Consider the following 144179-nt stretch of genomic DNA (forward strand, 5'->3'; position numbering starts at 1 on the left):
ATTGTAAGGCATAAAAATTCATAGTATAGTAAGGTATAAAAAGTCATCATAATGTAAGGCATAAAAAGTCATAAAAACGTCATAGTATAGTAAGGCATAAAAAGTCATAAATAGATCATAGTATAGTGAAGCATAAGAAGTCACAGTATTGTAAGGCATAAAAAGTCATAAAAACGACATAGTATTGTCAAGCATAAAAAGTCATAGTATAGTAAGGCATGAAAAGTCATAGTATAGTAAGGCATAAAAAGTCATAAAAACGTCATAGTATAGTAAGGCATAAAAAGTCATAAAAACGACATAGTATTGTCAGGCATAAAAAGTCATAGTAAAGTAAGGCATAAAAAGTCATAGTATAGTAAGGCATAAAAAGTTATAAATAGGTCATAGTATAGTAAAGCATAAAAAGTCATAGTATAGTAAGGCATAAAAAGTCATAAAAACGACATAGTATAGTAAGGCATAAAAAGTCATAAATAGGTCATAGTATAGTAAGGCATGAAAAGTCATAGTATAGTAAGGTATAAAAAGTCATCGTAATGTAAGGTATAAAAAGTCATAAAACGACATAGTATAGTAAGGCATAAAAAGTCATAAAAGTGTCATAGTATAGTAAGGCATAAAAAGTCATAAAAAGTCATAGTATAGTAAGGCATAAAAAGTCATAAAAACGACATACTATAGTAAGGCATAAAAAGTCATAAAAAAGTCATAGTACAGTAAGGCATGAAAAGTCATAGTATAGTAAGGCATAAAAAGTCATAAAAATGTCATAGTACAGTAAAGCATAAAAATTCATAGTATTGTAAGGCATAAAAATTCATAGTATAGTAAGGTATAAAAAGTCATCATAATGTAAGGCATAAAAAGTCATAAAAACGTCATAGTATAGTAAGGCATAAAAAGTCATAAATAGATCATAGTATAGTGAAGCATAAGAAGTCACAGTATTGTAAGGCATAAAAAGTCATAAAAACGACATAGTATTGTCAAGCATAAAAAGTCATAGTATAGTAAGGCATGAAAAGTCATAGTATAGTAAGGCATAAAAAGTCATAAAAACGTCATAGTATAGTAAGGCATAAAAAGTCATAAAAACGACATAGTATTGTCAGGCATAAAAAGTCATAGTAAAGTAAGGCATAAAAAGTCATAGTATAGTAAGGCATAAAAAGTTATAAATAGGTCATAGTATAGTAAAGCATAAAAAGTCATAGTATAGTAAGGCATAAAAAGTCATAAAAACGACATAGTATAGTAAGGCATAAAAAGTCATAAATAGGTCATAGTATAGTAAGGCATGAAAAGTCATAGTATAGTAAGGTATAAAAAGTCATCGTAATGTAAGGTATAAAAAGTCATAAAACGACATAGTATAGTAAGGCATAAAAAGTCATAAAAGTGTCATAGTATAGTAAGGCATAAAAAGTCATAAAAAGTCATAGTATAGTAAGGCATAAAAAGTCATAAAAACGACATACTATAGTAAGGCATAAAAAGTCATAAAAAAGTCATAGTACAGTAAGGCATGAAAAGTCATAGTATAGTAAGGCATAAAAAGTCATAAAAATGTCATAGTACAGTAAAGCATAAAAATTCATAGTATTGTAAGGCATAAAAATTCATAGTATAGTAAGGTATAAAAAGTCATCATAATGTAAGGCATAAAAAGTCATAAAAACGTCATAGTATAGTAAGGCATAAAAAGTCATAAATAGATCATAGTATAGTGAAGCATAAGAAGTCACAGTATTGTAAGGCATAAAAAGTCATAAAAACGACATAGTATTGTCAAGCATAAAAAGTCATAGTATAGTAAGGCATGAAAAGTCATAGTATAGTAAGGCATAAAAAGTCATAAAAACGTCATAGTATAGTAAGGCATAAAAAGTCATAAAAACGTCATAGTACAGTAAAGCATAAAAATTCATAGTATAGTAACGCATATATATATATATATATATATATATGACATATTTGTCCCTCTATAATAACTATTATTTTATATATTATTAATTATACTTCTTTTTTTGGCTGAGATGTTATACAGGTGCTTCTCTGTCCTGCCAGAATGTTGTGGAGAGGGTGGTTGGTATTGTCGAAGATGGATTCTCAATCTTACATTGCACTTGTCTCTTCACAGCAGTAATCCAATTTGCATTTTCATTTTCACCTACTCATCAGCATTCTATGACCATATTAAAATGAACATTGAAAAGTTATAATTTTCAAAGACTGAACCCATTGACAATATTCAAATACAATAAGCGAAGGTAAATGTCAGGAAGATATTCACAAATTTACTTGTAAATTAATTGAATGTATTCACAGATAATTTTTTTCATTTGTGGATACATTTTTTTGTGTATTTCCAAATCTGTTTCATATTTGAGAGATATTTTTATGAATTTGCCAATTTATTTTTTGTATTTGTGCAAGGTATTATATTAACAGATTATACATTTACGCACAGATTGTCGATCTGTTCACACACATATTATTGAAACAAATCTACCTCCATAGACGGTCATGGACAAATGGCCAAATGCCATTTTTTCAGTTCTCTTGAACCTTCATGGACCTTTTCCTCCCCTCTTTATAATGTTTGACCTATGTTTTTGTTTTTTTGTTTTCAGCCCTTCTCTAGCTATGTTATTGAAAACTTTGCACAACAAGCTGACATGTTGGTTCATGTCTGAACCTGTACTTAATAGTTGTGGGATTCCTCAGTGCCAGAGGATTGGAGCTGTTGAGCCACATCAGCGACACACGAGGTTGATCAGAGTGCTGTGAATATTTTATCTTCTTCGCCTGGCATAGGTATGATCCTTGCTGTAGGGTGATTTTTTTTTTTTTTAATACAGAACCACACCAAGACCTGCTTTCAAAGAGTCAGTTTATCAAAGTGACAAATGTGTTGTCACTTGACTTTTGTATGTACTCATGCAAATAGTTTTGGTTTTATTTGGCCCAGTTTTGCAATATCCACCTCTTATATTTCAGCCTCCACCCCAATACAATGGAGGTGAATTAAATTACTCACGTCAATTAAGAAACTGACATCTTTTTCGAGAGAAAGCTTCTGGTTAATCTAGATAATCCTCATAGTGTCAGCCAATATAATAGAATAGTTTGTCCACCAGAGAGAACTGACGGGTTTATTTATCAACTGTAGTATTCCCTGCTTGGTCACAGTTTTAATGATTCTTATCAAAAATTTAAAAAAAATTTCAGACTTTTGTAAATGTCAAATAACAATGTTGGTATCGGTCTCAAATATCTAGTTTTGGTCTGGTTCTGTGGGCAATTTTCACTGAAACTACTTTCACTTCTTCCTACCAAAGAAATACTCCCTATGAAAACTGTTCACAATGTGTTGAAATAACAAGGACACTGAAAAGAGAGCTGATTAGGTTTTGTAATGTTTAACACCACAAACAATATTTCATTTACCATGTTCTAGGGTGGCAGCAGAAATCTCAGAAAGTGAGAAAATACTGTCATTTTAGTTATTTAAACCTGATTTAATTAACTCCTTTTTTTCAACTCATAAGGGAAATATGTGGCTCTTTAAGCGCTAAATTCTCTACTTTGTCCACCAACTAGTTGTTTACTGTGTCTGTTCACCACCTGCCCAGCAACAAGCAGCAGGCAGTCGTTTTTTTTTTTGTTTTTTTTGCTGGAAATGATGAAAGTGATGGGAGTGATGAGAATGAACCAAAACAAAAGTTGAGGGTTGTAAACTAAAACAAAGAGGTGAATGACACCCTTTAAGACTCACAAGGTCATGGTTATGTGGTGACTCATCGTGAGAGCTGTTCTCAGGGGAATTTGTGTGGGTTTTTTTAATTACACTGTGACTGCTGTGATCAAATTCATTCCTCAAAATGTGAACTTGTATCTGAGTCAGCAAGGAGTACCAAACCTCATACCACAAATGATTTCATGAAGCTGCAGAGGAGTCTACCATCAGACTTAACATTTTAATCTGGCTCCCAAATGCTACGTTTCATGACTCCAAGCTTCAGTAAGCCAGAGCTGAAGTGATTCTGATGTTGTTTAATGTTGCCTTTTTGTCCTTCAGATTGTTTTTTCACATACACAAATGACCACTCTCAATCACGTCTTTTATTTGTAAGGCACCAGAGAAGCTTCCTTACTGCTAAAAGGTTGATTCATTCTCATTAGGAGTACACAGTTGCTTGTTTACATTTTTTTTTTTTTTTTGCCCCAGGTATTTTTAAATTGAAACTGTGTTCATCAACACATTAAACTGGTTTTTGTTTGCACAAAAAAAGGATAAAACATTTACAAACCTAGAAAACAATGTTAAGTGTTACTGCCTACTGAGAGAATGGGAGAGAAAAAACAGGAAAAAACGACATGGTATACAACATTGTGCCTCTCTTACTGTAGGCTTATAATGCACACATACAACACTTAAGTCTTCCATGATACACACACATTAAAAAGCAGCTTTGAAACATACAAAAATGCTTTAAAAAATATGTATATTGATATATTCATATGTATACAAATTGGCCCTTCACAGCAAAAACAAACACACATACCATTCATATGTCTGAGTTTTGCCAAAGGAGGTTTTCTACAGAGACCGACGTCAGCATAAAGAGTGCAAATGACTAACTGATCTGTTCTCACACTCAATATATTAAAGTCAAATCTCCTGGGAGGGAAACCGTACAGCTCCCCAACACTAGCACAGACAGGAAGAAGAAGAAAAAAACACAAAAGAGCACTGAGCCACAACTTAAGTGCTTTTCAAATTAAAATACAGAGAGAAAAGGTTTAAGCGCCAATCTCGGACGTGCTCAGACATTTAAAGGTGGGTTGTCAAAGCTCTGGAAAGCGCTCACATTACTGGGGAGTAACAGCTAACACCTGCAGTGTACCAACTCGGCCCACACTCAGAAAATGAAGACATGAAGAGAACAGCGCTGACAATAATGTGAACACAACAAACTGACCTGGACCTCTTTAGATGTTTAGTGGATGTCAGGCTTGCGAGTGCCTTTATACCAATGACCAGTGAGAGAGCACTGCTGCCCTCTGCTGCCTAAAACATGAACATTCCCATTTCTCAGACTGTGTCCCAATTCCATACAACATGCTAACTGCATACAATATGTACTTTTAGATTATACCTTTTTTTTTTTTTTTTCAAGAAATCAGTATACTTTTATACTAACAACTACAGTTTTTATATTGCAGTTTTATACTAACAAGAAGAGATACACCACTCACTTTGTCAGATGTCACTTTAACTGACTTTAGAAAACCCCTGCAAATATAGCTCTAAGACTGCAAAAATGTCTTCCCATAGATACGTTTTCTGAGGTGTTCCTTGAGCTATTTCACCACCATCAACAACTAGTTTTATTTATTTACTCATTTATTTTTATGACTATGACCAGCTTCTGTTTACTTGGTGCACTGCAATATAGGACAACAGTGTCCATCAGCAGTACACTCACAACTCAATTTTTTTTGTGGGCACGACTATTTTGTATAGAATTTATTTAGTTTCATTTCCAGTATGAACACACTACATACTTAAAACCTGCTTAGAATAAGGGTTGGGTATGTTGAAACAACTATTATGTACGACATGTTGTCTGACCCTGACAAAAAAATTGAAAGAGGTGATAATTATGTAAAAAATGGACATAACGGAGTGAATGTCTGATTTTTGCAATGGCAATTCGGTCTGATTATAAGGCTATAGATGGGCAATATGGTTAATATACATCTTGACATGGCAAATGCACATCATGGAAAATCACAATGTTCAAAGCAATGACCTCTGTTCAGCTGTTATGCATACAAAAACTTAATTTTTTTTAATGTATAATTGAAACATGGAAATAAATGTGTGTACTGTGGTAATTAGATAACATATCAGAAAACAAAAAAGTAAGCAATATCTGGAAAGAAAATGTTGCTCTTATTATGTTAAGTTTAACTGGCAGTGGCTATCCAGAGTTGCTAACGGACATCTGTTAGCACACATCTCATATTATTTCCTGTTAATACAAAACTGCATTTCATGTCTTATACGTGAACTACAAGATAAGTATACAACCCAGATAAGTAGTTAGTATATACTTTATAGAAGTAATATTCAGTATGGAGTTGGGACCCAGCTTTTGTTTGAAAATGTTCTGAATATAAACACCAGCCTGTTTTTTTTTTTTTTTTTTTTTTTTTTTTTTTTTTAATGCAAAAGGGTACAAGAATTTGGTTGTCAGCACAAATTCTGTTTGTAATAAAATCAGTTTTTTTCTGAGGCAAGGAACACATGTTTGCTGTTGCTTACAGAGCTTTAGCAACTCACCCAGGACACATTCTTCATCAAAACAATGGGAAAACGAAAAAAAGGGAAGACCCCATCCCCTTACAGTCACACACAAGATAGGAAAAGACAAGTGCTTGAGACAGTCTCAGTACAAACTGAAGTGCTGCTAACTTACAGAAATACAGTACTCATCTGTTGGTTACAACCATCTGGTTCTGAATTGTAGATCCTGTTCAAGTTTGTTTTAAGAGTGGACCAATAAGGGGACAGGGCTGATGCAGGGAGGTGAGGAAAATACAAAAGGTGCTTCAAAAAAAAAAAAAATTAAATTAAGCAAGTGTTTTCTTCTATCCAATCACATTCACTCGAGCACACACAGACAATTATAGACTAATTATAGCCTGTCTTTTACTTCACGAAAACAACATGTCAAAATAAAGTCAATTTTTTTCAGAGCGTAAATTCTTGTCCTTTAAAGACGAGTCATGGTCCATGCCATGTAGCGCGTGTAGCAGCAGCAGTAGCTAGGCCTATGAAACACAAATTAACCCCAAAGCTGGGTATACTACCATTTGTACAAACTATAGGGTTTTTCATGGAATAAAATCCCATTTATTTGGGACTGAGGTACACAGCTAAGGTAATGCATCCAGTGGTTGGTCATATGAAAACGGGTGGTTTAGGTTTTGAAGGGTTTGAATGCACCTGACAAGTGAAATGTCCCTTTAAAACATCCCATTTAACATCTTGGTAAGATTTAATTTGGCTCCAAGTACATAAATGCACAATATCACTGTCCAAACAGCTCCAGTCAACATTTTGGAAAAAGGTGATTTGAGTTACAGGGAACTGAGATGTTGTTAAAACTGCTTACTGTGACTGGCAGACAGGGGCCAGTTAGAAACAATCAGAGGGACTAAAAAAAAAAAAAAAAAACATAGAATACAGATCTGATAACAACAAGAAGTAGGAAAGATAAACCTGTGAGAGGCAGATCCATGTAAGGGAGACTGCTGTTAGCTTTCATCCTCAGCTCTCTCTCCAAATGGGAAAACATTTATCTTGGTTAAGCCTAACAACAGTGGCTTACACTAAAAAAAAAAAAAAAGCATATATTTAAAGTCTAGAAGCCTGAACTGAGTCTATTACCACTAAATAATAAGAACTCTCAATCTCAGCCATTCAGCAGTTTCATTCTCTACACATCCAAAAGCTTCAACTCCGTCCTCTCTGCTTGTCATCATCCCTGCAGTTACTCTTCTACATCAACACTCAGCAGACAGGCAGCCAGACTTACATCAATCTCCATTTACAGTTACAGTTTCACCTTTCTTTTTTTTTTTTTCTCGACACTTCACCCCATAACAATCCCCCTCCACAAACCTCCACACTGTGTCGGCACTAGTCTGACTTGTCCCCGTCCTCTCCTCTGGGTGCCCTCTCTGCGGCTTCCCGGGCTTTGTCCTCCTTCACCACCTGGGCCTGGCCGTGGGAGTAGTTGGCCAGGATGGAGGAGAGGGAGAGCAGGCCGGAGCTGGAGGAGACGGCGGGCAGTGTGGGAGGGGTCAGGCCCAGGGGAAGCGGGGTCACAGGCAAGGCCAGGCCCTGGAGCTGGGACAGGTGTTGCACCTGGAGCTGTTGCTGAAAACGCACAGATGGTCAAGACACAATCAGTTCACAGGTTATAAGACTTATAAGAGACGATAAGAGTTGTATACATATGTACACATATATGCATGTAAACAAATGTCACATGATGTTGGGGATGCATAGACTATAGATTGTGATGTGTGGTTGTGAACGGAGGGAAATACGCACAACCCCCGAGTACATAGTCGACATAACAACAACGTTTAGTTTTATGCACATAAAAGCAAAGTCAGTAGAAAGTAATATAAAGCTCACCCGTATGATGGAGTTCATCTCAGGCGGTGTGACCTGCTTGGCTCTCTCAATGGCGCCCATCACTTGCTGCTGATGCTGGAATAAAGACGCAACATGGTCATACTAGTTAGATGTTGACTGAAAGAAGGAATAGCTGGTAAAATGATCGTTGGGGCAGAGACTCTCAGTTGGACACATTTGTGAAGATGTCAGTGTCATTACCTCCTGTGACAGGTAAGGCAGCACCTGAGCACAAATCCCATTCAGTCTCTTCACTATTTCAGCCTGCAAAGAAAAAATGAATAGAAAAAAAAAAAAAAAAAAGGTCACACCAGATATCCACAAAAACTTGGCTCATAAAAGAAAATGTATTCTAGGGGAGGGTAATTACCTGTTTGTGCATTTCAATGTTCAGCCCATAGGACATTTCATAGTACTTCAATAAACAGAGGGAGAAAGATATAAAAGTTAGAATACACTGAATCATACCTTCTGTAACGTCTTATAAACGCACACACAAACTGCTGTTCTGTATGCATTAACAAATCCTGCCCAATCCAGTCCCAACCCGAACACAGTGGAAGCAGGAAAAGATGTGGTAGAAAATAGGAGACTAAAACAGCATTGGTAAAGACATCACTGAGTACCTTGGTATATTCCAGGAGATTGGATTCAACAAAAAAAAAAAAGCCACATCACCCTGAAAAAAGGACGACAGCAGACTTACCATGATATAGTGACGTTGCATCTCTGACTTTTCAGAGGCCAGTTTATCACACTCCAACTTCAAACTGTTCAGAGAGAATAGACAGAAGCGTTAGAGGACAGCTTGAGTGCAAATATCCAAATGAAAATATTTAATTGAATTTTATTATTTTCATTATTATTAAAACCCACTTTTGCTAAGACAGACACACAAGAGGCTCAGTACAATTTTCAGATGTTAAACATGTTAATGAAAACAATTTTCATAGCTTTGCTGAGGTAATTAAGACCATGGTAGTTTTACATTTCTTTTAATTGCATTGTCAAAGTGTCAAGTGTCTAAACTAACATCAGTACATGTGGAGCTCAGAGTATGTTGGACAGACACAGCACTACTTTGTAACTTCCTATGATGATGAGCTGCGATATATTGAGGTGTTCCTCATTTTAAGTGTGTGTGTTACTGCGTACGTACCTGTGGTATTGTGCTTGGAGGAACTGGAACTCATCCTTGATGCGGTCACAGGAGTCAGAAGTGGTGAACTTGAGAGGTTGACTGGACTGAGAGGATGCCTGGGAAAAACAACACCACAACAACATGAGCAGTTTTCATAAACTCACACAGAAGCCTGAAGTACACGCCCAAAGATCCTTGCGTCCAAATAAGAAATGTACTCTCTCCCTATAGGCTGCTCCAGGTTAATTTATCACTTAGTTCTTTGCTAAATCATAAACTGTCCAGCAAGAAAGGAATTAGAAAATGGGCCAGTGGTGTATATGTCTTTGTCCTGCTGCTGAGAAACCTGATGATAAGTGTGTTTTAATTTAAGTGTGTTTGGGTTTGTTTAGAAACAGCAGTTTGACCTCTGAGATTAACCCTTTGAGAGGATAGTTAAAATGAAGGTCAGCCTCAACTGAGCCACACGTCTGAGTGCGAGAGGTTGAAATGAGATAAAGACGGAGACAGTATGTTTGACTTGTATGCTACAACCCGGAAAGGGAGATCACCTAGCACTCAATTATGTTTCTAACAGCTGTCTTTGACAAACTGATATGCAACAGTCCTCTTTTAAAAGAAAAACAAAATCACTGTCCCAGCTCTTTTAGAGAACACAGAGTGTGTTGATTGAGGAAATGTGTTTACAGAAGGCAAGATTAAAGTGTGCCCATGCTGCACATATGTAAGAGGTATTTAGAGGCTGCATTAGAAGTCTGGTTATGTATAGACTATGCTTAGACCATCAGTCCAAAGCCGTAATCCAGGGTTTATCCTGTGCCCTAAACCTCATTACTCTCTAAATAAGTGGCACAAGGCCAATAGGTTTCCAGTGGGATTATGGGACTGAACAGAGAGGAGGGAGTTGCTTGGGTACACAGAAGTCAAAACTCTGCATCCAAAATGCAAACTTTATTTACTTGCCATGATTTCGCGGTACAAAAGAATTTCTAAAACTTGTCGATTCAATGATTTGATTGAGGATAAATTATGGGCGTCTATGCGTTGTTGAAGTCAGGCAAAAGTTCTATACAACTGCTGTGATTTTGGACTAAGGAAAAGTGTGACGGGCAAATTTCACTGTTTTCTAAAATCTTAGACACTATACAATTAATTCACTCAGGGTTCAGGGGGATTTCACTACTTTCTAATGTATTTTTAGACTTAACAATTAACTGTAAAAATTAGGGCAGCAACTAACAATTTTTTCATTATTAATTAATCTGCTGATTATTTTTCTCAATTGATTCATCGTTTAGCCTGTGAAACGTAACGAAAAATATCCACCCCAGTGTCTCCGAGTCCAATGTGATGTTTTCATGTGTCTTGTTTTGTCTGACCAACAGTCAAAAACCGAGAGATATTCAGTTTACTGTGATACAAATTAGATTTTTTTGGACATTTTTGCTTGAAAAATGAAATGAATAATCAATCATCAAAATAGGTGCAGATTATTTTTCTACAGCTGACTTAACAATCAATCATTGCAGCTCTAGTAAATATAACTGAGTTGCAGCTGACAAAGCATATCTGAAAGTTCTCTCAGTAATGAAGTATGTGAGGGTTAATGTGTCTTCTCAAATAGTTTAGAACTGAAAAATTGTAATATAGCAATAAACTGTTCAACTTGAGTCCTGTTCACAAGGCAATAAAGAATTCTTATTATTGACACCAGCGGTTTGAGACTGAACTCATCTTGCTTGTCACTAAATCTTTAGGAAGATCTTTGGTACAACCTGGCTTCAGAAAGAGGAACAGCAGTCACATGTTGAAACTAACCAACACGAATATTTACCAACACTTCACATATAACCTTGTATGACCATGAGACAAGTGTTTGTCCTGGTGCTTCGGATAATGGTCTGTGTTATTTTGTGTATGCTGCTTGTGCAGCATTTCCCTCATCAGTGGTTTTCTGCTCTGGGTGGTGCTATATGCAGTTTGCCTGGCATTAGTTGCTCATAAAGTTATTACAGAATAGGAGTGAAGCTGCAACCTACGATTATTTTCTTTATTGAACAATCTGCCGCTTATTCACTTTATCATCTGGTGAGTCTGCAGATCAAACCAAACAAGACATCTGAAGACAACTCCTTGGAAAGCTGTTGTTTTTAAATGTTTTTTGTGCTATTTTGGGAAATTTTACAGCAAGAACGACTGATCCATAACTCTAGAAAATAATCACCATATTAACTGAAATTCAAATTAATTGTGGGTTGCAGCCCTAATCATTTCAGCTTCATTTTTCCTTGTTTTAACCAAGTTTTAATACTGATTAATGTGCAAACTGTGGTAACATGATCAGGAATTGTTTGTGCTTTAGTTAAGGCCTTTTTTCCATCTCTTCCTTGGCTTAGCTGTTGGCTAAGTTGTTGTTTTTCTTCACTGGCTGATTGTAGACAGTGACTATTGACAGTTAATTTGGTATTAATTGCCCATGACTTCATAGGCTGTTAAAATAAACATTGAATAATTTGATTTGGTCTTGACGAGCATTAACTTGTCTCATTTCGTTTTAAATTAACCCATTACATTGCTCATTAAAAGGTGACGAATGCCAATTGAAATACTACTCAATATTTGCAGCAAGATTTGTAGTTTTGATTAAATAATTTCAAAGATAAAGTCTTTTTCCGCTTGGTGTCCAAACTGCCAAAGTTGGCTGTTGTTCATTCGTGTGCTCTGTATCCTCACATTTAATTTGGTTTGTTGACTGTGGAAACAAATAGGCTGATCAGAACAGAATAATACACTAACTTGCTCTCCCAGATTCAACCATCAACTTCAGTTAGCTGTTTTGAGTAACGCTAGCTAACGACAGGCTGTATTTGAAGGCAGATACAGGCAAGTTAGCGACAAACCAACGAACTAAATTAATTTTAATATTCTAAGATGACGCCTCGATTACATTATAACGGTACAAACGTCGTGAGTAGATGAAGAGAGGTCTGGCATTGTGAGACAAGCTGACAGCTACCTGCAGCCAGCAGTGCTAGTATCAGCTGTCGGTTGCTAGCTAGCATTAGCTCAGCTTGCTTCGTTGCTTAGTTTCCAACTGGGACAAGTTCAACTAGTCAACTTACCGAGTGCCTTGATTGAGGAAACATCATGTCAGCAGTGTGTTTCAGTCTGTTTCCTTGCTCTAATCGAATTACCAGGCTAGCTGGCTAAGCTAACAGGTCCCCAGATATTATTAAATGATTGGAGACGCTATTCGCACTTTGTACTCTGTCATCGTTTACAATAACGTTAGCTAACGTCAAAGCAGCAGGAGCCGAAGATCGTCTTCTGGTCTTTCAGGTCAGAAACACCGCGGCCTCCTAGGATGAACAGGCTAAAAGAAATAAAAAGGGTCCTCAAAGGAACGTCAGGTTTTTTTTTGGAATAACGTTAACGTTACGCCTCCCCGGGGAAACCCTGGATGTTGACACATGAGCCCCCGACTTTCCTCTGCTTTGAAGAGAAGAGCAGCATCACCCGGAAAACAAACCGAGCAGCGGAGGAGCGGGCGCCCCGTGTGACACAGAGCTGAACTGACCCGCTCATCACTGCAACCAGGGCCGGAGAGAGGACGTGTGGGGCCCAGGGCCGTATTATCAACTGGGCAAAATGGGCAACTGACCCAGGACCCAAGGCTCTGGAAAAACTCCCAATTTTACCGCACTTCAATTGTTTTTTCATTAAAATTTCTATGTGCAATGAACAATTTGCACCACTAAAGAATAGTATCTGCAAAGTCAGCGGATTATGAGACAAAGGACCCCCCACCCTTCCTACATATAAGAAAGACATCCAGACACAAAAACAAGTCAGTGATGTCATTTGGTATTTGTGGTCATTTTGTGTAACCTTGTAGTTGCTTTGTGTCTTTTAGTGGTAATTTTGTGCCTAATCATAGTCATTCTGCACCTCTGTGTTGTCTTTTAGCATCTCTTTGTGGTCAATTTGAGCCTCTTTGTAGTTGTGTGCGAATACTTGTGAAATGAACATAAAAACACTTAAGTACATATTTTTTACAAACACTTTTTAGTTCATTCAATTATCAAAAATATAATAAATATATAAGCTAAGTGCGTAATGTATGTGTTAATTGGCGTTGAACTAATTAGACTATATTGAAATTTATAAAAGTAAAATGAACTCAAAAATCAAGACTGTTGACTTAACATAAAACAATTATGTCAAGCTCACAAGGTATGAGTGTTTGTATGAAGTTTTTCCGTAACATTGGTGTGGACTTTACAATAACATTTTTTCACAGATGGATTAGGGTTTACAGTGAACAGTAGCCCCAAATATTCTAACTGTGGGTTGTTGATGGGTATTATAACTAAATATTAAACTAAATATCTAAAAAAAAACTAAAAAAAACATATATATTAAAAGAAAAAACAGGATAATAACGAACCAAGGGCCACAGTAGGGGCGTCATCGGTAGCGAGTTGATATAATGGAAGCAGTGTCTTAAGTCAGAATAAACAGGGCCAAACTATGGCTTTAAAAACACAACTACAGCAGCACAGCCAGACCCTGGGGGATATTGAGGTAGCCACATTTTTCAGAAGCACCTTCTTGGAAAACACTCAAGTGATCCAAACAAAAAGCCAGCCATATGATAGGAGTTTTTATACAATTCAAGACTTAAAATCAGAGAAATCACATTCATATCTGTTCCTGAAATTTGATACTATATCTTTGCTACTTGTGGTACTGTCTTGAGCATTAAAATTGCTTATATTAAGGGACCTCAGAAGTATTGCAAGTTACCTCAGACTTTTACAACATACAGAATTATGAAACCCACTCAACACACACACCATCAGCAAGTATAGGAACAAATTTATTTCAATTTAAAACAGATACCTTGTCATTATGTTTCTCTCTTAGAAGGCGGCAATGATCATAAGTCATGTTCATGTTTGAATGAGGATCAGGCAACAGTGGTTGAAACAAATACATGAAACACATAAAAAAATATGGCAAGAGTTATGTAAATCAATAATCGATAATAACCAACTGATTGAACCCCCTTCATCAAGGGCTCTGCTTCAATGAAAACATCCAAGCCCTCACTTCCAACACAAAATAAACAGCACATGCAATTATAATTACAGTTTCTTAAAAAACAGCAGATTATCTTTTAAATCTTCAATCTTAAATACAGAATAAAGTCTTTGTGTGTACTTAATCATCTATCCTTTTAGTCTCTGGTTTGTTTTATTTAAAAAGGGGGACCATCTTGGGTGGTGGTCCTTTTGATGATGACCACAGCGTTGGCACTTAGAGAGAGCCTGGCTCTAGATAGAGTGGGGTTGGCACACTCAGTATAATACATAATTTACATTTGGTTTACATACAAAATAAAGAGGAAAAAACAGCATTTTATACACCACTACACAACTGACCTTCAGGTTTCATTGGAGTGAGGAAAAATAAATCAAGTGGTCCTAAATAATAGTGTTCTGGTAATGTCTTCTTATCATACAGAGAAAGAAAATGAAAAACAACAAAAAAAAAAAGCTTAAGTTTTTGAATATGCACTGACTCCAAACTGATGTCCGAAAGATAAGTTTGATTCCACTCATTCCTACAGGCCCACAGGAAGGGACATCACACAGCCTCAGCCGCCGAAAAGGTCACAAGAGCATATGCTCCAGAACCATAACGGGCCAGCAACGCCATCTGTCATTATTCAAGGCAATGAAAGGCAATAAATAAGAGTGTTGTAGTGAAATACCAGTCCAGTCTTTTCACTGGTTAATGCTCAAAAACGGAGAAAAATGAAAGAATGAGATTTAAGGAGATTTAAGTGTCACACAGACTGCCATCCCTCTTTCCAGCTCATATATGTTGAGATAAAATGTGTCAAAAACACACTGCACCAGTGGGCCGCTAACAAGTACCAAACCCACACTAAAAGCCAGTCAGCCCTTCACCATGTGCCAGAGTTGTAGTGTCAAAATACAACATTGGTTCATCACTATGAAAGTGAGCTGCACTCAACACAAAGTAAATCTTAACAGGACTACAGATAAATACTTGGGTATTCATACTGGTATAATCATTCCACTTAAATACTGGCATCCACACACTCTTTATAACAGCTGTTTTAATGGTTGGCTGTCTGCTTCTTTCGTACAAGGTTAGTGTAATTTTTCAGCAGACAAAATGGCAGTTAAGGACCACACTGGCATTTTAACATTATATTTTAGCCCCATTAACCTAGTGTTCAAACATTACATGATTGCTCACCATTTTTTGAATCTTAAGTTTTTAGATGGACTTATTGTCTTTTCAGCAGCTTTTTGTTGGTTTCATCTAAGAAAATCAATTTAGGATTGACACAAAACTGATTTGAGATAGGTGACCCGTTACAGTCCTCTTCATTTTTCTGTATTGTTCATCAGTGCCTATATTCACTTATTTTGCAATCAGGTATTGGCCAGACATAAGCGATTTACATAAACTAGTTTGTCAGTGTCATTATAAAACTTTTACTTAATCAGTTACAAGAGGTCTGTTTTTAATGCCATGGCATGTTACCAGCAGCTGCCTTGAAAGTAGCAAACCAATCAATAAACTGAAAAATGGTCAACAATAAAGTGTAAGACTTGTAGTGAATGGGGTAAAACATGCAAAACCACCAGTATGGTCGTTAAGATTTCTTGGCTATCAGGTACAACTCAAATACTTGGGAAACATGCAATACTTTTCCTGGTAGTAATGTCTTTAGTGATAAGGTTCTCTACACTGCATGAGGTCTAACAGGTAACACTGTGATACCAATGCAAATAAACATGAAGTATTGAAGGTCAGAGAGCCAGATACTGGGTCCACCTAATTCACAGAAGGGCCCGATACATAAAGAAATACATAAAGAAAACTGCTTAGTGTTGGTAAACTCTCTACACACACACACACACTTTATGTTTGCATTAACACCCTGACTACACTTCTTATAGCACATACTGCAAGTAAATCTCCATTTATAAACAAGAATTAGTAGTGGATGACTTGGTTCACTGTGGTCCTGTACTCCAGTCCCCGCTGTCTGATGCCTGATGCACTGTGATAGCCCTTAATGAGGATGAAGGATAAGTCACCTGTAGAAAAGGTCAAAGACCAAAAAAGTATCTGCACTTCACTGGCACTATCAAAGCAAGCCTCAAAAAACTGGAAATTAACAATGCAAAAAACCGACAACAGAATTTTTTGTGTTAAATTACAAATAGCAAGCATGGACCGCATAGGTCTTCAATCACTGATAAAAAAGTCCACCTACGTTCGTACTGTACATTTTTCTAGGTATGCATTACAGCGCTGCGTCTATAAACCAAGAAGAAATACGAGTTTCTTGTTTTTTTTTTTTTTTTTTTTTTTTGTTTTTTGTTTTTTTAAATCAAACAAAACAAATGTGAGGGCTCCTAAAGAAACCAGTTATTATAAATGGATGGAGATGTGATGGCAAGTACAACTGGAAATGTCTCAATAAGAAATAGAAAGCAGAGATAAAGTCCTTACTATACCAGACATTCGTTTTTACAGCAGTTCAGACTCAAGTAGGCTCCACCATGAGAGGAGCACTTCAACATGACAGAATCAAAAGCAGTCAAATTATCAACACCTTCAAACCTGGTCCATAAATTAGATAAATAAAAAAAATCTTTAATTACTCTTAAAATCATCTTGTCACCATACTGTGAAGATTTTTACCAGCCCTAGTTAGTATTACTCTGGAGGCAGAGCTGTTGCAGTAGTGTGGAGTTGTGAGGCTGGTTGGGAGGAACCTCTTTTCTCTGACTATTGCTCCTTGCCGATCATTTTCCTCAGCACCACTCAGCTCTGCGTAGTCCTATTAATCAAGTGAACAAAATCCATAATCACAGTATCAATACTACCATAAATTCATAGGAAAAACTGTATGCTAATGAAATAAGTTTAGTTTTTCTTTTTTGTTTTTTTGTTTTTGTTTTTTTTTTTTTAGTTTTTTTGTTGTATTTTTTGCCAAAGATGGTGTACCACAGAGCATTTTTATACAGGAGTGTTTTGTGTATATGTATTTACAAACAAATATACACAAACAACATTTGCAGACTTCAGAGTGCGTTTTCTGTGAAAGGTTCATAACGCCCCCCCCCCCCTTCCTCTCACCACTCAATAGCAAGCAATCTTTTTTTTATAAACAAAGTGACTATACAGTAAAAAAAACAAAAAAAAACAAAACCAAAAAAAAGTAAACAGAAGCACATCCTGATGTAATAGAGACCATGTCACCATCAGGAAGTGGGTCTGATTGTACGGCTGAGCGATGCAGGTGTGACGCCATCAGAGATGTTACCGCATGGATTCTGGGCGTGTTTTAATTTACAGCTTTTATTTTGTTGAATAAGCTACTTGCAGCCCAAGCTGCAGATGTGCCCTGTGGGCTGATTAACACTGATGATGACATCACACTCCCCTCCACGTCTGCTTCCACTCAATCAGAGAGCCTGTGTTAAAAAGCAGGGTCCTCTCACCTTCTACTGGTGTTTTGTATTAAGGATATGGGGGTGTTATCAGTGGAGCCAGTTACTGTGAAGGTCACATGGAAGATTGTCCCTGTGAATCCATACAGAAAACATCTGGAGGGGGGGAAGCGATGTGATTAACTTAAACATAAAAATACAGAAATCTTTAAAGGATACTTATGTCAAGTAAATTTCTGGTTGCTTCTTTTTTTTTGGATGTCTTTGTTTAAAAGTTTTTATAGATTTTCTTACCATTTCTTATCACCATTCCATTTAGCCATTATCTGTTAAATAGAAGTAGACGTAGCAACAAATTTCTATCATTAAAAACATTTAAAAAATCTCAGCAATGAACAGATTTTGATTAGCTATGTCTTGTCCTCTCGTGCTTTTTGTCTTAAGTGTGTTTACATATGCATTTACTTCATAATATATATATCTATTTTTTGCGATTGCGATGCTCAAACTGGTGGGTACATTCATAGATGCGAGGTGGAGACAGAATCCTCAGCCCCATCCCCTTGCATCCTGTGTGAAACCTCACATCCTGTCCAAGTCACTCTGAAGTATCTCTTTTGTCAGCATCGAGCCGCTGGTCCTTGGGTGTTTTCAGCAGATACAGAATTCACTTCCTCCCACACTGGCAGAAAGGAGATGACGGAGGATCTGATCTCACACCAATGAGGGTCAACTCCAGAGGGCCAAAGGGGTTTGATGCTGCTATTCACCAAAACGCAGCTCCTTGCTAGTCAATGCTGCCCCAAATATACACACACGCACACACACACGTACCACACACACAAACACCAAAGTCCCCTTCAGTCACTGTACAGCCCGTGTGAAAGGTTTGTGTGCCAGATGAAATGTGCCAGAGCTAGCAGCCGGAGCCAAATCTGACACACGGAGCAGCTTTGGGAGGAGCGAGGATTCTGACACAACAAGCTGCCGAGCGAAGGAGGAAGAGGGCGAGCTTTGGTGAAAGAGCAAGGGGCGGCGTTTGCAGGTGGGAGGGTCTGTGAAAGTACTGTACTGGGGGGGGTGCAAGTGGTGGGGGGTGGGGAAAGGAAGGGTTCTATTAGAATGCGTGTCTGCTTGTGTGTGTGTGTGTGTGTGTGTGTGTGTGTGTGTGTGTGTGTGTGTGTGAGTATGTGTGTGAGTGAGCCGGCATGGTGTGCTGTGTAATGCATGTGGAGCTGAGTGCACACTTCCAAAGAGGTGTGCATTTGTGCAATGGGGAGGAGATGTGCGTCGTACGTGAGCCCTCACACCAGGTTGTACTCTTTGAGATTGAGCTGTAGGATGGTGTCTTTGACAGCTGCAAACACAAAGCGGATGTTCTCAGTGTCCGTGGCACAAGTGAAGTGAGAGTAGATGATCTTGTCGCTGTCTGGGTTTAAGTCCACAAACATCTTGAGGATGAACTCCCGCGCTGCCTGTGCATCTCTCTGGGGACCTGAAATTTAGACATGGAGGAGCACATGTAAACATGCATATACTTCTCACCACAAGGACGGTCATTTAAAACGCATCATAACATCTGTGTCTGCATCACTTTCACACCTGTGGTGCAGTTCTTTTGCTCCATTGTTACCTTTTGTTTTGTTCTTTTTCCTGTTCACACTGACTTATGACAAACTAACTCAGTGGTGTTAACACAAACTGATATGGACCAACTTATCCATGGGACAGTTTTGTGACATCATCATCTGCACCACTTGGACCCACATTGGGATGTTCTCATGCTAGTAGTGACAGAAGAGTATGTAGTGTTGCACCTTGTGTTTATTTATCTTGTCTGGTGTCACAAAGACCTTGCAAAAAAAAAAGCTCTTTATGTGTGTTATGGTCAAAACTACAAGTAAACCTCATATATCTTAAATCATGCATGAAGCTACACTGTTTTGATTGCTAAAAAGCAAGGAGTAGGAAAGCAGCTCAACAGTTGGGTTTTAACTTCTTCTCAGTTTCTGATGCATCAGAGAAAATTATGTCTTTTTTTTAGAGAACAAATGGGCAAATATTCACTGCTGCTTTTTTTGTCATATATGGTAATAAACAGAATACCTTTGAATCTTTTGATCTGACTAAACCTGAAGATGCCGCCTTAACTCTAAGTAATTAAACTGCATTTTCACAGTTGTCTGACTTTTACATGACTGAATGATAAATCAGTAATGCAAGATTGATTAGTAATGGAAGTCATCGTTAGCTGGAGAGCTAATATACACCTACATCGCTCATATACTGTAGGTCTGGAGATTGCCATCTTGACAGTTCCCATGATTGGCAGATAGATTTAATAGTTGTCTGGGTTTTGAATTCAGCCTAAAATCTAATATCTACCATCATAAAATCCAGTGGTTAATCTGCTTTGCTGTCACACCACAAACGACCCAGACCAGAGTTTCAGTCAAAAGTGATGATGTCAGTGTTGTTTTTCTTGAAAAGACTATGGTCAAAAGCAATTTCAGACTAGTGCACAACATCCACATTCACATATTCTGTCAGAGGGGGTGATTGCAGACTTAAAACTTCTAGAGGGAACCACACAAAAAAAAAAAAATGTGTCAGATTAATCAACACACACTCATATACACCAACGTATAGATGATCTCACCATCGAACTCGGGGAAATAGTCCACCAAGTGTGAGTAGGAGATCTTCTCCTCTAGCAGGTCCTTCTTGTTGAGGAAGAGGATGACGGAGGAGTTTTGAAACCAAGGGTAGGTAATGATAGTCCTAAATAGAGCTTTACTCTCCTCCATGCGGTTCTGTTGTAGGGGAACAAAAGTGTGAGAAAACTCAAGTTCTCTGGCAGAGTGTAATTTTTTTTTTTTTTTTTTTTTTTTTTTTTTTTAAATCAATGGTTAAGGTGTTGCAGATATATTATTTCACCCACCTCGTTGTCTGACTCCACCAGGACCTGGTCGTACTCACTCAGGGCCACAAGAAACATAATGGAGGTGACATTCTCAAAGCAGTGAATCCACTTCCTCCTCTCTGACCTCTGACCCCCTACATCCACCATCCTGATGGTAAGATGAAGGTGAAGAGGGGGATAACAAATGAAGAAGCGAGACGAAAAAAAACAACATGTCATCAAATAAATCCTGGTGTCCTAGTTGATGTTAAGTGATCTAACTGAAGATTAGAGGCCAGAATGAGAACTCAGTGTTTAACAGGACAGAAGTTCAAACTTGCTTTTAGGACAGTGCTATGTTGTTTTCACCAAGGTTTTGAATCCATCGAGTTAGATTTGGTACCAGCACCAAATCATGAACCCTGTATATTCTATGACATTACAAATACGCTGGATTATGACTCACTTTGTGCAACATAATGCATACACAGCAAATTAACTTTACAACAAAATGTTTTGGTCCAGATTAGTTTCAGGCCCAGCAGTCCTGAAGATTTTTTCTGGTGTATGTCTTCCTTAAACATTTTCAGCACATGACCCAAATAAAAATACAGTCTCTCATCCAGGGACGTATGAAAGCATATTTTTATGAATATGTAAGGAGACATCAGAAATAGGCCTATCATTTATTTTGGGTCCTCACCATTTGTTTTTTTAAAAAAAAAGGCCATACTGCAGTCCTATTAACATTATTTTGAATAATCTTTGAACAATTAGCAGTTAACTGAACAATTAACACCTGATGGATTCAACACCTCAAATTCACAACTTCTTGGTCATGATTTTTTTTTCTTCCCCCCTCCCCCAAACGTGTACAGTCATCTCTATTTGGCAAAAAATCTACACAAACTACAAATAAACCAGAAATAAATGTGAACTATGAAAATGCTTTTGTCCTTCACTGTGAGTGAGTCATGCAAGCCACTGCAAAGATGAAAGCTTCCCAATTAGGACAGATCAAGGACCAGGAAAACCAATCAGTTTGAGAAATCTTATCATTTTCAGTCTGTCAATTCAACATTTCTGGACAGAGAAAAACCTGCAAAACCAGAAACTACACAAAAATGAAGTATAGTAATATGTGAATCTGATTTGTATACAAAGAAAAATCTTATTTAAATTGTTAAATGGATATTTTCTGTATGTTAGTTTGCATAACACACCCTCCACCTGCCCCCGATCTCAGAACACTGAACATGTATAAACAAAAATACCCAACCGATAAACATGAATTTACAGATAAGACTCAACTTTGGTCAATAACCCACATCTTGCTGTATAATAAATTGTCTATATATTTGTGCATCAAAACAGTCCAAACTGAAATATCTTACTGGAATTCTTAAACTGAGTGGCATTCATCTGGTCATACAGGAAGTCAAAATTACATCTGATACTAGATCAGTGGGTACTCCTGTTTATGTGATACGGTGAAAGCTTTCTCGACCCACCCTGGTGTGTGTTTGATAAAGCACCACACAACAATCGTTAAATTTTGAAACAAAACAAATTGGGGAGGGACATAAAATGAAGGACAAAAGTAGAGATGGATAGGGGGTACAGGCACAAAGGATAGAGGACAGACAGAGGGCAGGAGGCAGAGTTGAAATGTTGATGACAGAAACAGGGGGCACCTCTGATGGTGGGATCCTTTTCATGGCAGAATGACGCCTCCTACATCACCTAACGAGACACTACAAGCTGAAGAAGTATGGCATTTGTAAGTCATGCGAGATTCACTAACACCACTAACTAAGCAAAAATTGGCATGAAAAGTTTGATGTCAGGACATGTGCCTGCAGGTAGACAGGCTGGCATTCGCTGAAGCGATTCATGAACAGCAATCCTGACTGATGAAATGTGTGAATCCTCGTAAGGTTTCAGTTTTCCCAAGCTTCTCTTTGACAAGGTCACCCTTCACTCATAAGGGAGTTTAGGGTCCCAGTTTCATTAAGCTTTCATCTGTGACAACTGATTCAATAAAATCTTTCACGTCAGGAACCTTTTCCTGTCAAAGCCGGTATATAAATGGCACTGGTGCTATTTAATGCTTCATAGTGCGTATTTCGGTGCACCTCTGGATGCACAGGTGCAAGCCTCCAGACCAGGTGCTATGTGGTCTCTAAGAGAGCTGCACAATTCACAATGCAAGGGTGCCCCCTGGTGGTGGCCCAGTCCACTGTGGTCCACAGAGACCCGGGGGCCAATATAGGCCCTGCAGGACCTGCCGCCCAAAATAACATTCCTCCACCGCGGAGAGGACGACCTCGTTTCTTCTGCCAGCCGGAGAGGGAAGGAGGAGAGGAGGAGGAAAAGAGGAGGTGACCCATTTACAGAGACCGGGCACCAGAATGTAGGACTTTCTGTTCATTAGGGGGCTGTGTTATGTGTGGTATGATTGCTGTTGGTGGCAAGAGGTAAAAGAAAGTGTGGGGTCTATGGAGACACTATAAAATGCTAATGACTTGGTTTTTATGATTGGAGCGTTAAAGAGTAGGAATGGGAAAGAGACACTCAAGTCAAATTTATAAATCAAAAGTCACAGGTTACAAGTTCTTTCCATTAACGGGGAGGACAAACAACATGGTTTAATTGGGGCTTTGGACAAAAACACATCAAATGATGTATGAGTTAATGATGTCATGACATAACACGGAGGGACTCAGCCAAAAAGTGGCATCTTTCTACCTGAAAATGATGCTTTGCAAGTCGAAGGGGTACTCTATGATTCCTGTAGTGGGGATGCGCACCCTGAGCACATCCTGCTGAGTGGGAAGATAGTTGGAATCTGAAATACGATCCAGATCGGTAAGATAACTACAGGCAGGCCGGTGGAGAAAAAGAGAGATAAAGAGAAAAAAAAAGACAGGAAAACAGTTATATAAAGCGTGACAGGCAATTACCACAACCCCCCCTGCCATTCCAGGAAGTGTGGATCAGTCCTGTTGAAGAAGCTTCACAGAAAACGCCACATCTCAGAAACAAAGGGCTGTTAGTGTCACTGCTCCACCAACACTCTCTATCCATAAACCAACACAAGACCTTGGAGATTAGCTGTTAACTTGCAACTGTAGCTTTGAGTTTACTTGACTCTTTTTAAATCGACAACAATTTGCTGTGAGGTCAAGTAGTTTGTGGATTATGTTGCAGACAGTGAAGTGGCATCAGTGACAGTAGTAGCAGTGACTTGAGCAGCAGAAACAGCAGCACCTGCAATCAGATAAAGAAGGGTAGGACAAGTATGATATCAAAGACAGCAGGAAACATACTCCCTACTTTCTATTTCCAAAGGCATATAACGTTTCAAATCTACTAGATTTCAAATCATGCCAATTGTCTCACACAATCTCCTGGAGAATCTTTGACATCACTGTCTAATCCTTCTTCATCTGGTATTTGGTGGCTGCTCCCCACACGCTATAGTGCAGCATGTCTGGCCTTAGTTTTCATCCTTGGGTCAGAACCTTAATACAACTCTGGACACAAACCACTGTTCTAATCAGGTTAACCAACCTGGCCCTCAGGCTCATTTAATCTAAACACAGCATCATTTTTATTTTCCTCTGAAGGACGACTGTGTCTTTTTACCCTAATAATGTGGTGGCATTTGCAAGTTTGTAAAAGTGTTGTGATTGCACTGGAAACAAATCATCTGGTTAATTTTACCTTTTTTGTCATTTTTTTATTCAGCATAATTTATAAGAACTAACCCCCTCTGAACTAATGTGCTAATATCCTGACAGTCATCAGTGGTTTCTGTCCTCTAACTATGGTGAGGCTGCAGTCCTGGTGCCTTAGGGGTACCTGAAGATGACGTTCTCCAGGTCAAATGGGTACTCTATTATACCCGTGGTGGGAACACGGACCCTCAGCACATCCTGCTGGGTGGGAACATATCCCTCCGCAGTCACTCGGTCTATATCGCTAAGGTAACTGGAGATATGTATGAACAGTGTAGATAATGCTGAAATAAAGACATTCAGTAATTTTCTTGTCTTTCCCAATTTCAGAAACATGCAGGACAAATACATAGCTAACACATTTACCATTATATTGCGCACACAGCAAGCACTCCTGAACACATGCAGACTTGAAGCAGCTTTTAACTGTAGTACAGAAATTCTACAACCAGGAGGCACTATAAAGTGACTGAAGTACCTTTGGCCATTGAGCCTCCTGTCACAAATCATTACACTGGAATTGTAGCAAACACTCATAACCACACACCGAGAGGCTTACACATTTGGCAGCAAATAAAGTGGAAACAAAATGAATACACCTTGACATTTCTTAAAAATCTGTGGTTATTACCGACATTCAGACATTAAATGTAAACCTTAAATTTTAAATTAAATCATAGTCATTTTTGGCTTATGTGTGCATAAAGAAAAGGAGCCACTGGGGAGTGCACACATTTAACCTTAGCTGTGACAATATTAGATCGGACTGTGTGTATTCTGTGTTTATTTCTGGAGTATGCTCATAGATGGTAACATGTAGTTTATAAGCAGGTTAAATGACAAGCAGGATCGTGGCTTCAAAGTCACTGTTCTGCTCTCTATTATCTGGATGATACAGCATGGGTGAGGCCAACCAGTCGTCTCTCAGGTGCAAGGAACCCAAATGACACATTGCACTGCTATCAAGTTATCACGCACTTATCATATACTGTAAATGAACAGCCACAGTGGAAAACAACCAACAATTAAAAGCCAAATAGTGGCTCTTGTATAATTTTTCATATAAGATTATTTGTGTATTTGTCAATTGTGTAAATAGACTGGTGAATTTTGAAATCTGTCAACCAATACTGTCTGTGGATAAAAAGCTAATGTGCTGCCCTGCCCCAGCATACGTTACATAACCCACAGGGTTATTAAACACAGGTATTTACGACAGAACATACACACACAACCTGCCACAAGCCACACATCTCAACCCTAATTACTGTGAAAACTGTTGTCTTGATCTCTGGAGACAATTCTAACTCCCTATTACACATAAAATTAAAAGGGCCAGTTCCCCAAAATCATACAAAATATATTTTTCAACTAAGCTGTGCAGATAGTTTCAGTAATCAGACATTATCATTTAAAAGTGCTTCTGAAAGCAACAGATATCTGTAATCAGCTACAACTACTGATTTTGATGAAGTGACCCTTTAAATTTCATCTGGATGCACACACAAGTTCAGTCACATTAATTAAAGCACAGACGCACCATTTTAATCCTGCATGCATATGTGGTTGCCACACACACACACACACACACACACACACACACACACACACACACACACACACACACACACACACACACACCTTCTTAAATCCTACAGAGGCACAAACACAACAAAGAGAGACAGACAGACAAACGTACTATTTAGTGGAGTCAGACAGCTGGTACTCTCTGCGGCGGTCGTAGGCCTCCTGGATCCCCGGGTCAGCCCACAGGCTCTTGATAGCTACAATGTAGGGCTGGTCAAACCCATTGATCTTCTCAATGTCCACCTCCTTCACGAGCATGGCATTAGACTGGGAAGACACAGGTGAGAAGGTGAGATAGGAAAGCAATAGGACAAACAGAAAACGAGAAAAGCAAAATGAAACCAGATTTATTAAGTTACATATTTCCTAAAACTTCCAGCTGAAGATAATTTGCATATCTGTAGATATGTTTCTGTTTAGACCTGTTGGCTGATCCTAACCACCCACTTATTTTACTTATCCCAGATAAAGTTTCTGCTAGACAAACTGAATGTGTCAGTTCTTGTTCACCAGAAGATTTTTCCTGTGAAAGATGTACAACTGACAGTTGGTCTAACTGGGAAAAATAACAGATGAAGAGGTTGGAGACTGACACCAGGGCTAAAAAGAGCAGCAAAATGGACATTTAATGATATGAAAATGTCTGATAAACATTGTGAAGAATTTCTTAAAAAGGTCTTTAAAAAGTTATATAAATATAAATAAATAATAAATAAAGCTATGGGCAAAGGTCAGCCATGTATAATGTCCAACAGACATACCATGTGAGACACTCATCTTTACACCTTTACATAGTTCATCTAAAGGGGCATCCACTCCCTCTATCTCCCTCCCTCTAACTATTCAATGTTATTCGTAGAACTTGATAATAGATGAGTGGAACAAACATTTTATTTTCTAAACTTCACAGTGGTCTTTTTATAATCAAATTATCTTTACAGCAGCTCCTCAAATATCGCTATGCCATCTGCTTATATGGGGCCAGTTCGCTGTACTTTATGTCTGGTTTTCACATCTGGTGCACTGAAATGGCTGCCTCAACCAAAATGTTTCTATCCTTCCTTTCTGTAACATTTTCACTGCACTTAATGAGTAATTCTTTTTTTTCTTTTTTTTTTTAGGGTGACCAGGTCCTGACACTGCTTTAAACCTGCACAAAAGCCTTGTCAATACCTTCTCCACTACTACCCCATTAATTACAATATGACCTTATGTGAACTTGTAACCCTGCTTCAGTTAAAGAGGAATTTAAACCTGTCAACTGAATAAGACGAACAAAAACCTGGTTGATGTGTAGATATACATACTATAATCAAACAAAAGTAACTATGAATAACAGTAAATATGCCTCTTACTACTCTTACCAAAATGAAGATATTTTAATTCAAACAAATTGTGATTTCAGTTCAGGACTATGACTTTTATTTTGAATAAGGAAACAGTAACAAGAGTAACTTACACACATTTCATTTGGATAAATTACGTGACAGTTTTTCTTGTGAAACGTAACCGTTAAACTGATGCAATAATGCAACACATGCTGAAGATGGCTTTAAAACTGTCAACACTGACAGGGACAAACTGTAAATCTGATTTATCCATCTTCATTCTTTCTTGTGGCATATAATGAGTGGGTTTCAAATTTTAAACATTAAATTGAACATTTTCTTTTGACGACTTCAACTAAGTGATGTCTCTTACCGAAAATATTTCTGTCACCACATTATTTGTGGATGCCAACAGTGGCAATAATATGATCTTGTTACGGGAAACATCATTTGCTTCACAAAAATGAGGTGACGATACTGTTCATTCATAATGTAGATAGTGATTCTAAATCCAGATCCTTATGAAGGTAGCATACTGATGGTCTATCCTACTGAATATCAGATCACATTCACCTTGCATCCCAGGTGTAAATCAGTACTCAATTAGAGGTTCACAATAAAAGACCAGCAGGGCTCTAAGGACTGGAATTGAGAACCACTGTAGCTTACAGTAATAGACTATAATTATGTTGTTGTATTGTGCCCACGATGTCGGTAAATATTTCATTTTCAGTCATGCTAATGTATTAAAAGCAGCCTATGTACAAATACCCCAATATTATATCTGGAGTTTAGTTTGGATGTGTTGTGTGTCCTGAAGCTTGCTTAAAATATAGACTATTTTAGATTGTGCAGATAAACTGTGGTCTTTCAGAAAATCCAACCAAATGGCATACAATATCAAACACTGTGCAGAGTAGAAGATACTTTGGAATGGGTGGCAGGACTTGTATAAGTATGTTTTCTGCGGAACAATCCTTACCCGATTCTGTTCAAATTTGTAGGGGATCTTGAGGGTCTCAGTTGCCCGGATCATGGCCTGCATGGACGTGAAGACGTTCTGGTAAACAAGCCGGATGAAGCCTCTCTTATCTTCATCTGAGTATCCGGCTCCATGGATGATCCTCATCTGCTTGATGAAGGTGCTTTTGCCACTTTCTCCCGTACCTGAGTGGGACAGAGAACACATAGAGTTAGAGACAGGGTGCAGCAAAGTTACCTCGTGGACAAAGTGGTATAGCATTGCAAAGCCATGTAAGGTCTGGTCTGTCATCACATCCAGAATACCAAAAGAAAACAAGCAGGAAAGAAAGACAGAGGGTGAAGGTGAGACAGGAAACTCTCTGCTTCATAGAATGAGACAGAGATGAGCAGAAGCCTGTAGAAATGAATGACATTCTTCATACACTCACAGTATCAAGTCCCTGGCCACTCTGGAAATCACCAATTATAATAATACAACCAGTGCAGCAAATGACAGTACATTAGAAAGATTTGATTACACAGAACACAGAGGTTTTAGGTAATAGGTAAACTCTCAGTCTTTGAGATTCTCATGTAAAGGATTAACAGCATCTGAGAAAGATGAAAGAAAACTAAGTACAGAATATTTTCTTCTTCAGCTACTTTTTGTGATTTTTTTGTCCAATAACTATAAACAGACATTCATGGATCAGCCCAATAACTACTGTATATGTGGCATCTTCAAGTCATTGGTGAAGCAGTTTTCAGTACAAATGGACACAGTGACAAAATATATAATGAGACATGATAAGTTTGTGAATTTATTTCTTATTTATCACACACTAATATGTAGTCTACCTTTGATATGAATGAGGTGGAGAAAAGAAACACCTCAATGCAATTCAACAGCACCACAAACTATATCAGCCAATATTACTGTTAAAGGTAAATTCAACACCTCACCTCTTATAATGCATTAGTTTTAGCTAGGTGTAAAAAAAAAAAAAAGGTATCTGTATCAATATTGTGATTTAAAATGACTAAAATAGTGACTAAAAACTAGAATTTTTCTATATTATCAGCCCTATTCGGTGCTAGACCCCGTCCCCTCCAATTAGCAGATAGCTCAATTTGAAATCAGGCTTCTCATTTGTGCCAAGATGACTAAAAGCCAAATTTGTAACCAAAGACAGATGCTCCATGAAAGGCAAAAATCACCAAAAACTTTGATGCCAGTTGAAGAGATCCAAGAACATGCTACAGTCTGTTTGTGTATCTGATGTTTAAGTACTAATCATTCATTTCTGTTAATCAATAAACCAGTCAAATCCGCACAGCCTGGCCCAAATGAAGCCAAAGTATCTAGTAGGTCTAATACTTCTCTGAAAACTTGATTACTGTGAGATGCCCATCTAAGTCAGTTTCACACGTTATGAAATCCCTCCACTGGGATTCCAAGTTGATTAAGTAAACTGGTTACGACTGCTAATATGTCAAAGCTTCTTTGTGCGACATCAGGATGTTATCAAACTATTTGGAAAGCGAACAAATCAAAAATATTTCTAGAAAGAAGCAGAGAGACGAGTGGCAGAGGATACAAGCTAATTTAATGAGGATGATTAAACAAATTGCCCTACATTTAAGGATCTGACACTGAACTGCCTCTGCCAAAAGGTGACAGTAGGGGTCGTTGTCAAAAGACTGCATTCCTTCAGTGATCCTCCTCTGCCCGCCTGAGTCCATATCTGGACGCAAGATCATTGTAATATTTCAAGTGGTGTCAGGTTTCCAGATTCACACATATGGTAAAGAAAGAATGGTGCCCACGAAAAAAACTATATACTCTATATGTAACTATATACTGTTATAATGTACATTTTTTAAAACGATTATTCTGTTTCTATTGATGCAAAAAGATTCTTGATTTCAGTCTCAAAATCAAAATCTCTGCATCCAGTAAAACACTTGTTTTTGAGCTTTTCAAGATCTACAGTGACTGCCAAATAAACCCCCAACTTGCTGGGGGGGTTCTGTTGGGCCTAACCCACATTTCACACTAGTCCTCTATGTTCTACATGCCCAGAAACGCCACCCTCAGGCCATCCAAAAATAAAATAATAAAAAATAAATAAATTAAAAAAAATAATTAAAAAAAAAACAAAAAAGGCTGATGGCATCTCAAAGCTCAGTGAAATCAAAAAGGATCCTGCACATCCATAATATCTGGCAAACTGAAAGGGAAAGACGAGGAGGAAAAAACATACACAAACACGCGCATGCACGCACACACACACACACACTCATCTCACCACCACCACCTACATTCAAGGTTTTTGAAGAGCAGCCATATTTCCGTTACCATGGCAACCCCATCCTCTGTCTCCCTCTCTTTTTCGTTCCTGTGTGTTTTTTTTCTTTTTTTTTTTTAAACCCCTCCCTACACTCCGCCGCCCCTTCTCTCTCCTCTCTTTCGTAGCAGACAGTAAATATAACTGTGAGCCCCTCAGGCTTGCTCTGTGCTCTTCATCTTTTGGTGCACCACAGAGAAGAAGGGCCTCAGCTCCACAGAGACTCTAGGGGGGGGAAAAAAAGCAGGTCTGAGGTCAGTAGCAAGGGGTTCCTAACACCAAGGACTGTAAAAACGGTTGGCAGAGATAGCTGCTTCACTGCTGATGTGGGGTAGAAATACCTTAATCCCAGAAACAAAATAAGGGTTTCAACACCGTGTCCATAAGGGGAAATGACTGTCCTTCATTTGAGGAAATGTCCAATTTTGTCCAAATCATTCAGAATAAAGGTTTCATCTTCATCATGTCTCCTGGATGAATCAATGCATTGCAATGGATGCTGCACATTGGCGCCTACAAGGTAGTCGGTCTAATACAAACTGTGGTCGTCTAGCTAACAAAAGGAGTCAAGTATAGAGAGTGTATTCTTTGTATTGGGCTGTGGCAGTAGTGTCCTGGTAGTGACTACAGACAGCTTCAGCAAAGGAGCAAGAGGATCACTCTCCAGCTTAATGTCTGATTTATTTCTCGTGACCCCGTCACAAGATCTCCCTCCACTATGTTCTCTTAACTGTCGTGTCCCTCTTTCACCAGACAACACACTGCGGGCCTCTGTCTTCCCTTTTTCCTCCCCAGATTGTACCAGCGCCAGCCACAACCATTTCCATGCCCTCACCAGCTCTCCCCCACACATACACTACACGCTCTTCCCCCTCCTCCCCTCCGTCACAACCCCTCCTAACCTCCCTTAGGCTAGAAATATGCCTCTCCATTCTCATCCCTCTCTGTCAAGAATTTTGGATATTCATAACTAGAATCCATCCATTCTTTTTTGGTAATGACCTAGAAAAAGGAGGTCACCTTTTAATAGCTCACACACTACTTGGGTTTGATAATGCTTTCTGTTCTAGGTAGCGACGAGTGTGAGAGAGAAAAAGACAGAGAGCTTAGATTATGCCCAAATGCAACATTGCAAGGTACACTACACAGCCCACACACTAACACTGGTCTTTTGTGGAGCCGATGTGTTTCTTGGAACAGAGCTAAGTCTCAATCAAGGGTAACCCAACGACAATGAACATTAAATTAAGACTTGCTCTGAACTGCCAAATTAAGAAGAGCCAGTGTGAGACAGTAGGTAAATAGTAACAGCTATCCATCATGTAAAGACATCAAACACTTCACCTGTATCCTCCGTTGCCAGGCTATCTTTCATAAGCCTTTACATAACGCGACTGATGTCAGCGTGTGACACAACACCTGATGGACTTGACACACCACTGTCTTAGTGCAGCAGTTTTGGTTGAGCCCAGGTTGCCTCACCGTCATTTTATCTGACCGTGCCTCTGTGTGTGTGTGTGTGTGTGTGTGTGTGTGTGTGTGTGTGTGTGTGTGTGTGTGTGTGTATAAGGCTTGCTTTGTTTACACAGTCTGCTCATATCCTATAATTCTTCCGTCATGCTTCATATGCAGGCATGGCCGGCCATTAAAGGCCTCATGCACAAGCAGGGCCGTGCCTGCTAAACCCGGCTTCCCTCTGCAATGCCTGTCGCTGCTTTCGATGAACAGGAGAAGGGTATTATCAGCATCATGGTAAACCTGCATGCAAATACACATGAAAATATAATTGTCCATTGGTATGAACAGTGTTGGCTTATCTTGGTCTATGAACTGTCCTTTCAGGCAGGGCATGGCAGTCCAATCTCAGCGAGAGCGAGAAATTTGCATGGACAGAGCAGAGGTTAAAGTATTATCAAAACCTCAAGATTGGCATTATAGATGTTAGCCTTTTTATCAGAGACCTGGAAAGATACTTCATGAATCAGACAATCACAAGGCCAATCGAAATGAAGCGTGGGTCTCAATCTTTCACTAAATTCATCTTGGAAACTGGCCTCTTTCAGATGTACAAAGGAAAGGGATTGAACCAAGGCAGCCTGGAGCTACGCAACACACACACCAGCTGCCTAACCAACTGTGGACACACACAAATCCTGTGGTCAACCTCAAGGCATGGTTGTTACCTCCACAGTGATGGCCCATTTCTTCCTGCAATGACCTCGGCCGTGCAGACAGTACAGGACTCCAGCAAACACACACACATAAGCATAAACACAAACCAAAGAGGACTATTTCTCTCTCAGCTCTATTGCAGCTTTCCAGCATGTGTTGCTTGCTGTCAGGATCTGCTGCATTGTGCTGATGTCTCTGCATCTGCTGAGTGCTCCATATGCGTAGGTGTCAGAGCTGTAAATTGAACATACATGCTATAGCATGCACTGCACATAATACACACAGTCACACCTCAACACGATCATTTGACCAACTTAGGACAGCTTTGTCTGTTCACCAGTGAGTATGCACTGAGTGCTGTTCTGGTCGAGTGGGTGTGGGTGAGCGAAGAAAAAGAAAAAAAAATCAAATACTGGCTTTACAAAAGATTTGGAGCGAGCAGCAGTATTTTAGTCTGCAATACACACACTGTGCTCAGCTGCTTCTCACTAAAAACAGGCAAATCCTAGATGTTGACATTATTTCTTAAGCCACAGCACTTATTTTAGGGGATCTCATAACAGATATTCTATGAGATTCCATCGCTCTGTGTCCACACATGGGCAGAAAACATACATTGCACATCTCTGGTAAACCAATTTAAGCTAACCTTCTAACCCTAACCCTTTAGGTTTTCCCACTAGTATTCACAACCACATTGAAAAGCCTGACATCCTCCAAAAAAATGACAAATGTAAGCATGGCCTATCATTCCAAATCTGACATGAAACTGAAAAATGAAGTGACACAAGTTGAAACGGTACATCCAGAGAGAAGTGTGGGCTTTACTGTACGCAGCAGCTGGTGGGAGTAAACAGGAATGAACATGCCACCCTGTCAGCAGAGAGGGCTGAGGAAACTGGCAGTGACCAGAAAGGCAAGCTACGTCCCCCGTCCTGTCTGGGGACCGGGGGTAGCGGCAGTATGTGGGACAGTCACCATCTAGCCTCATTCACCCCCATATCTCCAGAGAACCAGCCATGACCCCATTTAAGAGTGTGTGTGTGTGTGTGTGTGTGTGTATGTGAGCACGCGTACCAGTTCATCTGTGCACTAGAGAGCAATATGAGCAACTGTGTAAAAGACACCATGGCATAGAGAGAGACAAAGAATGTGTGCAAGGCTGGCTGAGGCAGGGCGACTGCCTGAGCATTTACTGCAAACAAGTAGGGATGTAGAGGGAGTCTGGATGGAGACACCGGATATGTTCTGTTCTGTAATGGAGAACATGCGCTGTGTGCTTACTCCACTGTGCCTTCAAGATGACTGAAGTGAGGGGTGACCCTTTGACTTCCATTGACTTGGATTGATACTGAAATTGTACTTGTACATTTTGATTTCATAAACAATCCTGTCTGGCTACAGGTCATTGTACAGATTGAAGTGAAAAGGATACAACTTCAACAGAATCCAGAAAACCATTCGCAATCAAGCTCTAATACGTGGTCATACATATAGTCCCTAATCAATTCATTGCTCTGCATTGCGAGTCCATAACAAACATTTCTAAAAAAACAGAAGTATCGCACATATTGCATGACACACAGTCAATAATCTTTTCTGAAGTCTCAAAACTGGGCGAAAACAAAGGCAGTGTGTATAAATGAATTTCCAATAAGTTAACTTTTCATGCATTTTTCAGGAGAACAGAACATTTGATTTTTTGTTTCTCTAAAGTCACATACAGGTTATCTTTGGGGTGCCCGTGTAGCCTACAGATTTAAGGCTGTCAACATTATAATAAAGGCACGCAATGACCCAAGAAATACAAAACATACTTGGCCTTAAGGATAAGACACTGAACAGTCTTTAGGCAACAGTGGTTGGTAGTATCAGTGGTTTACAATTATGTCCTGCAAGTAAAGAGAAAGAACATATTACATTCCTTCTGCACATTGATGTTCTTATGAAATCTCAAGTTATACAAGTAAATTTTCTGAATGACTGTTCATTTGTAGCAATTTTGCAGCCACCTTCATAACCATGTGTTCAGAAACAATATGGTTGTAGAAGTGTTTCAAAGGGGCTGTGTCAATGCAGAAGGATTTACAATTGTAGATCTGTTTTTTGAAGACATTCTGGGCTATTTTCCATTAAACATAATTGAGAATAAGTGACAGCTAAGTGCACTAGATGCTGGGCCAATTTTCTGGCTGATATTAGGTTGCTATTGGTGCATGTCAACTGATAAGTAACAAGAAACTGCAGAGTAGAAATGCAAAAATATGTCTGCGGTAGTTTAGAAACAGTCCTTCCATTACATAGTTAGTCCACCAGAGAGGTTTATTTTTCAACTGAAAAAATATCCCATCCAGTACATAGCTTGGTCAGAATTCCTAAATAACCATATTTAAGAAATTCTTATCAAAAGTTTGTGTTCATGTAAAAAGAAGAAAATTATCAGCCAATATTTGTTATTGTTTTATTGTATTAGATTTTCTAAATTGTAAAAACCTGTCTCATGATGATTTCCATATTTAAAAGCGTTAGATTTGACCACAACAAAGAAGATTTCATTAATAACCATAATGACCAAGCACATAGCTCCACATTCACTGGCATTAAAAGTACTGTACTCACAGACACACAGACACAGACACACACACACACACACACACTGAGGAGTTGAGCTAGAAGATCCCTATTGCCATATATGTTCAAAATAAAGACAGCTTGGCAAGAGAAGGAAGGTCAGCAATAAACATCTGAGCCTAACCCCTGATCCTCTTCTTGGTTCAATCAGACTGTTCCTGTGAAGGATGTCTTAACCTGGAAACAAGACGTTCTGCTGAGACAGGGAGGATCAACAAGAACAAGTCAATCAATGAGGATTTGGCAAAAGACTGTACATTAAACCCACGCCTGGGATGATGTGCTACCATGGAGCCAACTTTTACCCCAGTCAGACCACTTTCTTAAACACTGCATTTGATGACCAAAAATGTGTTGCTGACATCATTCTAGGGATGTTTTACTTATCACCACATATTCTGTTGCTCAGATTTCATGTGAAGGCCACATCCCCCCCCCCAAAAAAAAAAAAAAAAACTAATGCCAACTGGTACACTGACAGCTTGACTGTGAGCTTACAGTTTACCTCGGTCAGCGCTTTGAGAAACCCTAAAGTGTTTGCCCTTCCATCTCACTTTACTGACCGTTCACTCACTCCAGCGGTTCATTTACCCTATGCAGCAAAGGCCACAGCTCCTGGCCCACTGTGTTTTGACCAAGTAGAGGCAAACCACTGGTCTGTGGAGCAGGAAGCTGCTGGTATGGCCTGATATGGCCCTCAGTGACAGGCAGCCAGACTGTGGGCACTGCTGCAGCCCTGGCAGAGCTGTTATTTTCTGACCAAGTGGCTAAGCTTGAAGTTGTAATATCTTTTACCTACAAAACTAACCCTAACATTCACCCTCACAGTATTCTTAGTCTGGAAACCTCATGCCTGTGTCTGGCATAGCCACATAACTGCTTTGTTGAGACATGGCTATTATGGCAATGCACCCTGGCCATATTGTAAACTTTGCCAGGAAGGGAGAGCGACACAGAGGAGGGTGGACCTGAACTAATGAGAGAAACACTGTTTTTGTTAGGGGAATGCCACAAGCAGAAATGGTAGGACCTGTTACATCAATCTAGAGCTGAAAAGATTAATAAATTAATTGTTTAAATAATTTTTCAGTCAAGAAAACATTCTCTGGTTGCAGCTTCTTAAATATGCTGCTGCGTTCCTCTGTTTTCCATCACTGTAAACAGATTACTTTTCATTTTGGACCTCTGGACAGACAACATAAGCTGTTTAAAGATGTCACCTTGGACTTTAGGAAATTGTATTGATTGTATTTGAATCTTTGATTGTCTTGTTTTTGTCCAAAACCCCCAAGACAATTAATTTAAAATGACACAAAAACACAGAATAGTTGCAACTCTTCACACTGGAGTTCTGTGTACTGTACATCAATCATTCTATAATAAATCCAGACATACAGCATCAGATGTGAGCTGGATTTTGGATACCTTGAAAAGAAATCGCATGATTGCATGCCTGCACACTAAAATATTTCTGTACTCAAGCTATAGCAGTCTGCAGTGACACATTATGTACAACTAAAAATGTGCATATTTAGCCAGAAGGAGCTACTGGATACATTGCTGCAAGCCCAGCTGAAATATACAACCTATCTCCTGCACATGCACTGAACTGCAGGGTAGCTAATGACAGAATAACTCCCACAATATTCCACTGAGATGGCTAAACGGTCAGTACTCATTATGCATTGCAGTATCACTTTCCCTCTTCTGTAAAAATACACTCGATGGAACACAGTGGGTAAATGTTAAGAAAGAGAGATTGTCCTCATCCTCCGGTGAGAAGAGGCAAGCAGCTCACTGAGGGCTGTGGGCCTGAGAATAATGTCAGGGGATAATAGGAGTCAGTGACATCTCAAAGTCTGAGCAGCGGATGTGTTTAACCAAGCCTATTAAGACCTGAACTAATCCTGCCTTACACGTCCTTATCCAGGCGTCCACTGACAGCCTTAACTCACACAGGATGGGCCACTTACAGCATGACTGATTGCAGTTCTTGCTTGCTTTCAGTCTTTCAAACTGACATTTTGTTACGCGACTGTCAAAAACAAGGATATAATGGAAACGCTATCAGTACAACTAAAACAATGAGCACACTAGTGTCGAATGTAAATGATTGCCTGAATCCTGAAATCTCTTAAAATCACTCGGTGAAGCCATGCATTCATTGATCATTTGACAGGAGAAATGCGACTGCAGCACACCATTTCAAAACCGCCACACAAAAACAAACACCCTTTCCACCTGTTCACCTTGGCCGCCAGGTAGAATAGAGTGCAATAGCGATTAAAATGTATGACACAGATTAGAATATGTCCCATCGACGGTATGACTCTAGTGTGGCCTACTTCTCCAAGCTGAGGTATTCAGCAGGGAAATGAAAGGAGACACACATGTCAAATAACCAGGGCTGCTTTTGATGGGCAAGAAATGAGAGCAAACGTTTTGAAACTAAGGATGCAACCTAGATAATTTTAATTGTCCTAAAAATGGACTCCTGCTTTTCTTTTTTTCCAAGGAGCTTTCACACTAGAAATCTATTGAAATCTCTTGTTTTCAGTGGCTGAGGGCTCACATCATGCACATGCGGTTAAAAGTTAGCCTGTTAGAATTTGCATGCACACAGAATACATTTTCCTGAAAGCAATGCAAGTACATTTTGTGGTAAAGCATAGCCTATTGTTCCTCTTTGTGTCCACAGAACTATGAATCAATGCAGTACAGAGCAACTTATTCAACAGCAGCTCCCACCTGCCCACACACCAGCTATAAAAATAGCTAACCTACTCAGCTAGACTCCAGGATGAGGGGGCAAATCCCTCAGTATCCTTGTCCGCTAGAAGGGTAGATTTGCGACACTGGGTGCACACTAATAAATAAGAGAGGTAGATAAATGAATGAATGAGCACCAAGCAAGGTCTAGCTGAGGCACCTCAGGCTGTACAAATGTTATGCAACCTGGTGAGCAACAGTGTAAAGCAACCCAATGCTGCTGCTGCTTCTTCTATTATCAAGTGACCATCTTCACCTCTTAACCACCAGCAGCTAACAAACCACGGTGGCAGTTTTGAAGCTGACCAACTGAATAGCTCGAGGGCTAGTCTATAATGCCAAATTGGCCCACTGACTAGCATGTGGTAGCATGTAAACGGTGACATCTTAGTAACTTCGATGCCAAATGAGCTGTTGTCTGCACACCAATGCAATACACACACACTCGAATAAAGAGACTGTATCGGTGGCAAGCCTGTTCCTGCAGATTTGCACCTGGACAAGACAGCTCACTAACTGTAACTCAACAAGCTACAAGACAAGCCACGCATTTCGGAAATCATGCCATAACGTTACTCACACCGAAACCAGGCTCCCAGCTAGCAACCTTAACTAGCAGCATATTTGCTAGCGTTGCCAAGAAGGCCCAAGGAGGTTAGTTTTGCATGTAACGACACAAGACAGTACAATAAAGGAGTATATGAGAATTAGCATGCTACATACCAAGAAGAAGTAATTTTAGCTCTCTCCTGGAGTCTCGCTTGTCTCGGCGGAGTTGTTTGTCAATTTCTGCATTGATTCGTTTCGACTCCTTCGCCTCTTCGCTCAGGCAGCAAGCCATCATGGACTCCAGAGTCATCCCCTCTGGTTTTGGCAGCCCGGTTTTATACGGGACCCGACAAACACTTGCCCACGGTTTCGGCTTATCCCGAATCCCCGGTCCTCGCTTCGATTTCAGGCGAGGAGGAGGCGGTCTGTCGGGGCTGGACGGATGGATGGATGGACGGGACTGGGGGAGGGGAGACTAAAGCTAGGGGCCTCGCTGTCAAGTTGTCCCCCCAGCCGAGAACAACTGCGACTTCGCCCGGGTGTTCTCGGTAAATCACGGGAGATTCGGACAGGGGAGGGGAGTCAGGAGACGGCGGGGCCTCCCCGAGATGCTCTGCCTTAATACAGATAGTGTTAAAATTACTGCAACTGCCACAGATTAGCCACTTAACACCTGGTTTATATCATTAACCCGCTCGGTCACTTGGTGGTCCAATTCTATCTTTTCGTCTGTCACTGTGGTCCAATTCTGTCTTCACAATCCGGCAAAAGTGGTACAAAACTGCAGTGTCGCGACATCCAAACCCGTAACAGTTGATATCTGTGCAGTCTCTTCAACGTCAGCGAGCTAGTTTACGCTAGAAAAAAGTAGTAGTCCTTGCTAAGAAGCTAACATTAGTGATAACCGTTATTGCACTATCCACGCCGCAGCAATGCGTCCGTTCTCTAACTAACTACATTAGCTAACGTTAGCTAGAACAGACGTAACGGCTATAAAAGCTGCCTTGCTAGCCCGCTAGCTCACTCAACAACGCCTCAGCTAATGTTGTGTCAACCCGCAGTGATTGAAACAGCAGGCTGGTTGAAGGAATTTGTCCGCCTAGCTAGCGATAGCAGGACAGCACCCCATCACATCCTGACTCATTTTGACGGTAAAACATAAAGGCTACGACCACAGCCTCAAAGAGGGGGATAAAGTGCGTGTCGAGCCGGCGGCTTTTGCCAGAAATGTATTCACTGCAAACAGCTGGCTTTCGGATAGCTCGTCGCTGGAACAAGGTGGGCACACATACACAATCACACACATACACACACACCAGCCCCGATGCCAAGCAAGGAGGAGGAGAGACTGTGCTGTTGAGTGACAGACGGAGGATTGCATGAAACAGGTTTGTGACAGACCAATTGCATGAACGAGGCGGATCCTCGGGGTGGGATCTGATTGTGAGCACTCAAGTTAGGTCGATGAGATGCAAAAGCCAGTCTGTATGAACTGGGAAACGCTGTTATTTTAGTTCTTATATGTATCCTCGGCAATGTATGTGTGATCACTGCTAAAACAAGTCCAACACCTGCTGCATGTGTGCTGCACAATATTCTGTACTGCTGAAAAAGATCTGTAGAGTATAGTACAATATGTAGATCATTAAGACAGAAGACATTTCAACAAGCACTCCCCATCACTCCATCAATAACCTGCAGTATAATGCAAGCAGCATTAGACAAGACACATTATTAGTGAGAGTCGTAGTGGCTCTGAACTGTGAAAGCAGCGACATCTCGTGGCCTTAGAGTACAGTTGCATGCAACATCTGTAGTATAAAGTATTCATTCAGTAAGTTCACAAAGCAAATGAGGACGCTTAGCATTGAGGAATATGTGGGATCTGCAGCTGCATCTCCATGATCACTAAGATGTTTCATCTCAGGTTTACGTATCATGCTTATGCTTATCCTGCATTCTTCTTGCTTTTAGGAAACATCTATCTATCCATCTATCTATCTGCACATCACATCTAACTTTCTTTAAATAAAACAGGGACCTTTATGCAATGATGCAATTCATACAAATGTGCGAAATAAATGATATGTAGAAACAGTTTTATTAAAAGATAGAAGACATAATTGTTTGACAGATTTAAAAACAAAATGGATAAAAGACTATTTCACTGTTCTAACATCCTTACCAGTAGTGGAACTAAACATGTGAAGTTTGGACAGATGGTGGCACCAGAGTGAAGACAGGCTCCTGACTAAATCAAGAGTGTTGAGTGTTTTTCTTCCATGGATGTATTCTGACTTTAGGGCACCACACTGCCAGGTTTGGCTTTTTTTTATAATCAGTGTGAGCTTTACTGCATCAGGTTGAAGTGCATTTAAGTTCTACAGGTTTGAGATGCTAATATTACCTTGCTTTAACTTGCCTGGCTACAGTTAGCATAGAGGTACATGTGACTGACAGTTCAGACGGACATTGCTATCTTTATAGCTATACTGGTAGTGTAACAAAAAATATAATAGCATGAGTACAAAAGTTTAGAAGGATTATCAATAATATTAGTCCTTTATCAATTGTTTTGCTGTTGAAAATAGTCACAGAAGAGTTGTCGAACCTCCTCAGCATGACTTTGATCCATACTGGTAGAGAGGAGCTGCTTGTGGCTGGGCTGAGGGCTCTCTGCCTCGACCACCTCCACCTGCCACCCTGCCTTGAAGGCGTCACCGTGGGACTCGCACATGTTGTGCAGAATGCAGCAAGCCAGGATCATGGTGGGTACCACGTCCAGTCCACAGTCGTTCCTCTTGCTCAGGCACTGCCAACGTGCCCTCAGCCTCAGCAACGCCTCCTCGGACACGCGGAGCGCTCTGGTGATCCGCCGGTTAAAGAGTCGCTGCGGCTCTGTCAGTGCTGCGTGACTTGCCCTCCTGCCTTTTTCTTCAGGATAAGCCTTCATTAGCCAGGTCTGAAGCGGGTAGCAGGCCTCCCCCAGCAGCACATACCTGGACATGACAGATGGTTTTCAGTCAGTTATGGTCTGAAAAAACACACCGGGACACTTTAATATTAAAACTAAACATGTTTGACAGGATTGTGACAACATCCACTGTCTTGACATTCAGTTAGGGGGCAAAGCTTTAAATCTTAAACCCCTGTTCACAGAAAAAACTGTTACTATAAAAAAAAAACAAGGTTATAACCAGGCTTAAAACAAACAGGAATGTATAGTAAATGAATGAAAGTAAAACTACATTTGTCAAGTTTCTGCATTTTTATGATTAAATTTAGTGAGTTGTGTGTTGTCCCCTGCCTTTTTATCGAACCTTTTTTTTCACACACGCATATTAAGTCCTTTTGCCTTAATGCCAGATGAGTGACAAATGCGGAGTAAAAACCTAATAAACAAAATAAAATAATGGAAAAGACTAGCAATTTACCTCTACAGTGTGTATATTGTATCCTTAAATGCCTGTAAAATGAGATTTACTTGGTACTGAATTGGATCCTGATTCAACTGTCATGCTGCTGGTTTTAACTTAACCGAAGTGGTTTTCCGACAAAGATAGGTAGCAGGGCTGGTGATAGTCCACCCTCTGCAGCTGTGGCCCACAGTGATGAGTTCTGTAAGATGTCAGCTGGGTCTGTCCCACCTGGGAAACTGGCACACACATCCCAGAATTGCCCCCGTCCACTGACAGCCACCTGAAACAGCAGAGAGACAGAAAGAGGCTAGAAGTCATAATCTGATGTAGGACAACTAATGAGCATGTATTTGCAGCAGCACAGATGAAGGTGCCTTTTCTACCTGAGACAGCACTGAGAGCCAGCCGGCAGGGTTAGCATAGTCAGATGCATTGTTTGATGGAGTGATGATGGCTGTGTGGAGTGTTGCGATGGCAGCGACACAGTGAGGGAAGCCCAGGTGGGAGAGGAAGAGCTGGGCTGAATCCTCCAGCTCCTGCTCATCGGGGGGGCGCAGGTAGATTGAGCTGAGGAGTGCCACGATGGCGTGACACATGTCTCTAACACACCTGCAAACAGTGGACTTCCCCACACCGAACAGGGTGCTGATGGTGCGGTACTCGATGTTTGACGCCAGACGCCACAAAGCCACAGCCACACGTTTCTCCACAGGCAGCGCCAGGCGGAAGCTGGTGTCCTGGCGAGCCAGACGGGGCCTCAGTTTGTCACAGAGGTAGAAGAACGTCTCCCGGCTCATGCGGAACTTATCCAGCCAATCAGAGGGCTGGAATTCTGTCATCACCACACGCTCCCACCAATCAGTGCTTGGAGTGGTGGTCCAGGGACGAGTGCGGATGCGGATGTTGGAGCGGATACTTCCTGCTATCATCATCTGAGGAGGGATCAAAAATAAAATAAAATACATTTTCTTTGAATCAGTTCAGAGATTTTATGACATTTGTTAACTGTTGAAAGGACCCATGTTTTGTTTCTTTGACCAGTGCCTGAATTTCATTACCAATTCTAGCTGATTAATTTTTATGACACTTGTAGCCAGATTTTATATTCAAGAATGCAGACATTCCTACATTAAAACATTTTTCCTTGCTCTGTTTGGTAAAATTAAAAACAATATCTGTATCACCACCTATAGTGCAAATAGAGAAGCTGTCAAAACACATATTTGTGTGTCTGTTTTGGTATGATCTGTGCAGCATACCCCCTGTCTTTACTTTATGTTTGTTGTCAAGTACAATTGCAAATTTGGAGTTTCTTTTCTTTGAGCTGTAAGAATTCACTGATTAATCGATTAGTCAATCAAGAAAAAATTAATCTGCAGCAATTTTAATACTCATTTCATTCTCATTCCAGTCCATTTTTAGCAGAAATGCATAACAACTGGTCTGGTTTCAACTTCTAAATTCTCAGCTTTCTCTGTTTTATATTATTGTAAATTCCAAAATTTGGGGGTTTTGTATTGTTGGTCAGACAATTGTGACAGGCATTTAAAAATAATTTCTGACATTTTTATGGACCTAACAAGAGATCGATTACTGAGAATAATAGAATTATAATATTATAAATTAGTCATTGTTGCAGCTCTATTTATGTTAACTTCTGCTCTATGGTATTGGCACACTTCTGTATCCATCTAGTTCCTGCCAAAGGGGCTTCTCCAAAGTACTTAATTAAGGTCTGAATTTTTAAAAAAGAGAATGTCAGTTTTTGATTTTTAATAAATTTGCAAACTTTTCCAAAAACATGTTTTCAGTTTATTATTATGGGTTACTCCGTGTAGATTAATGGGAAAAAATGGCAGTTTTATCTATTTAAATTTAGATCTACAGAACAAAAATGTGTGCAAAAAGTGAAGGGGTCTGAATACTTTCTGAAGCTACTGTATGTGATCAGGCCAGGTTTTCGGTTGTGTGGGACATAAAACGAGACAGAGAGGAAGCGACTGACCATGAGCATCCTCCTCTGTCTCTGGAAGAAGTACTGTCGGTGTCGGATGCGTCTTTGGATCTCATTGCGCCTCTGGGTGTTTGCGTTGTTTATGTCTCTCCTGCGCTTCAGCAGCATGTAGGTCATCAGGAACATGAACGACCGCAGCTGCTCCTCTTCCTCCATTTTCACGACTTCAACCGGGAGACAGCACGCAGGACATGAAGTTACGGTGGTAAAAGTACTACAGCAGCTCAGGTGTTGTCGCACCTATTGTCATTTTATCATATGGCTACTGCAAGCTTGTGTACATCCGCTTTCTTCCTGTTTGTGTCTGACTGACCAGCACAAAGGTGCTGCCATCTGGTGTCTCAAAATAAGCAGTGGTTGAAAGGATGTTTCTTGTCCGAGAAATCATCAGAATCATTTACATAAGAGGTAGCAACAAAACAGTGTAAAAAATAAAACTCCATTACAATGAATGAAGTACAGAATTATTAGAGGGAAAATAGACCAGCGTTTGTGTTATATTATTATAAGATCATTATTACTGATGCATTAACATGTAAGAGACAGAACTTAAATTTTGTAGTTCATTTAAACTGTTTACACAGTAAAATGCTGGGTAGAGTAATAGTATGTATAAACTGCTAAAGCAGATGTATGGCCTTTGTTGTTAAGCACTGTGAACAAATGTATTTTTATTTGTAATAACAGTTAAAACGGCTGAGTGTTTGTGTTTATTTTGGAGGGCTGGCCATCAAAGCCTGCATGTCAGTACAGTGATAGGTACAAAATTACAGCTGTTTGCTTGAGTGAGTTACCTGGATTTTCTCTCTGCAGTGTGACTTTTGTGAGCTGTTCATATACCACCAACCTATACAGTATGTAAGAATATAATACAATGTATTATTTATTATTATTATTTATAATTTTTCTCTGAATATGAATGTGAAAATGTAGACAATCTGGAGTTATGCTGATATGTTATTTGCTCAGTGAACCTGTGTTTTGTATTTCTTGCATACAGAACTTTCTGTGGCATATTTCTATTCCAATAGAATGCCTACAGTATAAGTACTTAGTCTGGGTATTGAGGGTAATTTTTAAGAGCTTTCTCATCTAAGTTAATATGGTTCTGTTTCTAGTCTTCTATCTTTCTCTTTCTTCTCTTGCTGGAGATAGGTCTATCTGTGGTCTTTGAGTGGCTTGTCCATGTATCAGTGAGTCAAGGGTGAGGAGGAGGGAAATTAAAAGCTCTTTTATTCCTTCGTCAGTCTCATCTTTGTTCTCCCACCTCCAACTCTGCCTGTAAATGCCTTTCTTTGCAACAGTTTGTCAGTGTTTATGAATGTGTGATGAGAGCACTTATATTGCATTCTCTTTCATGGCAGACTCCAAATAAGCATACAAGTGAAATAAGCGAACATCAAGTCTTCTCCTGTATTCCATGTTTATTCCCCCAAATGTTTCCTGCTACAGCAATTTAATTTAATGTTAGCGTTTCTATAACAAAATGTTAGAAATGCTTAAATATATTGCAACAGCATCACAAACTACAGCCTCCACAATGACACAGACCAGTTTAATCCTTATTCCACTGACAGTCTCAACAAAACAGGAAAATGGTTAAAAGAAGAGGATTTATTACAGGGTTGTGGTATTGGATTGCATTAGATGTAGCTCAGTACAGAGTGTTGCTTTCTAAACTGAGTGTTTCGTGGGGAAGGCTCAACAACAATGGAAACAGGATAAATACTGATTTCTAGGAATGTATTTAGTCTGTCCAAGGAACTCTATGTCCTTCACACAGTGCAGTAGCTGCTTGTTGAGTCACAGCAGACATCGTTGACATGAATAAGTTCAAGAACAGACATCAAACAATAGGTTTTATCACGAGTGTTATTATTTGGTTTAGTGTTAGTCAGGAGAGGAGGTAATATCTGTGATAAGTGTGTACGTGTTTTTTTAATTAGGTGTTATATAGACATTTACCATTTAGGCAGCAGTAGGTTAGAGTTCAGAGACAGGACACAGGGTAATTATTTGCTCTATCATACTGTACATAGCTGTAGAATCATAAATTATGAGAAAACAGAGAAGAAACCTAGGACACAACTTTGACTCGGGTGATAAACAGCTCTGCAGCTGCATTCTCAAACTCCTTTGCATCCATGTTGCCACCTGGACCCCGAGCCTGTGCTCCAGATATAGCCTGAGCTAGCTTGCAGGGAGAGAGCTTGGCACTGGCCTCCAGGTAGCGGATAGCCTTCACATTGACTTCCAAGCAGGCATTAGCTTTAGTATTAGCATTAACACAGCAGTTTGCATCACAGCCCTGGGAAGTCTCCAGTGCTTCCTGTAGGGTCCCCAGTACGGCCAGGCACAGCCCCCGCGAGGCAGGCCCTTCGTCTGGGCAGCACACCTCAGCGTAAAGCCTCTGAGCCTGCCGAATGTAGTCTGAGAAAACAGCGCATGTGAGCACACCGTGACGGAAGACATCATATGGGACGGCCTCATGGTCTTGGCAATGGAGACGTCGCAGGAGCGGGGCGGACGTGGAGGCAGGGACTCCGCCTTCACTGCATAGACACTGCAGAGTCTGTGTGTAGAGACCTCCTCTCACCCCTCCTCCTCCTCCTCCTCCTTCTCCCCCTCCTCCTGTGGGGCTGTTGGTGCAGGAGCCTTCAGGACCCTCAGGAACCTCACCTGGATTTCTATGGGGCCCAGTGAGGTTTATGAGGTCGTAGGCCACACGGACGTTGTTGCTGAAGGCAGATCTGGGTTTAGAATGAAGAATGGAATCATTGGTTTGTCTGAAGCAGTTAGAAGGAAGAGCTTGTCTTTAATTATATTCAATTTACTTCTCGAATAACATCAATACAACAAAATGGTAGCCTGTACAACATTGTACTATGACAAAGCCTTATCATGAGTGCTAGGAGGTGGCAGTATATCAAAACAGTCTCTGAAATAGTATAATATTTTGATATGTTTTCAATCCTTGTCTTTTTAATAAAGGTAGATTTTGTTCTCTTTTTAGTAATTTTCTATCAAACATTGAGCTCTGGGGATTATCCACAATAACAGGGACAAAGATAATTTCTCAATGAACAAAATTCCTCAGATACCACATTCTAAAAAGTCTTTTGCAAAGGTTTTATAAGGTGTAACTAATGATGGTTAAAGACCTGTTGAACCATGTTTTATAGGTCTGTCATGAGCCATAAATAAGATCAAATTTAGAATGGCAAGGATGTGGAAAATCTCACATAGTGTTGAGTCTCTAATTATACAGTCAAGTCATTGATAGTCATTAATAAAGGGTGAAGAGTTTATCACTCTCTGTGAATGGTTCTCACAATGATCCAAGTCTGCAGTTGTAAATTTAAAAAGATGGTAAATAATTAATTTTGGTCCAAATGCTCTGCAGTTCTTTTAAAGAAAATCAGAGGTGATATAATCCACTGGGAAGGCCTTCCTGATGAATTAAAGGGCTGGAGGAGAATACACACCAGCCACAACCTGGCAACCCAAAATTTGTTCTAATTAAAAATGACTAATAATAAACCTTTGGTGAAAGGTGTCCAGGTTGTTCTGTTGAGTGAATTATGCCACAAATGTACATGCTGCAGTTTGTTATGATTGCCATTGTCTATAAACATTATACGGTGTATTGTTTATCATAGAATGGTCTGTATTTTCCACTATAATTACTATGGCCAACATAGGTCATAATCACATATTGATTAAACCTGTATATTACTATCATTTTCACAGTGAAGCAAAATTATGCCTAACTGAATTATTAGCTATCTACCACAGAATAAAATATAGGATATGTATTAGAATAGCATGTCAAATGGGTCTGTGATAATTAAAAAAAAAAAACGCCATATATCTCTTTGGAAATTCCATGAAAACAACATGATCCACACTATAATCACACTGTTTCGACCATAGACCTTTGGGAGTGGTGCGCCAGCCGCAGGTGCCACAGTGCCCGGTTGAGATGCTGCTGCTCCTGCGCGCCTGCGCTCAGCGGGCCGTTGTTCAGCTGATCCCCATCGCTGCATCCAGCTGTGCCGGTCTCTGTCACGGAGGCGAGGTTGCAGAAATGGTCGGCTAGGAACCCGATGGGATCGTCCGATCTGGCTTCGACCATCTTCAGGATGGCCCCGCGGAGCAGCTCTCCCACCCCCGCCTGCGATAAAAACTCCCTGTCGCTGTCCGATTTGGTGGCTTTGCCCTCGGGCATCCCAGGAGGAATAACCCCGGACCGGCGTTTCTCTTTGTCCGCCATTACTGTTGACGTCCCGTGTCGCAGCAACGGCAGCGGAAGTGATGGAAGCTCGTTCGGGAAACAGGAAATGGACCAGTTTATACTAGTCGTGATAAATAAAATACTCGTGTAAGCTAATTTTGACTTCTCAGGCCAAACAAAAAATATTTAATAAAAAGTCAAGATTTTTGATTCACTGTGTCAGAATAATGTAATAAAATATTAATTTATAAGATAAAAAGGTAAAATTATGAGATAATAAAAAGAGGAACTTGTGACTAAGTTAAAGTGTTAACTTTTTATATAATAAATTGGGTTTTATGCAACATTTTGCCAATTTCAACTTCCTCCTCTCATATTTTGTTTACTCAATCAAACTTTTGGCTTATCTCATAATTTTGACAGTAAATCCAAACCAAAATGTGACTCTTTTTTTCTTGTCATCACTACTACTAAATTACTAGAAACTACTAAGTAGTCTGAAGCTTTCAGTGGAGTGGGCAATTGCATCCTTTTGGTAATCCAGCCTCATCCAACTCTGTTTTTTTCTTTTTTTCCTTTAAGATTTGAGAAATCCAACAGGATGCTCTGTAGGCTTTTGTAGGTGTGTGTATTCTGTGCATTGATTTTAAATTCTGATACTAGTGCAGGCACAATACCTGAGACTGCAGTACCAGTACCAAACCTCTATCTCAATTTGAGGTTGAGCAATATAAAGAAGGTAAGGTTCTTAAATGTGAAATGTTGTCTAAACACACGCAGCTGTTCAAGAACTTTGGCTAACTACAATACCAAAGTGAGTGTTTGTGTGTGTGCACACAAAGGAGACTCATTTGACCAACATCTGTCACTGATTAAATGGCATTTGCTTATGTGTTCCTTTTACTCATTACCATGTTTTTATATGATGTGTCATATACTTGTTTTAGCAACAATAGCTTTTACCTATTCACACATACAGCATTTGAACTTGACGGCTGAGTAGGAGGAAAAGTGAATTAAAAAAGACAAACAAAATAATTAATGTTTCAGAAATATTAAGTTCAAATGACAATATTTAAACATTTATTATATATAAATAGCCCAAGTGACTCTGCAACAAAATAGTTAAAACTATATCCACATTTCCTGTCATTTAGTTTCACACAAAAAAAGGAAAAAACTACAAAATGCCAGTGATTGACAACAACACAAAATACAGGTTAAGAATATGCTCCTCATTCATCAAGTCCATCTACATCAACAGTTACCTGTTCCATTTTCAGAGCTGCAAGGTCAACACCACATTTTTTTGTAAAACATACAGTATTAATAATATAACCAACAGTATTTCTAAGAACTATACTGTACAGCTGTATTTTACATTTGTACACGGAAACCTACTTGATAAAGTTAAAAGCCACATGAAAGAAATCTAACAGTAAATTCAGAAACAACTGTATTAACAAAAATATTAATGTAATTCTGTAAAAAATATTCGAACAAAATAGTCTGCCTTGAATAATTTTGTGTCATATATAGACTCCGGTGACCGCAGTCAGTGGCTTCACACCGGCCTCTGTCAAAGCAGGACCTATAGCATATCTTTTGCTAACCTCCATTCCTGGTTGCATGTATACGGTGGAAATTTAGCTGCACCATGCCTTTCTTCAACAGACCAAGACTCACAGAATACCAATGATTTTAAATGCATCATACATACATGTCAAGTTGCAAAGTTTTTTATGTTGTTGTTTTTTTTCTGCGATGGCAGCTTGAGAGCTTTTGTTCTTTTTATACAAGGTATTAAGTTTTAAACTGTATTAAGTTTCAGTTCTATTTTGGGCTGTAGTGTTGCAATCATAATGCACATGCTGCATCGTCGACATGTGCACAGATGCCATTTGTTAGAGATATATGGTTCCCGTTGGTGAGAATAGCTTTTTTCATTGCAGCTACTTCACCGTTGCTGTAGGTGGTTTGTGGAGGCAGGAAGTTTCTCTGCAGCTTGTGCTCCAGGAGCATGTGGTTCTGAGGAGGAAGGCCGAGGCACGCTCTGAAAAAAAGAACGAGGCAGACTCTTGTCAATTTCTGCCACAAAAATAGACACCAACATTTCACACCTGTTTACCCGCTTGGGTGATTTAAAGTATCTTTCTCCTACTGAATGTAAATTTTAACTTTTTTGTGAATTATGTGGTAAGGCAGCCCAGGTATAGAAAACCTAAGTCTTGAAGTGAAATTGATCCACACCTCATGATGTTTTCTATGGAGGTTCTCTGGCGGAAGAAGGCGTTGACCACCGGGGTCCCTGATGGGACCAGAGGGGCTTTGCACAAGAAGGAGAGCAGTGCTAAGACACTGTGGAAGGACTGGAAGTCCTCCTCCCCCTGGGGCCGGACAGTCACACGCTGACAAAGCTCTGTCAGGATCACCAGGTCCAGGATGATTGGGCTGGCGAGTAGAGAGTCCTGTTGCGAACACAGAAAGAGGAGGTGAGTTTAATGGTGTGACAGCGGGAGAAAGGAATTGTTTAAGACCTTTATGAACATGTGGAACTCTCAAACCATTTTTGGAAAAAATATTGTTCTCTTCACATGCTGATCACGTGCACTGATCCTGTAACCGTAGCAGTGCCTTTTTAATACTACCACTATACATTAATCCAAATTCATTTTATTTACCATACACATTCAGTGTGTGAACGTAACCTGAATATATGTTATTTGTGTGACGGAATAAATGGTAGAAGGCTAAGCAGGTATGCCAGTGAAACATGAAATAACTATGTCAATGACCTGCATATGTATCTTTAAATTAGCTCCAGCTTGTTAAGAAGGATTAACAGTAAGCTCAGGTACTTCTGAGCCTCTCCCCTCCCTCCTCATCCTCCTTCTCCTCCACAGCTATCAGAGAAAGAAGAATATATCTGAACGTTGAGTTTAGCAGCAATTAGCAGTTTGGATTCTTGCATTAAAAACTGCTCTAATATAGTACGGTGTGGTTTTGCTTGTTTCTAACAAAATATAGTGACCACTGACCTCGCAGGTGTTGTGCAGGGCGATAGTACTGATCCCGCCCATCATTATTTCAGAGGTGTACTCATCCATGGCACGCTTGCTGTCTCCCACATAGGGGACATACTTAATCACCACCTGAAATAATACATAGATGGTTAATAATCCTGATCAGTTATGTTCTGTAATCATCCACATTCTTTATTCTGTGTTTGAGTCACTCACACAGTGGTCAGGTTTCTCTCCTGGCTGATACAGGATGGGGTTTGACTGGACCATGTCATCCACAACGTTGCTCTTGGAGATCTCTTTGGAGCGGAACTGCTGCGGAGCCGACAGGTTTTTCCCATCATTGTTGCCGAGGTGATTGTAGCTGACAATGGAGGTTGGCTGTCGAGGGCAGAGAAACTAGTGGTTAGCTGTATTCCTATCAAAAGGAAGTATAATCCAGTTGTTAAATACATAACCTTTTTGTCCAACACCCTGTCAGAGGAGCTCAAGTACCCTCCACTGACATCACCTGTCATCTTTCAAACATTTTCTTCTGATGTATTCTGATTGTATTGGTTGCATTGTTCAACGATCACCTTTAGTTATCTGTTTTAATTTCTCTACTCACTTAATAACTCGTTTTCACGCACTTTCACCAGCCGCAGGTGGTGTTAATGTGTTTCAGCTGACTCGGGTTGGTGGGAGGGGTGTACTGTGCATTAGGCTTTATAGTAGCTGGTAGTAAACTGTTCATCAGGACAATTATTCCTCTGAACGATGAGCGCCTCAGTCTGATTAGCATCCATTAATTACTTTGATAATCCACCTTCCTTCTATCCATGCATCCTTTCTCTCACCTTGATTCCTGCGCTGACCAGAAAATCCACCAGCACCGACTTGATCTTGGTCTGACCAGACTTGAAGTCATCTCCTCCAATGAACACGCCTCTCTGCTCGGCCAGCTCTATGGCCCCGGGGACGAAAGTGTTCTGTGGGGAGCCGTTGATGAAGGCGCAGCCCTCCAGTATACTGGCCACTGCAAACAGAGTGGAGGGAGAAACCGCCGCTCCGGCCTGAAGGATATAGAAAAAAAAAAAAAAAAAAAGAGCGAGATAATGGCTGTTACAAATTGTATCATCATATTACACCGAAGAACAAAGCTTGACTCACAGGGCTACATATCCCCTGAGACTCTCTTTACAACATCTCTGTATTACAGCTCTATTGTCGGCTTCATGCCTATCTGAAATTGAGCTATTTGCTGAAGATCACAAGTCTGTGAAATAGACTATTATCGTTTCTGACTGCAGGACAAGCATGTGAAGACAGGAGATAAAATAAAAACTCATCCGAGACGCGCAAATCATAATTTTCTTCCCCTGATCTGATATGAAAGGAATAGCTGACCGTTTCAGACACATTATGGCATTTCATTTACAAATACACAGTTAAGTGTTGGGAAAGCTAATCTCTTCATCCTCTAAGCTTTAATAACCACTGAATGTGATGGAGGATTACTGTTTGGTCCTAAACATTAGGAGGAAATCAAAGTTGAATTGGTGATTCATGACTACTGGCCACCAACACAATTCAGGTTTCATGGACGATTAAAGCCTCACTAGTGAAACCAGCTTAAGGATTTGTGTCTTTAGATCTCATACGTTTGAGTATGTTTTATGAATCTGGAAGTTTCTGAACCAAACCAGCTCCTGTTCTCACCTGGATTGCAGCAAGCAGGTTCTTGGCGTTGTCATTGACTCCTGGTATGATATCACAGAAACGCTCGGTGTTCGCCGTCCACAGAACAATGACTTTGTCCACTCCACTCGACTGATGGAAGTCCCTTATGTCAGCTCTGATCTGCTCCACCTGGAAGACCATTTATTCTTTTAACTCAAATTAAAAATCACAACAGAAACAACACAATCTAAAGTGGAATAAATAGATGAAGACGACATAACGCTGCAAGTAAGCCGATCGTGTACTACCTGCTCTGCCAGGGTGCCAGTGAGGACATTGTCGGCTCGGCTCTCTTGATTTGCAGCAATGAATTCTGGGATATAGATGGATGGCCTGGGTTTCATGCCGCTCATGTGTGGTCGGAGCTGCTCTTGTAATGACCAATCCAGCACCTGAGCTCGCTCCATAGCACTGCCCAGATCCATTGCAGACACATCCCAACCTAAAAACACAAACACACAAGTTAAAAAAGAAAAAGATTCCCAAAGATTCCTGAAAAATTGTCAGCCTCTTCTGCCCTGGGGTTGGTTTTCTCTGCTGATAACACTGCTGTTACCTCACTTGCCCTGTCTCTCTCTCACACACACACACACACTTCTCAGTTTCTGCCTCAGAGGTCAAACCTTGAGCAGACTATGTGCAATTGTCCATACCGTCAAAGACAATATCATTAGGATGCACCATGGGCAAGATGTCTCTGAAGGGCACGTTGACCTCGCCCTCAAAGCTTGACCCCAAACAAACAGTAGATGCCTGCAGGAAGGAGCCGAAGTAATTTGCTTCCTTAGAAATGAGGAAGAGAGGAGAGAAAAAACACTGTTATTTCATTCCATCTAAGAAGTATATTTTTTTACTGGTTTTAAGGTTTATTACAAATGTATAATCCTATGAACCACAGCGAGAAATTACCAAAATGTAAATCTTAAGAACCAGCTCATAGAGGCAAAAATGCATGTCCATATAAAGATAAATCCCCAAGACCAGAGTCAGTTAAGCTCTTTACACTCTACTGAACATGTCAGTATAATCAGCTTTTAATGAGTCTCTACCACTCCATCAGGTGACATACAGGAGGCCATATTTACATAATAGGACAAGAAGCTTCACCAGTAGCTTTCAGGTGTTCACATCCTAGTTTAGTCTGGTTATAAAAGGTTCATTCACCAAAACACATTCAATTTATGTTTTTTCCTACCCTAAGACAGCCATTTATTTTGCATCCATTTCAACAAGCATGGAAATTAACTTGCCCAGATTTTAAAGTTGCTTGAGGCACTGTGGCTAATTCCACACAGTGAAGATCATGTCTACCAAGTTTCATTTTTACGTAGATTTCCCATCTCAAATACCACATGCTTCAAGTCTCTGCACGAAATGAATGTAAACAAGCGATCCCTGCATGTAAGTGCACAGACAGGTTTGTGTCACTCCACTCACCTTCTCTCCAGTCTTGGTCATCCAGGTGAGACCCAGCTTGTTGGCCAGAACAGCTGCTGTGACTGTGGTCCCGTTGTTGCCTCCCCAGCCCACCAGCATCACTCCCAGCCGTGGCACATGCCTCTCAGTACAAAATGTCATCTCAGTGGTGTGGGGGGTCACCTGTTCCCCATACGGAGCATGCAGTTAGTGAGAGACTGTACGGATAGTAGATACATACGTTTTATACACAAACATATGGGACAAAATGTGAGAAAGACTGTAGACTTACCATGACTTTGTTCCCTTCTCTCTTCACTGATGTGGTCTGATAGGCATACTGAGCCACAATGTGTTTATCTGTGTACTTCACATTAGGGCTGTTGACGTAGATGTTCACTGACATGGTTGTAGAGTCTGCAAATAAACAGGAGACAATTAATTCAGCCTCTCTCTGAACGGTTGTGTCGAAACTGCACTACGCGTAATTTCCTTAACACGTCATGAGTAATTCATGCTGCCCCGCGTGCCATGTTGAAAAAGGGAAGATATGTTATCTCTAATCTTTTGTGCCCCCCCCCCCCCCCTCTAGATGATAAAACTGTGAAATTATATTACCACATTTTAGACTGTTTTACGTTATTGCTGATCATTAAAAACGGAGATATAGGTAGGTTCATAAATGAATGACTGGTACATACGCACCAAGACCAAACCCGGAAGCTGCCTCACCTTTTCCCGCTTACACAAGAGTAAAGAAGTTTGTAGTTTCTTGGGTGGTTAAAATAAGATAGTACTGGTGCGTCTCGCTGACAGTTCCTCGGCTGTGTGATTAGAAATGTCTAGTCCTTTTCGCCTGAAAGTGCCGGATAGTTCCTACCTCCCCTTAGCTCGTGCGACAGCGAACAAGTGATTATCCTTCCTTCACCAGTGGAACAAACCAATCAGGCTGCTCCGTCTCTGTTACACAACACGCGAGGATGAGAGCAACAGCCTTGTTGCTACAGCAGCAAATGGCCCGGGTTCTCCTCCAGTCAGAATCCACGTAGGCGGGACGGTTCAGTTAAAGTACTCCCTTCTAGAGAGTTCTCTTACCTTTCCAGAATGATGGCGGGTGTCTGTGAGGAGTGGCTCAACCAAATGCCATGCAATTCAAATTCAAATGAAGAAATACATTGCTCATCTATCAGATATTTATTCAGTAATTAATAATTGAAGCGGTGATGTGCATGTCTCCTGTGATAACTCATATTGGTATCTTGTGTATGAGGGATCACCATAAGGTGTTAACAGTTGTGTGCAAAAGTTTGGGGGCATTTTATTTTGTTGATTTTTGCAGTGAAAAGCAGTCAGTATAACAGACTGCAGAAAACTATTAAAAATTGAAAAAAAAAATTAGTGCAGTGTTAGTTGACTGTTTACTTTATTTCGTGAACTTAAAACAAAAAAAAACCCGATTTTTTTTTTTGCACATTCAAAAGTCTGGGTACCTAGTAACACCCCCTTTGGCAGATATCACAGCCCACAAACAACTGTTTTTCATTCTAGGACTTTTCAGCCTCTCTTCTTAGCAGAGCACTTCAAGCTCTAAGATCTCTTTAGGCTGTCTTGCACACACAGCATGTATAAGATCCACACACAGATTTTCAGTAATGTTCAAGTCAAGCTTCAGGTTACTTTTCTTAAAGTAGTTCATGCTTGATTCTGAGTTCTGCTTTCTTGACTGACAGCTGGACATTTAGTATCCATTCTTCCCTCTATCCATTCAGTGTCCCCTGTGCCACTGGTTGCCACACAACCTCGAAGCAAAATATTTCCACCTCTTATGTAACATTTGGCAGAGCAGGGCATTACCAAGTACTGACACAGCACAGACCACAATTAGTTTTTTCTTCTTTTTAAGTTCATGAAAGAAAAAGAACCAACAGTACATTAACATTTGAAGAAAGGTTTGTTTTTTAATGTCTGATTGTCTTTAATGTCCTTTAATGTTTAACTTCTTTTCACCTCAAAAACCATCAAAATATGTAATTTGCCCAAACTCTATCTTTTACCCTTTATATTTAGCAGCCATTGGACATGTTTATTCAATATGTGTTTTATCACATTTCCATGTAAAGACATTTCACACAGAGACCCAGGTGACCTCAGACTTACCTGTATTGATATAAAGACATCCACACATCATGCAGATGTCAATAATTAGAGACAGTGTTATTGTTGTTTAGGCTGCTTCCAACGCACTGAATTAGTAATCAAACAGTAACACGGGTTAAAGTGATGACTTTCAGCTTTAAGTGTGAACACTGTAGGAATCAGTGTCTCTTTACATAGTCCCATGAACTTTAGGATGAACATCATGGGAATTGTCCCAAATATACAGGCTCAATCAATGAGACTGTTTCACATGATAAAGACCAGAGTGAATGACACGGTATGAAATGACGATATAATTTAACTGAACTGGAACTGGAGCAGCTGTTGCCATGACAACAGTGTGTACCATATTATCAGAATATATTACATCAAAAGAACATGATAGTTTATGAATCAAAAACACATTAAGAACAATAATTTCAACAATATATTAATATTCCGTTGTGTTCTAAAGGGTGTCAGAGCATCGATGTGACAAACTTAATCATTCATCATTCTTGTTGTTTTGATGAAATTGTTCTTCAATAAAGACAGATGAATAAACTTTGATGTAATGTGTAACTATTCTATCTTCTGTGTGAGATTTGCATACCAGATATCTTCTGTTAGACATGTGCCTGAAGGCTTCATCCACCTGGAGCCTGCTCTCCTCTGACCCATCAGAGTGAAACTAACCAGGCAACTGAACTGACAATCTGTGAGATAACCTCCACATTCCTCCACAATAAGGGAGAAAATGAGACACTTGACCTCTTGACATGTGCAGAATGTAATGGGGGAGATATGAAGATGGTCCAGAGACAATCCTTGGCAAAGAAATAAAAAGTTGTGCATCCTGGTGAAAATGTATGATATATTTGGGTAAAAACATAATTTTGCTTAGAATGACTTCAGTAAGTCTGCTAACAGATACAGTCTATTTGTTCATCAAATTCAGGTTTGATAAGTATAAATGTGTGGGTTTTTAAGACTGACCTGGTCTATTGGTGCTGTCTGGATGGAGAAAACACTATGAAATCCATATTTTATTTGTTTCATTGATAAAATAACGGTTTAGCTAATCTTAATGTGGGATTTGAACAAGGGTTTAACTGGGATATTTAGCAGCTTCACATAGCAAATGGTGCAAAATCGGTCGTTCAGCTAATCGGACGCTCTGCATCGGAAGCAAACTTAAGCGTCGTGGGTTGTTTTTTTCAGTAAAACTTTGACTTCCTCAAAGTAACAAAAAATGCAAAGATAACAGAAAATAATCTATCCTTTATCGCACATGACGTCACAGTCGCTCCATCCAACCCCCCTCTGATTGGAGGGCGTCTGTTTACGTAGCAACGGTCCGGAAGATGTCGCTGAGGCCAGTCCTAAAAAACTTCCGCCTTAAGTTGTAAAGAAAACATAGCAGCTAAAAGGCAATCGACGGCGTAACCAGCCCATTTAAGAAGTCAGACCAAAGGTAGATACAAGTACACACTTGACACGCACATACCGACTTATACATCTGACCTAAAGCAGTTTGTTGACGTGTTTTAGCTCAACAGCAGGTACAAATCTACAATTTACAGTAGCTAGCACGTAAGCTACGCTGTTCACTGCTAGCAATTCGCTACCATCGATCTGCCCGGCCATAGGCCTCAATTGGGAATCTTTCGGCTAGATCGCGGTAATTTTGTCACTTTACCCAATCGATTATAGTCCCAACATTGGATTTTGATAGCCTGTTACCTTGAAAGAAGGAGCAAACCTTAGTTAGCGTTACATGAACTACTTTGTAGCGATACCCAGTTAGCCGAGTAGCTTGTCAGTTTAGCCTTCCAGTTAGGCAGCCGTCGCGTCTGATACTGTGGCTGACAAACTGTAATGTTACTGTATATCTCAGAAAATATTTTAACTCTTAGTCAGGTCATGAATGGCACAAGTACTTGATAAGCCTAACGGAACACCCAAATGCTCACCATTTAGTTTGCTAAGAACTGAGCTACACCAGCAGACATTACTTTGTCAGTCATGTCTTCTTGCCCTTACAAACCAGATTCACTCAATATATCAGAACAAGTACGAAATAGTGGAGGTCTTGCTTGTAATGAGTGCTCCTTGTTTTCTTAATACTGATATTATTATACATTTAAGTTGTTATTTGGTCACATTGGCCTCGTTGTCAGCACCCAGGTAACATTAAATTGTGCCACTCCCTCCTTCAGGTGAAACCAACCAATACGTCACCTCTTTCTGCTGGTTACAAAGCTATCTTAAGATATAAAGTACTGGTTGACCTGCATGTGTTAGTTTATATGTTTACAAGAAGTTAGAGCTGCAAGGATCAGTTGATCAACATAGAATTAATCTGCAACTATTTTGATAATGGTATGCAAAAATGTAAAACATTTTGTGTTTCTAGCTTCTCAAATATAAGGGATTTGATGCTTTTCTTTGTCACACATAAGAGTAAACTGAATATCTTTGGATTTTGGACTGATAAAGCAAGACATCTGTAGCTGTCACCATGGTCTGTTGGCAATTATAACAGGTCTTTTCCCTATTTACTTTATTTTTTTATAGACAAAATGCCAAATTGATCAGTCAAAAAATAATCAGAAGGATAATCGATAATGAAAATAATGATTAGTTTCAGCGCTACAAGAAATTGCAGAACAGAAATTCCAAATACATGTTTGAGGTACATAGATACAGTGTTTTTCCATCAGAGTGTTGACATGTTTATGTTTTATCTGTGAACTGTCATACTGCTCCAATTGTCTGCTGATACCAAATATCAATGCTCACCTACATTAAAAATCTTTTTATCTCGCTGCATGTAACTGATTGGAATCATTTTTATGCAATGCCATATTTTTGCCAGGGTGTGATGTGCCACCAGTTAGCAGCTGCCATGGCTGAGCGAATGTAACTGACACTGAGTTTTATAACAATACTGACCAAGAAACTACATTTGATGTCGATCAGTCTTGTTTCTAGCCTGTACCTGAACCACTTTATCAGGTCCAGATCAGCACCAGTATTGATAGGGTTGATCAAATTGGTCCATCCCTACTAATAACCACATTGAATATGTCTTCATTAAGATATACTGGACTACGTAGATGCGCAATGTCTTAAATATAAAAATAAAAATAACTGGCTATTGTCTTTTTTTTTCTCCAGGCTCTTGTCACTCTGGAGCTTGTGTGGTTTTCAGAGTGTGTGTGAGTGAGTGAGTGAGTGAGTGAGTGAGTGTGTGTGGGTGAGTGTATGTGTGAGTGTGTGTGAGCTGCAGTTTCCTCCTCACAGTTTCACCAAGAGCTGCTCCTCCCTGGAGGATGACAATGGAGGAGATGAAGAATGAAGCGGAGACAAACTCCATGGTATCCATGACGCTGTACGCCGTGATGTACCCAGTTTTCAACGAGGTAAAACACACGGGGCTGACAGAAGTTAGCTTAATGAAATTGTTTGTCTTGGTGTTCCTGACTGTTTTGTCAGTATTCTGTTAAATACTACTCATACGTAGCGGATTAGTTTGACCTTTGAGTAACCAGAGGGTATCTGTTATGAAGGATCAGTCCATAGCAAACATGTAATAATTAATGCACTATAAAGAAGGGCATGAGGCCACCTTGTGTGTAATTTAAGCATTTTTGAGCCACCTGATGCTACAATTAACAGGGAAATACAAACATGAATATATAGAAGGACCGATTCCTAGTTTTAATGTATTTGACAGATTATTGATACTGCAGTAGAATGTAAGGAGACAGACAGTTATTATAGTAGGAGCAAAAGGTTGTACAATATGACTTACAGCTGTGTTATTCTGATAACCAAAAGTACAGCTAGGTTAAATGCTAAAATACACACTGTACAATGTTACAGTAATACAAAGGGTAGTGATACGGTTGTTGAAGAAGAAAATCAGAAAATTGACACCAATTTAAATCCCTATACCTGTGGTGACCCTTTGAATCCTCCTTGTGGGGTAAGGTAACTTTAAACATACATCCTGTTTTTGTGCCTGTTTTGACAGAGCAATCAAGTGTAACTTAGCACACAGCTGCATTTGAAACCCCGGCAACAGATGATAGATAGTCAAATGCAAGGTGACAGCAAAATCCCCAGCACATGTAGATTTGTCAGTGATATTGTGTCTTCTTCAATTTTTCTTTTTTTTTTTCCATTAGCTGGAGAGGATCAACCTATCAGCAGCTCAGACGCTCAGAGCAGCCTTCATTAAGGTAGGACCCTGCATGGATCTGATGACAACTACATTTTTTCCCCCAAAAAAACTCAATAACTTTGTTTATATTTTTATCTTATACTATCACTAATAATTTGCCAGCAGGACACTACAGCAGGCAACAGGCTTTGACTGTGGTCAAAACAGTAACTTTCCAGTTTCAGGATGACATAACAACAAGGCCACTCCTGATGTAAATTTCAGTTCATGAAGATAAAACAAAAAAATGCACTGCAACAACTGAAGTAAAATAATGCCAGCAAACAATAGCTGCAATATCACTGTGTAAAACTAGAGTTATCATCAACTGTACTGCTGCATTTAAGCGAAACTACTGTTTATTACAACCTGGAATTTATTTTCATAGGTAAGGCCATCTGTTCTTTGGATAAGATTTTACTCAGCAAATTAAGTGCAGAGATTTCACAATGCTGCCACATCTCTAAAATAGGTTTTACAGGCAGAGCAGTAATAAACAGTTATTTTCTTTATTGATTAATCTTCAGATTTTCTAATTGTTTTTTTCTTTAAAAAGGTACAAAATGGTTAAAAATACCTGTTGCAATTTCCCAGATCCCTCAGGTAACCTCATCAAATGTTTAATTTTGCCCAACCAATAATTCAAAATCAAAAGACTTTCTGTGTACTATCATACATGAAAAGGAACCTGTCAAATCCTCAACATTTGAGAAACTGGAACCAGATGATTTTCTACATTTTCACTTTAGAAATGACTAAACTGATTGATTAATTATCAAAGTAGTTGCTGATAAATTTTCCTGTCGAATAGACAACAAGCGTGGGTGGTCAGATATAAGACAAAAAAAGGCGTAAATTATAAAATTACAACCCAGACTGTTCGCTGTAAACAATCCACCACAGCCTCAGCCCGACATCCTGGTTCAGTGTTGACCTCCTGCAGTTGCTGTGGCTGTGCACACCTGCTGGTTTCTCGGGATTATTAGCAACATAATGATGCGTTCACTTTTTGTTTTTACCTTGAAGGAGTTTAGATAATCTGGTAAAACTGATTAACTAACCGCTTGAGTTGGTTGCCATATGGGACCTATTTTTAGTGATGCATTCGCAGCACTTACTTTGATGAGGACAGGGTTGTTATAAATGATGGGACCGATGGCCAGGGGTAAGAAAATAAAACTGCAGATTTTTAATGTTCTAATAGTTCCTCTTGTAGTCACTTGTAGTGCTTTTCTAACAACTCTTTCTTGGCCTTCCTCATAATGCCTGCGTGCCAGTGACAGCTATGGCTGGAGGCTTTATATTTTCGGGTTGTCCATCCTGTCCATCACCCAGAGGGAATTTCTTTTTTGGCACAAACATTCACTTGGAGTCAAGAAAATTTTTTACCACAAATGTCTAGTAAACGGTATGCAGCAAAATTGACACACCAGCACTTCCTGATGTGCCTGTTTTTTCAAATAAAGATTCCAGTTTGATTATCCACGCTTTTATATCATCCAGACTTGATTATTGCAACTCCCTTTTCACCTGCCTCAGCAACTCATCTCTGGACCATCTACAAATGGTTCAGAATGCTGCTGCAAGACTGGTGACCAGGTTCAGCAGGAACTCTCACATCACACCCATCCTATCATCTTTACATTTTCCTCCCATCAAGTTTATTCATCATTTTACAGTGCTTGTTTTCGCATATAGTGTCCTACATGGTCAGACACCCATGTACATCTCTGACCTGCTCAATCCTTATATCACCAGTAGGTGGAAGTATGAAAAGTAAACATGAGACCAAAGAATGGAAAAAAAAAAAGGGAAATAAGATTGAGAAATAATTTTAAAAAACAACATGTTGACACAAGTAAATACTAAGCAGATGAACAAACGTACAGACAACCTGAAAACATAATGCCTCTGGCCATCGCTGTGGCCAGCGTGGAGGCAAGAAAAGAAAATGAATAAAAACTTTAAAGTAAAGAGAAAGAAGAATGAGTTTAGGGCGGAGGGGCCCAGCAGGGCAGTATCCTGAAGGCCCTCAGAGTGAGCCCTGAGCAGCAGAGGGAGCTCCTGAGGAAGGCCTCTGAGGCACAAATGTAATTAACTTTCACCAGAGAAATCAGAGACTTGTTTGTCTCCTGCCTTCGATCCCACTTGAATACAGTGAAGCTACAGCAGAGTACAGAGAGGGCACGTGCGTGTGAACGCTCTCCTTTTTGTAAAGGGGACAAACTTGAAGCAGAATCTCTTGTGTGGTCACCATGTACATTTCACTGCAACTCAAGTATTCAATTGCATTATGAATGAATAATGTATGAAGTCATATAAAATGTTTTGACCAGAGTTTCCATCTATCACATCTATCAGATTAGATTTTATATGCTATTCATTATGCTGAAGCACCTCCATTTCCATGATTGATCTTCAAATGAATTAACTCAGCTGCTATCTATATAACATCAAAGTGGTACCTGACTGTGCTCATCAGATGAGACTTTGTCACTGTCTTGATCTTCTGTTTTTTTCCCCCCAATCTATACACTGCTGTGATTGCATTGGAACAATAAAAGCACAGTGATCATATATTTCCTCTGTGCAGTTGCTGCTGATGAGCAGCTGCGTTCATTGTGTGCGCAGCTGAAATATTAATTAAGACAAAGCTGCTTTGTCGTTATACAAACCAAAGGAGGATGTGATCACCTTACGGCTGTTTTTACTATGACATTTGTGGGTCTTTTGTCCACTTGCCTGACTGATTGGTGTCTCTGCTGCCCCCGCTGCTTCCTGGCTGGTTGCAATTCAAGGTTAAATTATTCAGGAGGAGAGCTTTTGTGCATTCACCTGAAGTGCTCACAGCTGACATCTGACATTCAATAAAGTTCCAGCTTTGTTCTCTGCAGCTCTAAGCCTCCTCTTTCTTTTATTGGAGAGGACAAACTGTGCTATACCTGATTTTTTTTTTCTTCTCAAATGATTGCTTCTCTTCCTCACTCTGCATGCCTAATTCAACTCCTCCTTTGTCAGGCGGAGAGGGAGAACCCTGGTCTGACTCAGGACATCATAATGAAGATCTTGGAGAAAAAGAACGTCCAAATCAACTTCACTGAATCCCTACTGCGCATGGCAGCTGATGATGTGGAAGGTGAGTATGTGAGGAAAAAGAGCTACTGAGATATTGTGTATCAGCCCGTTCACCTAAATGATGGAGTCCCTGGGAATATGCTACAAACCCTTTTCCTGCAGATTTCATGATTGACCGGCCTGAGCAGGAGTTCCAGGATCTAAATGAGAAGGCCAGAGCTCTGAAACACATCCTCAGCAAAATCCCTGACGAGATCAATGACAGAGTACGCTTCCTACAGACTATCAAGTGAGTGCAAACACACACACACACACACACACTGGCCAGCACATCAAACACAACAAACACAGCACATTTACACATCACCAATGAATACCAGTAGTTTACACATTGCGAACAAAGGCTGGTCTGTTCCATAGTGTGTGCAGTGCTCAGGCCTTCAAGAACTTTTAACTTCTCCAACATCATACTGCAGGAGCATCAGTACTGAGCTATAATGCATTCTGCTAAGTGATCTATGGTCTGGTCGAAAATCTAAAATCAAAATTTGGCACAGAGTGAGGTTCAGCTCTGACTCAGCTAATATAAAAAAACAATGAGAACATCTGCAGTCCAATGACAGACCCGATGGTGTCCAAAACTGCTACACCCCCACCTCACCCCTCCACTATAAAACTCTACCTTTTTATTGATCTTACGCATTTTCAGGAACAAGGAGGTGCTCAGACTCCCATCATTTTGTCTTTTAACTTTCTGTCTGCCCCAGAAATGGGAAAGTGTGTAGATTGATTGCAGCTTGTGATCACACAAACGATGGAGGCTTATTTTGATTTAATAACACTATTATTAAATGATGCATGTCCATTACATGTTTCCAAGAACCCAATATCATCTGGATATTCAGTTTACAATGATCAAACGGAGAAAAGCTTCAAATCGGAGAGAATAATCCATCTTTTTCAATATGCTTGCTTAAAAATGGCTAAGATGATGTATCAGTTATCAAATAGCAGATTATTTGAGTTTAATAAAATGACTGACTAATCCCTTCAGCTTTAAAAATATATATTATCTATTACATAGTTGGGGGGGTTGTACATTTCTAAATCAGCCTCCAGACCAACACAACAAAAATCAGCTAGTTTAGTCATTGTTTGTGATAAATGCAAATAACTTAATAACCAGCATCGTCATACTGATGAGCATGAGTGGTCTTGAAATTTTTCACCAGAAGAACATCATGCCGTAGGTAACACCGAAGAGCAGATTTACTCCGAAATCTGTGGTGGATGCGGTGTTGTCAGGTGACTCACAAGTGTGGACGTGTGTTCCCCAACTTTCAGAAATTTTAAAGTCGGCTGTGTGAACAAGTCAGGACCAGGACTTTTGGTGCAAGTCCAATATAGTTGGCAAAAGTGAGCGGGAGTTAAAAGACAAAACAGGAAATGGAACAAATGCAAAATATGTGGGGTCAGCATAAGGTCAATATGCATCTGGAATATCTCGCATTAGATTCATTGGTGAGGACAGTGAAAATACTAAAACTGTTAATTTCACTGTTGCTGTGGAAACATGACTGTTACGCCTCTTGTTTGACTTTGTGATGTGAAACCATGTCCTCTCACTGCTGTTGCCTTTTTGTTTCTGACAGAGACATAGCCAGCGCCATAAAAGAGCTGCTGGATACAGTCAACAATGTCATCAAGAAGTATCAGTACCAGAATCGCAGAGTGAGTATTACACAAGACACAAACACACGCCCGTGCACGTTGTCACATCCTCTTCTTGGTTTCTAAATGAAGTTTCTGCCTTTGTTTTCCGCTCGTCAAGGCCCTGGAGCACCAGAAAAAGGAGTTTGTGAAATACTCCAAAAGTTTCAGCGACACCCTCAAAACATACTTCAAAGATGGAAAGTAAGTATAACCATGAGACTGTGAACGATGCTTCAGCTTATCGTTGCTCTGTTTTCAATCTCCATTCAACTCTCTTCTCTTAAAGCGAGGCTGGCAACCTCACAGTAAGACTCTGGGAAATCGCTGCCATGAAACAGTTAGGCCACACTTAGGCTTAGGAACTGTTTAAACAAAGCAAGATGCAACGTGTTCATTAGTGAGCTTCAGAGGTGCTCGTATGTTGTTTAGTTTTATCTTTAGACAAGGCCAGACTCAATGTTCCCCTCTTGTTTATACTTTTTGTTCTTAGCTGACGTGCTGCTGGCTCTAGCTTCATATTTAGTGTACACACACACCACAGCTGATATCATTCTTCTCACCTGATTCATGGCAAGAGAGCAAATGAGTGTATTTGCCAAAATAAATGTTGAACTTTTCCTTGGAGTTAGAATACCAACTAACGTGCTAGTCCCACATTCTGATATGAAGGCATGTTTATTTTCTCTATTGTTTGTCATTGTAAATGGAATAATTTTGGTTTATTATATAAGCCATATGGATTCTGGTAAATATAGATATTTTACACACAAATAGTTAAATAAATGTGTAGACACACTGATAATGGAAATTAATTTTAGTTGCAGCTAATGTAGATGGTTATGTAGGTCAACTGAAAGCCCAGTGAGTAAATAATGACTCATGCAATCCAGAGTGAGTGACACTGTTTTACCAACACTGACATTATTAGAAACACCTTACAACATTATACATTACAGCTGAACAGCACTGAAAATCCATCAAATTATCAGACACAGTGTCAAAAAACAGAAGCTAAGCTAAGATAAGCTTTATAAAGGACATAGTGTATGTTATTGTTGCTGGGCAGCAATGTAGACAATGTAGCAGCTCCTCATGCTACATTGTGAAATCATCCTTTGCATCAGGAAACCCGCAGGCTTCTAAGAAGGAAGAGACACAAGGGCAGGAATGTAGAGAGTGACACAGCTGGTCACTTGTTAACTAAACCTGTCATTAGACTTTGAATGTCTTGGCAGAACCAGCCCGTCCCCATTTCCATTCATTCTGCTCCCCCCACTAATACTTTGCCAGTTGTTTAAACAGTGTCTGGGAGCCTTTCCAGTCTGTTTTCTCAAGTTTTTTTTTTTTCTTTGTTCCCAGGGCGATAAATGTCTTCATCAGTGCAAACCGGCTCATCCACCAAACCAACCTCATACTGCAGACCTTCAAAACTGTGGCCTAGCCCTCAAGAGACCACAGAGTCCCCGTGTCCTTTGGGGAGCAACTGCTAGAGTGGTGGAAGCTTGAAGAACGCCTGACCCATATATGTAAATTAGAAAGAGTTGATTTTAGGGTTGGGGGGTCGATTCCATTGGGAGTCGAAATTCTAGATTCCAGTTCAAGAGACTGAAAAGTGCCATTTGTTTTTTCAATGAGGATTTTCCAGTCTTGAAATGGAACTGAATGGGCCCAAAGTCTTGGTTGATTGATTTTATTTGGACAGTTTTAATTTATAACCCCGGTCTTGTTGGGAGTAGGTGAGGCGAGGTGTTTATTAAAGACTAATTGCCATTTTTTTCTAATATATTCATGTTGATCATTTTACTTTTAACTTTTCAATCATGGTTACACATGTGAGACTGCATTAAGTAGGGGTGTGCGTCTCAACCGTCTACACTGGTTTTCTCTTCTCGCCTCCTGTTTGTGTCATTTCTCCATTGGTCCGTACGCGCCAGGAGGAGTGACTAAAGCACCCGACCGCACGCAAAATAGCTGCGAGGAGAGGGGAGGAAACAGTGTTGGACATTTAAGAGGCAGACTCAGATTTCTTTTCTCTTTATTATCAGAAGACAGAAAGCCAAATGACTTCCAGCACAGTGTGCGCCTTACCAAGTCCTGTAACATTCCCTCCTCTCAGAGTGTAATGAAGTGGAGCCAGTCCCTGCTGTTGGGGGATGCAGAGAGAGAAATGAACGTTCTGTATTTAACTGATATCTGGTTGCAAATGTTCAATAAATAGTTTCCAAATGATGATGCTTTTTTAAATGTGTCCGAGTCCAATATGTGTGGGGTTACTTCTTTATTGTTGGTGAGGGGGGTGGAGTTCGACTTTTCGAATTTCTTCTTTTCTTTTCCCTCCCGTTCCTTTGTTAGCTAAAAATAACAAGCAAAGAAAAAAAATGTAAAGACATTCTCATAAATCACCCTTTATAAACACGAACGGCACCCTCTGAAACGGTTTCAACAGAATATAACTGTTGTACTAACTATTGCAGGACTGCTTTAGTTTTAGCTGGGTGGACCTACACACTGGCAACTGAATGTAATTACTCGAGTACTCCATTTATTTAGCATTGCACTTATGCAACATTGGAATCACAAAACCTGGCACTTACATTACCCATCCGTCAATTCAATTCTATTTGTATAGCACTGAGTCGTAATATACATTATCTCACAGCACTTTACAGGGTAAAGTGGAGGCCATATGCCTTGAGAGGAGAAAGAAGGAGAGGGGGTGGAGAGAGAGAGAGAGAGAGAGACCATGGACAGCAGTATACACTTGATTGTTAATTGTAACAGTGAAACAGTTATACCCATAGGTCTTATCGTATTTGCTTTCAATCCCCCAGCAGTCTTGGTCTATAGAAGCATAACTAAGGGATGGACTCACTTGAGCCAGCTAAATTCACTACTGGAGCTGTGTCCAGGTGTGTTCTGCTAGTAGCTGCTAATACAGCCTTGAGCTACAAGTATTTAGTAAAGACGAGGATGGGCTGCAGAGATCTGGTTACCTCATTTCTTTGTAACTCCACGGCCTCTGATTACATTCATTGTCAAACTTGTAAGCTTTAAGCAAGCTGACTCGAAATACATCACTTGAGGCTATCTATCATATTTCATGTAGCCCCACCAATGTGACCACAAAAGCCTTTATACAACTTTTTTTTCACATGCAGTAGAAAAGAAGTGGATTCAAGCCTTGTTCTCTATTTAGATCAAGAGCTGAAAATTTGTTTAATCATTTTATTTACACTGAACTGTTAAAATAACCTTGTATAAAATATCTCTGAGCAGTTTCACAAAGCTTGGGCAGATCTTATCAGGTTTTCCTGATATAAAGACTGCATGTTACCCCCAAGGTCAGGTGCTTCTAACTCCTTAACTGTAGCAGGTCATTTTCTTGCTGGTGCCCTTGCTAGCTGAAATACTGCTGTTTATTTCCAGGCGCACTGAGACAATAACATTTCCAGCGTTGCCTGGAAACAACATAGCAGCAAACCATGAGATTGCCAAGGGACTGCAAGTCTCCATAATGGTACTGTAGCATTGATGTTAGGGGAGGGGAGCGGGGGGTCTTCATTCATGGACCTTTTTTTTTGTTGGTCTAGAGCTTGTCTGATTTCACCGGGTGATGAGAAATATGATAGGAGAACCCAGAACTACTCAGCTGTCTGAATGCTGTCAGACCCACTGACATCCGAGTGGGTAATAAAAGCAGAACTGTGGCAGAAATGCTACTTGCAAACATAAGGTCCTTAATCATCTGAGACAACTCTCATGTGTTTCGGAAAACTGGTCAGACAAAACCAGTTGAAGCCTCCACTTTCTGTAAAGAAAAGGCATCTGGCTGCAAAATAAATAAATAAATAAATAAATAAATGAACAATGGATTGTCAAATGTGTTCCTAGAAGAGGAATAACTTTGCATTAGTGTGGCTATTCTATTTCTGGCTGTGTACTTGAGAAAACTGCATTGTAGTTTTCTCACTGTGTTCTCTTGGGCTGTCTCTGTTCCCTTTCACTGTGTGTTGTTTAATCCAACATGCACAGTCATTGTGGTGTGTTTGAGATCATCAGTGTTTAACGAAACACTTATTTTTTTCTTTGAAGCAACTGTGAAAAGAACAAAAGGAGTTTGAACAGATGTATTTAACAGGCAAATAACTTTTTTGTGCTTCCTTGATGTTCCAACTGCCTGAAATTCTTGAAAAGCAACCATTCATTCTGAACAACAAAAATGATTTATTTTTGTATTTTACAATAAAAAGTAATTGATGAATCATTTGGTAAAAAAAAAAAAGTTTTCACATAATTTCACATGATATACACAATGTTCACAATAAAGCAAACAAAATAACAAAAATACTGTTTTTAGAAGAGTCATTTCTCTCACATTTGGCTGTAAACAGAAAAACCACACACAGTAGCTGCCTGACCAGATGCTCACATGAACAAATAACTACTAACACCACTGCTTGATTTGTCAACAGCTACCCTGCTAACAGTCTGATAAGAAATCACAAGGTTTTCATGACTCTCACTGGCCTCACAAAATCTCTAAATCACATTTCATTCATTCATTAAGGACACAGCTTTTTCCAAATACATTTTGAAAAGATTTACTAATATATAAATTACACAGAATTTAACATTAACTTTAATTCTGATGATGAGGGATACCACCCATGCAGGCTACAATTATCATTACTGACCTAATTAATCAAAAGCTTTTTTATTCGTTTTTTATAACAGTGACCAGCAGTCTGAGACAGTACAATGCACAAAATAATTTTTTGTATGTAATGCTAGCAGCGTAGGAATTCCAATCCCTTAACTTCTGTATAGGTCACTGATTTCAATGTGACAAAATACATTAAAAACTACCATCTTCAGCTGTGCTTTGCGTTAACTACCTTAACCTTTATGTCAATTTCTCAGCACCTTGCCTCCATCTGACTGTCTCACCAGTCCCGTCCGTCAGCTCTTCCCCAGCAGTCCCACTCTCTTCAGCGCCTTGTCCACGCTGGGAATGAGTTTTTCGTGGAAATCCCACAGCCGTTTGTCCACATGGAGCTGCTCCCGTGTTAACCTCCCCTGCAGAGGCACGCGGACGTGAATGATCCGACAAACATCTGGTGGAACCTTGTAACGTTGACCAAAATTCTTGAGTAACTCATGTACGGAGGTTTGCTCCACCAACCTGGGATACACAGTCACATAAATGGATTAAGGACAATTCTTTACTTCTACCTGTATTGTCTCAGTTTTGGAGTTTTATTGTACTTTGAGTTAAACTGTCCTTACAACCCATGGTCCATGTGTAATCTGTTGGGACTCTAGTATGTTCTATGGGATATCACCATTTGGTGTAATTTTCTTTTGATCAAAGTTTTACTATGATATAAAAAGATCTTCACATTAAACAACTAACACACTGTTTTACCATAAGACCTCCAGCCAAATGTGTTATTTATTCAACCAAAACACTGAGTGTGGGTTCTGAGTGAGTAAATTTCAGTCTGGCAAATTCACCCTACCTTGGCTGAACTATCATCTTGTAGGGGTGATATATATTTCTGTTTGGCTCCTCCCTGTATATGTGCTCCAGAATATTAATTCCTGGAACCCCGTTCCACTGAGGCAGGTGAAACTTCCCACTTGGCTCAAAGTGGATCTTGGGGAAGATATGGTTCTCAATGAGGAACACCGCCGCCTACAGAATGCGATACAGGATGTAGATAGAAAGACAATATAACTATCAAAAATTAAAAATGTTATGTATTAATGTAATATTTGTGTTTCTTAATTGCACATCCAAAATACCGCACATTTGGTTTCTGCTGTTGGAGCACGTTCATCAGAGACATCAGGTTGTTGTGTTGGTATGGCATTATAATCTCATCAATGTCGTTCAACAGGACGTAGCGTGACCGGGTCATGGATCTGTAAATACACTCATTAAGCGTGGTCAGCTGGCCAAAGTAGTGCACGTCCCCGCCGTGCTCTGAGAAGAGCCAGCCACGAGACGGATTCATATGCTTGTCGATGGGCCAGGGAACCATCTCCACGAAGCCCTCCTGGCTGTAGCTCTGCAACAGGCGGTCGAGGTCTGGGCCACAGCTGGTGTTATAGATCACCACTCTGTCCACACCCAGCAACCTGGAGCAAGGTGAGGCAACGGTTATATGATTAGTTCACACATTACAATTACAAAAAACAAAACAAGACAAAACAAAATACATTTTATCGTTCAGATCTAGTGATATGTAGCCATGTAAAAAGTTTGGTTTCATATGTTCATAATTTAAGATATTTACCTGGGGATTTCTGTTTCCATCCGAACAAAGGATGTGGAGGTTAAAAAATCTTTGTGGTGCTCGTAGCACTGACAAATTGCATTCGCAACCTGGGAATGTAAGTCCAACTCACTCTCCTAACTAACTCCAGAGAAAAATATCTGGCTAAATTCCCCACTGTGTTCACTACATAGTTGTTAACTTTGAATACTAGCTGTTTGGTACAAGGCAAGTAGCATACAATAGATTTTAAGTTTTTTTTTTTTTTTTGCTGAGAACAGCTGTCTGCTGCATCTGGAAACTAAGCCATAAAAGCTTTGAAAGTGAACCGAAACAATGACCTGAAAATCACTATGAAGCGCCTTAGGGTTAACTGCGGATGATAATCTCTGTGGGCTCATCAAAATATCAACTAACATGAGTCCACAACCATGCTAGCAGGCTATCTAGAGGCCACAATAACTAAGTAACTGTTAAGCTACAAACAACAATACAGCTCATCATTACTGATTAGCAGGACTGTCATTTTTCAAAATTCAAACTTTTATCTGTGTGGGAAAAAAAATTATATTCAAATGGTAATGATCTGTTTAAATCAAAATTTAGTCTTCAACACAGCAGACTTTTTAAAAGTTCTTTGTCTTGTGGTCCAGCAGTGGGCACTATTAAAATCGATTGACCTTTGACCCTTCAGTAAACAACAGTAACAAAGATAGAAGTCATTAGTGATGCTAATCAGACAATCACATCACCAAAGCACCCAAGAATCCGTGTGTAGAAGCACTTTTGGTTCTATAGCAACTTTCCAGACTTTGTAAAAAGAAGCTTCCTTACTCTACATCAAATCTGAGGATTCACCTGCTAGTTTGCCACCAAAATGAAGCAGAAACAAGAGGAGCAACATTAATTGTACAACCTCACCTGACTACCCACCTAAGACACATAGTGTAGTTGTATGATGAGGAAATATAAAGACTATACTGAAGGGTAGGACACACTATCTGACAACTGATGCTAATGTGTAGTCCCAGCTCACTGTATCTCAGCCACACACTGTGTTACATTTCGCATTATAATTAATTTTAAAAAATTACGTGTTAAGAATTGATTCAATCTTGACTTTTTGAAAATATAACAGTATGAGAGTGTGACTTAAGACTGACCTGTACATCTCCAGAGTCTGTGCAAACTGAAGCACATTGTTGTAGTCTCCAAACAGGTTGGAGATGCAGACTGTGAAGTTAAACTGAAACTTCTCCTCCTCCTTCCTGTTGGTCTTTTTGTTTTTTATGGGGAGCCAAATCTGGTCAGATTGAGTCACGCTCCCTGGCTGAGTCTGAAGGGTGACATGTGTAGCGTTGCAGTTTTGAGGGATCCGACACATGACATCTGTCGTGACGAAGGGAAAACCAAAGTTGTCTGGGTGTTGTAAAATGGTCGCTGGAGTGGTTGTACTTGATACGTAGTCTGCACAGCAGAAAAGACAGTGCAGGGGTTGGATGGAGTCTCTCCTAAATATGCCAATGATGCGTATATCCAAACCCTTCACTCTCTGGTCCATGTAGGCCGACACCTGGAAGTGCTTGGTGTTGTTGAGGGGGGTGATGGTCTGCTCAGAGATGTAATAGGGGCAAGCTTTTGGAGGCCCACGCGGGTTTGGGATTGACCTGTATGTCTTGGGAGTCTTAACAATGATGCAGAAGATGAAGATGAAAAGAATAATGACGATGAAGAACTTCCCACTTGATTTCATTGGCTTGTCCATCCAGCCACAGATGAGATTTGCAACCTGAGGCAGAATTAGGAACCACAGTTAGAGAGATTCAATATTTGAGGAACGAATCAAACACACTGATGGCTACAGCTCGAATGTGTTCTTACCGCAATATCAGACAAATTTTATTTTAGTCAGCCAACTCATGTGGAATAGATTATTATGTAAATGTAGAACATGTACAGGATTACTCTTGGGTGTCTGCTCCACACTCCCTGCTGACTTCAGCTCAACAGTTCATTATTCCAATACTAGCTCACACAATGAGAAATCTGTGGATATGTATATACGGGTAGGTAATTTTTATTTGAATGATCCAATATCTATTTTTAAAATCCCAAGATCAATCTTTGCTGTTACGTCTGAAAACACACTTACACCTTTTCTCAGTAAACGTGCATAGATACAGTGGTCATGACTCGGTTAAAGCTGCGTGATATGCAAGATCTTTACTTTGTGGAGCTCAAGTTACTAGAACATGCAGAACATAAGAGGTTATTTTAACTTAAAAGTAACGTAGATGATAGCTGGCTATATGAGCCACCTTGAATTACTGCAACTACCACAGAGGCAGTTTTGAGTACTTTGGTGTTAATGATAGCATCACAACTGTGTGAGATACAGTCACAAATCTTTACAGGTGTTTAATTGAGAAATTGAAGGCAGAGTTTGAAGATGGGTATGGTCACACCTGCATAACCCCCTTATATGTAACCAATACCCAGAACAAGACACTGACTAACCAGAGCTTAACACTTGTGCATCCTTTTATCCTTAGGACAAAAATGTCCACATTAAAAAATGATACATCATTTTCCACTTTCACTGAATTAATCTTATTCAACATCAGTCCTGATCATTACGACCAAATATCAATTTGAATTTCATTGTAAACCACATTAAAAAAGGGATGTAGTTTTCTTCCCAAAATGTTGCTTTGAGCCAAACGCTAACTTCAACATGCTGTTACTTCCTGGTGGGAATGAAACAAAATCAGCATAAATCGATAAACAAAGCCACAGCACACCTGCTCGGGCTTTTTCACTGATCACTGGCTGATAAGACCTTTGCTCACACTGAAGGTGGGCAAGGTTTTGCTGCTGGCCTTTAGGTAAGGTCACCTGACTCCATGCAGTAGAAGAATGATAAATGTTTGACTTGTCCCACCCTGTCAAGTGCAACAAATCTAAGAGGAGAGTGAGGAAGACGATGATCAAACACACACCACACTCTCCCAAAGACTCACTCTAAATCACCTGTGTTGATGCACAGGCCCTTAAAGGTAAATCATGTGGTAAACAGATTGACAGAGTTACAGAATACTCAACAGCTGCACTGTGAGAGACAGTCCTCCTAAGAAAAGTGACAGTGTGGCGTGAGTGTACAATAAGGAGAGAAGCTGAAGTAAAGGGCCAACAAAACCACCTCGGGAATCACACCCCAGGATAACCATCTCAAAACCTTAGATGTTTTTTTAAATTGATGCAAGGACACAGGCTTGTAACTGACAAGGCTGAGACATGTTATTGAAAACCAGCCAATGCTACCAGCCACAACAATAGAGGGGAACCAGCTAGAGACTGAACAGAAGCAAGCAGGTTCCCTTTATAACCTGATGAGTTAGTTGGCTGGAGTAGGAGTCATCCTACTGCTGTTTCAGCAAATGCCATGAAACAACATATGTTAACACTCAAGTCAAGTGAATAAGCCCTCTAGCAAACATAATAAGTATGACTTGTTCATCAGGAACAGAAGAGGAATTTGGGTGGCCTAAACCATTGTCTTTCCCCCAACCGTAAGTTATTTTTGTGCCTTTCCACTTAATTCTCACTCTCTTCGAATCACTCTTTTTACTCCCTTAATGTTTCCTTCTCACTCTCTTCTCCTTCCTGTCCAGTTTTTAATAATAAATAGTACACCATTAGCTAAAAAACTTCACAACATACAACAAATAGTATACAACTAAAAATGGTGACATTCGGCCCATCTCGTCACTTTCCGATACCGAGCCACAGTGGCATCCAATCTGTCCTGAAGAAGTAGCGCTGCTCAGAGGGCGTATTACAACCTCTTGTATTGTAAATGCAACAATGGCTGAAGCTCTTGGCAAGCCTGGTAAGTAATGCTAACATTGGCTACGTAGCAATAGCAAAACTTAGCTCCTTTAACCTTAGCATTGTCAGATTATAAAACATAGGCCTAAGATTTATTTCACAAATTGTTAATTGTAACTGGCTAGGAAGGCACAGACACCTGATGTCGCCCTGCCGCTAGGGCCGTTTATAAATATATATATTACTGCACTAACTCTACTTAACGTCATGTTAAGTTCCAGTGACAGAGATGACAGATTGTGTTGTATTTGCATCTTTACTATGATGAGTTTTACCGTGTTTTACTAGAAACGGAAAAAACGTGTAAATGTGAACATCTTCAATGGGAATTTGACTGTATTAAAATACTGTATATGTGAGCACAGAGAGTATGAGATGAGGAAACAGATAAAATGCTGAAATTGTCTGACACTAGGCTCAATCAATGAGAGTGTGCTTGAGTATAAGGATGCTGTTTATGTGGAGGAAGAAAGTCTGAGATAACACATTGGGGGGCTTCACAAAATAGATAATACTAGTAAAATATATAAACATCTACACTTGCCATGTATTCGGATTAGAAAGGAACATGTTTGCATTATGAGAAAAGAAATGTTGCAGTGTAACAGGGGTGTTTTCTATCATTCTAGGTTGTGGTTGGATGAATAATTAAAAAAAAAAAGTCATCTGCTTTGCTGCATACAGTTCTGGGAAATGGGATGAACAGTTGCAAATAGATTTACAGTAATGAATTAATCCAAAAGAAGAGAGGCTTTTTCATTAATATGTTTTAAGCAAGTATACGCTCCACTGAGCAGTTGTAGTATCACTGATTGTAGACTTAGTAGCCTTGCAACAGGGTGCATGCATTTTAGAAGGATACAAGCTAACACTTTATGTGGCAGGGCAGGGGGTAGCAAGTAAAAAAAGATAAGGGGAAGACCACTAATTATTGAGATATATATATATATATATATTAAAGTTTAGACATGTAGCTTTTTATGTATTTTAATATTTGTGAAATAAAGTCTTTTTAAGATTTATTTCCTTGCAGAGCATCGGTGGGCCATTAGCTGCTCTTGCTGTGGGATAATTTTTGTTGTTTGCTTGTGGGTTTTTTAGGGTTTTTTTTTGAGGGTGGGCCATTGCAACTCATCTGGTAACGAGCAAAGAGATATGGGTATTTTTCTTGGGTTGGACTAGCTTCATTTCCTTTTTTGTTGGTTGGGTTTTGATCTTTTGTTAATATGTTTGTTTCCCCCACCAATCAGTAAGAGGAAGCACGCTGGTGCAGCAGTTCACACAGTTGCCTGTCAGCATGAAGGTTCCAGAGACCAGTTCGACTCGGGCATTGTTGCATGTTCTCCCTGTGCCTGCGTGTGTTTCCTCCAGGAACTCCCACAGGTTAATTGATGACTCTAAATTGCCTATGAATGGTTGTTTGTCTATATATGTCAGCCCTGTGATAGACTGGCGACCTGTCCAGGGTGTACCCCACCTATTGCCAAATGTCAGCTGGAATTGGTTCTAGCCCTCTCCCCCTGTGACCCTGAAAAGGATAAGCAGTATTACTAATGGTATGATATGGTAATGATATGTTGTAACCTTTGGAATGTGTTCTCTCACTTTGTGTGCAAGACGTATTGTTTACATTGTGTACTGGAGTGCACCTAGTGCCCCTCAGCCCCTGCCCCGTCAGTGACAGCTGGGAAGTAACTGTGAGGAGTTTAATGTTCAGAGATCAGAGATCTTCACGGATAATTTTTGATGTACAGGGAACACATCGAATATTAAGCTGTTAGCTAAAAAGGAATATTTAAACCCCTTGCTTTTAACACTGGGGGACCTGTATCCCCACCCAGAAGGGAAAAGTATGAATTCCTCTAAGAGTGATTGGTCAGAGCCCTCTGATAGACAATGCCTCCTCTCTCAATACTTGTTTGAGATAGATATCTCCTAAAGTAAGCTGCTGCGTGCCAATTATTTTGCTGACTGCACTTACAATGTTAAACAGTTGATTTTTGATTGGCACTGCAAGGTTCACATACCAAGAAATCATACCAAAGGTTAAAATTGACTCAATAACAGATGTGTAAAAAAAAGCCATCGGTGTCTTGTCCACATTAAAAGTATTCAGTATGTGCAGAATGTCAAGTGTATGCAAATGTGTTAAGGACAGAGTTCAACTTCTTGTCAGTCACCGATCCCAGGTACTTGTAGCACTCAACCAGCTCAACAAGTTAGCCTTGAATTACAGTTGGGAAGGTTGAGTTAGAGGTTTTCCTGACGTCGAGGGGGCGAATATAAAAAGTAAAGCTGAACTGAAAAACTCTTTAATCGTTACTCTTTCATTCCTCATGCTAGTGTAACATTTATAATACCGCCTACTTACAGTGTCATTTTGTTGTATGAATATGGCATTAATAAAAGCAGCTGCCACTGGTGTTAAAAATATAAAAAAATATAAATAGCAACAACTGGGGGATTTCAGAGGAAAAGGGACAGAAACGATGCCAGAAATATTTTTGTAAGAACAGCAAAGGCAACAGTACAGTACTAGGACAGAAGAGTGAAAAGTTTAGGAAAATGGTCTTAACAACCTTTATCTTACTGTGTGATTAGAGAGTAAAAACGGGATTACTTGATTTAAGAGTAGGTTACTATATACGGATCCACTGTTAATTTCCTACAAGAGAAGTTTGAGATACATTCGCAGGCAATTAAAACACAAAAGGCGAACATTACGTAGACCACATAGTCAATACAAACTCACTATTCAGTGAGAAAACTGTTTAAATAATACATCGATAGTCCACCAATGCTTGCATGGCAGCAAAATGTAGCTATGTCTGCGTGTTATAATATTTTCTACTAAAGACATTTCATGGCTATAAAAGTAGTACAAATGCTATCAAGGAAATATTAACGGTACACTAAAAAGCGTTGAACGTTAGCAGGAAGGAAGGCCTACTTAGAGTAGCGAGTCTTATTACATTTGTGAGGATTATATATAAAACATACAGTAACTCACTCAAGGTTGAATGTGCTCCTCTTGTAGTAACGGCTGGTGCTGACAACACGCACACACACACACACACACACACACACAAGGCGAGTTAATATTAGAGTCCGCGTCTTACTGTGTCTGGTGTGTTTCATGTGTCACTGTATCTTTATGTGACCCCCCCGTCTGCTTGCCTCTCTGTATCTCTCTTTGCAGTTCTCTCTCACTATCGGAGTTTGTTCATCTCTGGGCGTGACCACTTTTCTCCAAGTTAGCGCGACTAATATGAGCAGTTTCGTGAGGAATGGGGCTTAGAGGTGACAGAAAAACGTAAGAAAAATGCAAAAATAAATAAATAAATAAATAAATGCAAAAAAAAAACCCAAAATAAATAAAAAATAAAAAATAAATACGACGAATGGCTATATAGAGGGTTCAAACCTGTTAACACGATCATGGCAAATGACCCTATGAATCAAAGTTGCATGTCCTACAAAAGCAACACGTCAGGTAAGGCGATACAAGCTCACCAGGGGAGGTTGTGTCCTGTAGCAATGTTATGTGTCATTACATCCTGCGATTGTTTGGTAACCCGGAGCTGCAGGGAGTGGGGGTGCGGAGTGCGGGTGGTGGGTTCGGGGGGTGGGGGGCTACAGCTGTTTTATTTAACTGCCTTTATTTTCTTAAATGTTCTTTCTTCTTTCTTTCTCATTTTATGCATCAGTCAATATGTTATGCATAGACACTTTCTTCTTTTTGATTGGTGATCAGCACAATTTTAGTAGAATTATCTGTAAATAAAAACAGCTCAGTTATTTATTTATTTTTTTACCTGATGTTTGCAGATGAGTTCAGGGCATTTTCCAGCCATATATAGTGTCTGCAGGCTTCAACACAGGCTGCATAAGGCCCCAACAACTTTGACCAAGAATGGAGAACAGCTTGTGTGTTTCCAGGAAAACAGTCTCCTGTCACCCTCTACTGCTTCTAATGGTTCAGTGTGCATGACATGGATAAGCTTTTGTAATACTCAGGTTTGGAAGTAAGAGGACATGGGTTAAGTTGTCTGTTAATGAGTGAATCAAAATGTAACTTTAACAATGATGGCATAATGAGGGCGATTTACGGAAGCCCTGAAAGGCAAGTTGATTTTTTTTTCCTGCAAGGATCATCAGTTTTTTTTTTCCATCTGTGAAAACAAACCCCAAGAGGCAAGTCTTTTTTTTTTTTTTTTTTTTACCAGGATCAATTGTTTTGTCAGGATTTCTCAGTGTTTGTTTTTGCAATACTCATTTTGGCAACAAAAGGCTGAAGTGCAACACTACCCCAGTTTAAATAGGACTAAAAACATTCATGTTTCCCTCTAGATGATTTTTAATTTCTCCATGTACTCAAATACATATACTGTGAGTGATGTAGCAAGTTACATAACACTATTCTGTTCCTTTTTTTGGCTTGAAACGTATTTTAATTGGCAAAGGCTTTCTGCAAGAAATGCTCTATGGAAGTCTGATGAGACAGTATAAAGAGTGACAGTGGTTGCAAGGAACAAGCTGTGATGAAAGAATGGATCACACATAGGACTTTCACCTTGGAGACTGTGGTATGAATTCTGTTATATTTATTGATTTTGTTAACTTATTCTTTTCAGTTTTTTCTTTATTTTTTATTTCAAACCTTTCATCCGGAAAGCCTTGAAGGCACACCTCTCCCATGTACAGGAGTGTGTAGCTCACTCTAATAACAGTGGTGTAATATCTTTGTAGTCTTGTCCTGTCCTTTACAGTAGGACTTTGTCCTGGTGTGGTGAAAATTTCCTGTCACGTTTGCTTCTCCTTCTGTTATTGGGGGGATTTGCTACAACTCTTCTTTTTTTTTTTTTTTTAAGGCCTTGGGTTTCATGTACTGTGTCTTTGGTCTTATGTTCATACACTGGCATCACGTGGGCCCAGCAACTGATTACCATCTAAGTTGGACTCCAATTCCAAATGTGAAAGCAACAATCAGGTTGACAGACAGTCTTTTGGGTCACAATTTTATCCATTTTTTTCCTGTGTGCATTTCCATAAAACAATCCAGATTGTCAGCATTGATTTTGGTGGCAATTTAGTGCTAATTTATTTCAGGTTTCTCTTACTCAGCTTCCATGTTGTCTTGACACAGTAGAAATTGCCTTTTGCTGGATACATGATACACCTGTGTATATTCCCCAAGGAAGCCAAGAATTGCATTATTTGTCACTTTTATGGAAGATTGAAGATGCCTTATTAGAAACAAATCAAACAAAGAAATAAAGTGAAACACAATACACATTGTAATGTGTATTTCCTGTTTATATATGCATTATTTCATATTTAAAATGAAAAACAAATGTTAAAAAGACAATTTACTTCCTGTCACAATTAAGCAATTCATTCACTTAGTACACAAAAAGCTACATAAATGCCCCTTTGGCAACATGTCTATGTGGAACTTGGTTTTATTTGCGGTTGAAACTTCAGAAGGCAAGGAAGATGAAATTTGCACGTTTGTTTTCTTAAAAGAGAACTGAGTGTCTGCTAAACCCTCACAGGGTCCTGTGGCATCTGTTCCCCACAGAAACACGGCAGTGAGGATTTCTATAACCAAGTTAAATCAAGTGGCTTTAGTAGGATAAAAGACACATTTGGTCCACATTTTAAAGAAAAACCATAAGAATTCAGGATTAAAATACAATAAGATTTTTAGGTTTTCTGAATGTGGTGTTACAGCTTCCTCAAACACAGAACATAATGGACGGAACACGAGAAGGAAGTTCACAACATTTGTGCTGTTGCATCATGAGGGAGAGAGAAAAGGAAAAAAAGAATTTCTTAATCCCTGAAAAGGCCAATTTACTTCTTACCCCGGTACCATCTAAGGTTATTCACTGGACTTTAACTGAAACTGGGTTTGCTTTAACTTTCAATCAGTAGTGCATATGGCTGTTGGCTGTATGTTTGTTATGGTATGTTTAACATTGTTTATTACGATCACTTCTTTGTATGTGTTTCAAAATCATATGTCAACTTTAACAACTCAACAATATAAACACAGTTTATGTTGAGGATGATGATATAATATTAGTATAGTAGTAATATTACTATAATATTTAGGTTGTTTTTTTTTGAGTGAAACTTGTTTTTCTCCAGCAGAGGGCACCACAGAGCATTACACCATCACTCTCCATTGCTGCAATATATTTCTTGAACACTCATCATGACAGGTGGCACTTTGTCACAGCCATATTTGATCAGGACAAAAATAGGGCAATACGGCATCTATTGCCTTTGTCTTTGTGGCCTCTGTGAGCCTATTGAAAGCCTGTAAGCCTGATGAAAGTCACCAACAGTGGAAAAACAATCAAAAACAGAAATGGGCCAGTAACAACAGATAGGAAAAAGAAGGGAAACTGTTGAATGCAAAAAATATATATAATTTAATATGCTAAGACACTTAATGGCACAAAGTACGCATAAAAAAATGCATTTCAAGCCTTTTCCTCAGGCAACTACAAGATGTTTATGCTGATGTGTCAAATCAGATATAAGCAATGAAGACAAGTAACATAATGACATTATTATCAGAAAACCATAGGCTTGTGCTGTTGATAAAGAGTGCAAAACGCATGATCTCACACTATTGGTGAACCACATAATAATCAGCAGATAGCCTGCTGAATAATTCAACAATTACTGTATACAGAAACATGTGGACTGCAAATCCAAAAATCACATTTTCCACGCTACATCAAATGTTACGCCAAGGCGAGGGTCACATGACCGATAGAGCCAGCATTGATAGGCTACTTACTGCGTAGAGTGAAGTTGCAAATGCTGTGCTGCCGTTATTCACTAGGAAATGAGAAACAGTACTTCAAAATAAGTCACATAGTAGCAATAAAACAGCTCCTTCCTTTTTTCTGTCTGGACTGTACCTGCTGCTGGTGAGAGTTTACGTCCATGGCCAGAATCAGCCTGTTCATCCCTCCATATCTGTCAGCTCTACCCCTCTGAACTCAGCAGCCCGGCTCTCCTCAGCGCCTTGGTCACCTTGGGCAATAGTTTGTCTTTGAAGTCCCACAGCCGGGTGTCCACGTGGAGCTGCTCCACCGGCCGTTGTACCGGGGTTCTGAGTGGGCAGTGAATGATCCGACAGACCTCCAGCGGCACCTTGAACTTCTCTCCAAACATCTTGAGCACTTCATGCACTGAGGTCTGCTCCACCGCCCTGTGACGTACATACACATTCACACACTGGTCAACCACATGTTCACAAAAGATCATGTCAATGCTGCTACTTATTAATTTGATACTTTAATAAACAGTTTCTCTCCAGATATCTTTGCTTTGAGCATTGAGGGAAAGTAAACAACAGTTCTCTTGACACGGCACAGTCTGAGAAGTCCTCCTACCTTGGCTGAACTATCATCTTGTGGGGGTGGTATACGCTTCTGTCCACCTCCTCCCTGTAGATGTGCTCCAGAATATTAAAGCCTGGCACCCCTTTCCATTGAGGCAGGGGAAGCTTTTTACTTTTCTCAAAGGGTGTCTTGGGAAAGATGTGGTTCTCTATGAGGAACACCCCAGCCTGCAGAACATGGGTTCAGGTTTGATAGGCGCAGCATGTAGAAATCACAGAAATCACAATACAAATAAATACAAGAAATACATTTGGGTAAAATGTTGTGCTATTCTCAAATAAACACCCAAAATACCGCACGTTTGGTTTCTGCTGTTGGAGCACGTTCATCAGAGACATCAGGTTGTTGTGTTGGTATGGCATTATAATCTCATCAATGTCGTTCAACAGGACGTAGCGTGACCGGGTCATGGATCTGTAAATGCACTCGTTCAGTGTGGTTAACTGGCCAAAATAGTGCACGTCCCCTCCATACTTTGAGAAGAGCCAGCCGGTTGATGGAGTCAGATGCTCGTTGATCGGCCAGGGAACCATCTCCACGAAGCCCTCCTGGCTGTAGCTCTGCAGCAGGCGGTTGAGGTCTGGGCCGCAGCTGGTGTTATAGATCACCACTCTGTCGACACCCAGCAACCTGGAGCAAGGTGAGGCAACGGTCAAAATGAATTAAATTCCATTACATTCATTTGTTCAAAGCAGCTAATGAAAAACACACATTCAAACCACATATGAGTAAGAGCTGTTTCCTTTCAAACATTTATCTAATACATGTTCAGTGCTGCAGTACAAGCAAGTACTTGGGAGATATTTGTTTTTAAAGATCTTCCACAGATAAATGCGTTGTGATGCATGAGTTCAAATGCACATATCACAAAAAAAGCAAAAGATTTGCATACTCCTATGGTGTTACCACACCTCCACACACATGCAGAAAAACTGGCAGTACCTGTGACAGTGTATTTGAATCTTTGCAAATGTTGAAAGACTTGTTTGACATTTTGGGGGAAACACTAGAATGTTAGGCTGATACCATGATGACTGACACCTGATACTCTCATGTACTATTGCATTAATGTGGCTTATGTGCTGGAAAAGCTCCACTGCACTACACAAGATATAATATTTAAGTAGTAGTGAGTTGTGGAGATGCTTTTAGGAGGAATTGTTGCCTCTGTGTCAATCCCCTCTGAGTACTATATTTGCCAACCTGGGTTTACAGCAGTAAGATGCCAAAACATGCCAGACATGAGTGCAAATTTATTTAATATTTGCCTACACCATCATGACACCTGATACCACCCTACCACCCATCCTTGACTGGGCATACAATATTTCTAACCCCCCGCCAGTCTCAGGTGGTGATTCAGCTCAATTTTTGTTTGTTGTTGTTGTGCTGACCTGTACATCTCCAGAGTCTGTGCAAACTGAAGCACATTGTTGTAGTCTCCAAACAGGTTGGAGATGCAGACTGTGAAGTTAAACTGAAATTTCTCCTCCTCCTTCCTGTTGGTCTTTTTGTTTCTTATGGGGAGCCAAATCTGGTCAGATTGAGTCGCGCTCCCTGGCTGAGTCTGAAGGGTGACATGTGTAGCGTTGCAGTTTTGAGGGATCCGACACATGACATCTGTCGTGACGAAGGGAAAACCAAAGTTGTCTGGGTGTTGTAAAATGGTCGCTGGAGTGGTTGTACTTGATACGTAGTCTGCACAGCAGAAAAGACAGTGCAGGGGTTGGATGGAGTCTCTCCTAAATATGCCAATGATGCGTATATCCAAACCCTTCACTCTCTGGTCCATGTAGGCCGACACCTGGAAGTGCTTGGTGTTGTTGAGGGGGGTGATGGTCTGCTCAGAGATGTAATAGGGGCAAGCTTTTGGAGGCCCACGCGGGTTTGGGATTGACCTGTACGTCTTGGGTGTGCCCACAGCGACGATGGAGATAAGGATGAAGGTAGCAATAAGGAGGAGGAGGAGGAAGAACTTCCGTCTAACATCTTTTGCCTTTTCCATCCAGTAACAGACGAGATAGATTCGCAACCTGAAGGCAGAATTAGGAACCACAGTTAGAGAGATTCAGGTAGATATCTGAGGAACAAAACAAACCAACATTACTGAGATGCAATCTCCTTATAAACATTTGGTTAATCATTAAATTCCTCTCGATTGAGTTAATGCTCTGAAGAGACAAACTCACTGACTTTCACGTATACAATGTAGAGAGGAAGTTAACTCCGGTAATGTGGAAAAAATAATTAGCATGAGGTCTGATGGATGGAACATAATGGCTAGGTTATACTAGCGAATAAGTGGCTTGTATGACATGTTGTCTGAGGATTACAAGAGTTCTAAAATTTTATTTATTTTTTTTTTACTATTTTCGTTTATATTATAGTTATATGCCGCGTATTCCTACCTAAATGTGTTTAAATGTGCAGGGTACATACATGATGCACAGTGTGTGGAAGGAATGCAGTCAAACAGCTCATTTTACCCTCATTGCCCCCCAGTCATGGTTTTTCTCAGTGAGATGTGATGATGTTTAGAGATGAGGTTACAGGTTCCTATAATAGAGACTAGGTCTTGATATATCTGGCCTCTACCCACTTATATAGTGACCTAAAACCTGCTCTACCACATCCTTAGATAATGGATCTTCTCTTTAAAATATCCAACAGCAACATTCCAGTATCAGAAACGTCTTATGTGTTCTGCAGTAAATGCTCGTCCTTCCACATTTTAAAGTGCCCCCGCCGATGAAAATCAAGTTTTTAACCTTGTTGACATGTCCATGTAATGTTTTTTATATAATACAAGGCATATCATGAGCGAAATATGCAGTCAACACCATGACTGAATATTTCCAGCTTGGAACTGCAGTGAACCAATGGCAGTCTCATAAAATCAGATTCAGACAGCCAGGGAGTCATTTGTCATATAACTAAGGAACCAATACTTTCAACTTGCGGGAACCTGAAACCTTGTCAGTACAAAGAGCGAGAGTTTGCAGTAGCACAACCACTAACACTGTGTCAGCCAAGGACAGTTGCTAGCTAACAGCTTAAACAAATAAAAGATGCTAACTACGCCGACCATTCTGATACGTATTCTTAAATAGTTTAAAACATGTCTGGGGAGGAACATTAGTGTACGATTTGTATATCGTTTGGAAATTGCATTGTAAAATACAGAATATACTCTCTCTGAGCACTTTATTGGGAACACCGTCCAATGATTTCTGCATATTTGTCAGCTTCACCTTCATGCTGCCAATTTGTTTTGCCACATTCCCAAAGCATTCCACTGGATTGAGATGTGGTGAGTGGTGAGGCCACTGAAGTTCACTGAGCTCACTATCAGGTTCATAAAACTGGTGATATGATTCATTCTCATGCTGGAAGTAACCGTTACAAGATGGTAAATTGTTGCAATGAACTGCAAGCAATGTCAACACAGAAGAGATAAAGTAACTGTGCTGACAGTGGTTTTAAAATATGTGCGTAACATCAACCCCCATAACCGATGACACTATTTAGGTAGGGTCTAGCTGGTTTCATGAAGTCAGCAACAAAGGCTGTGGAGAGGGATCCACTTCTCCTTCTCCACCACTAAAACTAGACGGTCAACACCCTGGTTTTACTGAGGAAACACGAGTGTTGAATCAGGCCTGCAGGACAATGGAGCGCATATGGTACAAATCGAAATCAGTAGCTCTCAACCTCCATAGGCACGAATGCGTATCGAAACACAAGCACACTCTCTCCACTGCTAGAGCAGCTAAGTTCTCTAAGTTAAGCAGTAACAATAAAAACAATCCTTGATTTCTTTTTGACACTGTGGCCAAACTTACTCAAAGCAGCAGTCTCCTAACTTCTCGCCCTTTAGATAAGATGTACCTTTATTGATATCCTCATAGAGGAAATTCAAATTTGACACACCAGCTCAAAAGAGTAGCAGTGCAAGTGGAAAAATGAAATAAAAATATAGTATTGGCTTCTAAACCCACCACCCGCCCCCTTGACCCTCTACCAGTTTAACTCTCTATAAAGACCTCTGGCTCTTTCTGGGACCTTCAGTCCTGAACATTGTTAATATATCACTAACTACTGGCACTGTCCCCACTAGCTTTAAAACTGCTTTTGATTAAACCTAAGAAACCACACCTTGATTCAGAGTCTCTAAATAATTACCGGCCAGTCTCAAACCTTCCTTTCTTTTCAAAAATATTGGAAATAGTTGTGTCTCAGAAACTTTCTGTTCACTTGTCTAACAATAACCTGAGATAGCACTGAGGTAATAAGGTACTAAATGTAATAAAAGTAGTGAATGATCTTCTGATTTGGGGTGGATTCAGATTCCTGTGTTCCTTTTACTGGAACTCAGTGCAGCTTTTGATACAATACAACACGGGATCCCTGTGGGATGGGAGTCAATTTCACTATTCATCAAGTGACTGGGACGGGACAGGAAAAAAAAAAGTCAGCGGGAGTGGGCGGGACAGGAATCATAATTCCAATAGCTCAATTTCTATATAAGCAGTTTCAATATGAACGAATACGATTTCCTTTATTTTAAACATCAAGCTAGTCTTTCTGTTGTCTCCTCTCCTGTCTGCTCTGACCGGTGCAGGATGCGTGTGGACAGAGGATAGAGTTGTGCCTATTGACGATGACCTCGGTGACAGCTCATGCCTTTGCAAATGTCAAGAGATGTTTGGCTTGTTTTCCCATTAATATATTAACTTATTATTATTTGTAGTATTAATTTAATATTAAATTTTATCTAAAAAATTAAACATCTCACCAGTTAGAATATTATAGCATATCAAGAGATATAAGCTATTGTTTTTGTAGCACTAACAACAAAAAATACTTAAACTTTACAGTTTCTCTCCGATTTATGAAGCTTTATAGTGAGTTCCTCATAGTTAAGGTGTCCATGTCACAGCGTTATTGTTTTAGTTCACTCACATTACTCTCATAGTGTCACACCAGAAACCCGTTTTCAGTAGAAAAGCTCTAAAAACCCACTGTACACTACCAGCTTAGCACAAAACAGCAGACAGACACAGTTACCTACCAGCTGCGGAACACAGTTTGAGTATTTTGCTGTTTAAAAGCCAGCCCCGTTCAAGACTGTCTCATTCACTGCATGGGAGACAGTCCCATGTTCATGGAGCTGTTGTCCTGAGCTCTCTGTCTCTCCATGGGTTACTTTCTTCACTACAACAGTGGTGATTCTGGATAACCTGTATCATGAAGCTATCACCTTGTCTCCGTAAACACTGGGGTGTGCAGAGGCGGGCTGTTAAACGCTGCGTTACATACCACATAATCAGAACCATGAATGAAGGCTTGAGATGAGATAAAACAGCATTCAACTGGGGTGAAAGATCAACATTTAGTATTCAGTTGCTTATGTGTTTCTAATTATTATGGCAGTGATTTAAATCCATACATTACCTGATGCATTATCCTCACCGCCACCAGCCCACTACACACACACATAGACGAAAGGGGAAGTTATGTAAGGCCTGTGTGTGTTCAGTTCAAATCCCTTTTTTTGAGACCACGCTGCCACCTGCAAGATTGTTTGAAGTTGTTCTGCCAATTGTTAACGAAGCCTTTTATATCAATTTTTTAATATCCTTTGTATTATGTCCACCTATTATGCATCCTAATTCAATGTGTGTATCCGATTTCCCAACAGTTTCCTAACAGCTCATTTTGCTGTTTGATGTACTTAATCGGAGTAAGACAATTGTGTTGGAGTCACTTATCCTTGCCTCAAGAGACAAAGTTAAACCTGTAACTTATGCAAACCGTTTGAATTTAGAGGAGAAAGTTATGTGTTTTGTTCTCCCGTATTTACTTTGTTTTCTATAAACAGGATCCTGATGAAGTCAACCTTAGTTGACACACTAATAATGTTCTTTCCTTTATCATTCTTAGTAACGGTATCAATGGCAGTATATGATTAAGTTATGTTTGTTTAGCAGGCATCAACAGCTAATGTGGGCAGCCTCTAACTTCTTTTACAAATTGTAAATGGGGAATATGACTGTATCTGGAAAAAAAGGAAAAGCATGTGAGAAGGAAAAAATTAAGGGGAGAGGAGAGTGAAGGAGGAGGAAAGGTGAAGGTGAAGGAGAAGGAAGTGAAAGGCAAAGAAGAAAAAGAAGAAAGAGAAGAGAAGTGAAGAAAAGAAGAGGAAGTTTAAAAAAAACAGTTAAGTCTTAAGTCTTTAATTTTTAGTGTAGCAGGATTGACCAATCTTCACCACAGGTTATTACATTACAACAGTTAATCATAGAAATACATGAAGATAAAAACTTCAGAAACTTTCAGTGAAATATTGACAATCTAACTGGAAATGTTTTTCATTTACGAAATCCGGTCACGTTAATTGAAAAGGTAACCTACCGAAGACTGAAGTGAATCTTTTCTTGACGGATATCCGTTGACTGAAGGACACAGGCCGTGGAGAAAGACGTTACCCACAAAGCTTCACTTTCTCTAAGAGACATTTCCTCCCACACCAGCGCTTCTTCTGACGCCCCCAACTTCCGCTCTGCAAGGCGGAGCGAAGCGCGATGCACGGAGCAGGATGAACAACAAACGAACAAACCGAAAAAGTATAAAATTGTGGCTTCGATGTTGTTAATGTAAAGGAAATTCACTGTGTACTATTGCCTACAGTCGGTGGTGGAAGGACTCCTTAGATCGTATGCTTCAGCCTGAGTACAAGTACTAAGCCTCCATTAAAAGTAAAAAATCCTGAATTCAAAACTGTAGGGTACTCAAGTAATAGTACTAGTAGTGTCATATACTCAGGTATTGGTTTTATTGTTACAGAATGCTTGAATGTGAGCATTTAAATCATATATATATATATATTTGAGGTGGATCTACCTACATATACATACACCACTGTACAGTTCATCAAATAATACATGATCATTTTGTGTATTAAATGTTATTCTCTTCAAAGTAGCCAACTACAGCTGTCACATAAATGTCATGGAGAAGTTGAACTATAAAGCAGCATAAAATGGTCATACTAAAGTATTACAAAATTGTCCAAAAAAGTCCAGTAATTGAGTAAATGTACTTAGTTACCGTTCACCATCGTTTACAGCAGCTTCCTCTGATCATTAAAAAAGAAAAGAAAAAAAAAATCTAATTCAAATAGCCAATCATACCAAATGAAGCTATAATTAAAACACTGTACTGCATGTCACACATAATAAGCCTATTAGAAAAGGTCGTTAGAAGCTCATTTGAATATAAATAATTTTATTATTTCAGTAATACTCCTTCCATACGCAACCAGGCAGGCAAGCGGCAAAGAGTGTTATCCCTAATCAAACCTAGCTAACTCCCACGGACTGTGTGCACTGCAAGAAATTCAATCATTTCTCTTAATTGAGATCCTACAACCCTTAGAAAAAAAAAGACAGTATAGGCGGGCAGTCAGTCAAACAAATGCTGCGAAGCTAATCACTTACCAGGTGGACTACTGGGAATATGCTATCTGTAAAAGGATACATGAAAAAATTATGCATAAGGGTTTTTAAGGACCCTTAAAGCCATTCATTATTATCTGTACAGGCTATTGAAGTGACCTGCAGTTTGACAGCAGCTTTGTAAAAGCAGATTCTCCATCCCTTAGGGACACTTAAACACCATTTTGTCCTGTTCAGATTCAGTCCCACCTGCTGTGAGAGAAAAAAAAAAAAAAGGCCTCAGATTTTTGCTTATAGCAGACAATTAATGATCTATGAAAATTAACTTCTGATACACGTTTCTCCTCATTTCACTATGTTTTGACTGCAATTCCAAAAAATTTCCTGGTCAATTCAGATCATAAAATATCTATTTGTCCTGGTAGGCTAGGGTGCATTTGTCTAGCTTGTACATGTCCCCTATCTTTCTGCCTAGCTATGAATCATCTGCAGCCATGCTACTGGCTCTGTGAGTTTGAACTTGAATTGAAATTGAATGGTAACGTCAGCCTGCTAACACGACAATGCTGAAATGCCGAAGTCAAGAAGGAATGTTCACCATTTAGTTTAGTGTTTTGACATGCCACCGTGAATAGCACGAAACAAAGTACAGGTGAGGCTCATGCTTTTCAAGTAAAATTTTAACTCGATGTCACTGGGACCGCAGTTGGATGTCTGGATTAAATTTCATGGCAGTTCATCCAATAGTTATTCAGACATTTCACTCAAACTATTCACATAAATGTGAATCTCATGGCTGCACTATAGAGACATTAGAATTGATCCACTACAGCAGAATTCCTTCCACTGCCATCCATGGAACCACGTTTCCAAAATAGCTAAAGATGTTGTAGATATATAACTGATAAATACGTACATGCAAGTATAAATATTTCCATTCCTACATGTGTTCCCTCTACCCCTCTTAGTGCAGCAGCACCGCTCTCCTCAGCACGTTGTTCATATTTGGGATCAGCTCGTCTTTGAAGTCCCACAGTCGCGCGTCTGCATGAATCTTCTCCACCGGCCGAACAGAGGGCGTGCTCAGTGGAGAGCGAATAATGTGTCACAGCTCTGGTGGAATCTTGAACTGCTCTCCAAACTTCTTAAGCACTAAATGCACTGAAGTCTGCTCTACCATCCTGTGAAGCACAGACGGTCACAGATCATTATCTGAATGCTGCTGCTGATACCTACGGTATCGCAGATTTAAAAACGCCGCACTAAGGTCTGTTGTACCTTGGCTGAATATTCAACTCGCACGCTATACTCTGCTGCTCTGTCAGGCTCCCACTTATAGATGTGCTCCAGAATATTAAAACCTGGCACCCCTCTCCATCGAGGCACGTGAAAGTTGAACTGATACAGAACAAGTTAGACAGAAAGCAAGAACGTACCGGAAACGCCAAATATGAGCATCAAGTATATCAATATAATTTATCAAGTGTCCTCTCAATTGCACACAAACAGAGACCCTACTTTTGGATGGTGCTGTTGGACCATGTCCATGAGAATTGTGTTGGTATGGCATTATAATCTCATCAATATTATGCACCATCTCCACAAAGCCCTGCTGGCTGTAGCTCTGCAACAGGCGGTCCAGGTCTGGGCCACAGCTGGTGTTATAGATCACCACCCTGTCCACACGCAGCAACCTGGAGCAAGGTGAAACATGAAAGTGTTCACAAAAGTGCCTTTACCTAAATGCTAAAAATCAGTGTATGTTTGTATATGTGTATTAATCATGTTGGTTGGGGGGTGGATTATGTGCCAGACTATTTTTTTTTGGGCTTCAGTAGCAACTTCCTTAAGTCTCACTGTTACATTGCCAGGCAGACTTCAGATAATTAAGCTAAGCTAACTGAGTACTGGCAGTGGCTCAGTATCATCCAACTCTGTTCAAGAAAATGTCAAACTTTCCTTTCAAGGGATCACCAAAGTTATTTACACCCCGAGGCAAACATGAATGTCTGTGCCAAATTTCATGGAAATACATCCCAAAAATTGTCAAGACATTTCCCTAAAGCGTAAACGTGTCCACCCCATGGTGCTGGTTGTGGAAAAGTCTGGGGAAATCACAGAGGTAAGATTCACCCTCTGGGGACCATGAGTATTTGTTCAAATGTTAATTAGAATCTATCCAATTCTTTAGCCCCTTCAGTGACCAACAGACTGACCATCACCATCCCTATTAAGCCTGGCGAAATGGCAAAAGCTTGTACACACCATGGTGACTCAATCCACCCCACGCCAAATTAGAACAACAAGACATTTTAGGAGCCCTGCCATTAATAGTACCTTAAGTAAACCTTGTAATGTTAAGACTCTAGAGACTTGAAGGTTAATTTAGCTCATGCTTTGTGGTGGTTTTGCTGTCATTATATCTACCCTCTGTATTCTGTGTGTAGTGTGAAGTGCTGACCTGTACATCTCCACGGTCTGTGCATACTGAAGTGCACTGTTGAATCCAAACAGGTTGGAGATGCAGACTGTAAAGTCAAACTGCAACTTTTTCCCCCTTCCTCTTCACTGGTTTTCGGGTTCCTTATGGGGCGCCAGATCTGCTCAGGCTCCCTCACACTATCTGGCTGAGCCACAAGACTGACATTTGTAGCTCTGCAGATGGAGGAATCTGACACATGACATCTGTAGTGGTGAATTTCTCCGAGTGTTCTTCAAAATTTGCTTGAGTTGTTATATTTGATAACTGGCCTGCGCAGCAGAAAAGAGAGCGAAGGGGCTGACTGGAGTCTCTTCTGAATATTCTAACGATGCTTATATCGAAATCTTTCACCCTCTGATCCCGGTTCGGACAGGGTTTGGGATGGCCCTGTATGTCCCGGGGAGCCTCACAACCACAACCGTGACGATGACGATTATAATTGCGAGGAAGAAAAACCTTCCTCTGAGTTTTTTCCACTCATCCATTCAACCAAAGATTGACAAATCCTGTAGCAGATGTTACACAGTCACCATTACACATATCAGACATTTGACAAACTAAGATTGAAAAGACACTACTGACTTAAATAAAGTCAAGCTCAAAGTCATGCTCTGTCAAGTTCTGTGTTAAGACCACTGCTTTTCTAATTGTATCAAGTGCCATTGACAACACCCACTGTCAATCTAATGTAAATTTTCTAGTTTGCTCACAACACTCAGATTTTCCTGTTTTGCCTGGTGCTGTGTTTTGTCATGAAACAACTCTTGAAGTAGAAATTTCCCTTTCCCTCAGGTATAAATGTTCAAGGTTCCCCATGCTCGGGGTCTTTCTTCATTTTGAACTGCTCACATGCTGACCGACCTTTTCTTTGCAAAGAAAATAAAACCTTGTCGGCCGACGGAAGTCTCTATTTCATTTTTCACCAAGAGCAGAAAATTTCCACGACACTGCACAGTAACTTTCAGTCACCACTATATTCCTTAGCTGTCCAGAGCATTGAAACGGGCAAGAAAATAGGGGAGGACATCCATAATTAATAATGCCCCCCCATAATATGTGGGTACAGCACTGAACCAAATGTGCAGTCAGATTCACTGACACCAAGTCAACACAGAGCGCAACAGAGAGCTGCTTCTGCTGCATGAGGATGTAGGGATGGAAATCAGAACTTATCCATGCAAAGTTTAACTGACACTAAATCAGTAATGAATGTAGCTACTGTACAATACACTGAATTCAACAATTAGAGCATGTCCAATATCATAAAATTACAACAAAAAATAAATAAAAAGTTAACAGCCTTTGCAGTTTATGGATGAGCTGTTAAGTTTGAATGAGCACCGCTAAGGGAATGGCTTTTCATAAAGCTCTAGTGGGGACTGTAGCATTACAACTGCAGTGTCAGAGCCAAAAATCATTTTTATTTAATAGCCAATAAATACTATATTCTATTTCATCTTCATTAACATTCATCTGTTAATCTCATCTGTCAGACTGGGGATGTTTTAGCTACGATGGGACTAGTTTAAATATCACTCATTGAGATTGTGTCATGTGTGCTGTAAGTCAGTGACACATGAAGTTTTTATCTGTTGTCCATCTGGGATACAAACCATTAGGGTGTAGAAACAAACCAACAAGCGAGGCAAATAAGCTACCACAAACAGATGCTAAATGAACAAAGAAATGCAAAAAGACTACAAATGGCACAAGGACACTTTAGATGAAAAAAAAGTTATGTACTTGAATGTTATTCAAGGAACTAATGTGTGTGATAGACAGATTTTCCTTTAGAAATGTAGCTGCAGAAATGGTAGGCCTACGAATTTTCATAAAGACAGAAATAGAAGTCATAGCGAATGTGACACATTTGATTTTATATGGAGGGTTAATGTGTGTGAAGACGCCACCGCTGTGTGGGGGGTTTTTAAATGGGTTAAAAACACAAGTCGTGGGTGTTGTAAGACGCTTCATACGCTGTGGGCTACAAGCCCCGGAGAAGCGAATTGCTCGCGTCCGTGAAAAATAAATACGGGCGAACTTCGCTTCGCAGTGCGCCGCGATCAGTAAGTCGTCGATGTCCTTTGGCCAAACAACAGGTAAATTTAGCTTTTGGAACAAGGTAACGTAACTTAAACTGCGACTTCACAAGTAACAATAACCGTAAAACAAAGAGGCTTACTTCAATTTGCATTAAACGTGGACAAACAGCAGGCCAGAGTCTTTCATCAACTGCAGGTGCGTCTATGATTTACCCAGGTGGAGCGAGATGAACAGGTTGAGGCACGAGGGGCTCTTAAAGAGCAAGACAGCCAATCAGAATGAGCTACTACTGTTGTGTCCAAGTAATGCTGGCTGCTGGATTCACTTCACTAAATAACTGTGAAACCACCTCCACAATGTTAAAATTACTCAACTTAAATTAGTGTCAAAATCTTACTTAAGTAAAAGTAGATATATTGCCAGCAAAATGTACCAGTAAAAGTACTTGCAGCCAAATGATTACTGTAACTGAAATATTATGACATTATGTAGCTCAACTGAGGTTTAGCTGTAAGAACTACTTTCTGTTGTTCAGTTTAGTTTAGTCTGGTTCCCAACTTGGGGATCCGGCCTGTCCAGAGCGTCACAAAATAAATGTCAGGGATTGTGAGGCAATTAAAGCATTAGGAAAGAGGAAAAACAAAGTTCTGCTGCACAAATTTGATTCCTGTTTATGAACTTTTCTCAAACATGTATTAATTTATTTAATCAAATATTTGGTAATTTGACCTCTTAGCCTAACAGTGGTTTTAATGAAACCAACAAACTGATAGGGGAAATGTGTCTTTGGTAGAAACCACTGGTGTAGTCTTTAACAATGTGCTTCACTGCGCTGCATTGTATTTTCCAAGATTATCATACGTTTTGAAGTTATAGGAACTACTGCTGTCTAATCAATGAAGTGCAGTAAAGTTTACAGTTTCCGCTCTCAACTGTAGATGAATAAAAGTATAAATTTGCAGAAAAAGCTAAATATAACCACTGGTTATTAAGAATAATAATGATGGTAAAATCAGTGTTTGACCACCTGAAACACCCAAAACATCTGTATAACATTAACAGCAAACACAAAAGAAAACATACAGTATGCGCTCTTTAAAAACAGCTCACGAAGGCATCCACTGTCACATTGTTGTAAAGCACATTTAATTTCCTGTACTTCTCAATCTGACACTGACATTTAAGCCAAAACAAATATTGGCACAAACAGCTATCATGCTTCTTGAAGCAGAGCACCTCTTACAACACTAATGCACTATCGTTATGTAATGTTCTTGACTGTGCAGGTACTTATTTATCATGTGTTGTGTATGAAAAATACCTATTATTTTAACCACTTTCTTTTCTCTGTGTGATTTGTAATTCTTATTCAAATGTACTTGTTGTACCATGTCCAGTTTATGTAGGTGGTGACAATCAGTATCAGTGGTTGTGGTAGCAGCAGTAACAGTAATATTCTCATTGTAGCTCATCAGCAGCAGCAGTAATCTTACTTGAAGTCAAACTTTTTTGAGACTAAATGTTATTTTCTACCAGCAGATGTCACCAAAGAGTAAACATTAACCATGATTCCCTGTTGTTGCATCAGTTGGGCTCTGGCTGCAATGTATTTGTTGTGCTCTTATCATGACAGATGGCACTTAAATACAGCCATCTTTGATATATGAAAGATAAAAATATGTACCATCCCATGAAAGTTGGACCAGATTATAATATAAATATCGTGGACTCCTACTGAACATACCATATAGGCCCACTGTAAACATACAGTATGCATAGAGGAAATGTATATGTAAATATATACATAGATATGCATAAATATGCATAGGGGAAACTGGGAATCCTAAATTATTAGATTAACCTTTCCTTCATTCTTTGAAAACACTAATAATTTCCCAACAGAATTTAATCTAGTGCAATCTAGAGCACACAGCAGACTATAAACAGCAGCTTCATTATTTGCACAGATACTAACCAGTTCTCCTGTCCTGGAATATTACCTGCTCCCAGCTTTTCTGTGTCCTAGGCTGTGGTAATTTGATTAAACACAACCACTGTACCACAACCACAATATTAAGGTCTTAAAAACTAGATTTTGAAACAGGGCGCACAAGGCAGGGCCACATCATAAAGTAATAATGCAGGACCCACTTTAGTTGATGCTGTAGTCTACTTTAGAGGGGCCCATTCTCCAACAATTTGCAATAAATCATACTATTAAAAAAACAAGATTATTGTGGCACGATGCTATGAACTAAATGCTAACATGCTCACAGTGGCAATGCTAACAAGCTGTACAGTTGAAGCCGATGGGAGCGTACATGAACAAATCAAAACAAAAAAATAAAATTTTGACCTGATAGAACCATAAGGTTACTAATCCTCTGGGGACAACGAATGTCTGTCCCAAATTTCTTGGCAATACATCCAATAGTCGTTAGGAAATTTCAGTCTGGACATAAGAGGTGGACCAACTGATCAACATTGTCCATTGTGTTCATCAGCTGGCAGCTAACTTGTCTGTCCACAAGTAGCATGCAATCGCTGAAACAGTTTAGCTTCAGGCTACTAAACCAAAAGAATAAGCTGAAATATGCTGAAAAGCTCTGCAGAGCTGAAGTGAACTGCAGAGTTGGGTGATAATTCTTTGTCGGTTGGTCACTACAAGTGACCCCTTTCACATTACATATCGTATTTGATCCACTGTTAATATAAGAATATTGATTTTTGAGCAGCAGTGAATGTGACCTTCTTTAGGTGTAGCTTCACCAAGATGAGAACATATTGTATGAGCCAGAGGTACAAGTTTTTATTTTAAGAGTGGATATGTGTCTTAATTTTATTAGATAAATAAAAAATATAAATCCATTCTTTGTCTTCTATCAAGAACATTTTGACATCTAGACCCATCCTTACGTTTCAGGTCATTTTGTTGTTGGAACACTGTTGTTTAAATACACAGGGAATAGGGGCAGTTGCATTTCCATTTTTCTTTGAAAAGTATCCACCCAACTGGTTTCTGTACTTGCTTATTGTCTCACCCAGCACACATTGAGCAAGAGGCAGGGTACAAATTTTCTGTCTATATAAAATTTAGGTTCACAAACTCATTTCCTGGAGAGTTTAAATGAAAAGAAATGTCTCAGTGTTTAGTGGTCATCTTCATAATACTTCAAATCAGCAGAGAATTCATAGGGTTTTACCAGGGGACATCAAACCGGCTGGCTAGTCGGATGTCTCACTAGTGTCTGTGTTGGTTATCTAAACTGATTGCTGTATAAAAGAAGCATGTTTAAATTCAGCATGTCATCCAGCCCTTTGTGGTAACTAAACACCACTTTGCCCTGCAGTTGACCAATGTCTCCACCTGCTGTATGAAATCAGATCAGACACCAAACTGTGGCACATATACGATGAATAATATAAACTTCTGCTCCACGTTTATCTGCCATTGTACTGTAATTTAACTGTAGTTTCTGAAACGCTTGTGAATCTACATATTACAACCTGCCATGTGTTTTCCCAGATGGTGGCGCTGAGGATTTTTATATCAGTGGGTTGATCTACATACTGTTCAATATATTTCTGATAGGTTTCTGGTTATAACTTGTCCTTTTTGTGTCTGCCTGGTGTATCCTGCCAAAATAGAACAGAGAAAACATGCACATCCCCATTATTATTTTCATTTAATTTTCTCTCTCTACAGTGGAAAAACACTAACACCCAATTTGCAACCCAGGTACACTTGGAAACGTACAGCTCGCGCATAGCTATCATCCTACTGCCATCTGGTTTTCCATCCTCATCATCACCTGTACCTACTGTCTTCGTACAGCTCAACAGATCCTCATCATCATCAACCTCATTACCAGAGCCATTACCTACTCTACTCTCTGGATTTCCAGAAGCCAGGATGTTTTGCTAAGTGTGGTGTCAGGAACTCAAGTACACTCATAACATGATGTTGAAACAGACTAAAGACTAAATTCATACTCAGGTGATTGTTTCTTTGTTATTTTTTCTTTTTTTTCTGCAGTATTAAATTAATAGTAATTCTGAAGGGGTTTGAGACTAATTGCTGCACACTAGACTTTCCAGGCATATCAGAAAACTGAGGAAGCCATATTATAGATATTGTCAAATTTGGCTTTAATTTCTTGGGCATATAAATTTGTATTATGTTTCAGGTTCTCATTACTTCTCTGTTGTGGGTAGCGGTTTGGTTTCATGGCCAAACTTTGGAAGGATCCATGTCAGAAATTAAAGGTGTAGTACTGTAAATGAAAAAACATATGTGATTATGTTGTTGTTATTGCAATGACAACAAAAAGGAAATAAGACATAAAAAAAGAAAGATTAACACAGTACAATTTAGCTAAACATCACGAGTTATAGTAAGATGAAACTGAAAACTGTTTCCTGCTGCCAGACGGTACAGTGATTAGAGCAGTGAAAGGATAATAAAGCATAAATGTGTGGGCTGCAAAACCAAAACAATGAACTCAAAGACAGGCTCTGTAAAGCTGACAGGAACCGTGAAATCAGGTGTTAAAGGAGCTATTTGTAAGTTTTGCTATTGCTACATAGCCAGCGTTACCATTAACAGCAGTTTACTCACTAGCCTAGAAGAAATGTTGCGAGTTCAGCATCAGACTTTACTCGCTTTTACTTGCCAAGAGTTGTCTTCAGTGGTGGAAAGCAATGCTAATGTTAACTTTTGTCTCTATTATGTCTTTTCCTCTACTGATGTTAGCACGCTAACCAGCTAGCCCCGGCCCATCTTGTCACTTTCTGATAGCAACTCACCGTAGCCTCCAGTCTGCCCTGAGGATGTAGCAGTGCCCAGAGGACATACTATAACCTCTTGTATTGTCAACGCAACGATGGTCAAAGCAAGATGGCCGAAGCAAGAATCCACGTTCAGCGGCAGAGTAAACTTATAACTCCTTTAATTCTCTGTGGGTTCATCACTAGAAGCAACTCCATTCACATTATGAGTTATTTTACTTGTTGTTAACATGAAAATAATTACTAGTGCAGGTTTAATAGGACAAAAAGGACATTCAATCAAAAGGTGGACCTACTCTTAAAAACATTGCTCCATAGCCTAACTAGTGGTCACAAACTCTATAGGATACCTTTGAAATAGAGAATATCAACAACTACAGCATGTTTTCCTGTAAGCCTGTTCAAAGTTTGTGTTTACCAAGTATTTGAAACCTGTAGTTTTGTTGCCTGAGTGCTGTTGGATCTGATATGCAGCCCTCTGCTTTCTCCGGTTGACACTCACTGCATGTATTGTATTGCAGTGTACATCCAACTTGACATTGATTTATGCTGACAAGTATGTTTTATACCACATCTTTAATGTATCTGGGACATTAAAGGACAAACGCTTCTGGTCTTTCTAGTCCATCAGATACCATCCAGTGAATTTGTTTTTCCTCACATCCCCTTATGCCAGACGCGCACAAACACACAGATTTTCCCTGCTATCAACGCTAAACACAAACACTCATACACACTAATCAGCCCACATTTTGTCTGAAATGTTCTCACACTTTCTAAGTTGAGCAATGCCCAAGCCTGATCAATGATTTTCATGGGAGTGCTGCCTTCAGACCATCCTGCTGGTGTTTTGAGTTGGAGGCCACAAAGACAGAGCGGTGCGTGATGCAAAGCAGGCTTTAGAGAGCCTGCTTTGCATTTGATCGACCTCTTACTCTTTCATCAGCGGCGATGAGAACTTCTCCTCAGCCACGATTAGAGGGGCATGTTGAGAGATGTAAATTTAGACAAGATCATAGAGAAAGCTGCAAGGCTTAGCCAGCCAGAAGTTAGACAGATAAATCAGGTCAAACAGAACGGGGGACAGAACCCGCAGGAAGCATTTGTGAAGAGTTTCAATTCAAAATGAAAGATTCATCCTTTTAAAAGATGCAGCAAACACCCTTGACCTTGACGTTTCCCAGTAACACCCAGAAGAATAAACACATACTCAAGGCAAAATCATCCGAATTCACAATGCTTCATGGTTAATGATCTTTTTCACCTGTGGTTTATTACGTTTGTTTACCTTTATGTCTCTATAATAATAATAATAATAATTATAATAATATTATAATTTATTAGAGGAAAAATGTCGTAATATGATATCCACAAATCCCACCACCAGCTTTCATAGGATTTTTTCTATTGGTAAAATAAAAAAAATAGTTCCAACAAAATGATGATAGCAAAGTGTCCAGAATAAGTGGATATTTGTTTCTCAAAGGAACTATGTAATTTTACACTAATTATAGGTCAAATAGAGATAGAGTTCAATTGCTAATGTGCTTTCAGTTAAATTATTTTAATTAACTGCAAATCCCAGAGTCAGTGCACAGTGGGTCAGCTGAACATGCAAATATGCTGAATCTAAAATGTACAAATGTAAATCAATAATGATATAATACTGATTATATAAACATTTACTTGGTTTAAATGGAGCAGTTCTTTCAAGAAAGCTCCTGTAGAAACCAACAACTGCTTAAAAACCCAACACAACTAACTGAACCCAAATATCCGTCTTTATTTTATCTACAATTAGTTCCAATTTACACAGTATTTTCCAGAATCTTTTAAAAGACATTACTAGAAAATAATAGCGCAGTAAAATAAATCATCTTTGATCTTCATTGGCACCAATTTTAGAAGCCAGTATCCTAAAAAGAGACTATTCTCCTGTAAAAGGCCCATTGGTTTGTGCAGCAAGTTATTATGGCCCATAGTTACCTTATGTTGTTAGGTGACATCTAGTGGCCGTTGTAATTATGACAGGAACAAAGTGTGTTGACATCGTTTAAAGAGCGACAAAGTCTGAGTAAGGAGGAGGTTGTGTTGGATGGATGGGTCAACAAAACACACGACTATGACACAGGAGAGCGGTTTTCGACTCCCATGTGAAACCAACAAGTTATGTTGTTTCTAATTATCCATGACCATTTGACAAAGTTAACCACGTTGTTATTATAGTAACCATGACGACAAAGATTGTCTAATGTTGAGTACTTATTTCAACCTAGATCACAATCTTTTCCTAAACCTTACCAAGTAGTTTTTGTGCCTAAACCTAACCAAGCCATGACTGTTATTATAGTAACCATGGCGACGAAAGTAGGCACACTGCTCTCGGTATAGTCCGTGTGTTTATTATTGTAACCTTGACAACCGAAGTCCGTTACGCCTGCTGCCATATTTCAGAAGACACTCCTAAGGGTCATATCAGGGGGTTGAAAAAAACAACGTATATGGTTGTTCAGGTTGGAGGAGTTGTTGCTCCAAAAAAAAAAAACCCTGCTAATAAAACCTAAACTCTCCGCATGGCATTAGATACAACTAGGAGCAGATTAAAAAAATATGTTGTGATTTGTGTTAACTGACGCTTTAACCTGCAGTTAGCAACCACACCCGCCTTGAGCTTCTAAACAAACAGATCTTGCAGTTGCAGTGATTGTGCCATACCCTGATGGATGGTGGTCGGTTTACCCAAGTTCAGTTGTATTTCTGGAATATTGCTGCTTTTACAAACAGTCACGCCTGGGAGTTGAACCCCCCTGTCTGCTACTGTCGAGTGCTGAGCGGCTCCACTGGAGCATGTGAGTGCTAACTGCCTTTCTCATTCATTTTTCCAGAGCACACTTTCCATGAGCTGACCTGGGGAGCTGAACCAAAATTTTCAGTCTCGAGTTTTTACCTTGAGGTTACCTTGAGGCTATGTTTTGACTTACATAAGATCACAATTTCCTTTCGGATGGATGTGGAGATAATATAACAATGCTAATAAAAAGTACCTCTCTGGATTCTTCACATGTTCATGTGCGAGGTACAGTAAAAGTGATCGCCCACTTTCCCTGAGAAAGGGAAAACTGACAGATTTGGGTTTTAACTCCAGAGCTGTTTGTGAATGTGCTGCAGTAAAAATCAGACTTGAAAAAAACCAACCAAACAAACTGGATTAGCTGCAGCCACAGTTAATCCCATTTTATTGCAGATACCTCTGTGAGTGTGATCCGTGTGATCTATGTGTGTGTGTGCATCTGAACATGTGGATGTGGGTGCTGCTTGGGTGTGTTCATATGTATGTTAAGGTTCAAAGGCGTTGTGTTGATGGAGGGATTTAGAAGCTATCTCATTTTTTTTATTTTTTTAGATTGAATAAATTATTGTGTTGGCAAGCATCTGTATGTATCTGAGTCTTGTTCATGTGAGTATGTGTGTGTGCATGTGTGTGCTTTAACGTGAAAGACACTCCTGCTCTGTAAATCAGCTCCCTAAGGTATCGCCACCTCTCAGCTCTCTTCGCATTCGGTAGCCTCATTTTCAGCTGGCGTGCACAGACGTTTGCATGTTAAGTCAAGAGAGACATCATACAGTAAGTGGGTGTGTGCATGCATGTTCCTATGTAGGTGTACACAAAGAAAGAGTGGAAAAAATAATAAAAACAGTGAGCTGAATAATGTGTTTGATGAGGGGAAATGTGTAAGTGAATTACTTTATCGTTGCCTGTTGTTCTACTCGTATGTGCTAATTGACTTGATGTTTCTGAGCCATTAGACTGTGTATTTCCATTGGCCAAGGGGCAATTAGCTTATCAGGCGAGAGCACACACACTCAACGCCACACAGACGCACACACATACACACAAACATAGATACTTGACAGTTTGATCAATGGATGTCTTACTGACCATAATGACTCGGCACGGCCCCCTTTCAATGCAGCACAGCTTGAGTCCGAATACAATAACCCTTTATCACAATCTCACACACACACACACACACACACACACACACACACACACACACACATACACACACATGCACGCACACAAAAACACTAAATAAAAGGCACATCAATCATAATCATAGGCACCTTTAAAGACAATGCAGCCGAGAAGAGACGGGAAATGGCATATCCCTAATTACTGTCTCACTGTTGTTTACACCCAATTATCACACATGGACACACACATATACTGTATGAGTGGATACTCACACACATGCAGGCACACACACACACACACACACACACACACATAGAGGCACAGAGGGAGGATGATGAAGTTTCTTTAAAGAGAAAGACCCAGAAGAGCTCTTCTGGAGACATAGTATACAGTAGTGCCACAAATCACTTCTCTTCTCTTATTTTCTCATCTCTTCTCTTCTCTTCTCTTCTCTTCTCTTATTTTCTCTTCTTTTCTCTTCTTTTCTCTTCTCTTCTCACACACATAACTCAACAGATTCATGGATTGGTTTTGCTTCTCTCTTTCCCCTCTGAGTGTAAGTGATCTATTGATCCGATGGATCTCTCCCAGTGACCCACCACTGAGTTGGGAGAGCCAGCCGTCCCCAGAGATTGGAGCAGCTAGACCGTCTCCCATCGATTAAAATGAGTCATCAACGCACCTTAAGACTGCATTTATTTTTCTGTGCAGCATGTCGATGTTGTCTATGTTGGCATTGTGCGTGTGTGTTTAGTCTGTGGGGGGTGTCTGATTGATTGTGCAGTATGTTTCTGTATGCTTGTGTGTGTGTGCATTCAGGTTTAGCTATACTTCAATGTAACCTGTTGTTCTTGTGAGGAAATTGTGGCTGGTGCAGAGACAATGCAGATTTTAGTATTATTTTTAACATGGGAAGTATAGGCTTATTTGCTCTCTTTCCCAGATTTAAATGAGCAGACTGATACCACTGTAATAGGGAGCTGGGGCAAGGAGGTGGATTTGCCAAGCATAAAGACCAGAAGCAGGGTGAAACAGCTAGCCTGGATTGCTCCTTATTTAAAGAATACGGCTAACGGCTCATCTAAAGCTGACCAATTAACAAGTTTTATCTCCTCTGTTCAATCCTAACCCATACTGAAGTGTCAAATTTGTAGTTTTATGCAATTGTCTCTATTTCTGAAAGGGGGGGGGGGGGTTCAGACCAGAAATACCCTCATTTTAAACCAGCGCAAGGGGCTGTGTTTATGGGGATGTGTTGTTTTACCGGTGAGACAGTGAAATACGATCCAGGAAGTTCAGTTTGAGTAACAGATTAATGTGCTTAAGGGGTTATCAGACAGCAAAACACTCTACAGCAGTTTGTAATGCTGACAGACAGGAGTTCACAACTCTGGAAATTCATCACGGTGGCAGGTATTTTATATTGCACTGGCACGATTGCGCTTGCTTGTATTTGATCGGATGACGTCATTGCTGCTATGCTGTAAAAGTTTGGCCTGGTTCACATTTTTTAACCCGTGCCTTGTTTTTCTTCCATTGATCTTCTCATAAACTCTCAGCAAGACAGCGAATAATGTGTGTTTCCCAAATTGTTCATCTATTTCCCTCAGATTACTCTCAATGCCGAAAGAGATAGTTTGTTGGCAAAATGGTTGAATAAACAACCAGTGCTATCCACTCCTCTTTGGATTTATCAGTTTAGCACTAGACTGGATGGCTGGACTATGTATGGATGCACTAGACCCGTGATGGATGATGCACCAGAGCTGCCCAAGTGTTGATTCCCAACTTTACCTGGCAGACACACTGTGCATGAGGCTTTGTCATCTCATATTTAGTATTTTATTGCCAGAAAACAACTGCATTGAAACTCAGCCACTAACAGCCTGACTTAGCAGTGAGAGATCTTTATCTTTATTCTCTCCATGTTTAAAGAGTTTAAAGGGTTACAGTATGAGTATAGTCATTTGGTTTTCCCCGCATTAAGTAACAAGAGTCAGTTTTTAATATGATGGCAGAATCATTTCTTCTACCTGTTGGTTTATGTGCTCTTTCACCATGTCAGAGTTACTATATTCACAAAACACAGATAAAATCAGGCCGAGAAGCTTCTCATCTGACATGGTTGTAGGATCTCAGTTCGAGTCGGATACAAGTCACATCAGGGTTAGACATGAGGTATTATGGTTTAATAGTTGGTTGGTGAAGCCTTCAGCAAACCACTGGTGAGTCAATACAGTGTCCCCACAGGTGTAGCATAACCAACATGTGTGGTGAAAATCTTCATGCAGAGTGGATCTTTTCCTCTTCGGCCTGTGGGGACTCTGGCTACAGTCTGCATTGATTTTCTTGGAGGAAGTCAGCTGCTGTAAGTGGAAGGTTTCTATTGGATTTATTTACCCCCTTTTCTTTTCCTTCTTTCTCCACATCTCTGGTCATTTTTTCCCCCTTCTGTTTTGTCTTTCTTTCATTCAAAGCATCCTTCTATTCTAATCTGCCTTCGTCTGTCACTCTCTCACTTTCCCTCCCTCCTTTTGTTCTGTCCTCTCATTTTCCCTTTCTTTCTGGGTCTCATTTCCATTCTGCTGCTGTTTCTCTCTCCCTCTCTATCTCTATCTGTTCTCTGCCTCTCCTGTGTCTTGTGCTTTCGTCCTCTGCAGTCGGCGCCGCTAGACAAACAGGACAGTAAATTTGCATTGCAACACAGAGTTCGCCATCGCATTCTGCACTGCAAGTAGATGCCTGCTGAAATGGAAGGCACCTTCCCTCGCATTCTCCCCCGCGCAATGACGCTTCCTCCACCGCCTCTTCCTCCCTTCTTCACTCCCCTCTTCATCTCCTCGAGAGCTGCCGTCGACAGGCTTCAGTAAGATAATTGAGAGTTCTATAGATCGCATGGGGAACATCGATTCCCTCCACTTCTCTATTCTCCTCTTACTTTCAACAACACCTCCTCCTCCTCTCCTCTCCTCACCTGTTTTTGCTTCTTTCTCTCTCTCTCTCTCTATGCCTGTCAGTCTCCTTCTGTCTCCCTGCCTCCCGCTCCTTCTGTGATCACAAGTTGTAACTGCTGTGATTCGCTGCATAGATAATTCAACCACCTCCTGATCTCTCTGTCTGGTAATCTGCCCGTGTATCTCTCTCTCTCTCTCTCTCTCTGTCTGTCTGCTTGCTGTACAGCCCATCACCTTCTATTGTGGCCAAGAGCAGAGAGATAGATGGCGAAATAGCCCCTGAGGCTGACAAAAGAAATGAAGAAACAGGGGAGGATGAAGCAAAACAGAAAGCAAAGGTGCAATTTCACAAATATTGAGTTGCACTCCCTTTTCGCACTTTAACAGTTTCTTAAAGATTAAGAATCTTCTTCAACCCGCCTCCTCTGCCTTATTTACATTAGCTTGTCAAAATGTGACATTGGTAAAGGATCGTTGCTTTTACCTGGAATTATTTGGTATATTTTAAAGAGAAAGCTGCCCTATCCCATACACATTTAAGTAAAAATATAATCCTCATCCTTCTAGCCATCCAGTAATGATAATCCTTAACCTCTTAGTGCAAATAAAAGCCAGTTTTTTATACTTCCTTTCGGCAATTAAAAACAGCACAAGATTTCGGCTGAGCAGTAGCAGGAGTTTGACTGGGAGAAGTGAATAATTTGCATGAGCAACAATAACATCTATAGCTGAACATACAAACAAGATAACTCAGCCAACAGAAACTTAAAACTTAAACAAAATAAAAACCCAAGGAGAAAGACTTTTCTCATCTGAATGTCAAGTGCTCTCCTCAGAGTAAAGTGCATAAACACCAGAACAATGAGGCACCAAAGACAGAGACATAAAACAAAAACAGCTTCTATTATGACTTTAACATTTCAAGGCACACACTTACAGAAACTCAACATCTCACAGAGAAAGGACACATTTTTCAGTCCTGACCTAACATGATGGTGCACAATAAAAAAAAAAAAAAGTCCTCTGGCTGGAGCAGACAGCTGTGTTTTCTTTGCAGTTGTAAGGCTGGGTTGTTTGCACATTGATCTGCCTTTCACTTCCGTGCTTCACTCCTGATGTGGATTCTTCGGCTTGGCCTTGACTAGCTCGCTTGTGCTCTGTCATCTTGATCTGCCGCCGACGCCGAGCAACAAACACAAACAGCCGACCCTCATCTCATCATCTCCGCTGCCTCTATCTGGTTTGCAAACACTCATTGTTTCACCTTCAAGCAATTACTGTGAGGTGAGTTGTTATCGCAGTCGTCACTGGAGGTGCGCTATTTGAATGTCCACTTCAGTTATAGTACGTAATATAACGCGTCTTCATATATTTCTTATGTAAAAGTCCAATTTTGGTGACTCATACTGTAGGTTATATTTTCCCCATTTCTTTGGCTCATGAATACGTCTCAGAAACCCACTGGATAATGTAAAAAAATGCACTGTCACCCAGCCAAAAGTAAAATAGTTTTTCTTAGCCTGTGAGAAGCTGACATTGTGGAGATAAAGGGTTTTTGCCCAGAGCAGGACGAGCCATAGAACATGTCAAGGATTATAGATACTGTGTCAGAGCTGCTGTTGAGTTGTTGTTGGGGCCCACAGTTTCACGCCTATAACAGTGGCAACATGTCTCTCATTTGTAGAAGATCCGGTCTGTAAAGAGTAGAGTCCAAAAGGTGTTGAATAAATGTAATTTCATCATTTCTATTTCCACATTTCCTTTTCCAAAAGTCTCTTTTTTATTTCATAATGGCATTTTCCTTTCCAGCGAGACTCCAATCTCATGTCACTTTTTAGTTTCATGTCACATTTTACTTCACAATGTCACTTTTCCTGACAGTACAGTAATGAGAAGTGACATTATCAAATTTTCAGCCAATCACCTGTGTCCAGAGCACACCTGTCATTGGCTGGCTCACCCCCCACCCACTCACTCAGAATGACAGAACAGTATCTGTTGAATAACACAGGATGTTGAGATATTACTGCGCAGATATAATTTATCTTTGTAACATTAGCATTTTAACATTAGCAAGGTGTGAAAAAATACAGTAGGATCCAACTTAGCTTGATGCTGATATTAAACATCGGTCAGCTGACATGCTGTTAAAGACTGACTTATTGTATACGGTGATTTTGTGCTTGTTAATGAACTGTTCTGATACCTTTTTTATCCTGAGCAGGAAGGAGTAAAATAAATACTGGAAAATATGTCTCTATATTTTATCTAAATATAGAATGAAAGGGCACAAATAATTCACTAAAACACAATAATAAACACTGACGTTGACAATACAAGAGACGTTTATGTTTTCAGTTGTATTCCAGAGGATGTATAAAATCAGAATCTGTTTCACATGGTTGCATAGAGCTAACATAAATGTTAGCTTCTCCAATAGGCTAACATCGCCTGCACTAATTTTTATGCCTTTAATTTTTATATGACAACCAGGGCCGGAGGCATTATGTTTTTGGGTTGTCCATTTGTCCCATTCTTGTGAAAAGCATTGAGGGAATTTCTTGGCACAAACATTCACTTGGACTCAAGGATGAACTGATTAGATTTTGGAGGTCAGAGGTCAAAGGAAAAGGTCACGGTGACCTCACAAAATATGGTTTTGGCCTTGTGAACACGATATCTCGGACACTCCTCAAGGGAATTTCTTCACATTTGGTACAAATGTCCATTTGGATGCAAGGGTGAACTGATTAGATTTTGGTCGTCAAAGGTCCCTGTGACCTCACAAAACATGTTTTTGGCCTCTTGAATGTGATATCGTGAGACAGCCTTGGGGGAATTTTTTCAGATTTGGCACAAGCATTCACTTGGACTCAATGATGAACTGATTAAGATCACTGTGACCTCACAAAACATTTTTGAACATAACTCATGAATTCATGTGCCTATTATGACACAATTCAACACAAATGTCTATTAGGACAAAATTATGAAGTGATGACATTTTAAATCCAAATGGTCAAATGTGACATCATAATGTTCTGCAAAAACACCTCTGGCCATCATTCAATGCTTTAACTCAGGAACAGGAGATTGTGACCATAATTCCTACAACGTGGCTGGTTGGTGGAGGAATACAACCTCAAGGCGGTAATTCTAATTTCAGGTAATTTAGGATATTATTTCTCTCTCATGTAACACACTACATGAAAGTTGTTTACTTGACAAAAGCATTGTGTTATGATCCTTGAAGTCTGGAGCAGAGAAGTGTAGCCTTCCATTTTCAAATCTGTTCACAAATAAACAAATAAAGAGGACATGATTAAAGTATGCCTCTAATGTCTGGGGACCCCAAAGGAAGAGCCTGGAGAGAGACTGTGTCTATTTACTATTTACAGACTTTAATATCTTTGTCTGAGGAACCTCTTTAGAATCACAACAGTATCTCTGAATTAACCATTAGCTGCTGCCATTAACACTGACTTCAGTTTCATGCTGAGAAATAATTCAAGCTCACAACCCCTCCTAGCTAGCCAGCCGCCTATGTAGCTTGCATACGTCACTTTGTTAAAGAAAGTGAGAGGAGAGGTTAGTGACTGTGTCTTTGCATTATGGTTATTTGCAGCAGCAGCTAGTTGGTTGATTCAGAATGACTTTGGCATTGTTTTAGCTCTAGCTAACATGTAGCTGATCCGGCTAAATTTGGTAGCAGCTGTTGAGCTTGCTTAAAGAGGAACTCGAACCGATCTTACACATTAAAAGTCTGTCTACAGGCGTTGGAGAGCAGCCTGGAGCGATGTCACTTGAGGCTGCCTTGCTTAGGATTGAAGACTACAGATCTGAAGAGAGAGTTAGAGAGAAGTGATCTTATCAGGACTCTGTAGCCCACTCCTCATCTCTGCTAGACGCTCATGGCTCGAGGCAATGTTAGCCGCTGCTAATGTAATATCTCCAAATCTCCAGCAGTGAGTGTCGATGGCAGTCAAGTTGCATTGTGGGTAATGTAGGCACCAGATTTTGATTTTGAGCTTTATTGCACAATATTTCATAATTGAGGTTTAATAATTTATCAAATTATTTCATAATTTATTGGGTATTCTCTTTTATATTTCACTTGAATTACTATTGTGTTTATTCATATCATAATGTCTTATGTTTTTATTTAAAGATCTTCCTCCCAGACATGTTTTAATACAAACAAAAATACTCTTCTCACTTTAGGAATCCAGATCTATGAATGTGCAGATTTTTTTTTTTTCTGTCTAACTGTGGGACTCAAGATCTCTCATATACCTGTGAAAGTGATGTTCACAAATCACACTTGTGTGTACACACCTTAAACTCAGATTTAAAGGGGGCACAGAGAAACTTTCCCCCTTTAGTAGATGAATGTGAAAACAGTTTTCTAGTGTCAAACTCTGCACATTAATCATTTTTGCACAGTGAAGCTCAAACATCCGAGTGAAGCAAAGCACATTTTTGAGTGGAGGTGGACTTTAATGTTGAACACAATGGCATTCCATAGTAAGCATTGTCAATCTTCAGAAAACCATACCCTGTATGCTTTGAAATCTACTCTAATATGCTATCATTATATTTTTGCATTTTTTGCTAGAGGAGGTTATTTCTTTTTTTTTGGGAGCCTGGCAGTCTTTAAATATATTTCTGACTTCTTTGTCTCTTCCTAACGGCAGTAGGCAAAATCCTTGGTGTTTTAAAATAAATTTCACTTATTTCCAGTCAAGGTGTTGTTTCTCTTTAACACCATGCTGTTAAGTCATTATCACTTAACTTAGCTTTGTAGTTGTAAAGCCTGACCTGTTGCAGGGGCGCCATCCCAGTCTAACCATCTGTTTCAACTTGAAATGAGCTGCAGCTGGAGGAGCTTTGGTTTTTTGACGTTTCCATCTACAGTAGGAACACAGAACAAAATTTCTCTTTGAAATTGATGAGAATTTTAACTCTCTCCGTCTTCACAGGGTATTTGCTGACAAAGGGAATTTACAGTATTGAACAATGGCAATTAACAACGGGCTGTAAGGAAGCAGAGCAGGCTGAGGAGGGAAACGTCTTAAGGAGAGATGAGAGACCCTTTTCTCCTCATCAGTAAATCCTTGCTGACGGGCACGGAGGATTCTCGCTCCCAAGCGTTTTTTTTCTCTCTCTCTCTCTCTCTCTCTCTCCCTCTCTCCCTCTCGTTCTGTTTTAATGAGCACACACACTTTCACACACCCCCACATGCATACACACATACTCTCTATCTCCATTCCTTTCCCCATGTTTGTGCCTTTTCTTTCTCTTTTGACACTCACACACACACACATACACACACACACACACACACACACACACACACACACACACACACACACACACACACACACACACATACACACCCTAAAGAGCAAAGATTGCCTCATTCTATCATCATTGGCCTTATTTTGAGCAAAGTGTGCACAGGCATATACTGCAGAAAAGCCTAAGTCAGGAGGAGAGCAGCGTCTGGTTTCTATCAACAAAGCATTACATTACATTCGAAACCACCTCCTCTGTTTGGTGTTAATCTAATGGCCCATTACCCCACCTGTCATCACGAGAAAATATGGAGGAAAAAAATTCTACCTGATGCCCATCTCCCACGCCTGAATGGGGATGAACATCTTCCTGTCATTGATGTGTGTATGCCTAGGTGTGTGTGTGTGTGTGTGTGTGTGTGTGTGTGTGTGAGTGTGTATGTGTGTGTGAGTGTGTATGTGTGTGTGTTTATGCATGCATATGTTGTGGTGTTTCTGCATTGGTGTGTTTTTGTGTGTGCATAGAGAAGGGGATTGTTGACTTGACTGGCAAGCAGAACTATCTAAACAGTCTAAACAATGCCACTTTAAAAATCCCCCTGATACACACACACACGGGCAGACACACACACACACACACGCTCACACTCTCACACTGTTTGTGATCTGGCGTGTGATCTGTGAGAACAAACCCCAGAGTGGACAATGTGACGGGGGTGATAGCTCTTGTTTATCTGTCGCTACAGCCAAATGTTTACCACAGTAACATGCAGGTGCGTGCATACATATGCAAGTGTGTGTGTGTGTGTGTGTGTGTGTGTGTGTGTGTGCGTGTGCGTGCACTGCCTGTGCCAGTGCATGTGTGTGTGTTCATCTGGATGTACATGCTTGCACATGCCTTTCATGGACCAACTCAAGGCTTTTGGTTGCCTGGCAACGAGATGGAGAAACTTGTACCTACAGTAAAATGATTTCACTTTCACATTGACAACACCCAAAATAACCAAACCTGAGCAAACACACCCACATCCACGTTAACACACACATTCATCCACACTCTCACTCACTCACCCACACACACACACACACACACACACTGTACAAAGCACACCCATTATGATAACCAGGATTAACTGCATTGTGACCTTTGTTTTGATCATGTGTATATTGTGCATGTTAGCATCCTCAGCAAGATCCAAAATAACCAAAGCTGTGCAAATACAAAGACACACACACATCACAGACAAATGTAAATTAAGACATCTCGGTTAAGTATGCAAATTGTGAATTATGTGTTTTCATGGACTTAAATGTGTGTGGCCATGCACGGCAAGTGTTTCCTTTTTAGTGCATCTGAAGCCTTGTAAGTGAGCTACAATGTTTTCACTGTCTTTCACCTCCTGGTACACTGCCTATTGAGATCCATTGAAACAAAACAAATGTGTACACACACACACACACACACACACACACACACACACAAAATGCAACACCAACAAAATATGAAGGCTCATTTCTGCAGCCCCCCTTGCAATCTCACTGTCTGTCATTTTGCCCGCCACCTTTTGATCCCCCGACTTCCATCGAGAAAATAAATGCAATCTATTATCATTATAGACAAGAAGAGATACAAGGACAAAGAGAATGAAATGCCTTGCAACGCTTCTTTTGACACATTCATCACAGTTGTGACGAGCAGGATAGGCAGGCAGTGTGCCTCACTTCAGCGGCTGAAACAAGACGGGGTAAGACTTGCGGACTGGAGAGGCTTGAAGTGACGCCCACGCTAATGTTCTAATCTTATTCCTGGGCCTATATTTGGAACCCACCCATGTAAATTTAGCTTCACGGATGCCTCGACACACCCAAGGCGCTCCGGTTTCTATCTCACATTTGAATAAGTCTGTTTTTCATGAGCAAATCTATTCCACGATTACACAGCGAATAATTACCTACAGCTGAATATGGAGGATGAAATCATTATTCACCGTCAGATTATTAATCACTACTCCAGACCTGATCTGGCTCCTCAGCTGTGAAATTATAGTTCTACTTTAGCAAACAACAATAATGGACTGTACTGAGTTGAACAGGGTGAGAAGGAGGGAGAAAAAGAGAGAAGAGAAAGAGGGAGGGACTGAAAGAGAAGCTGAGACACACTGAGGAGGAGGAGGAGGAAGACACGGATGGCAGAGAGAAATATCAACATGCGAGGGAGAGAAACTCAGGTGGAAAACGACAGCTAGACAGAGAGGGAGAAAGGAAGAACGTAGGGAAAATGAATATGCTGAACAGTGTGCTGGAATCCAGAGTAATAATTACAGCACTGCTCTTTCCATTGTGTGTCCTGGGAAGCCGAATCCAGCCACAGCCAATTTCAATTCATCTTTATTGAAGCTATTGTCAGCATACTGGTTGGCAGAGAGCAAGGAGAGAGAGGGAGAGAGACAGAGAGAGGCATAGATGGGGAAATGGGACAGAGGGAGGTGCTCGGGGAGAGGAGACAGAAAGGGACAGAAGGCATGATGCATGAAAGGATGAGAGGTTCCTACACCTGTCCAGCTTCCTGTTTTCACAGCGCACATTTGCAGTTTTTACGACGATAGCAGCAGATTTACTGCCCGTGATGTTGGTCCTCGAGATCAAACAGAAGTAAACAAAAGCAGGGTGAGACAAGTTAGCCTGCTATTTTTTTTTATCATGCTATCTAACACAAGTTGGAAGAACTGGAGTAGTAAACTTCCCAAAACCAAACACAGAACAGGACAGAGCCGCTTACGTTAGCCATAACGTAACCCACGCACAGAAGACTGGTTAGCTAATGACATGCTCCTCCCCTTTGGATGTAACGCTAGGTTACTAGTGTAGGAAGTGATCGATGTGTTACTGTACGTTCAGGGCCGAAAGCGGCGAGAGCGTCAAAGGGAGAGGAAGTGAACCAGCGTCTCTTGGCGGCGAACAGCGGCATGCTGGTTGACGGTGTGGGCGTCAGAAAAAGTCCAAATCTGGGCAACTTTATGGCAATGAGCTATGACGTAGTTTGGTGGCAACCAATCGGAATGTAGAAGTGCTCCGCTGTAGAGAACACAAGAGAACAGGACCGTGTCAACTTTTGTTCCCATCAAACATTAGTTCCCAAGCACAATAGAGGAGGTAACGACAGTTGCGGTGTCATGTTTTTACAACGTGTTGCTGCTTGCTTAAAGCGACTTAAATAATTTTTTAAAAAAATGCATAGATAAAGGTGTGTGACATTGTAGGTGTTCCAGGTGAGTTGGTGAAGTGTAGTCTATATTTTGTGAGGAAAAAGTTGCAGGTTAACTAGCGCCTTAGCAAAACAAACTTGCAAGCTGTCTATTTCATCTACGTCAGAATGTCCCCTAAAACTTTCGGTGTAAGCATACAGTTAATGTTAGCTTAAGTTAGACATATAAACACATTGCCTGATCCATGCCTTGCTCTCATGTTTTTTAGTTTTGGAAAACTAATAAAAAAGATACCGCCTTCCAAGCTCTTTAAATGTGCAGTTACAGTTGCTAAGTTATAATTGGATGGTCCGTTGGTGCAGGGCAGCTTGTTACTGTCTGTATGTGAGTGTGCATGTGTGTGCCTCTGAGTGTTACTGCCCATGTGTGTGTGCACTATGCATGTATCCGTCTGCATCTGTGTCTCCATGTGAGTTTGCATTGTTGCTGTTCATGTAATTTCTGCGAGGCTTGCTGGAAGCCATGACGAGTGATGCGTCCCAGAGCAATAATATTCAGGGGGTAGTATTTTACAACATCCCTTCTCTGTTGGTATTGAAACCCTTGGAACATTGCTCTGCTCATTTTCATACATATTGCCTCTTCTGTCTCCTTTGGATGCATCTCTACCAAGATCCATCACAGAAAGAAAGTGTTTTCTTTAAGACGTATCTTACCGTAGTCAACACTGCTGAAATGCCCCTTTGAAGCAATTTTTCACAGCAGCAGAATGTTTTCAGTGCTTTTTTAAACACACACACCTCCAGAGGAACTCAGGAGCAGTCAACCTACAACACTGGCAGCCTTGGGAATCGGCTGTAACCACTAGCATCCAGGCTTTTAGTTCTTTTCTTCCCTGGGCTCAATATAAATTGTTGCAACAAACACCAGAACTAAAAACATGCCTGTTTGGTATAAAGACTGTATACTGAGGAATTAAATGCTATTTCCAGAGAAATAGTTTTTTAAAATATATATTACAGGTATAAATGACATTAATTCAAAGTAAAAGCAATCGAGTGGTGCTAATACCGTTCTGCTGTTCATCACCTCCTGCAGAGATGGAAGCAACTGGCACCAACTCGCACATAAATAATTGCTGGCATGGGAGCAAATTCTATTATCATCAAAAGTGAAAGTCACACTTAAGACCTCTGCTTAGATAGAATAGATAACAAAATGTTAAAGAGGATGGATTGACTGGGTTTTAGAGTTATTAACTGATACATTCAGGTCACACAAAAAAGCTTTCCTAAATGGGTGTGTAGTGTTTTGGAAAAAGCAAAGAAAAAAAATGTCCCTTTAAAGATCGTACTGTTGAGATTAAGAGCAGAAAGGTTACTGACCCTATTTCTTAGTGTAATCCACTGTAAAGCCTCAAAGTTAAGGATTGTAGAAGACACCATATAGGGATACTTGTGTGAAGGATTATGAGGTGTCATCAGATAACCAACCCACACAAACCATGAGCTGAACCGCAGGAGAAGACAACATCCCAGCCGTCGACTCTCAACCCCTCGGGCCAAATCTGCAGTTGCAGATAACAGCATCGCCTCTGCAGCCTGCAGAGGGTAAAGGAGAGGGCTTCACTTTTCTCGTGTGAATTTGACCACTAAAAGTGACCGTACAGAGAGGAGATCCTTATCCTTAAATGCCACACTGTTGGATGACATTCATCTGCTGGCACAGAGCCCAGCACTTGAGTTGTTAGCGTGTGGAGTGGACATCGCCGGCCTGACCTGCCATGACACTGCAGCAACACTATTTCAACGGGAAATAACATAAGGTGGGTGGAAGTCCTTGTCCAGCTAAACACCACCTTGCAGTCTGCTTGACATCTTGGCAGTTCCCAGTGCGTTCTATTTAGATGCAGCAGTTTGTGCAGCACAGCTAAAACAGAGGAAAAGGTACCACACTGTAGGGAGTGCACTAAAATTAGACAGAAACAAAAACCAGAAAAACACTAAGCACTTCAGAGAGATCAGACCTCTAACAACCATAAACAGGAGGAAATAACAACAGCTACAGCAACAGCTGCTAACAAAGAAGCAAAAATGTTCTTTAACATATAAATCAATATTTTTATCATAACAAAAAAGTGATAGTTGTGAGGGAAAAACCTTTCTTCCCTTGTCCGCTTTATCAAAGAAAAGAAGTCTTAGCCCAATAGGTGAAAGTGCACTTTAATATCAGTTTTACGTGCACACAGAGAAACTGTTTACACACAAGTTCTTTCGTCAAATGTGCGAAGCGTTCCTACTAATACAGGCAAGATCTCCTCTCTAGTAGCATTGGTCAACGACTTTTGGCAAGGATGCAAACCACCAAAACAGACAGTTACCCAATAGGCCAAGTGGGATCTTTTCACTGGAACACACAATCAATACTTTCAACAGTTTCGGTCATCACGACCTGGCCAAGGACTATATCCTCGCCAATCTTCTCGCTTGCATAAATGTCACATTGATAACACTCTTCACTTGAACAACAGGTCATGCAACAAACTCCACACAGGAGAAAAACACATCCATTCCAACAGAATATCGTATTTCCCTCACACAGTGTGTAAGGGGTCATTCACAGAGAATAAGAGGCTGAATCTGCAGCTCCATTCAGGTTTATGGAGCTATATAGCAAGTTTGAGCTCATTGTTTAGCTGTGTGATCCACAGTTTTACTGTTTAGATTCAACCTCACTACTCTAATAGTTTAATTTGCAGTTGCAGCAGGCAGCTGTTTGCACTCAAAAAGCTCTCAAAACTCACTGTACACTACCTGCTCAGTATCAAACTGCAGGCAGTCTGTTAGACAGGTAGCAACTATGTGATGAACATAATAGAGTGGTAAAGAGACAGGGATTTTCCTCAAGACTTGGTAGAGACCAAAAACAGAGCTAAAAGAGAGTGAATATTGGACTTAAATTCCCCAGATTACCAGACTCAGCACTCCAAATGAATGATAGTGTTGTTCTGTAACTGCTGGATGTTTAAATAGGCAGTTTTTTGCTAATAGGTTTGCCACATAAACTTAAAGGTGGTAATATGTCAATTTTGTGTTCACAGCTTGTTTTCACTGCCATAATTCGTAAATCTTTGTGTTCAACATTCTCTGAACATTGCATAGTTTACTTTTACTGCAGCCTTAAAGCCCAAGACAAGACATAATTTAAGCAACATCACTTATATAACTGAAATCAAATGTTATCTGCTCTCACATCCTGCTATAAATATAATATTGATACAGCATATCTCCTGGCTCTCATATAAAGCAATGAAGCAGAAGAGAAAGAAGAATTACAAACTGTGTAGCTGAGATAAAAATGGGACTTCTAAAAACATTTCACCCTCTGTTAGTCTTGACTCCTGGCTCCCTGCTTCCTACGCTCTCCAAAATATACCTTCCCTCCAATCACATCACTTAAAATTGACAAATGGACAAAGTATATTTTTGTAGCCACAGACACTGAAAAAAGTCGATAGTAGAAACCAAGACGAAAAAAGCCTTGACAAATTTAGTCCTTTAGGTGAAAATACAAAACCCCTTTTAATCAAATCTTTCTAATTCAAACTTGTATGAGTTCAGAGGACATATTTTAATGACATATTTTATGGCATTTTTGCATCATTACAGGTGATGTGCAGCCCAAAGAGGCAGAATAGGTGCGAGGAAAGGCAGTAAAGGTAGAAGCAGAGAGAGGATAACTTGCAGCAAAGGTCAGGAAACAGATTTAAACCCACAAAATTATAGGGGCACAAGGCTTACTCCTGCTGAGCCCTCTTGATCCACCAAATTGACCTTCCATCAGTTTTGGACAACAGGCAGCTATTTGTAAGTTGGCAGCCATCGAGGCTGAAAAATGTCTCGCAGTTCCCCGACAATCAGCCCAGCAGAGCTCTGACCAGAAGCAGAGCAGCATGATGGGCTCGTCCGGCTGTGCTGCCGCCACCGGCCTGTCAGGCTGTTTGGTAATCAGTGAACTGTTGCAAACATTACGATGTTTTGTCAACTGGCCTGTGAACACGGGAGAGCGCGGCAACTCCGGAAATGAAGATGATTTAAAATACATGAGAAAAGCGGTGTCACTAATCCCGCCAGAGCAGGAAACACAACGAGGGCTGTCAGCAGAGCAGCCACAGCACAGGATGAGATCACATCTGTGCTGAAAAGACAAAGAGTATCACACAGACCTTTTCCCTGAACTAGTGATTCATTAATGCCCTCAAAGAGAGAGACTTATTAGAAGCTTTATATTTACTGTTACTCCTTAATCTCGAGGAAAATAAACTGGAACATTCAACTAGCTTTCAGGAACATAATCCTCATCTAAGTAGCTGTAATTCTGGACTATGAAGCACATAAAGTTCCTCCAGCAGCCCGGAAATGAATTTAGACATGCAAGAGTAAAATTAAAACCAATTAATCACCAACTAATCAGAGTGGTAATAGAAAACAGAGAATAAAGTGTGAATCTTACCAAGCTTTCTGATTCTTGAGCCCTGTTCCTTTTGTGTGTTGTCATAACTAATTACTGACAACAGTGCATTGAGATTTGTTATTCTCAAGATGACAAAATGCTTCATTATGCTGTCTTTATATTGACAAATTTGGTTGATGGGTGAGTACTTTAAAATAAAGAAAAGCTTTCACAATACAACAACAAAAACAAAACAAAAACAATCATTTCTGCGTTACGGAAACTGAGGTTCGACTTTGTGCCGCTGAATGACATATTCTCTACCAGGCTTTGTCTTCTGTTTAAAATGTTACTCACAGATGACATTCATAGATTGTTCTGAAAACATCAAGCTCAATCTGTATCTATCATTTGAGACTTGAAGAACTTGTTTTTTTTCTTAAGACAGGAACATCACTGCAAACTAGTAAGGCAAGGGGACATGAAGTCAAATCTGCTCACGTCTTTTCTGTACAACATGTTGTGTTACTTTAAAGGGGACCTATTATGCTTTTCTGAGTTTTCCCTTACTTATAGTGTGTTATATAGGTTATTGTGCATGTATATGGTCTACAGAGTCATAAGGATCAAAGTTTCAACCAAAGGGAGTAACTCTGTCAGGGCAGAAACCCAATTTTGTCCCTCATATTAAACACCTCGTTGGGGGGCCAGACATTACTTCCTGGTCCTATTGACGTCATTACATCTCTTGGTGCTGCCCACCTGCAAGCTGGACACCCCCTGCAAGCTTTGGCTCGCCCCCACACAATGCACAGGGCATTACTACTTATAATAAAGACTTCTCTTTAGTTTTGTAGCCATGCTGAAAAGACAATATTTTCAATTGCCTGCAGAAATCTGCTTCATTTTTCCACTGTTCTCTCCACTCCTCCAAACGTTATGGCGTGAGCCCCGCACTTCAATGAGGACTGCTTCAGAAACCACCCACAGTGAGACGCTTTATTTTCACAAAGGTTATTTCTGTAGTTCACACTTGACGTAATTCACACTTAATGTGTCCGAACAGGGGAGTCAGCCTCATAGCGTGTCAGTCTGCATTGTTATTGTGGATTTGTGATGTTAACTGCGTTACCCAACCTGATCATGTTAGTAAGAAGCAGCAGCAAAGATATAAATACTTAAACGTTTGTCAGTATTGACACGCTATACCTAGTTAGCATTGTGAAGGTGTATCAGGTCTGTCATCTTCTAGTTCAGGATCGGACTCTTGCTCAAAACGATAAGGCAGAACCGAAGCCGCCACAACTGTTTGTTTACACAAGACATGGGGAAAGTACTGTTGCCTTCGTAGTTGCCGCCAAGAGGCCAGTGTGCTCCGATTGGTCACACTGGACACACTGGGCTCTGATTGGTCCGTTTCAGAGAGAGGAGGGGGGCCTTAAAGAGCCCTGAGCTCTAACTGAGATTTAGACAGAGTATAGTGTAAAAGTACAGAAGAAGAAAAATAATGTCTTTTCAGAACATTAAATCATGTAAATCTATACACCAATAATGAAAATATTATCACTAAAAATGGCCATAAAATGTTCTCCTTTAAGTGATTTCCACAATTAGTTCTAAAAGCTGTGTTTAGGAACTGTTTGTAAAACCACTAGATGACAAATTAGATATATTTGATTTCTAATTATTTCTGCATTTTGACTGAAAGGAAACCATGAATTTTGAACAGGCACTGCAAGAGGCATGTTCAGCGATCCAGCCCGTGACATGACATGACATTTATGCATTATACAGAAAAAGACACAGACAAAGACACTGGAGGACAGTATTTAATCCAATGGGATCCACAGACCAATGGCAAACCAACCACATCATATTTAAATGTTTAGTATTAAAAAGCAGTATGATAGTAGGGTCACAACTTTATTCACTGTCATCTACAGTGACCCACATGATAAGAGTCTACAGTATTGTGATCATATTTTGACCTGTAATGGGAGCGTTAAGTGTACCATACATTCAAGCACGAGCACATGTATGCGCTTATGCATGTACCGATTCTTCAGGATGGGGGAAAATTATTTCAGTGCTCAGCACCACCATGGATGCCATGAACGCAGCATTTTCATTGCCGGGTACCTTTAGAAAGAATGAGTAAGCCTCCTGGAGCTCTTTGGAAAAGACAGACTGTCTCTTCGACAGCTAACCATCAGCATACTGTACAGGTACTGTGAGAAAGAGCTGCAAGTGTCATAGCTTGCTGATGCTTTTGCCTATGACAAATAGACTAGCAACTGCCCTGACAATGACAGATTGAGTGATTGACATACAGACCTGTCAGTATTGACTTTCTGATGCATAGTGGATTTTTGTTTTAATACTATGTTTGGTAATAATAAGTGGGGCAGAGTATGTAATCTCTGTGTAAGCTCTGAAAACAAGTACAATATCCTAATTATTATTTTAAATGTGGTAAAAACTGGGACATTTTAGTGTTTTACAGATATTTGTCAGGACTCTGAACAACCAGCTTGAAACAAACAAACCGGGACGTCTGGTCACCATAGTCTAGAGTACAGTTACAGCCAGTTGCTCTGTGTGTTTGTATTTGTATTTCTTCTTGACATTAAATGCTAACAGCATGCTAACAAGCATTTAGCAGTTTACCACGTTCACCATCTTAGCTTAGTTTGTTTGCATGCTAATATTTGCTAATTAGCATTAAAAACAATCTAGAGTTGTAGCTGATAGGAGTGTCATTAGGTTTTGGTCATAAACCAAAGTATTAGGAAAAAATACATTTCTGACCTGATTGCGGCGCTATATGAAAAATCTGGTGATTACCATGGTGATTACAACTCATGCTAAGGAGAAGTCTATACCAAATGGTAATCCATCCAACAGTTATTGAGACATTTCAATGACAATCAAAACAAGTTCAGGGTGGCACTTGATGAAGTCACAGGATCACCAAAGTCATTACGATACATCGTTTGGAGACCATGAAAGTCTATCCAGAATTTCATGGCAACCCATCCAAGTTGGTGAGATCTTTCAGTGTGAAATGGTGCACTGATTGACCAACATCCGTAGAGCTATGTGGTGGTTAAAAACCTCTGTCTGCATGTTCCTATTGTGTAAAGTGCCCTATTACATGTTACACCAATTTCACAAAATGAAAAATGAGTGCAGCTAACACGGTTAATCAATACATCACTTAAATGAAGAGGTCAGGTCGATATTACAAGCTGATACAATACAGTACATCCAGAAATCACACAGTTGGTTTATTCAGCTCAGCAGAGGCAACTGACTGCTGATACTCTGAAGGTTTTGCAGCATTCATTGTTGTTGACTCCACGTGAAATCTCAGCGCTAGTCGAGTGGATTATCAGTCCGCTTGGACCTCTCTGTTTGCTTTAATTGATCTAAATCATTTAAAGGCCTGAAGAATTAATCACTTTTGAGGTACTATTCAGTGGGACTATGTGAAATGGTTGGAATCGTTATTGGGACCTTAAGTAGTATTCTTCTGATATTGAGCTATATCACAGTATGGCAGATGTATTCAGAAAGTCAAGTAACATAAACAAATTAATGTTAAAAGCAACTGCCTTTCTTTAGGCCTACAGCAAGGGCTGCAATGGAAATAAGAATGTAGCTGTTTTAAATAGTCAATCTCTCTCCCTTAATCACTTCCAGGACCTACTGTTTATTATATATTATATATACTATGCATATGTCATACATGAATATTGCAAAATCATTTCTGGCCACGCTCTATGTCAAGTTGGTCCACCACTACGATCCATACATCTCAACAGCTACCTGTATATCACTATAATGTGAATTTTGGACGGACATTCTTGGTCCCCAGAAGAAGAAGAAGAATCCTGTTGATTTTGGTGATTCTCTGACTTTTTCTTTAATGCCAACTTGAAGTTGACATGTGTAGTTTTGAGTGAATTGGCTATGGTGACTGGACATTCATGTTCCCCACAGAATGAATTGTAATAACTTTTCCTGCATCACAATACTAAAGACAAAATTTTAATAAGCTACTGTTAATGACTACCTGCAAAACTAATGACATTCCTGTCAGCCTCAACTGTACTGTATTATGTGTTAATTAGAAAATGTTAGCATGCTAACATGCTAAACTAAGATTGTGAAAGAGGTAAACATTATACCTGCTTAACATCAGCATGCTGGCTTGGTCACTTTGTGTGCATTTTAGCATCCTCACATATAGCATTTAGCTAACAGATGTGCCTCACAGAGCGACCAGCAAGGCTACAGACTTTATGTGACTCTTCGACTACAATTCTATTTTGACCAGGGCTGTCTTGAAAAAGAGATGATATAGCCATGGTAAAGAGAAGTAGGTTAAATAGGAAATAAACAAAAAACTCCACAATGGAAATAACTCCTCTATCCTGTTTTAGTTGAGTTTTAGTTTTTTTTAGTTGTGTGTGATTTAATATTTTCCTTCTCAAAATGTTAAGTAAACAATAAACTGTTTTTCCACGATTAAACATTACATTAGTTCAAACTTCAGTTACTCATTTTGTTAATTACATTTAAATAACAGCTTGCCTAGAGTCATTAATTTGTAGAATGATGACAGGATACAATCATAAAATCCCAATACAATAATTATTGCACATCCGTCAAAATAGCAGACCACAATCATAAACAAGTTAAGAGCTGTCAAACCTAATTGTTAATATTTATTGCTATTAATATTAGTGAATATAAAAATTGCAAACTGTGTCAAATCTGCCCTCAGGCATGGAGAAGAAAAATGATTTTAATGAGCACCTCTGACAGCTGCTGAGTTTTTTTAAAAATTATGTCATTTACACAGTTTCCCTTTGCCTCGAGTTATCAAACTCATTGGACAAACAGAGGAGAATGCCTCCTGTCTAAAATAATAAACATTAAAGAGCATAAGTGGAGACATGTCTCTGTTATCATTTCCCTGTTATCTCCTAGCAAGTGGAATCACGGTTCAGGTTTGGATTCCACTTTGAGAAGCCTTTGGCGAGGGGTGAAGCAACTACCAACTTCTCTTTTCTGTTTTCTGTTTTGGTCCAGCAACAGCCCACAAAGGCACCTCCTGGCACCCCAGCTGGCTGCTCAGCTATTGTGCAGGAGTAATGGCCACGAGGCTCCTGTTAGCTGCGCAATACACCCTGAGTTTCTTCCCGATCTGTGGACTCCCTGTGTGGCCACTGAGGCGTTTTAAATCATGGCGTCTGATACTGGAGAGGTATCAGGGAACATAGAGGCAGACTGATGCTGAGGCAGGCAGACAGCGACAGGGAGAGGCAGATGGACACACACACACACACACACACATAAATACTCACATATATGCAAACACACACACACACACACACACACACACACACACACACACACACACACACACAGACTGTGCTCACACTGCTGTGAGTTTGAGTGAAAGCATGACTGTGACAGTTCTGCTGTGGGGTTATCAGTGGCCAGCAGAGCAATCCCTGACACACACATACACAAACACACATATACAACCTCCTGCGTGCACACACACACGCACACACACACACACACACACACACACAATCCTGAGGGCTCTCCAGTCACTGTTATGTACAGTTAGAGCCTGATGGGAGCAGAATTTGCCTTTTCCTTGCCTGCCATCATCTCTCCTCAACCTCTTTTATTCACCATCTTGTATCACTTTGCCCCCTCCTTTCTCCTCTCATCCACACATCTGCTTCTTATCCCCCCCCCCCCCCCTCCAGCCCACACACCTCCTCTGCATCCTGTACTTCTCCCCCTGCTGAAGCCATAATATCCTCTTAAGTAAAACACCCCAATCATTCTTCCCCATCGTCGGCAACTTTATTGCTGAGGTCACACAGACAGACAGACGAGCCCCGTGAGCACTTGCATGAGCGTAGGTGCCCCCGCGGATGCTAGAGAGGCAAATATGGGTGTCATCATCTGAGAGATCACACTGCATGAGCAGGAGTGTCTGTCTGCCCCCCCCCCCTCCACCCAGATATCTCTCTCCCTCTCTCTCCGCAATAACAGTTTCACACTCCCCTCTCCTCTCCACTGGGAGACAAACATTAAAGAGCTTTCTCATAATGAGGGAAACTACAGAGAGAAGACCTAAACTACACACACACACACACACACACACACACACACACACACACGCATGAAGCACGCACATGCACGTAGAAACGTGTACACTTGTCCCATAGTTACGTAAAGGTTACGTAAAAGACATGAATATTAAAAGGAATGCTAGTGCTTGGCTGCCATTAAAAGTTTACATACAGTTGTGTGTGATTGTGTATGTGTGTGTGTGTGTGAACACATACATACATTCATGTGTCTGACCGTCATTAAAATATCTAATATTTCATGAAGGAGCTGAATGGAGGTCCTGGTGCAATTAAATCAGAGCTGGTAATGCAGGGACAGGAACTCCTGTCAGGCAGTGAAGTTATAGACTAGCTCATCCTCAACCATCCCACAGTCAGTGATGCACTTAAATACAGTTTGCAATAGTAATAATAATACCTTTTATTTAGGGGCACCTAAAAGCATAAACGCAATAGTTTGTCTTTCAAGGCAGTTGGTTGCCCAAGTAAGGTGCAAGGGACCAACTTTACTGCTCTACCTGACAGGATTAACAATAACAACCCATGACTGTTACCTGTGAACCATTCATCATGACCCCTTGTTTAAGGAGGGCTCAATCTTTATCTGTCCCATTTAGTACAAATTGGGATATGTAAGAAGCTGATGTTGCTCCCACAGGTGTGATTTATTTGGTATCATGGCCCATACCCATGAGTTACAGTCAAGGGGTTATGGGTTCACTGAAAAAAAAACCAGCATAATTTGTCTTTGGCTTCAAAAGGGTAAAACTGGATGCCTGTCTTTTCAAGTATCAAGTATTCATGCTACACTAAAAAGTTTTATAATGAGTCAAGTTACATAAAAAAATGCTCATATTTTGTGAATTTCATTTATTTCTTCCAAATATTTATGATATTTATTAATTTTTACTGCACACTGTAATGAGAATCTGCCTAATGTAAGCTGCAAGGAACCCATGCCTTCAATAAAACATGAACTCCTCGTATTCTGAAAGGTATGATAGTATAATATTTACAGTTATTACAATGGTGCTTGCTCTCTTTAGCAATGCAGAGTGTAGTCAGGGGACAGACTTCTCTTTGCCTTTTGGGAACCACGCCGACTTGTAAGATGTAATGCAAACAGACACTTTGGCTGTAATACAAACAGACGCTTTTTTTTTTTCAGCAGGTGTTTTTCCCACAGCTCATAGTGTTCTCTCTTACCAGGCTCTTCTAACTGCTGACACTGACCAAGAGAATATGAAAAAAAACCAAAAAAAAACTAGAGGGTTAATGAGGTTCAGGTGCCGCTCTTCGTGTCTTTCCACTTCCCAGCCACAGCTCCAACCCGCCCCCGCCTTGCTGCCTGCTGCATCCACCTCGACGCCGACCAAAGTTCACACTGCGCTGCAACAGCAGAAGCGGGGAGTTTGTGCAGTGAAAGTGAAAAAAAGGGACTTCAGCATTTATCTAGTATCTCTGCTACAGAGGTTAGTGTAATATTTTAAGGGTAGACATGTGGCCTCTAAAGCTCGCCATTATTGCCTCTGGCCTTTGTCCTTTGGCCATGTTTTTGTTCATTGCATCACCACTGGCAGTCACATTTAGCACATTGCAGTACAGTCTAACATTAGATGTGTCAGTTCACTGGGTATGTTTAAGAACATTGTTTGCTTTTAGGTTACAATCTAGCACAACACCATCAGGCTAGCAGCTCTGTAGGGCTGTTTGTTGTTGGTCCGTAGGTTTTATCCTCAGGGGACCATGAATATGTTTATATAATTTTTTGAAAATCCAACCAATAGTTGTTGAGATATTGGCATGGACCAAAATGGTGGACTGACATTGCAGTCATTAAAGCCACACTGCTAGCATGGCTAAAAATATCTGTCTCAGATATAATCATATTGAAATTGAAAACTAGCCAGGAACTTGGAGAGCCATATAACTCCAGTTTTTCACTTGAATTATCAATTTTATCATGCAATAGTAACCTTAGGATTTGGATTCAAGGTTTTACGGTTTTCAAAATTTATAATTATTTTATTGTGGACCTCCTAGATATGGATTAACCACCAAAATCCAATCGTTTGTTCTTCACCCAAGGCCTGTCTGTCCTCCAAATTTAATGTAAATCCTTTCATAATTTTTTTTAAGATATCCGGCTTTGGTGGAGGCAACAAAAAGATGATTCTATTAAAGAAGCAGCAAAGATGATGCAGACGATGCAAGAAACACATTCAGACAGGTTGGTGCTTTCAGCTCTTTGCGCCAACCTAGCCTTGAGCTAGTGCCACTGCAGTTCTTCCTGTTATGTCAGACATTTTAACAGCATGCTAACATTGTTTTTAAAATGTTGATCATTTGACAGGTAGTGATTTGTTAAGTTGTCAGGCAGGGTATAAAACAGATTAGCTTGCGTTATTAGTCAAATTAGCTAACTTCAGTAGAAGAAAAGACATGATAGAGACATTGGCGTTGCTGTCGACCGCTGGAGACAGCTGTTGGTGAGTAAAAGAATGAAATTTGATGCTGAACTCACAATGTTTCCTCTAGGTTGGTAAGTTAACAGCTGTTAATGCTTGGCTATGTAGTAATAGAAAAACTTAGAAATAGCTCCTTTAAGTGATCACCACAGTGAGTACACTTCCTTCTGGGGTAACATGAATATCTGCACCAAAATTCATAGTAAAACATCCAATATTAATTGAGATATTTCACTTCAACTAACTGGTGGTGCTGCAGGAAAAAGTTAAGGGATCACTAAAGTCAATTAAATGTTATTGTCAACCATGGCTGTTAAATTTCACAGCAATCCATTCAACAGTGGCTGAGATAGTACAGTCAGGGCCAAAGTGGTGAACAGGCCCCAAGACTAACAGATCAACCTTTCTCCTTTCTGGAGACGCGCCGATACTATAGCTGGAAATGTTCATGTGTCATTAATTAGGGCTTTTTACAAAAGTAATACTGATGATTTAAAGCAAAAAGATTATTTCTTTTCAACTTAGCAACCCCAAAGTTATGTGAAGTGAATGAAGAAGGGGCCAGAAAGGTGAGCAAATCACAGCTCATTATTTTTTATTCTTCTATATTGCCTGTGCCTGATTAACACCCGAATTAAACTACTGTACTGTGCAGAAGATTTATGGTTTTCCCAAAGTTTTAAAATAATAAAGTTGTTTAATGTCTTTTTGTTCATATCAAGATAATTGTGGTTCCTATACACCCTTATTAATTATTAGCATGATATATTCTCTCGCAGGAAATGTTGTAAAGCTTGAACCATTATGAAAACCTGGCTTGGACCTTTGCTTTGTACACGTTTTATACATGAACCAAACCAGGAAAACTGCTGTAAATTCTCCCACGTACTATGTGATTCCTCAGAAGAGGTGGCTGCCTGTTTGAGTGACACGGTAAATACCTACAAGGACATTAACACATTGCAGCGACAGTGAATGTCAGAGGTCAAGAATTTATACAGCCTTGCCACAACAGAGGCCACAGTAAAATGAATATGTTGCTTGAAGTGAAATGTCACATTATTTCTTCTACACTTACTGGCACAGGCAGCATTTCTGTGCATGAAGACGTGCAAACAGTGGAGCGAGAGGTGATATTAAATGCAAAGATGCTTTCTGGAAACTGAGGCTAGGCCTGAGCAAACCAGAAGTTGTGCTGCTAAGTGGATTAGCACGGTAAATTATAGAAAATGAAAGCCCAGTCCACTGTGGACAGACCGAGCTCACCCCGAAGATCAAGTGTAAACAGGTACTCAGTGTCCAATTCAGCTTTTTTTTCCCAATACAGTGTTTGATCTTAAGCAAAAGAGAGTGGGAGAACGACTTGAAATGTTCGAGAAGTGAGGTAACTAGAGTGAGGCAGATGGAAAGAGGGAGAAGGAGAGAGTGCACGGTTCAGTGTTTCTATGAGGCTGAAATGAGAGAAGGAGAAAGAGAACTCGGAGGCAGTCAGGTGTAATAAAGCAATAATCGAGTGAAGAGAAACGCAGGTTTGACAGGTAAGACTGTGAGATCAGGGAAGCAGAGCAAAAGAAGCTTCTGAACTTACCTCTCACACGACAACTGGTAAAAGTGTGTGTGTGTGTGTGTGTGTGGGTGTGTGAGTGTGTGTGTGTGTGTGTGTGTGGGTGTGTGAGTGTGTGTGTGTGTGTGTGTGTGTGAGTGTGTGCTGTTTTGTAACTGGCCCATTATTTGAATAACAGACGGCACAGATTTGGTTTACATGCAGAGCTGTGGACGTGCTAATGCTGCATTTACATTGCAACATTTAAAAAGCCCTTCTGGGTTGGAATGAGTTGAACAGAGCAGCACATTCTGCTCTGCTGAGTCTGCTCAGCTGTGCAGTTTTCAGGCAGTTTGCTGCTTATTTATTTGATTCAACAATTGGGTATCCACAGCCTCCTAACCACTTGCGAAGATGCAGGGTAATCTTACTTATAATTGCAAATTCCCTGTCATGAGAAGTTTTGTCAAGCTAGGAAAATGCAGAATAGAGACCGGTGCAGCATTTGGTAGGGATCTGGTCGGCTTAATATATTTTGAAATGATTTACTGCAGCATCTTCAACTGCTGCAGCCAACATCAGCAGTGCCCTGGTCTCCCATCGTCTCTCGTCATTGTGGGAATGAGTGAAATTCATTTTGCCATCAACTGTCCACATGTGGCTGAAGAACACGAGAGCAGTTTCTATACAGGCAGAAACAGCGGGGAGGAGAGGCACAAGAAGAATGTCCTGCAGAGTGACAAAATGAAAGAGGGAAATAAAGATGAGGGCAATCACAATAGACTCCAAAAAAGCATTTTCAAACAGGTTTTACACTTTCTAAAAATACCTATGATGTCACTCTAATTCCTCTTTTCTCATCAAAAAAACTGGTAGAATTACATAATCTATCACGCCCTGAAGTGCTCTGTAGTGCTGAAACAATTAGTCAATAAATGTTAGTTGAAAAGAATATAAATTGCTAACGATTGTGAAAATCAATTAATTATCTAACTAATTTATTGTGCAAATATGTCAGATGCTTGCTGCTTTTGGCTTCTTTTCTTGTCTGTGTTTTATATCATTGTAAATTGAAAACAATATGTAACATGTTGGGATTTTTGACACTTTGTTAGATAAAACATGTAACCTGAAGAAATTACTTTGCACTTTGGAAAATTGTGACACTATTTTTCGACATTTTATGGACTAAACCTGTGGTTCTCAAACTGCGAGGTATGGGGCCTGAAGAGTAGAAGGTAGGTTGGATGAATCTGTTTCAGCAGCTGAGAAATAAATAGAGTGTTTCCACGACAGCAAAGCTATCAGTATTGGGGTTAGCAAGTGTCATTCAGACAGGAGGACAACATGTAAAGCACAAGATGGACAGACTTCAGACTGGTAAGACAAGAAAAACAGGTGGCTCACAGAGCAAAGACAAATCTTGCTCACAGGTTCACTGTCAGCTTAACGGGACGAGGAGAGACCTTTGAGGCAGCAGACAACAAACTTCACTCTAAAGACAACACAAAGAGACATTACACCTCAGTTATGACCACCAGACCCTCAAACATGTTCTTGTTTATGTTCAGTCCTGGTTGATTTGGCGTTGCCCATGGTTACCGTGGTACAGTCAAAGTGCAGTTTGATACAACAGTTGGAGCAGCTACTTCTTTACAAATACAGGTGTTATGTGTTTACGGTGGAGCCAGACAAACTGGAGCTAAACTCATGGACAAATACATTGTGTTTCCTGTAGCTTCTTCACAATAAAAGCCACCTCACATTTCGGCAGTTGCACGTTTTAAATGTGAAGCAGCAGCGGCAGTGGGATGTTTGATTTAGATTAGCAGGAACTTAATATAACTCTGACACAGTGTAAAGAAAATGAATAGTAAAGAGAGTGAGTGTTATTGATGAGATAAAATTGCACTGGATTACGTGCTGTGTTATTTTCCTGTGAACCTCTTATGCTCAGGTAGGCAATCTGAACGCAGCACAGTTATCACCATATAGAGAGCTAATTACTGAATGTAAATACATTGAATGGCTAGTGCAGGAAAATGCCAAGCATAAATAGCATCGACATGGGGTTTCATTTAATGAAAATCTTCAGAATTATAACTTAAACTTGATATTTATATATTATATATTTAAATTTGACTGTATATTTGATACTAATTTCCACAATATGAATGGTTGATAAATTTTAAACCACTACACTGGGTTGAGGGGCAATTTTTCTTTTCAGCTTCCAAAGACAGGCATGACAGAAAACATTTAACATTCAGTAGACTAAACAATGACTGCATTGATGGAAAAATAATCAACAGAATAATCAATACTGAAAATAATTGTTTTGTTGCAGCACTATGCCCGATCATTAGGAAACCGACAGAGAAAAATGTTCAATATCAAGATTTCAATATTCAGGTTCAGGATTTAAATCAAATAATCAAATTGAATCAGTCACATATTTGCAAAGGAATTGGTAGGATAGAGTTAGTAGCCTGAGGAGGAAATCTGCCCAGGCAGCAGCAGCAACAGCAGCAGCAGTGAGTCGCATAGCACCCAGCTCATGAACTGTGAACACTCCCAGTTTCTGGGTTGTGTTTGCTATTGTGGCCCCCGATCTCATTGTACCACCATTGTTAATGATAATGTCAGCAGTGATGGTTGTGTGAGGTGTGTGTCTGTGTGTCTGTGTGTACGCTTTACAGTGTGTTTGCAGAGCGTGCTAGCTCTTGTGTACATTATGTCGGTGTGTATCAGAACAGAGTGTATCAGAACACTGTGTGTGTGTGTGTGTGTGTGCGTGCGTGCGTGTGCATGTGCGTGTGTGTGTGTGTGTGTGTGTGACCAGAGGTGACCCAGTGGTGTCCCTGCTGGTCCGGAGCAGGGATAACACCCTCTGGAGGCAACGCTCATTAATCATCCCATTCAAACGCACAGAACGCAATCCATCCTCCCATCCTCTCCTCCTCCTGCTCCTCCTTCCCTCTCCTCCTCTTCCTCCTCCGCTCAGCGGCACCAACGCATCGTAATGGGGTCACTGCTCCCATTTAACAGAGACAGACAGAGGAGAGAGAAAGAAAAAAAGGGGAAGTGGTGGTGGTGGTGGTGGGTGAAGTGAGATTAAATAAGAAGTAACGAAGGGGGAAGGACAGCGAGGGAGGCAGAAATAATAAAAAGAGAGGGAGGAAGATGGGGGGAAGAGGGGAAGGAAATAATTACAGAGGGAGGTGTTTGAAAGTAGGAGCGATTAAGAGGAAAGGGAGGGGTAATAGTGAGGGAGAGTAAGTAAAGAGGGTGGACGGGGGGTTAAAATAATGTGCTGAAAAACAGTAAAAGTCTTTCCCCCTGATTAATGTCGCACAAGAGAGAAGCAAAACATTGTGTTCTTTGGAAATGTGGAGAAGAATCTTTGGAATTTGCCGCTGTGGGGACCCAACACTAATTATATGACTCTATGTATGTGTGTGTGTGTGTGTTTGGAAATGTGTGTGTGTGTGATTCATTCTAGCGCTGGAGGACAAGCATGTGTACATAACCAGCACACACAGAGATGCACAAACGCTGGTGGAGACGCACATAGGCACACACAAACATGCGCTAGCTAGTGAGCAATGCCAGGGGACCTTGGTAGAAGTAGGTTCCTCCTCCTGCTGCATTATTCTCTTTGGAATGTTGTTTTTATTTCCTGGTTCGAAACTGCGGTGCATTGCCCCCGGATATGCACCATCACACTCACACACTGGAGCGTTTCACTCATCCTCGTCCCATAACCACTTTTGAGAAAACAGCCTCTGACAGATGCCCCAAACAAAAAGAGAAACTAGAGGCCAAAAAAACATCTGAGCCTGACAAAAAAAACCAAAAAATGGTGCTTTCTCTCCTTTCTCTCTGCGTGCCCCCAAAATAACAAGTTCACTCTGTTTCCTGGTGGACAGTGGCCCCTGGGGATGCTGCCCTCCCTCGGCACTTGAAACAAAAGTTCGACATTTTGGGGAACAAATGACAACATGGATACCACTCTCATATCTGTATGGTATATACAACCAAGAGACTAAGAGAAAGTTAGGCAAAGATACTGCAGGAGGTTAAAGACAGAGGTGCATGCTTGTATTCTAAAAACAGGAGGTAAGCTATTGTAGCCTGGCCCACTGATATGGCTCTGTAATCACCAAGCAGTCTGAGCTGCAGGAGTGGCTGTGACACATATGCTTATGGAGGCATTTAAGGTACTTTAAAAATAAAAAACCCTTCCTTAAGGCTTGATTACCAGTGAAAAATAGCACACACTCACAGAGTCATAACAGAAACTGCAATCTGAACGCACAGATATCACAGAGATATTTGCGTCAGTGTGACTTACACCGGGATATTATCTCTGATGTCAGCCACAAATAAATCCATGAATCTGTTAAGAAATCTAAAAAAAAAAAAAAAAAGGCAAAACTTATAACTCGATGCAGAATCATCATGTTTTTTTTTTAAGTTCTCTTCAGCATCAAAGTAATCCAGTGATAGCTGTCTGTACATCCATGGGTACACTGAAAACAGAAACTGCTAACAGCTATTTCACCATACTTTCAACGAGGCCTGTTTGCCCACATGTAAACAGATCCAGGCTTAAAAAAAATAATAATTTCAAATGCAATCAGAGTTTGAAAACCTCTGGTAAAATCTGTACAAAAACCATGCAAAATATTATTAAAAACCACAAATTGCACTTTTGTGGGAGCTATGTGCCGGACTGTTTCTTGGTTCTAACCAGTGAGCAGCCAAGATTTCAAGAAAGCTACTGTGTCGGGCCAAGAAAAAGTCTGGCACATAATGACCCGTAAAACAGGTGAAGTGTCATTTTTACACTTGTGTTTTTGTACAGATGAAACAAATGAGATGCGACATGTTAATTATTGAGTGTTGGAGGTGTAGGGAGACCTATTTTGTTAATGTTGGACCGAGCCAGGCTAGCAGTTTCCCCCTGTTTCCAGTCTTTGTGCTAAGCTAAACTAACAAGCTACAGTCTGTGGTCTTACATTTAACAAACAGATATGTGAGTGGTATCAATCTTCTCAGCTAATAAATGTATTTAACCAAATGTTTAACTCGTCCTTTGAACAGCAGCAAAAGATCACGGCTGTTTCTTGTAGTTGCTGTGAATCCGCCCAACTCCGAGCGCAGAGGTCTGGGCATTTGGTGTCGACTCAGAAAGCTCTGTCTGCCAGAGAGGAGGAAGCTAATTTATATAAGAATGGGATGGAGATTAAGACCTCTGTGGGTATTATGGATTTAGGGAATTAAGCATAATGGATTTCATGTTGGGCTTTCTTTTACGAGTACCCCATTGGAGAGAGGTACGCAGTCTTGAGAGTAGATCTGATTCATTCCACGGCTGCAGAACTGGCACGTGCACGTACCGACCCGCTCTCATTCAGCACAAAACACACATGCACACAGCTTTTCCTTACACCCGCATTCATATAAGCAGCAGCTCCCTGGGATGAGCCATGCCTCCTAAACTGTCTGAACTGAAATGCCTTTTGTCATCCCCAAGTGTATATTTATGAAGATTACACTTCTATTTCACACTGCTCTAGTTTTTGAAACAGGGATGGGTGGGAATCATCAAAACCGCAAACAAATCAAACGCACAATACAGCAAGTGTCGTGTTATGTGAGACAAAGTAAAACCGCCAGGAATAAAATCAGGCAAAATTTTTTTTTTTTTTTTGTAAACAGCCTTAAAATGGTCTCCCCTAGACACATTTTGATGATGACTGTTAAAAGTACAAATGCAATGTGGATGCAATAGAACCTGTACAATTTCATGCTATCCAGTGCAACATCATCACACAAACCAGGGCTTTAGAAATTACCATGGAAATGAATTAACTGCATACTGCGGGTTCAGGTTGAGGACAGTTGTAAAATATAAATATTACTATTAAACATAAAATGTTACTATTAATTATGACTATAAAATTGCATTAAAATTGCAATGATACAGCGTGCACAGGCATACTGATGATTTTGTCCCTGTTTCGCTTCATCACACACACACTCTCTCTCTTCTCTGTAGAGTACAAGAGATAAGGGAGAACATGTTCTGGATATTCTGTTCTTTCTGAATTTATCTGTTTGGATATTGCTTGTAACCTCGCTTTTTTTAAATTTCTCCACCAGATACTAGTCAAGTCAAGGCTAACTCATGAGTTAGTTCTGATTTATTAAACAATTGATCACCAGTTTCTTGTTCTGGTTGATTTAAAGTGTGTTTCCAAGGATTAAAGCAGTATTAATTGCATATAATATATTATACATTTATTTTGGCCACCTGGGGGCACCGGAACAGGCTGTTCAACCTTATGATGTGGATAAGGATATTTCTGTATTTAAACATCCAGCAGACACAAAGCAATATGAAGTATTTCTGGCCACCTGATGAATGCAAGTCCAATATTCAGTCTATGTTTTGCTCTGTTCTCATCTCTGTAAACTCTGCGAAATCTGCGAGAGGGAATCATAACATTAAAGCTGTGGGCCATGAAACTAAATCTAAAACATGCTAAACACTGTACATGCTGAATGCAACTTCAGAGTCGTGTGATAATTCTGCCCCCCCCCCCATTCATATTACACATAGTAATTTGATTCATTGTCAATATAAAAATATTGATTAGTGCAGCTTTAAAGATGCTCGATGCGAGCTGCAAGTGAATCGACTGCAAATATTGACATCAACAAGATGACGTCAATATTTGCAGTCAATTCACTTGTTCCGACATTATGATTGATAGGCTGATTGAGAGGCACCAGACTAGATCATATCCATATTGCAATGCTGCACTGAATGCATCTCTGTGTCCATGTTCGCATATACAAGAGAGAGAGAGAAAGACACTTTTGGATATCAAATTACTGAGCCTAGTGGTCCTAGATGTGCATATAGCAAGACCATCCCAGAATCTTGCATGTTATCTCCCTCTCTCTCTGCCTACATTTCCTGTCTGTCTTCTGGATGCTATTAAAATACAGCAAAAGGCCCCACAAAGAAATCTTGGAAAAAAAACTGTCTTCAGCTGGTCTGTAGCCTAAATGAACCAAGGCGGGTCGGGTTGACGTTTAAATTGAAGTCACTCCTTTGACAAAAACATTACAAGCTTGACTTAAGTTTATATTTTCATGTTTATTCATTGCACGAGTGATTACCGAACGATTAAGCACTCATGTGTTGCACCATCTGTATAACCTCAACAGTAGTGTCATCAGAGTTTCGCTACACCAAAAACTTTTCTGTAACTCATCAGGAAATCAAAATGTGTGAACTCTGCGTCATGGCTGGGTGAATTTAGATATTTGATGCAATAACTCTGGTGATGAAAAAGTAAAGATAGGGCCTAGCATTCCCCTTTTGTGCACAGCACCTATAAATCACTGTTACGCCCCTGCATCCAGACACATAAACACAATCACACTCCCAGTTCCAGCGCGGCACTTGGAAGGAGAGAAGATATTCTGGGTTATCTCTGTGAACGGGTTCCTTCCCCTGGCTCCCACTCCACTCGCCTTCCCCGCCAGATAAACATGTTGTTCCAAACACTGGTTCAACACACGGCGACGGGCGGAGATTAAGGCCGACTTAAGTTTATCATAAATGAAGTGCAAAGTCGACAGTTGTGTGGCCCACTGCCTCTCAATACTGAAACCACCAGCTGGGGTATTTAGGAGGTGATGGGAGCTGTGCAATAGCAGCCACCAGGCATTCCAGTGCTGAGGTAGGCTTTAATCCTCTGCTCTGGGCTGGCTCCTGACAGGGGAGGAAACAAGTGGAAACAGCAGGGAGACACGTTCACAAATCAGAATTTATGGAGCGATCAACACTGTCTTATGTTTCAGTGAGACACTGATCCCCGGGCTTTAAATTTTTTTGTTGTAGCTCTCAATCCAGCGAATAATCAGTATATAGTGAACATTGAAAAAGTGGAAAATTGGATTTAAAAAATCAATGATGCCAATATCTGAGTGAAATCAGATTTCAAAATACTATTTGTAGCATTAATCTCTTTTGTTTTCCTCTTTTTTTTTTATTACTTTTAGGGATGCACAATCAGCAGGTCATCTACATTTCCCCCGCAAATTTTCTCCTCACTTTCCATTAGTGGAAGCATTTTCTGAATCTTGCAAGAAACCTGAGGTGAACAGTGTCTTCACTCAGCAGGAAACTCGACACCTTTCAGATGTGTAGGGACTTAAAACGCAAGTGAAAATCTGTTGAAAGTGATCTACTTCTTTCAAAGGGTTTTTTTTTTTTTTATGTGCAAATCTGAAAATCCATATTCTCCTTACTCTGTCTGTTTCTGATATTTCACACACACACACACAAAAAAAAAACACACTTTGAAAAACTGCAGCACAAGGGCTGTAAAAACTCGTGATGTTGTCAACGTCAGCTGGGCCCGGTCCCTGCCATCTTAGTGTCTCCACGCCAGCTTACTGAAACGACAGAATGACACAGTAACAGACACATATCAGCTTACTATAATAACACCTAGCCAACATGCCGAGTAATCCGCCATTTTAGCTTCACCACACTGTAAATAAGTATTGTCATGTTACACTAGGAGGCACGGAAATCTTCATCTTCTGACCGTAACTGTTTGGCAGACACGTAAATTGAGCTCAGAGTCTTTGCAGAGATCATGTGGGTGGCGTTGAGCGCCGGAGAGCAGACACAAAGCAAAGGCGGCCAGAAATGTGTGGATTCGCCACGGCAAATACAGTATCCGTGTCTGTTCCACACATCTAATGTGAGTACTTTTTTCTTCCCTCTGTCTTGCTGCCTACTGTAACTCTCCACTCGCGCACAAATTAACAAGTCCTCCAGCTGCCTTAAGCCTGGAAACACCCGCTCGCTGATCTTTCTCCCCTTCTTTTCATCTCCTCCCATCCTCCCTCAAATCTCCCTCTGTCCTCTTTAGTCCCTCTTTCCCTCCCTACCTTCTCATCATCATCTTCCTTCCAGCGTCCTCCTTACCCTCCCCTCTCTCTCTCTCTCTCTCTCTGCCTCTTTCTCTCTATGCCTCTCGCTCTCTCTGTAGGTATTTCCCTTGCTGATCTTGTCCATTGAGAGCCAGTGATTGTCTGTGGGTGAGAGCAGAGGAGAAGAGTGGAGCCGATTACTGCAATGCAGAGCAACCAAACAACATCACGGTGCCGCAGCAGACGCTCTGTGTGTTTGCATGTGCGCCTGTATGTACAGTTTGTGTACATATTTAAGTGGACTTTGTTTACTTGTGCGTTTTCTATTTGCATGCAGGCGAGTGCGCACACATTTGCGGCATTGATAGTATGATGTAAATGTTTATGTGTGTGCGCATCTGTGAGGGATGACCAGCTCAACCACAACTATTTGTCATGCTCAAACACCAAAGCTTCTGCAGCTATGCACCATGACTTTTAAATAGATCTCTTTTCACTGACATCAAGCCATGCCCAACTGTGCATTTTTAATACCCCGCATGTTTATGCAGAGAAGAATATGGTTTCATGCCTTCACACTCACTCACACACACACACACACACACACACACACACACACGCTCACTCAGAATCTGCCTATCGCAGCTCAGGCTAAATCTATTATGCAAAATGACAGTGTTTTAATCAGGCTAATTGTCCAGCTCCTCACCATGTCTCTGACATCTCTACTTAACCGATGCCACAGCAGCACTGTTTTTTTTTCTTCTTTTTTTTTTAAAGGAATAAATGACATGGCAGTGGAGGAAGAGCGAGAGGCAATCTAAGCCACAGAGGCCCACAGGCGTTTGAAGTCTAAAGACTCTTTCATCCTCGACTCTGGGAAATGAATGATTTTTTTCACACAGTGACAGGACAGCTCTGACAGGACCCAAACACATGAACCATGGCAAAGCTGTCAGATAGTCAAACACACATACACGGGACGCATACGCATGCATACAGGGAAACACAAGTGTGAAACACACACACACACACACACACAGCTGGAGCAGGTCCACCAAAGTGTTGCAAAAATCAGGCACTCTGCGTTCATGGGGGAGTGAGAAGTGAGCGTCAAAAGTGAGACAGAGGGAGAAAGAATAGGACGGAGAGAATGATGCTATAATTAGTCGTTTGTTGCTTTAACTGGCATTTAGTTTTAACTGGGCTTCTTTGTCTGTAGACACAATGGGGCTGATGTGGCATGAGTGAACTACACAGCTTAGAGGATTAAGGCTGGACCGAGGCTGTGGCGCCGCACTCGCGCTCTCCGTCACACGCAACAAACAGACACTCAACTAGCTGCACAAACACCCAGCTTCATGCACTTTCTTAAACACACACACACAAGCACGCACACACCTACAAACAAAGGCACACCCCTCTGAATACTCACACACACACACACAAACGGTCCTGCATGTGCGCACACACACACACACACACACACACAAACGGTCCTGCGTGTGCGCACACACACACGCACACACACACACAAACGCACCCACAGGGGGATTATCTGTGCAACAGAGTTCTGAACACTGAGAGTGAGGAGGCGTCTGAAGAACTGCACTCATCACCGAAGGATGGAAAGAGCACAGCAGAAAGAAACAAACGCACACACACACACACACACACACACAGATACACTTCAGTGCGAGCTACCTGTGTGTTGAGCAGCATATAGAACAGCAGCTCTACGTGTCCGTCCTGTGAGGCTGAGCTGACAGCCAGAGCAATGAGAGGGAAAGAGAGGGATGGGGAAATAGGGGGAGAGAGGAAAGAACAAAAGAGGAAGGTGAGGAGGAATGAGGAGCCGAGGAAAAGAGAGATCACAGCGGACGGGGAGATGAAAGCAGAGGAGAGACGGAAAGAGAGAAGATGGAGAAAATCATTAAGACAGAAATGGAGCTGGAAAGAGATGGAGCAATTCACGACCTTGGCCCCCGAGGGGCCAACAGCCTTACATGTCCTCATTTCACAAATAGAATGTATTGATTTTAAACCATTAATGTGGCAGATTTCACACTATTAGCTTCTATCTCCAGCCTTTAGTGTGTGAGGAACCCTGCAGGCGCTCAGCTTTGCTCAACTCTCATCTGATCTCTCCAACATGCTGCGTGGACAGGCTTACAGGCTTAGCATACCTCGAGCTGTTTCTTTCACGCACCATTAAGGCAACGGAGACAGAGGGAGAGTGAGTGTGCATTTATGGGGCATGTGTGTATGTGTGTGTGTGTGTGTGTGTGTGTGTGTGTGTGTGTGTGTGTGTGTGCGTCACATAGTAGCTGCCATCGCAAAGTTTTTTTTACGTAGCACCCTTTATTGTATTTCGTGGGTCGGCGGTAAGAAGGCTGAACCAGATGCAGAATCATCCTATACATTAATATAACATGATCCCTTACAGGAGAGCTTCAACACGCAAAAACTAAGAATAAATATATTCACAACTGCCTCTACTATTGGTAGGAGATGAAAGCATAAAAAGGTACCTCCGTAAAAGATAATAATCGATAGTTGATAGAAGTGTCTGTCTTTTTTCTTTTTTTTTGACGAAAAAGAAAAAAAAACTAAAAAACAAAAAACAAAAATGCCTTCACGTCCTGGATTTTTGTCCTTTTTTGCCATTCAATTTTCCTCTGAGAAATACTTAAAAATCAATACAATAACCTCAGTGCCTTTGTCCAATGAAAGAAAACGTGGAGCAGAGGTCCTTGTGGCCCCATTAAGTCTAGCTGATTAAGAAATCCAAAATGCATCCAATCCATTGCCACAGTGTCCTTCTGTGTTATGTCGGCCTTCCTTTGTTTTGTCTTGCATTCAAAAAAATAATAACTTCTCTATCCTTTCCATCATAAAACCACTTTATACTTTCACACAGCACACAGCACACTGCAACCACCGATTCATCACACCCTCATCTAGCCCTGTAAAAATTCAACTGGATAAGCAAATTAAGTTAACTGGATGAGATGAAAATGAACTGAACTGCATACAAACAACTCCGATATTGACTGGGTATATTATTATTATTTTTGGCTCATCCAGGGAATGCAATTATTCGGCGGCTTTGATTGGTTTTAGTCTCAGTCGTCCATCAGCGTCCCATCCGTTGGTAGTCAAACCTCTTTGTTTAGATAAATAGATCTGTATTCATAGAAAAATAAGCATTGACCACGCTGCTGGCTGTTCATTGCTAAGGCACTTGGCTGTTTTCAGTCATTTCTCTCCCTCTCGCTTTGTCTCCGTCGCTTCTCCATCTTTGCGTGTCCACCCAGCTCGCTCCGCACCTTCCGCCTGTCACAGTTTATGACTCTGTGTTGGATGTTGCAAAGAGCTGGTGTGTTTCACCTCCACGCAGGTCTTTTGAGAGTGATAATATGAACATTACCGCCCACCGCCACGCTGTCTCCCGCTCATTGTGGCGCTGAGTAGGAAAAAAAAAAAAGAGCCTCAGTTCGTTACGATTGTGAGGTGTAATGGGGGGGGGGGGGGGGGGGGGGTTTACTGTAGTAGCTGCAGCTGAAGTTTGCCTCCAGGCAGAGATCTGGGATCAGCTAATCCTTGCCAAACCTATATGCCAGTAGTGGGGAAAATACAAAAACTGACCTCAGCTCCTTATCCAGGAATAAACATAGTGTGTAGTGTAGTCCCACTCCCCCACAGGCTCCTCTCAAAGCCACGCCAGCCTCTGTACAGGAGTCATTGTTACTGGATGATTCATCACCAGAGAGGGAGATGATGAGGAGACGAGAGAAGAGGGGAAGCAGGAGGAGGAGGGCGAGGAGGAGGAGGAGTGTTAGAACTGGTATGAGCGGTCCAGCACCTCCATGTAGTCTGGTGTGGTCCTCAGTCTGGCTCTCTGCTCCCCTGCTCCCTGCTCGCTCTGACTGCCGTTGCTACCACCTGCTGTGGAGCTGACGGTGGTGACCACGAGCGTTTGGTCAGGTCTGGAGTCCTGTTTGGAGTCCTGGGGGTGGGGGTAGCGGGGCGGCGGCCTCGCATACCTGTCTGGCAGGTCTCTGAACTCTGGGGCGGGGAGTCTGAAGAGGCAGTCCACCAGTTCGACTTTAGGGGTGGGGCCCTGGCTGTCGATCACTGTGGGGCACAGGATGCCGTTCCCGTGAAGGCCGGCGAGCGGTCCCATCGCCCCTGTGACGGTGTTGATGGGTGAGGAGGACACCTCCAGAGTCCACTCCCTCTCCTTCTCTGCTGCAGAGCAGTATGCTCCCTCGCCGTCTTTGGAAGCTGCAAACGTCTGCTGCTGCCGTGGTCGCTGCTTCACCGCGGTATCTTGCTCCTCTTTGTAGATGGGGTTGCTACACATGTGCGAGGCTGTGGCGGGGTCGGGACCTTTTGACGCAGCCTCTGGGGGTAAGATGGTGTCATAAACATGGTTGTGTTCCGGTGGAGGTAGAGGCGGCGTCTCTGGGATGCCGTGGTGATGGTGGTGGTGGTGGTGTGTCTGCTCGGTGAAGATTCCACACTCCATCTGGATGCCGGCCAAGTCTACCTCTCCCTGGCGACGGAACGGCAGCTTGTCCCTCCTCCTCAGGGCGTAGGCGATTAGTGCCGCTGCCGCAAAGAATGCTGAGACAAACAACACCAGCAGGCTGAGCACTAACACCGACAGAGGGATTGAATCCTTCCCTGGAGGGATCAGGGGCCCCAGCCCAGGGCCGGGGTAGCCAACCGATACACCTCTGTCGGCAGCTGTGGAGGTGGCCGTCTGCTCCTCCTGTTCCTGGTCCTCCTGGGGCTCCAGTTCAGGGCAGAGCAGCTCCATGGAGAGGGAGCGCAGGTCTACGCCTTTGGTCTTTTCCGGAGTATGGCAGACCACCTCTCCCACCACCACCACCGCGCTGAGCCCCTCCAGCCAACGCTTCAGTGGAGCTGCCTCGCAGTTGCACTCCCATGGGTTCTGCTG

General features: G+C 40.4%; 9 protein-coding genes across 14 annotated transcripts in view; 1 reads left to right on the forward strand and 8 right to left on the reverse strand.

Annotated features, from left to right (window-relative positions):
• Positions 1 to 4113: 4113 nt before the first annotated feature.
• Positions 4114 to 12903, reverse strand: LOC111225484 (amino-terminal enhancer of split-like). The gene is made up of 7 exons (XM_022750394.1): positions 12485 to 12903; positions 9381 to 9478; positions 8928 to 8991; positions 8592 to 8636; positions 8423 to 8485; positions 8222 to 8296; positions 4114 to 7957 (listed from the first exon to the last, which is right to left on the reverse strand). The coding sequence occupies exons 1-7, from the start codon at positions 12509 to 12511 to the stop codon at positions 7718 to 7720; spliced, it is 612 nt and encodes a 203-aa protein (XP_022606115.1). The 5' UTR covers positions 12512 to 12903; the 3' UTR covers positions 4114 to 7717.
• A 4693-nt stretch (positions 12904 to 17596) lies between these two features.
• On the reverse strand, positions 17597 to 40168 carry LOC111226150 (guanine nucleotide-binding protein G(q) subunit alpha-like). Of its 2 annotated transcripts, none has more exons than XM_022751251.1 (7): positions 39030 to 40168; positions 28406 to 28590; positions 26208 to 26362; positions 23517 to 23645; positions 20808 to 20937; positions 20526 to 20679; positions 17597 to 19361 (listed from the first exon to the last, which is right to left on the reverse strand). In XM_022751251.1, the coding sequence occupies exons 1-7, from the start codon at positions 39163 to 39165 to the stop codon at positions 19171 to 19173; spliced, it is 1080 nt and encodes a 359-aa protein (XP_022606972.1). In that variant the 5' UTR covers positions 39166 to 40168; the 3' UTR covers positions 17597 to 19170. The 2 variants fall into 2 exon arrangements, with proteins under 2 accessions (XP_022606972.1, XP_022606973.1); XM_022751252.1 differs by lacking the exon at positions 23517 to 23645 and adding an exon at positions 24633 to 24761.
• Positions 40169 to 40989: 821 nt separating this feature from the next.
• On the reverse strand, positions 40990 to 44570 carry LOC111225932 (putative nuclease HARBI1). Its single transcript, XM_022750989.1, has 4 exons — positions 44280 to 44570; positions 42658 to 43206; positions 42394 to 42554; positions 40990 to 41854 (listed from the first exon to the last, which is right to left on the reverse strand). The coding sequence occupies exons 1-4, from the start codon at positions 44442 to 44444 to the stop codon at positions 41422 to 41424; spliced, it is 1308 nt and encodes a 435-aa protein (XP_022606710.1). The 5' UTR covers positions 44445 to 44570; the 3' UTR covers positions 40990 to 41421.
• Positions 44571 to 45704: 1134 nt separating this feature from the next.
• tpgs1 (tubulin polyglutamylase complex subunit 1) lies at positions 45705 to 48561 on the reverse strand. The gene is made up of 2 exons (XM_022750969.1): positions 48224 to 48561; positions 45705 to 47038 (listed from the first exon to the last, which is right to left on the reverse strand). Exons 1-2 carry the CDS (start codon positions 48559 to 48561, stop codon positions 46366 to 46368), a joined length of 1011 nt encoding a protein of 336 aa, XP_022606690.1. The 3' UTR covers positions 45705 to 46365.
• A 1031-nt stretch (positions 48562 to 49592) lies between these two features.
• On the reverse strand, positions 49593 to 55649 carry isyna1 (inositol-3-phosphate synthase 1). 2 transcript variants are annotated; one of them, XM_022751339.1, is made up of 11 exons: positions 55416 to 55649; positions 54976 to 55100; positions 54705 to 54866; positions 53921 to 54050; positions 53516 to 53709; positions 53247 to 53396; positions 52385 to 52600; positions 51762 to 51926; positions 51561 to 51674; positions 50773 to 50990; positions 49593 to 50575 (listed from the first exon to the last, which is right to left on the reverse strand). In XM_022751339.1, exons 2-11 carry the CDS (start codon positions 55087 to 55089, stop codon positions 50380 to 50382), a joined length of 1659 nt encoding a protein of 552 aa, XP_022607060.1. In that variant the 5' UTR covers positions 55090 to 55100; positions 55416 to 55649; the 3' UTR covers positions 49593 to 50379. The 2 variants fall into 2 exon arrangements, with proteins under 2 accessions (XP_022607060.1, XP_022607061.1); XM_022751340.1 differs by having other exon boundaries at positions 55564 to 55614.
• A 2521-nt stretch (positions 55650 to 58170) lies between these two features.
• On the forward strand, positions 58171 to 68065 carry LOC111225301 (programmed cell death protein 10). Its single transcript, XM_022750077.1, has 8 exons — positions 58171 to 58293; positions 60000 to 60244; positions 61013 to 61066; positions 64066 to 64183; positions 64285 to 64411; positions 65775 to 65853; positions 65954 to 66036; positions 67195 to 68065. Exons 2-8 carry the CDS (start codon positions 60155 to 60157, stop codon positions 67274 to 67276), a joined length of 633 nt encoding a protein of 210 aa, XP_022605798.1. The 5' UTR covers positions 58171 to 58293; positions 60000 to 60154; the 3' UTR covers positions 67277 to 68065.
• A 2010-nt stretch (positions 68066 to 70075) lies between these two features.
• On the reverse strand, positions 70076 to 79139 carry LOC111225302. Of its 4 annotated transcripts, none has more exons than XM_022750080.1 (5): positions 79121 to 79139; positions 73277 to 73902; positions 71646 to 71976; positions 71355 to 71530; positions 70076 to 71017 (listed from the first exon to the last, which is right to left on the reverse strand). In XM_022750080.1, exons 2-5 carry the CDS (start codon positions 73876 to 73878, stop codon positions 70795 to 70797), a joined length of 1332 nt encoding a protein of 443 aa, XP_022605801.1. In that variant the 5' UTR covers positions 73879 to 73902; positions 79121 to 79139; the 3' UTR covers positions 70076 to 70794. The 4 variants fall into 4 exon arrangements, with proteins under 4 accessions (XP_022605801.1, XP_022605803.1, XP_022605799.1 ...); XM_022750082.1 differs by lacking the exon at positions 79121 to 79139 and adding an exon at positions 79012 to 79089 and having other exon boundaries at positions 71646 to 71760; XM_022750078.1 differs by lacking the exon at positions 79121 to 79139 and adding an exon at positions 79012 to 79089.
• Positions 79140 to 81723: 2584 nt separating this feature from the next.
• Positions 81724 to 93351, reverse strand: LOC111225796. The gene is made up of 10 exons (XM_022750826.1): positions 93344 to 93351; positions 92477 to 92576; positions 92161 to 92280; positions 92060 to 92063; positions 89840 to 89987; positions 84820 to 85458; positions 83725 to 84055; positions 83417 to 83592; positions 82940 to 83232; positions 81724 to 82856 (listed from the first exon to the last, which is right to left on the reverse strand). The coding sequence occupies exons 1-9, from the start codon at positions 93349 to 93351 to the stop codon at positions 83007 to 83009; spliced, it is 1752 nt and encodes a 583-aa protein (XP_022606547.1). The 3' UTR covers positions 81724 to 82856; positions 82940 to 83006.
• A 49454-nt stretch (positions 93352 to 142805) lies between these two features.
• LOC111225800 (SLIT and NTRK-like protein 3) overlaps positions 142806 to 144179 on the reverse strand; it is an 11724-nt gene continuing 10350 nt past the window's right edge. Inside the window, exon 6 of the mRNA XM_022750830.1 lies at positions 142806 to 144179. This exon is cut by the window's right edge and continues 9 nt beyond it. Coding sequence (XP_022606551.1) covers positions 143052 to 144179 — 1128 coding nt within the window. The 3' untranslated portion in view covers positions 142806 to 143051.

The sequence above is a fragment of the Seriola dumerili genome, unplaced genomic scaffold, assembly GCF_002260705.1.
Source record: "Seriola dumerili isolate Sdu_G_001 unplaced genomic scaffold, Sdu_1.0 BDQW01000149.1, whole genome shotgun sequence".
Classification (NCBI taxonomy): Eukaryota; Metazoa; Chordata; class Actinopteri; order Carangiformes; family Carangidae; genus Seriola; species Seriola dumerili.

Coding starts and splice junctions, on each gene's coding strand:
- LOC111226150 (XM_022751251.1), bottom strand. CDS start 39,165: ATGACTCTGGAGTCCATGATGGCTTGCTGCCTGAGCGAAGAGGCGAAG. Junction 28,591..39,029: donor GCTAAAATTACTTCTTCTTG/GTATGTAGCATG, acceptor TGTCCCACTCAG/GTACGGGAGAAAGTGGCAAA. Junction 20,938..23,516: donor TTGCAAAGCATCATTTTCAG/GTAGAAAGATGC, acceptor TCTTACCATCAG/GATGGTGGATGTAGGGGGTC.
- LOC111225484 (XM_022750394.1), bottom strand. CDS start 12,511: ATGATGTTTCCTCAATCAAGGCACTCG. Junction 8,992..9,380: donor CTCCAAGCACAATACCACAG/GTACGTACGCAG, acceptor CTCTCTGAACAG/TTTGAAGTTGGAGTGTGATA. Junction 8,637..8,927: donor TGCAACGTCACTATATCATG/GTAAGTCTGCTG, acceptor TGTTTATTGAAG/TACTATGAAATGTCCTATGG.
- tpgs1 (XM_022750969.1), bottom strand. CDS start 48,561: ATGGCGGACAAAGAGAAACGCCGGTCCGGGGTTATTCCTCCTGGGATG. Junction 47,039..48,223: donor CTGGCGCACCACTCCCAAAG/GTCTATGGTCGA, acceptor TTCTAAACCCAG/ATCTGCCTTCAGCAACAACG.
- LOC111225301 (XM_022750077.1), top strand. CDS start 60,155: ATGACAATGGAGGAGATGAAGAATGAAGCGGAGACAAACTCCATGGTA. Junction 64,412..65,774: donor CGCTTCCTACAGACTATCAA/GTGAGTGCAAAC, acceptor TGTTTCTGACAG/AGACATAGCCAGCGCCATAA. Junction 65,854..65,953: donor ATCAGTACCAGAATCGCAGA/GTGAGTATTACA, acceptor CCGCTCGTCAAG/GCCCTGGAGCACCAGAAAAA.
- LOC111225302 (XM_022750080.1), bottom strand. CDS start 73,878: ATGGACAAGCCAATGAAATCAAGTGGGAAGTTCTTCATCGTCATTATT. Junction 71,531..71,645: donor TCCAACAGCAGAAACCAAAT/GTGCGGTATTTT, acceptor CGCATTCTGTAG/GCGGCGGTGTTCCTCATTGA. Junction 71,018..71,354: donor AAGATGATAGTTCAGCCAAG/GTAGGGTGAATT, acceptor TGTGTATCCCAG/GTTGGTGGAGCAAACCTCCG.
- LOC111225932 (XM_022750989.1), bottom strand. CDS start 44,444: ATGGAGGAAGAGGAGCAGCTGCGGTCGTTCATGTTCCTGATGACCTAC. Junction 43,207..44,279: donor GACAGAGGAGGATGCTCATG/GTCAGTCGCTTC, acceptor ATCCCTCCTCAG/ATGATGATAGCAGGAAGTAT. Junction 42,555..42,657: donor GGCTCTCAGTGCTGTCTCAG/GTAGAAAAGGCA, acceptor CTGCTGTTTCAG/GTGGCTGTCAGTGGACGGGG.
- isyna1 (XM_022751339.1), bottom strand. CDS start 55,089: ATGTCAGTGAACATCTACGTCAACAGCCCTAATGTGAAGTACACAGAT. Junction 54,867..54,975: donor GAGAAGGGAACAAAGTCATG/GTAAGTCTACAG, acceptor TATGGGGAACAG/GTGACCCCCCACACCACTGA. Junction 51,675..51,761: donor GAGAGAAACCTGACCACTGT/GTGAGTGACTCA, acceptor GTATTATTTCAG/GTGGTGATTAAGTATGTCCC.
- LOC111225796 (XM_022750826.1), bottom strand. Junction 92,281..92,476: donor AGCAGGGCTTTGTGGAGATG/GTGCATAATATT, acceptor GTTCTGTATCAG/TTCAACTTTCACGTGCCTCG. Junction 85,459..89,839: donor AAGATTCACTTCAGTCTTCG/GTAGGTTACCTT, acceptor TTCTGCCTTCAG/GTTGCGAATCTATCTCGTCT.